The 118,833-nt window shown below is 42.2% G+C and overlaps 1 protein-coding gene across 36 annotated transcripts; it reads right to left on the bottom strand.

Moving 5' to 3' along the window:
- Window positions 1-369: 369 nt before the first annotated feature.
- Window positions 370-99,603, bottom strand: ABI2 (abl interactor 2). Of its 36 annotated transcripts, none has more exons than XM_036493015.2 (12): window positions 99,286-99,603; window positions 63,282-63,449; window positions 48,634-48,810; window positions 47,096-47,113; window positions 39,338-39,435; window positions 36,390-36,536; window positions 35,574-35,698; window positions 34,425-34,598; window positions 28,418-28,576; window positions 18,337-18,423; window positions 8,747-8,920; window positions 370-777 (listed from the first exon to the last, which is right to left on the bottom strand). In XM_036493015.2, the coding sequence occupies exons 1-12, from the start codon at window positions 99,400-99,402 to the stop codon at window positions 602-604; spliced, it is 1,620 nt and encodes a 539-aa protein (XP_036348908.2). In that variant the 5' UTR covers window positions 99,403-99,603; the 3' UTR covers window positions 370-601. The 36 variants fall into 36 exon arrangements, with proteins under 36 accessions (XP_036348908.2, XP_036348911.2, XP_058520868.1 ...); XM_036493018.2 differs by having other exon boundaries at window positions 35,574-35,695; XM_058664885.1 differs by lacking the exon at window positions 99,286-99,603 and adding an exon at window positions 58,597-58,672 and having other exon boundaries at window positions 63,282-63,355.
- Between the last annotated feature and the right edge of the window lie 19,230 nt (window positions 99,604-118,833).

The raw sequence follows: 118,833 nt of genomic DNA, 5'->3' as shown, positions 1-118,833 counted from the left end.
GGAGACCCATTGCATCACCCCTAAAATCGACAAACTGAGAAACATGAAGGGATGTTGAATCCAACAGGAACTTGCAGGTGCACACCATGGGCTGCAAATGAACAATTTACAGTGCCAAAGAGGAAATGAGTCATCCAAAACAAGGTCACAGCGGGAACGCATGGTATTCGAACGCTAGTCTCCTCCTCTTCACACAGGTGGAACAAAGCAAGCACCGGGCATGACCACTGGGAGTGCGGCTGAGCCCGCAGCCCGGGCAGTGAGGAGCAGCCAACACCACAGACCAAGGGGGCTCAGTGTTCCTGAGGAAGCATCCCAGTTTCTGAATCCATCTTAGGCGGACATGTAGCTACATGGGCAGGTGGCTACACCTTTGACGTGTTCAGAAATGGTCACTTTGTTTCACTCCAGATACCTCAACACAGTACAAACCACCGTGACAAGACCCATTTTCAGATTTGGCTTTCTTTTTTGCTTTCGATACTGGGGGATAAACAAACAAAAAAAAAAGTTTGTATTGTCTGTAGCCTTCATTCCATCCCACTGGAAGGGAGTCCCAGGGCCTGTGACTGCGCTGGGAGGGAAGCATAGCCTGCGAGCCTCACTCCGAGTAGTGCATGATGGACTCCACGTAATTCCCAGGGAAGAGCCCAGTCACTCCATTCATGACACCCTCATACCAACCATCGTCATTCTTCTTGATGACATAAATAATGGCTCCTTCCTGGAAGGACAGCTCATCCTCCTTGTCCTTTGTGTAATCATAAATTGCCACAACTAGGAGAGGAAACAAACAGGGTATTAAAAGAACTATTTGGAGACAAAACAAAATATGCATATAACCTTTCTTTCCCAACATCTGCAGTTAACATGGTAACTTTCAAAACACAGACCAAAGTTTATAAACATGGTTTTTTTCCAACATAGCCAGTCTGATATCATGGAATCCTATTTACTACAGAAAATTCTAAAGAGAGTAAAGATTCTAAAGCAGGCAGAGTTGGCAGTTAGTCAAACTTGCCTTTCAACAGCCAGTGGGAAAGCATCTCATTGAAAACAAATTTCAGAGTCATGAAAAATGGCTACTTCTTCATTTTAGCTTGTCCTGTGGCATCATGTTGTGTAAAACAAAAATACATACACCTTGCAATGCTAACATGGTGCACCAAGATGAGCCATGAAGCACTGAACTTCTGGGGGCCTAGGCCACATCACTGGGCAGAGGGAGATGCATCCCCCAGCACTCGGGTGACAGGAGTCACTCACATACACGCTCCTTCAGAACACACGTTACAGCACCACTTTCATAGTACAGTCTCAGTGCTAACCAAGACACCTATAAACTCTCCTGTGATTTTCACAGCTTATATCACTCAGTAACTTGGGCCTTGCAACCCTCTCTCCAAAGGTCTACAGTACCTAAATATTAATTACAGTTGACTTCAATAGTTTGAATTATGCCACCTCACAGCTTGCTCAGATCCGCTGGAAGAGTTCTAGCTGGTTCTAGCCTGTGTACCCCTGGATCTTTGTGCTCTCACTGACTACTCACAGAAACTGCCGTCTATCTAAGTCCCAAAAGCAAGGCTAGTTGGCGTGCTGGCTTCTCAGGAGCCTGAGCCTTCACCCTGGGAAACAGGAACCACACCTGAGGCTCTGGTAACATGCAGTGGGCTCCAGTTAGTCTATGCTTACAGCCTACTCCACTAAAAATTCAATGACTTCCTTAACATTATTAAGGGCACTGGCAAAACTCGATGGGCTCCAGCTAGGAAGAGTTCAGCGTGAATGTAACCACACACTCAGACACTATCAGGTACAATTAAATGAATACAAGTTTGACCATAAATGTGAAAGAATATTAACAATATTAGCATTTCTGGTCAACCCAATGTTCCTTAGCACTTGAAAAGCAAAAAAGACACTTTCACTGACGCTTACACAAATGCAAGCCCCTGAAGCCATTCAGAAGAGAATGAATGCTGGCTGTGGCCACACCGCAGGAGTGAAGAGAGTCCAGGCTGGCTGCACATCACCTTCTCCAGAATGCAGCAGGGAGGCCTGCAGAGCCCTCCCAGGTGGTGCCCAGCCAGCACCGAGTGCTACCGAGCTGAGCTCTTCCATCACTGCTAAACACTTACTGCTCAGAATTAGTGATCACTATTTTGAAACTTTTTTAAAAAGTAAGCTTGAGAACATTCATTTTTACTCCAGTGAAAGACACACAATAGTTGTTTATTTCATTTAGATATTCATCAGAAGGAAAGCAGGCTTGATTTAGGTGGAGATTTTTTTAATCAAAATTCAAGGAGGTATACAGTCAATCTGAGGATCTTCCTCTGTTTTTCAAAAATACCCAAAAAACGAATGCTAAAGCTAAAACTAACTTCTAAGATTTCAGTCTGAAAAAAGGTATGGCTGTAGTGAGAGGTGTCACAATCACTTTTCAATTATCCATGTATATCACACTGAAAACAAAAGGTGCATGAGGAATTTACATGGTAGTTGAGAAAAAAAATATTACAGAAAACATGAAGCCCCCAGTTTCGACACGGGAGGAATCAGGAGTGTTCTCAATGCTTCCACCCTCGGGAACACACCCAGCGTCAGGACGCAGCAGCCTGACAGGCATTCAGCAATGTCCTATGAAGATTTTCAAGCAGCAAAACTGAACTTGAAGGGTTCTTTTTTTTTTTTTTTAGGTCCTATAATTTTCTGTGAATTGTCAAAGAACACTGACACCATGTGATGGTGGTCTGAGTCAATAAGAGAACTCACTTTTCTGTTGTAAGTTGAAACAAGGAACAGTGATCAAAACCGTAAACTCTCTGCCCTATAGGGGCACGTGTGGCCCTAGCACCACACACGGGGCCCTCACTGCAGGTGCCTCTGAGTCAGTTTCTACTCTGCAGTATTACAAGTACCAATTAGATTAAAAGTCCAAGTGAAAGTAAAGTAACAAAAATGTGGAAAAAAACACAATATTACAGGTAAGTGGTATAAGCTCAAACATAGATCAAATACCACATGACACCTGCAACCAAAATTAGCAGTTAGGTACTTTGAACTTTAAAAGTCAAATGTTAGTAGGATCATCCATTTCAATAAACTCTTTTAATTAAGTCACATATTACAACTCGAGTAGTTTTAATTTCCTGGAAAGTGAAAGTTTATCTTATGTCAGCAAAGACTCAAATATTTTGGTACTTACATTGCGTAAGTTGCCTTGAGGCAGAACAAACTTCACCTTAAAGCTATCAATGAAGGGTTTTTAAACTACTTAACAGTACAGAATCTATTCAGGATAAAATTTCTATTAAAACAATGCTACCTGACTGATGGAATCAAGACTCTTTATGAAGAACTGTACTACTGTGACAACATAGGGAAAGTCAGTGGGGGGTGAGGTTTCGGGGGAGGGGGAAATCCCGGGCTCTATGAAATTGTACCATAAACTTCAAAATAAAAAAAACTTTTAAATGCTGCTTAATGCTATTAGTTGGAGGTGAGCACCAAAGAAACGGCCTTCCAGTTTGGGAATGTAGGATCCTCCCTCACCCAGCTTTGCTCCCCTCTGCCCTCCCCCAGGCCCGTCCCTGGGACTGTACTCTCCAGGCTCCAAGACAGCAGCTCCCAGTTCTGCTGGCTGCGCTCTGCCCACGTGAGGCAGCCTGGCACCACCTTTGCTTTCCCCTCCCTTACCGCCTCTGCCATCTCTCAGTCATGTTCGTTCTACCTCTTGAACCTCACAAAGCCTAACACTTCCCCTCCGACCGGAGAGTCCACTACACCTTACAGACAGTGGATCGACTGTCTTGTATGTTTGCATGTCATTTCACTTCCTCTCATTATTTGTGTATAGAAATCATTTTTATGATCTAAATGATCAACTGCTACTTTATTAGCTATCCCTGAAAGAGACTGCATGGGGGAAGTGTCCTTGCATGTGCCTGTGGGTTCCCATTCACTCTTTACGCCTTTTTGTAGACCCAAGAGTGCATCAAGCAGATGAGCTAACTCCAGCCTGATGCTTTCCTTCATGGCTGCGAAGACCCTGCACCCTTCCCGATGAGAACCACGCAGCTGTTCCTACCTTTGCTCCCTGTAGCTGAGCTGCCATTTTCACTGATTATCTTTCAGATTTCTATTCCTTCTGCTTTTCTGCAATTTGACCAGGATTTGCTCTTGCATGTTGTTTTCTTGTTCGGTTTACTGAACTTCAGATATACAAGTTTACACTTTTTGTGACAGACAACTTTTAAAAGAGCTTCCTGGTAAGACATAGCTTGTAACACCCAGCCTCGGGCAACCTCGACACCTCAGGTGTGGGCTGGGCACCCACCTGCTGTAAAGAACAACAAAGGACCTAAGACAAACTTAATCCTGCCAGGAACCCAGTGAGGAAGCCTGGAAGCTAACTCTCCCAGAGGTGAGACTGGGCGGGGCGCCGTCACAGCACGCAGGGGCACAGCCAGGGCAGCACTGCTGGGCCAGCAGGCCTGGACACAGCCACCATCACAGCGGCCAGGACCATGTTTTAAAGGGTTTTTATTACTTTTTTATTGTATTTATTTTTATTGGTAAGTCAGATATACAGAGAGGAGGAGACAGAAAAGATCGTCTGTCCATTGCTTCACTCCCCAAGTGGCCACAACCAGCCAAAGCTGAACCAATCAGAATCCAGGAGCCAGGAGCTTACTCCGGGTCTCCCACAGGAAGGGCAAGGTCCCAGTGCTTTGGGCCATCCTCGACTGCTTTCCCAGGCTACAAGCAGGGAACTGGATGGGAAGCAGGGCTGCCGGGATTAGAAACAGCACCTATATGGGATCTCAGCGTGTGCCAGGTGAGGACTTTACTGCTAGGCTACTGCACCTTCATGCTATCGCGCCGGGCCTGGAGAGCCTTTATCTTGGTCTATAGAAATATGTGGTGGGGGGCTGAGTTCTGGTCGGGTCACAGTTGTAATCCCTTGGCACAAACATGGATTCGGACTTGACGCACCATGCCGAGTTAGACCACAACACAGTTTGGTGCTCTGGAGGACCAGGGTAGATGTGGGACGGACTCGGCTAGGTTTCAACCCCAACTGAGCCATATATGAACTATATGTGGGTATGGACGAGCCGTGGCTGGGCTGAAACTTTCAACAGCAGGAACCAGAATGGATTGAAGAGCGGAGCTGGCCGAAGGACCTGCTAGTATGCGTGAAGCCGGACACCAGGAAGGAGTCGGAGGGAGGAACCTGAACAGATCCTCTGACAGGACACTGACTCTACAAATAAACGCAAGAAGCATGGAGGTAAATAACCCAGAAGAGGCTTTGGAATGTGACCCACTGGCATACACTTGGCTGGGGTTGGGGCAGACCAGGCTGAGTCGGTTCACGTCATCCACTGGCAAGCCCAAGTGCTGAAACTGTGTGGGGGCCTGGCCGGGTTTGGTTGCGATAAAAAAAAAAAAAAAAAAAAAAAACAGTACAAAACACAAAATGCCAAGGTGAAATGGCCTGTGCCAGTAGGGAGTGCAACACCCGACCAGCACTCCTCCCACTGGTTTAGGTGAGGGACGAGAGTGTGATGGGCAGAGCCGGGGAGAGCTGCAACACTCATTGGTTCCAATGGAGGTCGGGGCTCAGAAGAGAACCAATCCAGGGGTTAAAACCATCAGCTGATCAGAGTGATGGACGGTGGTGGGCACTGTGCTTACTAGTAGTACATGTAGGAGCCTGGACTGGGAACGCCTCCAAGTTTCTTTGGGGATTCCCCTGAACAAAATGGAGGAATCAAAGCATTAATCAAAAAAAGATGGAAAATGGAGTAGATGAATCAACCACCTCAGCTATATGCTTGCAGCGGAAAACTGGACAAGGGGACACCCTAAGACGGACTATGTCAATCAATGGACTCTGCACCAGCCTCATCATACCTGGACTGTTGCTGATGATATGTTGGAGCTTCTAATTGATCGAGGTGACGCTCTGCTGGCTCTGCCTACAAACCTGAGAGGGCCTCCCTAAGAGGCCGTTGAACTTGAACTGGACAAGTGGGATGCTGGACTCTGTGTGGTGTAAACTTTTAATTAGGGAATCTCAACGGAACCTGAGCTGTGGTTATGCATCATGGTGAAGGAATTCATGATGGGGGAAGGGTTTGGGGTGAAGGGGGGGGGAATCCCAGTACCTATGAAATTGTGTCATGTAATGCAATGTAATTAATGAATAAATGAATATTAAAGAAAAAAAAAAAAGAAATATGTGGTGGGGGGCTGAGTTCTGGTCGGGTCACAGTTGTAATCCCTTGGCACAAACATGGATTCGGACTTGACGCACCATGCCGAGTTAGACCACAACACAGTTTGGTGCTCTGGAGGACCAGGGTAGATGTGGGACAGACTCGGCTAGGTTTCAACCCCAACTGAGCCATATATGAACTATATGTGGGTATGGACGAGCCGTGGCTGGGCTGAAACTCTCAACAGCAGGAACCAGAATGGATTGAAGAGCGGTGCTGGCCAAAGGACCTGCTAGTATGCGTGAAGCCCGACACCAGGAAGGGGTCAGATGGAGGAACCTGAACAGATCCTCTGACAGGACACTGACTCTACAAATAAACGCAGGAAGCACGGAGGTAAACAACCCAGAAGAGGCTTTGGAAAGTGACCCACTGGCATACACTTGGCTCGGGTTGGGGGCAGACCAGGCTGAGTCGGTTCACGTCATCCACTGGCAAATCCGAGTGCTGGAACTGTGTGGGGGCCTGGCCAGGTTTGGTTGCGATAAAAAAACAGTACAAAACACAAAATGCCAAGGTGAAATGGCCTGTGCCAATAGGGAATGCAGCACCCAACCAGCACTCCTCCCACTGGTTTAGGTGAGGGACAAGTGTGTGATGGGCAGAGCCGGGGAGAGCTGCAATACTCATTGGTTCCAATGGAGGTCGGGGCTCAGAATAGACCCAACCCAGGGGTTACAACCACCAGCTGATAGGAGTGATGGACTGTGGCGGGCACTGTGCTTACTAGTAGTACATGTAGGAGCCTGGACTGGGAATGTCTCCAAGTTTCTTTGGGGATTCCCCTGAACAAAATGGAGGAATCAAAACATTAACCAAGAAGACAGAAGATGGAGTAGATGAATCAACCACCTCAGCTATATGCTTCCAGCGAAAAACTGGACAAGGGGAAACTCTAAGATGGACTATGTCAATCAGTGGACTCTGCACCAGCCTCATCATACCTGGACTGTTGCTGATGATATGTTGGAGCTTCTAACTGATTGAGGTGACGCTCTGCTGGCTCTGCCTTCAAACCTGAGAGGGCCTCCCTAAGAGGCCATTGAACTTGAACTGGACAAGTGGGATGCTGGACTCTGTATGGTGTGAGCTTTTAATTAGGGAATCTCAACGGAACTTGAGCTGTGGTTATGCATCATGGTGAAGGAACTCACCATGAAGGAGGGGTTTGGGGTGAAGGGGGGAGAATCCCAGTACCTATGAAATTGTGTCATGTAATACAATGTAATTAATGAATAAATGAATAATAATAAAAAAAAGAAATATGTGGCGGGCCCTGCGCGATAGTGCAGTGGTTAAAGTCCTCACCTTGAACGCCCCGGGATCCCATATGGGTGCCAGTTCTAATCCTGGCAGCCCCACTTCCCATCCAGCTCCCTGCTTGTGGCCTGGGAAAGCAGTTGAGGATGGCCCAAAACCTTGGAACCCTACACCCGCGTGGGAGACCCAGAAGAAGCTTCTGGATCCTGGCTTCGGACTGGCTCAGCTCCAACCACTGCAACCACTTGGGGAGTGAATCAACAGATGGGAGATCTTCCTCTCTGTCTCTCTTCCTCTCTATATATCTGCCTTCCAATAAGAAAAAATAAATCTTAAAAAAAAAAAAAAAGAAAGAAAGAAATGTGGCACACACACTTTGTCTTGTCAAATCCATTGCAGTCCTCTCCCGGCCACATGGCCCTTCGCTTTCAGGAGCGCCCGCAGCACTCAAACACCTCAGAGCAGAGGCATTTTCTGATCGTCTCTCAAAGGCGGTCAAAGGCACAGAACAATTATTTTGTGTAGCTTTTCCATAAATTCCTGTTTTCTGAGAAGTGACTTTGATACGTTCCTGTCTGTCTTGGCCAAAAGAGGAAGTTAGATCATGCAGGCCTCCTGGAGGACGGGAGAGCACAGCTGAGCAGCTCCCTCATCCACAACAACAACAACAGCACAAAGCCCCCCTGAGGCAGCACACTTCTCCAGGGCTTCTTAAGTCTGGATTAGATTTTAAATCCCCAAGTTGTTATACTATTTTACACTAAGACACTCAGACACACCTTCCAATCTTAAGAAACTACCATTCTTTGAGAAAAGAAAAAGTTTAAAAAGTTTTAAAAAAAAAAAGAGATAGTTCAACTGAAATATGTGATACAAGGCTACTCAAGCTCGGAGCAGAGTATCTGACACCTGGGAACAGCCGTCCTCCTGCGGGCAGCCCTGGCGCGCGACCTAATAAGCCACTCACCACCAGCACGCTCAACAGGAGCTTAAAAAGTAATACTTTTAAAATTAATAAAGTGTAGAAATTTACTAATGAGGCTTTCAAAATCAAGAACTGAATTCGTAAAAATCAATACATAATACAAATAAATAAAACTTTACTTCTCAGTGAAACTGCACGGGACCCTCTGCAGTCCCAGGGAGTCTCTGCACGCGCAGGTCTCCCGCCGAGCCCGAGACCCTCTGCAACTCACCCTTCTCCAGGTAAGACCTCGGGGCCCAGGGCGGGTCCTCCTCGGCGTAGGGGTCGCTGTACTCCACCACCGCTGCCTCCTCCTCTTCATAATCTTCTGGGGGAGGGGGCGGGGGCGGGGACTCATCAAAGACAGTTTCTTCCGCAGGTGGTGGCGGAGGAGGAGCATCTGAAACTAAGAGAGCATAAAGCTGACCATAAAACCAGACTCTGGACCCACAACAGTGTTTTCCACCTAAATTCCTCAGTCCAAGGACTTAAACCTAGTCTTGGAAACAACAGTTACTCAAAATGTGAATGGGCAGTTTTTGCATCAGGCTCTAAATCCCCAAGCCTAGCCTTCAGCCTCTACTTGGATCAGGGCTGATGGCTGAGAATCAGGTTTGACAGAAAAAATTTATTAACTCAATCTCTGGAACCTGTTTATGTTAATAAATAATTCTCTTTTCAAAGAGGTCAATACAATATAGTTTAGCTTTTTATTACATTCAAGAAGCAGTTGTTGTAAACAAAAATCAATAATTTGGATATTTTCAACCAACTAAAACAAGCCCAGGAATAGTTGAATTCTAGTTAAGTCAGCATTTTACCAAAGTGGAAAGACAACTATTCAGTAACTTCATTCATAAAGATATCTTGTTTATAGAATTTTAACTAATTCAAGACTAATCTGTGATTCAGAATTCTTTCAGGCTAAATGCCCAAGTGTATCATGACAGTAATTTAAGTATTTAAAATGTTTTCTAATATGGTGCCCACATTGTGGCACAGGCATCCCAAATGAATGCCAGTTCACGTCCCTGGCCACCCAGTCCTGACCCAGCATGATGTCCTTTGCCCCTAACAGCCTGGCGGTGGCTCTGCTGTGCACTGGGGAGAGCTGCATTCAGCCTAGCCCATTTCTGGTCACTGTGCTCATCTGAACATCCTCCCTGTTTATAACTCTTCTTTTCAAATAAATAAATCAATCTTTTTAAAAATAAAAGACAAAAGGCCTTCCACAGTGATCTGTTTCTAAGCTCCAGCAGGTAGAAATAAATTAAAAAATGGGCCCAGCGCAGTGACTCAATGGTTAAATCCTCACCTTGCAAGCACCAGGATTCCATATGGGCAGCTGTTGGGATCCAGGCTGCTTTACTTCCCTTCCAGCTCCCTGCTGTGGCCTAGGAAAGCAGTGAAGAACTGCACAAAGCCTTCTGGACCTCCCATGGGATGCTGCACCCCCATGGGAGCCCCCAAAAAGAGCTCCTTGGTTCCTGACTGCTTGCTTCAGATTGGCCCAGCTCTGGCTTTGTGGTCATTTGGGGAATGAACCAGTGAGTGGAAGACCTCTGTCCTTTCTTCTCTCCGTAAATCTAATCTGCCTCTCCTATAAAAATAAATATTTAGAAAAAATACTGCCAAACACAGAACTGACAGCTTTTAAAATGTTTAAGACACACCTGAGCACATCTCCAGCAAGTCGAATGATTAAGGCTACACTGCTCAGTGTGCAACCTTAAAAAAAGCACCACTTCAGAGAATCAAGATGGCGGAATAGGGTAAGGACACGTTTAAACGGACGGAGAAATATTAGCCAGCGTGAACTTTAGAGGACACATTCCAGGAAACAGGAGAGGACAGAACAACAGCAGAGGAATACCTGGAAACTGACAGACAGGAAAGCAGCGGACACCAACGGAGTGGTGTTGCAGTGTCTGATACTCCAGCAGCATTCAACAAGTGGTCATTAGAATTGCACCGGCAGCCAGAACTCCACCAGCAACCAGGTGGGAAGGGACTTTCACTGGGAGCTCGGGAAGTGAACCTAGACAAAGAACTGCCCATCCTGCTTGTCTCTCTGATTTGACCAGGACCAGAGACAGAGCAGAAGATCCCAGATGAGCAGTGCAGGAATAGGGTGGATTTCACAGCCCAGTCCGCCCTCTAGAGCCCAATCTGGCACCATTTTGTTTAAGGAGGCAAGGGCTATGGACAGTACTCCACATGCACTGAGCTGAGAGTGAACTCATTTCTGGCTCAATGAACTGCATCAACATGGCATCCTATAGGTTCCACCCAAGAGAGGTCCAGGTAGCCCTCAGACCTGACAGCCAGCAGATCAAGAACTCCAGTAGTGGCACATCAGGCGTCATTTCTTACAGTGCTGCAAAGAATTTAAGACTGCAAGGGACAACAGTGAGCTGCACATGCACGGAGCTCGGAGCAAATTCACTTAACTGGGAGCAAATTCATTGAGCTCAGTGCACTGCACTGGTCCCAGAGAAAAACAATACCGACCACAGCATCATATTGGTCAAAATAAGGCCCTCACACCTAATGGCCAACAGCCTCCGGCAAGATCAACACCACCAACAACCTAGCTATATAGGACACGTGGTGTCTCCCTAATCCTGGGACCTATTCCAATCGGAAGTGAGAGAAAGGTTGTACAGACAATGGTGCAGCCTCAGCACAGTATCACAGGAGGTAGAAACTGGTGAGCCAGGAGCTGGGGCTGTGGAGATCATGGTGGAAATCTATGATAAGAACACAGTCCTGGAACTTGCTGGAGGGAGTGGCACAAGTGACTGCAAACAAAGAGCCATGTACCAACTGCAATAAGCAAAATCAAACTGTAGACCTGTGTGTGATAGAGCTTAGAAACATGCCATAAGGAGAAGACTCTGCTAACCAGAAGTACAATAACCAAGAGCAAAAGAAGAGACAAAGGCACAATGAGTATCACTGAAGACTCCCCTGCAAAAGAGTAAAAGCCTTTGCCAACCTCAGAGTTCACTGAGGAAGTTAGAGACAATGGGGATACAGAATTCAAAACACTTGTTATAAAACTTCTTATCAATAACAAGAAACACATAAAGCAGGCATTCAAGGAATTGTCACACTGGAAATGAATCAAATGAAAGTTGATATATCAGAAATGAAGAATACAGTGAAGCAAATTAAAAATACAGCAGAGACTCTTCAAAATAGAATGAAGGAGGCAGAAGATAGAATCTCAGATTTAGAAGATATTTCCTGTCACGAGGGGGAAACAAACAAAAAGCTGGAAGCAGAGTTGGATCAAGCCAAAAAAAAGTATTCAAAAATTGAAAGACACTATTACGAGGCCAAATCTAAGAGTTATGGGAGTCCCAGAAGGTGCAGAAAGAGAATTGGATTTAACGAATGTATTTAACGAAATAAGGGATATTTTTCCTAATCTGGAGAAAGAATTGAGAAACAACATCCAGGAGAGGCATAGAACTCCCAACAGTCTTGACCAAAAACAATCTTCACCACGACACATGATAATCAAGCTCTCTTCAATCGAACATAAGGAAAAGATCCTTAAATGCGAACGTGAAAAAATTCAACTGACATATAAAGGAATGCCAATCAGATTCACAGGAGACCTCTCACAGGAAACTCTACAGGCAAGAAGAGAATGGAGTGACATATTCCAGATTCTAAAAGAAAAACAACTGTTAGCCCAATATAACATATCCAGCAAAGCTTTCTTTTCTTTCAAAATGAAATAAAATTCTTCCACAGCAAAGAAAAGTTAAAAGACATTTCCTCTTTCAAACCTGCCCTACAAATGATATTTAAAGATGTTCTCTTAACAGAGAAAAGGCATAGCACCCACCAAAACCAAAGGCATATGTGAAGAACATCCCAGTAAAATAACAACAGCAGACTAAATCAATTAACAACCCATTGCTAAAACAACAGGACCAAATTACCACCCATACATATTAGCCCTAAATGTAAATGGCTTAAACTCATCACTCAAACATCACAGTTAGTAGACTGGATTTAAAAAACAAGCCGGGGCCGGAGTGGTGGCCTAGCTGCTAAAGTCCCTGCCTTGAACACACCCCGGGATCCCATATGGGCGCCGGTTCTAATCCCAGCAGCTCCACTTCCCATCCAGCTCCCTGCTTGTGGCCTGGGAAAACAGTCGAGGACGGCCCAAAGCTTTGGGACCCTGCATCCGTGTGGGAGACCTAGAAGAGGTTCCTGGCTCTCCTGGTTTCGGATCGGCTCAGCACCGGCCATTGAGGCTCACTTGGGGAGTGAATCATCGGATGGACGATCTTCCTCTCTGTCTCTCCTCCTCTCTGTATATCCGGCTTTCCAATAATAATAAATATATCTTTAAAAAAAAAAAACAAACAAAACCCATCTATTTATTGCCTACAGGAGACACATTTCACCATCAAAGATCAGCAGAAACTATATCTCATGGATTTTGATTTTGTTAGTTTCACCTTTTCTAAACACTTTCTTCATTAATTTCAGTGACTCACAGATCATACAGTAGCATCATTTTCTTCAAGGTTATTGATTTTCTTTTTCATTTCTTCAGTGACACATTAGTCATTCAGTAGCATGTTATTTAATTTCATAGTGTTGTTAATTTCTTTTTCTTTCTTCCTGTTATGTTTTGTGGCTTTTCATTTAAGGGGATGTATAGTAACTATGTAATGGAGACTATCATATCTAGCAGCATGTAATTTAACTTCATGGCATTGTAAATCTCTATTTTTCTTCCTTTTGTTGGTTTTGTATTGTTATTTTTCATTTAAGGGGACGTATAGTAACTGGGTCATGGAGACTCTCATATCCAGATGTGAGGATACAATGCAGCATGCATCTCTACTTCCAGACAAAGATGGACTCCTAATTAAACTGTTTACTATATCTTGACAATAGGATGCTGGACTCTCTGCCATTGCAGTGATGGACATATGACTATGTATGAAGAACTATAGCGATATAGTGGAACTCAGTGATAGGGAGGGGGGAATTGGGGAAGGGATAAGGGAAATCCCAGGGCCTATGAAACTGTATCATAAAATAACAAAATGAAGTAAAACAAAACAACAAACAAACAAAAACCAGCACCACTTCTTATTTCCAAGGTACCAGTTTTGTTTTGTTCCCATGATATTCAAGCAACCCTGTTTGTCTTCTGTTTTTAAAAGACTACTGATGCCTGGGAAACTCAGCCCCATCCACACCACGTGTCCTCTTTCAGGCCGTTTCCCATCTGCTTCTAAACTGTCCAAATATGCTCATTCAACAGGAATCCTTCAGTCCTACAGTGTTCTAGTAAACAAAAGATAGAGATACATGATTTTCGCATATGGTTTACAGAAATTACACAGGAATGGAATGAGACATAAAGTATACTTTATTCACAGTGGTAAGGTAAAGAAACTGTGAACAGATACAAAGGAAATATCCAAACAATCTCCTTGAGAAATCACACCATAGAAATTACTGAAATAGACATTGATCGCTCATTCGCTTCCCACAACTGCTTCACAGCCAGCTTCATCAGGCCCACATAACCTACTCCTGTGACTTCCTATGTCCCACCTATTCAGCTAGCACTATATAACACGTTCTTCATTTCATCTGCACCTCAGAAACGGTCATTTTGATCCTCGTGTTAGATGCAGCAAGAGGCTTTCCAAGAGCAAGCTGTCCCACAGCAAGTAAATGGAAGCGCGCTGAACCCCAGACAACACTGTTACCTTCAAAATCCCACCCACCACTGTGGGCTGAGATGACGTTAGTAATGCTGTATTCATCCACTAAACATCACCTGAGGCTCCCACACTCAGCACAGAGAAGAATGGAAGGCCAAAGTTATGGGGACACGGGCAGTTCCACTTCGGTTCACAATGAAGTGTGTGACAGGTGTTTTAGAATGCTAGGCAGACACATACCATAGACCAACCTCTTAAACTTGGTTCAGGGAAGGGCTTCAGCAGAGCCAAAGAATAAGTACAGCCAGTGGTCAGGTGGTAGGATGGCTTGGGGGCCCAGGAAGATCAAGAGAGAAATACAGCAAAACCAAGGTACAAGGACAGGAAAGCAAGAATCCTTCAAAACCAGTTCCAAGGTTGGCAGGAAGAGGCTCAGGGAGGCTAAGCAGCAGCCAGGAAGGTCCAGAGAGCAGTCTGGCAGATTATAAAGAAATGAACAGGATCTTAAGTGCACTTCTCACCCCAGGGTGATAGGCTCACTACAACTGGCTCCAAACGATTCCAGCCTTTTGCAGACATTAAGCTTAATGCGGAGTAAATATCTGCTACAACAGAACATCTTCAAAATGTCAGTGCTGAAAAGCTTTGAAGATAATTTAAAGAAAGGTTTATTTCTTTTCAAGGTGAATGTTTTGAAGAGGATGACACTCATTTGAATGTGGAAGTCCTGCAATGTCTATAAAATTGGTAACAGGACACGTCACATGCAGTGTTTGCTATTTCACACTTTTATACATAAGGAATGTATGATTATGAGAGATGAGAAGAGGCAATCATGATAGACGGGTTGACTTGTTCAAATCCTGCCTGAGGCTAGGCCGTCCACATCCCACACTGCTGCACCTCAGCTCCATGCTGAGCTCTGGGCCCTGACTCCAGCTCCCTGCCAATACAGACCTGGAGAGGCAGTGGGGATTGCTCAAGAGATTGGGAAACCTGGTTTGAATTGCCAGTTCCCTTCTCATGACCTGGGCCAGTCCCAGCCCTGGCAGGCATTCAGAGTGAAGCCATGGATGGGCACTCACTCCCTACTTCTCAAATAAATTTCTAAAAAATACATTCATTGCTACAGTAACAGTGATGCTGTAGAATGCTATAAAATATTCTACAATCCTCAACTTTAGCCTTTTCTTAAGTCTTGAGTTGGTAATCATGCGCTATAATACTAAATTAAAACTACTGTTGGGGATCTGTTCATTTAATATTTTTATGTTTCTAGAAATTTTGCAACTTTCACTAATGACTTAGGAAAACTAACACATCTTATCTCAAAGGTCTATTCAACTCTCCAAGTTTGTTCTTTTGGAAAGATAACAATCTCTTAGTTCCCAAACATTCATGCTCATGGCTGGTTAGTCTTCAACATGAATGTCAAAATCTAGCATTTGAGCCTGGCACAATGGCTCAGTGACTAAATTTTCATCTTGCCTGTGCTGGGATCCCATAGGGGTGCCAGTTTGTATCCCAGCTACCCAACTGCCCTTCCAGCTCTCTGTTTGTGGCCTGGGAAAGCAGTAGAAGACAGCCCAAAGCCTTGGGATCCCACACCCACATGGGAGACCTAGCAGGAGCTTCTAGCTTTGGATTGGCTTGGCTAAGTTCCAGCCATTGTGGCCATTTGGGGAGTGAACCAGTGGATGAAAGATCTTTCTCTCTCTCTCTCTCTGTAAATCCACTCTGCCTTTCTAATAAAAATAAATAAATCTTAAAAAAAGAAAGACCTGGTCTTTGCCACAGAAGTTGCTGAAAAAGAATTACATCATCTCATTGACATGCAGTAACAAGTGATTGGTAGAATTTACTACTTCATCAAAGTAGTAAAAACAGACGAGACTCCAGGTATTAACGAAGTGACCATTCTAAGTGACATGATCCAACCAGATTTATGACAGGAGGCACTTTCTCTTTTACTTTAACAACACTTATACTTCCACCTCACTTAGCTGTACACTCAGAACCAGCATTGGGAAGTCCTGTTCTCGTACTTATTCTTTCCTCCTTGGTCCAACTCACCTTGTTGAAATGCAGTACAAAGCTTAAAACCAGTAGACAGCAACCCTCACTTAACCAAAAACCAGGCCAAGGGTCGTGCCGAGGCTGTGCCAGCACACACTGTACCAGCAGACCATACTGCGGCCCTTTTCTGCTTGAGCTGGTGTAAGTCACACACCAGCCAAAATAGGGGGTCTCAACAGCACGACTGAGAAACATGAAATAGCTACCTGATTCTATATGATTACAGCTGTTGAAGTCAACAAAATATCTGAAAGAAAAATCACCATGTGGTAAACATTACAGGTGTTCACAAGGTAATCTCACAATAAATTTGAGTAACATAAACTGCTTTTCAGAAACCAGCAAATAAAGATGCCCAGGTACCTGACAAAGATGATACCTCAAGCCAGCTAGATTAAATCAGAACCAGTTTTTAAAAACCAGAAAGTGTCCCCCCACAAAAAAGTATGCTATAAAAGCACAAATATGGAAAAAAGCAGAAATATCTTCCACTTTTCTAAGAGTTGGCAGAACCAACAAACAGGCAAAAATCTCCACTCTCACAGAGCTCGCACTCTTCCTGTAGGACGATACCCATTTCCTAAGAAGTTCGAGTCCTAAGCAACGGCCTACAAGAAGCTGCTGCATCAGTGAAGCCATCTTGTTAGGAGATGTTAACACTGGCCTACTGTGGCCAGACAGAATTACAACTTGAATGTAATTCCCCTACTTAAGATTCCTGGCGCTAACATTGTGGCAAGTTAAAGCTCAGCTTGCAGTGCCAGCATCCTATAAGGATACTGGTTCAAATCCCAGCTTCTCCACTCCCAATTTAGCTCATTGCTAATGCACCTGGAAAAGCAATGGGAGATAGCATAAGTGGCTGGGCTCCCTGCCCCTTCATGTGGGAGATCCAAAAGAAGCTCCTGGGTCCTGGCTTCTGCCTGGCCCAGCACCAGTTGTTGTGGCCGTGTGGGAAATGAACCAGCAGACGCGAAAACCTAACTTTGCTTTTCAAATAAATAAATCATTTTTAAGAAATTCCATGCAGCCTTATGATTGCACTATTTTCTCATGTAGACTTCTCAAGACACATTCATCTATCATACAGATTTCATTCATTCATGAATTTGATACGAATCATCTCATTTCTGGCTATTCTAAACTTTCTTAATGCTCCCTGCCTTAACCAGAAGACTTGATAACTAATTCTACCTGGTTCAAAACCAGACCACAGGGCCTGACGTGGTAACCTAAAAGCTAAAAGTCCTCTCCTTGAACGCACCGGGATCCCATATGGGTGCCGGTTCTAATCCCTGTGGCCCCACTTCCCATCCAGCTCCCTGCTTGTGGCCTGGGAAAGCAGTGGAGGACGGCCCAAAGCCTTGGCATCCTGCGCCTGCGTGAAAGACCTGGAAGAGGGCTCCAGTCTCCTGGCTTTGGATCGGCTCAGCTCTGGCCACTGCAGCCACTTGGGGAGTGAATCATCGGATGGGAGATCTTCCTCTCTGTCTCTCCTGCTCTCTGAATACCTGACTTTCCAATAAAAAATTTAAAATAAATCTTTAAAAAAAAAGCTACACTAGACCACAGACTAAAGATAAATTCCTTGTCAAACTATGAAGTATCATGTGAAAAAAAACAAGCAGCCTGGTGTTCTAGGCCTTCCCAGGGTATGGCCCTTTATCAACCTGGAACCCCAGGACTAGGAATCGCAGATCTGTAACACCCCTGAAACTCCAGTCTCAAGAAACCAGAATTCTATGTGTTTGAGCAACTGAAAAAAAGACCTCAAGACACTTGGTGGTTGAAGCATCTTCCCATTTACACAGGATCTTTTCTCACATGTACCTTATTGTGCCTTTACTACTAGATTTTAAGCTATTTTAAAGTAAAAATTTCCATCAATTATTTTATCATTCCCTTCAGCCAGTGGCTTGTCATAAAAGTGAAATATCTGAAGCATCAGTGAATGAATGAGCATCCAGTCAATGCTATAGAAATGACATTTGAAGCCTACGGTCTGATCTACAGCATAAAGAAGATACAAACTTACTATTTTCTTGGACTCTGGCCACAAATCCCATTAAAGGTAACTGAGGAGTTACCTGTAGGATGGAGGGAGGAGGAGGAGCAAGAGGTACTGCAAAAACAAAAAAGGTGCGGAGGAAAAGGGGTGAGGGCGGGTTCCATTCCAAGGAAGGGTAATACAATAACACAAACATTCACAGGAAGAAACCAGTCGTCTTCACAAACATTTAATAAGCTGGCATGAGGAACGTCTTCTGAGGATTAATTCATTCATACACATAAATCCAACTATAAGGGAGTTTTTGATGTTTCTAAAAAATAACCTAGAAAAATCTGTCATTCAATTCTGCGCTGACATATAATAGCAACCCACATTTTCCATATCTTTAACATGTCTTCTCAAAAAGACTGCAAGTAATCATGAATAATTGGTTTTTCAGAAAAATTTATAAAGTAACAAGTATAAATGTTTATCAACACAGGAGAAAAAAATTACATCATAAACTTATACCTTACAGTTTTTCAACAAATGGAAGCTAATTGGTTCTGGATTCATTAGTTAAACATAATATCTGTTGATTTTCTACCAAGTTGCAAGCACTTATCATGATCATTATCACCAAAACTTTTCACTGCAGCTTGCACTGTGGCACAAACAGATAAGCTGCCCCTTGTAATGCTGACATCCTATGCAGATACTGGTTCAAATCCAGGCTGCTTCACTTTCAATCCAGCTCCAGGCTAATGTACCTGGGAAAGCAGAAGATGGCCTAAGTTCTTGGGCCTCTGCACCCACTTGGAAGACATGGATGGAGTTCCAGACTCCTGGTTTCAGCTTAGCCCAGGTGTGGCCTTTGGCAGCCATTTGGAGAGTGAACCAGCAAATGGAAGATCTCTCTTTTTCTCTCACCCACTCTGTCTTCCAACCAAACAAGTAAATCTTAAAAACACAAAACCTTTCAGAGAGTCAGGTGTTGCGTCATGACAATGTTTCGCGCTCCCCCATAACTGGGACAATGCCTAGCATAAGTAAACCTTCCACGAATGTTAAAATAAGTAAATGTACAAATAAGGCAGGGGTATGCTTGTCAAACAATCGCACAAGATTAGCAACACAATTTGGTTGTAAAATACTAACTGCATCTTCTTATAAGAATGCTTATTAACTCAAAATTACAGTTTAGACTAACGGGATTAAAAAGACAAGTGTGTGTCCGCCCTCAAGGAGATGGCATTGCAAATCAAAAAAATAATCTTCTTAACCCAACAGTATGTGTACAGCAGTTCCCTGCTGTGTGTGTGTAGGGGAGGGGGCGAGAGTAAGGGAAAACTCTAAGAAATGACCTTTGGGCTGACACTGGAAGGAAAGGGCTTTGCCAAGCAGACAGGGGTTTAGAAAAACAACCCAGTGAGAGCAAAGGCTTAGAAGGATGACCAGTTCACAGGACTGGAGGAATTGTCAGATCTGGCTAGCACAAGCTGGACCCAAATGAAATCAAACCTCAGAACAAAGGATGGGTAAACAGGAAATAGAGAAGGACCCTGTCTACCAGGATAGACAACTTGGAAACAAAGTGGACTTAGGACATGCAGCCTCAAATTCCTGCCCCTGCCTCCCCTTGCTCTTTGAAGTCAACTAACTTCTTCATGTCTAACTCATCCAAGAGATAATGATTATCAACAAGATAATGATTCTTATTCCGCATACTATTTGCAAAGATTAAAGGACAACCACGGTTGCAGAAAGACAAGGTCTGGCCCATAATCAAGATGGTGTCTAGAAAGGGAAAGAAAAGGGGAAACTTAGTTTTGAAAAGATAATTTGTAACAAGCTGAGAGCAATTGAGAGGTGGAAGGCAGAGGCCTTGCTAACTACACTCAGCAGGCATAACTGGAAAGCACAGGATGGGGAGCAGGCAAGAGTGAGAGACTCTGATGTGATAAACCAGGTGTAGGAAAGTAACTGCAACATGAACACGGAAGACAACTAGTTAATCTGGATGGTGTGTATAAAAACAAATCAGGAGGTACAATTAGTACTCATCAGTAGAGAAGTAACATCTGACAGACACAAGGACAACCTAATAAATCACTCCCTGTCTTGCACTGTGGCAGAACAGGTAAAGCCGCTTGCCTGCAGCGCCAGCATCTCATCAGTGCGCTGGTTCAAGTCCTGGATGCTCTGCTTCTGATCCAGCTCTCCGTTAATGGCCTGGGAAGCAGAACATGGCCCAAGCAATCGGGCCCTTGCACCCACACAGCAAACTCAGATCTGAAGTGCCTGGCTTCAATCTAGTCACTGAAGTCATCTGGGAAGCGAGCCAGCAGACGGAAGATTCTTCCCCAAATGTATATATGTGTTGTGCACCTGTGTCTGTGTGTACTTCTCTCTTTCAAATAAACTATAAACACACAGACAAAACCTCATAATACCTTTAGTTTTTCCCTAGTCACACGTCTTGACAAGAAACCTTTGGCTTGTGGGTTTTGTGGCTGGCTCATGAGCTTAGAACAGCTGTTGCTATGTTCATAATACCCAGCTTGCAACATCTGGGGTAAGCAGAGGCAGTGAATGGGGGAAGCAGAGAGAGGTTACACGGAGGAGCAGCAGTAGCCAACAGCCGGCACCAGAAAAGCAGAGATCCATGGTCACATTAACAAAGACAAGAGGCTCCCCTCCTGTCGGCAGGTACCACAACCTTCCTCAAAAGAGAACAGTAGGAAATTTCCACTTTCATTACCAAATAAAAAATATACATATGGTCTTTTTGGACACCACTAAAAAAGAAAATGATTACGTGGATATCTTACAAGTCTTTCCACGCATAGGCGAACTTCAATATTTAAGACTAACAGACTCAGGTCAGCATTGGGTGTGCTACGCTGCCTCCTGAGGTGCTGGCATCCCAAACAGGAACCAGTTCAAGACCCACCTGCTCCAATTCCAACCCAGCTCCTTGCTAACACACACGGAAGGGCAATGGAAGCTGGCCCAAGTGGTTGGGCCCTGCACCCACAGGGAGACCTGGAAGAAGCACTGGCCTCCTGGCTTAGGCTCTGCGCATATGTGGCCATTTGGGGAGTGAACCAGCAAATAGAAGTTTTCTATTTTTTTCTCCTTTCTGTCTGTTAAAAAAATAAAATAAGAAACCAACAGGCTTTACTGCTTTTTGAGAGCATCCAAGACCGTTGAAATCTTGGCCAGGAACCCGCACTTGCAAGCAGCAGGCACAGGAACGGCCCAGCCATTTCCTAACTGGTTCAGACACCACCAATGCGGAGTGTCTTCTCTGCAAGTTCCCCAGCCAGACAAGGAGGAGTAGCGACCACTTAACCCAGGACACTTCCTAGAACCTCCACATCTCAGCGTCTCTCCATTCAGGAAGCACCGCATCTCCTGGCTCTCCCCTGGGAGATGCTTCACCTTGTTCACCTCCTCACTTCGCAAATAAAATTTCTCCATCTGCACTTGATTCCTGGCCTTTTACTTCTACAGGAAGCTGAGGAAAGAACCCATAGAGCTTTGCAGTAACATTTTGTTTTCTTTATCTGAAACCAGCAGTAGCCAGATAAAAAACAAAACCCAGATTTTCTTTTGTCAAAACTACTTTAAACCACATTCAAAAACTCAATTAACAGTTGTTTACAAAAATCATTACAAATTCTACTTTTTTGTTCACTGCAAACTACCATGATGATCCAAATTAATTCCGATATCATAGCATTTGCTCCTGGGACGCAGCAAGATTTCATCTGGCCAGAACTCCTGTGCAGCAGAATGTAACAGAGTGGCACACTGCAGACTAGATGGAACATACCAGAATTCTGATGCACAGAACTGGCTGTGACATTCAGTTTAAATCCTGGACATCTCATGAACAGACCAGAATGGAAAGTAATCCTCATGTGGCAAGACCCTGTCCTTCAAAAGGTGTCCAAAGCTGCACTTAGTTGAAGTGCTTTCACAATACACAGGACTGAAGGTACAGACTTGAGTTTACGGAGGCACTGGATTCACTGTGAGAAGAATGGCCATGCGCACAGAGGTCTTAGATACGAACACAGCCAGCAGACCACGCTGCAGGGACCAGTCGGCTGATGAAACAGGCTCCTCACATCTCACCTCCTGCTTATTCACAAAGCCATCAGAAGCATAATCTCTCGAGGCTTGTTGTTTTTAGAAGCCAAACGAACTGTATAAACTTAGTCTTTACACCTTATTTTTACAGTTTTATATTCTGAACAATTAGACTAAGTAAAAACTCTAACACTGCTTTTTAATATTTTAAAAATCATTTTAAGAGGTCGTATTTACTTATAATACTACATTTGAATTTAGCTGATTCATCTTTCACACTCCATGAGAGGAATTATCTTCAGCAATTTCTTTATTTTCCCAGCAATTTATTTTAAAAACAAAATATTTTCTAAACATGAACAGTAACTTAAAACAATGGACATTTAGAGTTGGGTGCGGTAGCTGAACAGTTAAAGTCCTCACCTTGCACATGCCAGGATCTCATATCAGCACCAATTCTAATCCATATGGCCTTGCTTCCCATCCAGCTCCCTGCTTGTGACCTGGGAAAGCAGTCAAGGACGGCCCCAAAGTCTTGGGACCCTGGACCCACATGGGAGACTCGGAAGAAGCTCCGGGCTCCTGGCTTCAGGTCAGCTCAGCTCTGGTCATTGTGGCCACTTGGGGAGTGAATCAACCAACAGAAGATCTTCCTCTCTGTCTCTCCTCCTCTCTGTATATTTAACTTTCCAATAAAAAACAAAAAGATCTTAAAAAAAAAAAAAAGAAACAAAGTTAACCTTTAACAGTCACTGTGAAGGGTCTATACTTGCCTGTAAGATACTCTGTTGTTCTGTTGGTCTTCCTTAGGATTCCCTGATCAGGCCTAAGGGTTGCCTGACAGGACAGGATATGAGAACCGCTTCTTGCTGCTGCTCCCTACTAACACTCGGCCAAAGCCCACACACTGTATTCTTCTGGAGATCCACAGTAACACCGTAACAAATTCACAATAACAGAGAACATTTGATAACGCTGTTCTTTCACAGCCGTGATTTTCACTGTTCTTTTTAATTATTTTTCTTTTAATTTATTTTTATTGGAAAGTCAGATACACTGAGGAGGGACAGAACGGAAGATCTTCCATCCAATGATTCACTCCCCAAGTGAGCGCAATGGCCAGTGCTCTGCCGATCTGAAGCCAGGAAACTGGAGCCTCTTCCTGGTCTCCCACTCGGGTGCAGGGTCCCAAGGCTCTGGACCAACCTCGACTGCTTTCCCAGGCCACAAGCAGGGAGCTGGATGGGAAGTGGAGCTGCTGGGATTAGAACCGGCACCCATATGGGATCCTGGTGCCTTCAAGGAGAGGACTTTAGCCGCTAGGCCACCACACCAAGCCGATAACTTTTTTTAAATTTATTTAATTTGTTGGAAAGGCAGATATACAGAGATGAGAGACAGAGAGGAAGATCTTCTGTCCACTGAGTCACTCCCCAACTGGCCACAATGGCCGGAGCTGTGCTGATCCGAAGCCAGGAGCCTCCTCCAGGTCTCCCACACGGGTGCAGGGTCCCAGTGCTTTGAACCATCCTCAACTGCTTTTCCAGGCCACAAGCAGGGATGGGAAGCAAGGCCACAAGGCACCCATATGGGATCCTGGCGCTTGCAAGCCAAGGACTTTAGTCACTAGGCTTCTGCGCCAGGCCCTAATTTTTTTTAACAGCTTTCAGAAGTTAAGCCTGAGGCCTAGTGTGACAGCTCAATTGGTTAATTACTTCTCCACCTGCGAGCTCTGGGATCCCCTATTGGCATTGGTTCATGTTCCAGCTCCATTTTTTATCCAGCTCCCTGCTTGTGGCCTGGAAAACAGTAGAGAATGACCCAAGTCCTTGGAACCCTGAACCCACATGGGAGATTCAGAAGAATCTCCTGGCTTTGGATCAACTCCACTCCAGTCATTGTGGCCATTCACGAAGTGAACCAGAGACTGGAAGATCTTTCTCTCTCCTTCTCTGTAGACCTGCCTTTTCAATAAACAAAACAAATAAATCTTCAAAATTACTACTTTCTAGTTCCAAAACCATTAGAAAGAAAAAAGCTAAGCCTGGCATTTTTCCTTTGTAAAAGCGCATATCAATTCATACGTTCTTCTATCTCATCATATGACTATACACAATTACTCTTTTAGAAGCAATATCCCACTTTATAAATCGTACTTTCTTTAAAAGCCCTTAGGAAAATATGATCAGTAAAGCAGAGGCTAGTTTCTACTGAAAGTCTTGGTGCTCAAACTCCACATTCCTGACTCCTTATACAGCTAAGCTTATCAATGCTATGTAAGTAGCATACATACACAAAGATTCACGTACTCGTTAACTCCTCCTTGGCACCAAGGCGCTTCCTGTTTACCTTCACAGTTAACAGTGACCTCACAGCTAGCTCTAGGTGTTTCTATGATTCTCCTGACTACCGGCAAGATGAAAAACAAACTAGTATTCCTGTTCTCTGCCTAGATTACACAATGAGAACCAAAGGGGTTTCAGTTACGCCCTGAGTAAAGAATGACTCTTTCCCTAAAATAATCTCACTAGACAATAATCCCACAGGAAACAATTACTATGCTTCTAGGGTTTGGCACTGCACAAGAGTCTCCATAATTTCTATACTGTAATGCCATCTTTCGAGTTAATCCCAACTGTACATTAACAAATGTAGTTAACTGTGCTGTAAAATTTGCACCTTACAAATTCCCACTGACTTGTCAGTTCATTCCAGAAGCATGCATCCATGGCAAGGCTCCAACTTCATAAACAGGCTCATAAAACACACCTGCCTTCACTCTGTTAAATCAGGGCATTAGCCATTTGAAGTACAAAAGTTCTCAGTTTAACTCTGAAAAACCAGGAACCATTACAAGACTGGTGGGAGTAATGTTAAGAGGCTTATATAATATTCTAAAGCAAACAAATGGGGCCCGGCGGCGTGGCCTAGCAGCTAGGGTCCTCGCCTTGAAAGCCCCAGGATCCCGTATGGGCGCCGGTTCTAGTCCCGAAAGCTCCACTTCCCATCCAGCTCCCTGCTTGTGGCCTGGGGAGGCAGTCGAGGAAGGCCCAATTGGGACACTGCACCCGCGTCAGAGACCCGGAGGAGGTTCCGGGTTCCCGGCTTCGGATCGGCACGCACCGGCCCGTTGCGGCTCACTTGGGGAGTGAATCATCGGACGGAGGATCTTCCTCTCTGTCTCTCCTCCTCTGTGTATATCTGGCTGTAATAAAATGAATAAATCTTTAAAAAAAAAAAAAGCAAACAAATGAAGATACATTGAATAGCCTTAAATATTTGACTCACACAGTATTAAGTCTTACAAAAAGAGCTTTCCAAAAAAGAAGCGGTTTAAAAAAGGAAGGAAGGAAGGAAGGAAGGAAGGGAGGGAGGGAGGGAGGAAGGAAGGGAGGGAGGGAGGGAGGGAGGCAGGCAAGAATAGTGTACAAAAAATACCCTGATTATCCAGCTAACAAAGCTATAGTCGCTGAAATTCAAGTTGCCAAATCCCTGGCAAGTAAAGGAAGATGTTAACAGAGAAGAGCACAAGAAAACCAATCACAACTCAACTACCTCACATTTTACAGCAAATGCCCAATAACGTCAACTCACGCTTCTTTCACGAGTGCGAAAGATACTTTCAATACAACCATTCCATAAGGCAGTCTGTTTCCACTCGTTACAAGTATTTTCATATTTACAAACAAAATTTGAACAGATTTCCAAGCAAACTTTAGTGAAATATTTATTTTGGAAGTATTAAATATGTACTTCAAGAGCTTTCAAATAGATTCTACCTACACAGTTCTCACAGATCTATACTGGTGTGTATATACACAATATACAATATCTCCACTTGGGGCGAGTTTGTGACATAGCGAATTAAATGCTGCCTACGGCAACAGCACCACATGAGAGCTGGTTCAAGTCCAGAGTGTCCCACTTACAACTCAGCTCCTTGCTAACATGCCTGGGAAAAGAACAAGATGGCCCAAGTCCTTGGGTGCTTGCCACCCATGTGAGACCTAGAAGAAGCTCCTGGCTTCGTTTGTCCCAGTTGTTACAACCATGAGGAGAGTGAACCAGTGGATAGAAGATGTTTCTCTGTCTCTCTCCTTCTCTTTCTTAACTCAGCCTTCTGAAAGAAAAAAAATCTTAAAGAGAAATATCTCCACATATACTCACTATCTATCACATGTACTTGGTGTTGAGCTGTAATAGTGAAACACCTGCGCTCCCTCAGGACTGACACTATTCTTTCAAAATGCAACGTGAGAATAAAGCGAAATACCCAAGGGCCTTAAGCAATAATTATTCAGACATCTATCTGGGCCAAGCAGAAGCTCATCTTCAACAGGACTGTAAAACAGGCTACATCAGAAACAACTAAGATTTAAGACTACAGTAAGTGTGAAACAGTGCCTGAACAAATGTGAGCTTGTACAGCATGATTTAAAAGCAGTGTGTGTGAAAGACACAGGTATTTTTGTCTAAATTTAGTCTCAAAATGAATAAAAGAATGGCAGCCAAGCACAGTGATCAGGTAGCAGTAAGAGAAGTGTGTTCATTAAGGCAGTACAGACATGGACAGAGCCTCAGCGCTCAGGCACCGCACATCACAATGAGGGCACCCTTCCTGCCCCACTTGCCCCCTCCCTCAAAAAAGGGAGGATGCAGGAGAGTAAGAGAATGATTACTTCAAAATCTGGAGGAAGGCGGGACAACAAAGACCATGGAGTGCCAAGTCCAAAGCCACTTCACTTCCTAACCTGCCCATCACTTCAGTCTTAGCTTCCTCACCTGCAAAACACAGACCAAACAGGATCCCGAAACCCACTCTGTGCACAATTCTAAACATGAGAACACAGAACAGTCTTTATAAGTTCTCAGTAGGAAAAAAGACCAAATTTCTTTCTGAATATGCCATAGGAAGGAAATAACTAAGGTTCCCACAAAGGACAAATTTCAGCTCTATTAAATTCAGAGTTTATCAAAGATAGAAGAAGTCCTAGTATCAGAAATGCTAACACACAGACTTAAGTGATCTCTTGGCAAAAATCCAGAAAAACACAGTCAAAGCTGACAAGCCATATCCACCCGAGGAGGGAGTCTAACACTTGCCCTGTCCTCTAGGGAATCAGCTCAGCGTTACACACGTGCCAGGTCATTTCTGTCTGTGTACATGATGCATTTGGCCGTTGATTTTAATTGACTGTTCTATCTGGGTCAACTGCCCTAAGCCCTGTTTTGCCCATTACATGTCTGGTGTGAGAAGTTAACTAATTGCCTAGCACAATGTTCAAAATGCCATTTTCATTTTCCTTTGTCACAGATTTTGTTTACGTAATCCAATTTTTCATTTTTGGCTATTCACAGAGTAAAGAATATGAGCCAATAAAACAGGAATTACTGTTTACCACAATACTATTTTAAAAAGTAAATTAAAGACTAAGACATTTAGGGCCCGGCGGCGTGGCCTAGCAGCTGAAGTCCTCGCCTTCAATGCGCTGGGATCCCATATGGGTGCCGGTTCTAATCCCGGAAGCTCCACTTCCCATCCAGCTCCCTGCTTGTGGCCTGGGAAAGCAGCTGAGGACGGCCCAATGCTTTGGGACCCTGCACCCACGTGAAGACCTGGAAAGTAGTTCCTGGCTCCGGATCGGCAGAGCACTGGCCATTGCGCTCACTTGGGGAGTGAAACATCGGATGGAAGGTCTTCCTCTCTGTCTCTCCTCCTCTCTGTATATCCGACTTTGTAATAAAATAAATAAATCTTTAAAAAAAAAGACTAGGACATTTAAAAGGAATCTGTCAAAAAAAAAAAAAAGTAGATTCTACCTTACATGGAAATCACACACTTATTTAAAAGGAAAAAAAAATCAGAAGACAATATTAAGCAACCCAGGATTGATTCACTGATTATTCTACTCATTCAACAACTACTACTTACCACCTAGTATGTACTAGTTACCTGTAACTAAAGGGTTTTATAAAATGGAAGGTTCCTCATTCGATACATTCTACAGCATGCAAGAGAAAGTCTAACCTGGATTCTGGTTATAAAAAGGTCCTCCGTTCATCTGATTCTGAAGGCTCGTCTGTGAAGTCATGGAAGGAGGACGCCTGTAGGGCAACGAGCCCCCTATGGTTGGCGGAGTGTGGCGAGAGGCAGGCCTATTCATGCTGTAGAACTGAACAGGATGGCCTGGAAAACGGGACAGAACAGGACTCTGTCATTAGGAGAACATTACCTTAGATGACGAAGCGCTTCATGTGTACTACCTGGATTTACTAAGACCATGTAAAATAACAGCATCTACCCACTTTAACTGCTACTGCTATCTAAAACACAGAAGCCAACAGTTATTGTCAGCTGTCGTATCAAAGTGCAAAAGCCAAAAGTAAATAAAATATGATTAAATCCAGGAAATTTACATCTAAATAAATAATTGATAACAGTAGGCTTTTATTAAATTAATAATAAGGTAAGGTTTTTAAATAATTACCATTAAAAGTAGAGGCCTTGATATAACTTGAATCTATCCCCCACAAAAGCTAATGTGTTGAAAATAATCCCCAATACAATAATTTTAGAAGGTGGAATTTTAAAGGGTGATTACGTCCTGAGGGCTCTGTCATACATGAGTGCATTAATGCCACTATTTACAGGAGTGAGCAAGTCACCCCTGGAATGGATTTCAGTTTCCAGATTTCAGAACCATGAACCAAAGAAACTCTTATTGTTTCTAAATGAATCAGTTTATGTTATTGTCACAACAGCACAAAACACACAGAAAGCCTTCTCCCTACCAAAAACAAAGAAAATAAAAAGCTACCAACCATGGAAAACTCAAAAAGAATGGCATTTAGAAACCAAAGAAAAAAATGTATGACACAAGGCATAGAGGGTAAAGCCACTGCCCGCAGCATCAGGATCCCACATAGTACATGTCCCAGCGCCAGGCGGCGCTCCACTTCCAACCCAGTACCCTACAAAGGCGTCCGGAAAGCAGCAGAGGACGGTCCAAGTGCTTGGGTGTCAGCACCACATAAGATGTGGGGAGCTCTTGGCTGTTGCAGCCATTTCAAGAGTGAACCATTGGATGAAGGGTCACCTCTGTCCTACTCGCTTCCTCTCTAACTCTTTCAAACAAACAAATTATTTTAACAAATTTGTGTTTTCGAGCTTTAAACCTGTCAACTGAGAAGTCTATACAGCCATGATAAAAAGGTAAACATGTAAACTACTTAAAAGACATTTGAATCATTTTACAAATACTTAACTGCTATTTTAGTAAGAATAAACTATAATACAGTAATATAAACCTAAAACAACTTAAAAACAGGATTACCAAATTGTGCATTATATATAGTCTTGGACCTAGCTCAAAATCTCACTTTGTGAGACCACAGTGATTCAAAAACAGTACATAACAGATGCTTTCCATACTGAAGCAATTTAACTTGCTTTAGGTTTAAAAATAAAACTACAGCTGTCAAACTTAACTTTAAGTCCAAAAACTAAAAACTTCTAGAAGAAAAAGGAAACACAAATCAAAAATGTGAATGCCTTTAGGTGAAAACTTCTTACCAAAGGCACAGTCAACAAAAGAAAAGGACATTTATTCAAATAGATGTATTTGAACTTCTTGTATTTAAAAGACGCAATTAAGAAAATGAAAAGGGAAGTCACAAAAATGGAAGAACATATTGGCAACTCACATAATTGCTAAAGGACTTACATTCTGAATACAGGAGGAACAAATATTTCAATAGCTACTTCACCAAAGAGGTGCACATGGCAGGAAAGTAGGCACGGGTACCAGTAGCCGATGAGTGCAGGGGCTTAGCCTAACGGTTAAGAAGCTCATTTCTCATGTAAGGCTGCTCAGGTCCAATGTCCAGTGCTGGTCCCTGACTCCAGCTTCCTGCCAGCTGCAGCCCCTGGAAGGCAGCAGTGATGGCTCAGGTGACGGGTTCCTGCCATCACCCAAGAGACCTGGTCTGCACTCCCTGCTCCTAACTCTGACTTCCGCCCGTACCACCTAAGGCAGGCTCCAGGGCAGCGAGCCAGCAGATGAGAACCCTCTGCCTCTGAAACAAAAGATGCTCAACATCATTAGGCATTAGGGAACTGAAGATCAAAACCACATGAGAACTCAACATATGTCTATTAAAGCTGCTATAGCTAGCTAAAAAAAAAAAAGGAGGGGAGGAGGGCACATTTGCCCAAGGGGTTAGGACGCTGCCTAGGATGTCCACATCCACAGCAGACTGTCCAAGCTTGAGTCTTTTGGCTCTGCTCACTACTGAGCTTCCAGTTGACGCATGACTTGAGAGGCAGCAGGTGATGGCTCAAGTGATGAGGCCCACGTCACCCATGTGGGAGACACAGGATTCTTGGCTCCCAGATTTGACCTAGCTTCGCCCCAGCTGTTGTGGGTATTTGGTGTCTGAACCACGGGCGATCTGTTTCTCTGCCTCTCAGGAAAAAAAAAAAAAAGAAAGAAAGAAAACAAAGAAAAGAAAAAAACCACACACAACAGAAATGACAGTTACAAATACTGAACAATGTAACTGGAAATCAAATACATCACTGGCAGTAACGATTAGTGTTTGGATTAGCGTTTGTTAACCTGGTGATCATTCTTGCCAGGTATTAACTCAACGGGGGAAAAAATAAAACCTCTGTTCAGGGATAAGCATTCTGTCGAGTGGTTAAAATGTTCAGCTCAGACCTGGGACAATGGCTCAACCGACCAATTCTCCACTTTCAAGCACCAGAATCCCAAACTGGCGCCAGTTCATGTCCCAGCTGCTCCATTTCCCATTCAGCTCCCTGCTTGGGGCCTGGGAAAGCAGCAGCAAACGGACCAAAGCCTTGGGACTCTGCATCGACATGGGAGATTTGGAAGAAGCTCCAAATCCTAGCTTTTAATCTCTCAGTTATGGTCACTGCAGCCATAAGGAGAGTGAACCAGTGTATGGAAGATCTTTCTCTCTGTCTTTCCTTTTCTCTATAAATGTGCCTAATAAAAACAAGTAAATCTTCAAAAAAAAAAATTCATCCCATGCATGTGTGTCTGGGTGTGAACCCTGACCACAATCCCAACTTCAATTTTCATTTCTGTTCATGCATATTCTAGGGCTCAAGTGACTGGGTTCATGACACCCACATGGGGACCCACAAGGCTCCCAGGTGTGGCATGGCCCAGCCCCAGCCACTGACAGCCCTTGAGGAGCAAGGCAGCAGATGCAAGGACTGTTAAAAATACTAAAAACATCTTTGTTCAAAGATCTATATGTAAATGTTTACAGCAGTTCTATTCATAATCATTCAGAACTGCTCACAGTCCAGATGTCCTGCAGCTGGGAAAGTGGCTAAATGTGATGCCTCCATACCAGAAGACCCCACTCGTGACTGAAAAGGGACAGAACACTTACACATACAACAGTTGTAAGTCTTAAACACATCTGACCAAAGGCCAGACACAAGAGGCCATATGTTGCATATTTCCAATTATACAATATTTTTACAAAAACATAATTTCAGGGAATGCAATCAAAAGGTTACAGGGCTACAAGGAATGGAAGGAGAGGAGGCCAGGACACCTCTGGATGTGGTGTGACTGCAGGACCATGTATCTATGCCCAGACTCACAGATACATATAGTTTCTTCAGAAAGTTCATGGCAAAATGGAAGTCAAGTTTATTTTGGTTCCCCCCACCACCACACCCTAAAAATGTTATAATCTGTGTAAAATGTTTTCACAATACACATTTTCCAAATTGTATGAAAAAAAACATTAACACCAGCTAATTTTTTTGCACCAAAATGCTCATTCTTCCAACTGTTTTTTCACAAATATTGATTCATTTGTATATATAGACAAGATGGGTCTTACTGCACATAAATTTTACCTTAATTTTAAAACAAATGAAAAATTATTTGATGAGTCAAACATGGGTAACAGCTTACACTGATGTAAGTTATTAGTGAGGCATTTAGCTTGCTTTTTAAAGATATGACCTTTAACTCACATAATAATTGTTTAGTTAAAAATAGTTTATTTAGGCATCTGCTACTAAATCACCATTTAATTACAAAATCGTTGACTCAGTTGGAGGGACAATTTCCCTTTCTGGGATGATAGTCATTTTTAAGATGTATTTTCATTCTCTTGAAACAGGGGCAAACCATGATTCCTCTACTTCACTAGTGTGTATTGCCTAACAGACCTTTCTGCAGATCAAGTAACAGCTCAGGTTTACACTTAGCCACTACCAAATTTTTTTTTTTAATCTTGCACAGAAGCTAATCCATAAAACACCACCCCAAATCAATTTTAGCTCAAAGTGTTCTGAAACATGTAAACAGCATGTTAGAGGAACAGAGCTAAATAGTCTGTAAAATATTTGTAGGCTAAATGCTAACATGTTATGTTTACTGAGGCTGGCATCATGGCAGTGGCTTATGCTGTTGTCTGCAGCGCTAGCATCCCCTATGGATGCCAGTTTGAGTCTTTCCTACTCCACTTGCAGTTCCCTGCTCATGTTCCTGGGAAAGCTACAGAGGATGGCCAAAGTGCTGGGATCCCTATACCACATGGCAGATCCACAAGAAACTCCTGGCTGTGGCCAGGCCACTGCGATCAATTAGGGAGTGAACCAGCAGATGGAAGACTTCCGTCTCTCCTCTTTAACTTTGCCTTTAAAACAAATAAACATTTACAATAAAAAAGAACATATTTAGTAACCAGCATCACTGTTAAAAATTCTATTATCAGAAATTGTATTTGAATACTTATCTCCTCCTCCATCAAAACAGACTTCAGGTTGCAATTTTAAAATAAACCTCAAAATAAACCTTCAAAGTTCACTGTGTAAAAATTTTCAATGCTGCTAAAATAACTGATTCTACATTAACATACTTAACAGCTTTAAAAATGTATTGTACCAAATATTTCCTATGAAATGTGCCTTAGAATTCTTATTAATTACTTAACCTTTACCAAACAGTATTTGCTTTTTTCTTTTTAAAGAAAAAACATTTATTTATTTTTATCTGAGAGGCAGATTTAGAGAGAGAGAAAGGTCTTCTGTCCTCTGGTTCACTTCTATCCACTAGCCATTCATCCAAATGGCTGGAACGGCTGGAGCTGACTCGACCTGAAGTTAGTATACAAGAGCTACTTCCAAGTCAGCCACATGGAGGCAGGGGCCCAAAGGCTTGAGCCATCTTTCGCTGCTTTCCTAGGCTATACAGAAGGAGCTGAATCAGAAGTGGAGCAGCCAGGACTTGAACTGGTGCGTATATAGGACACAAGTGTTACACTGGAGAATTAGCCCTCTACGCACAAAGTCATCCCCTCAAACAGTATGAGGAGAATTTCTTGAAAAAGTGTAGAAGGTAGCTCCACCCCGAATCTGTAAATCTTTAAGAGGATTAAAGCAGGGCCCGGCAGCATGGCCTAGTGGCTGCAGTCCTCGCCTTGAAAGCCCCAGGATCCCATATGGGCACCGGTTCTAATCCCGGCAGCTCCACTTCCCATCCAGCTCCCTGCTTGTGGCCTGGGAAAGCAGTCGAGGACGGCCCAAAGCTTTGGGACTCTGCACCCGCGTGGGAGACCCGGCAGAGGTTCCAGGTTCCTGGCTCCGGATCGGCGCAGCACCGGCCCGTTGCGGCTCACTTGGGGAGTGAACCATCGGACGGAAAATCTTCCTGTCTCTCCTCCTCTCTGTATATCTGACTGTAATGAAATAAATAAATATTTAAAAAAAAAAAAGATGATTAAAGCAGTAAAAACAAACAAAAATAGTTGTATTTGTGCCACCTTACTGGAAGAACAGAGGTATAAGAAACTTTACCTCAATTTTTTTCCTCCAGGAAATTCTTTAGTTACATGCTACTTTCTAGTTACTACTATTATTATTCATACTTTTTTTTTTTCAATCAAAGTAGAAACCAAGCCAAACAAGGCACCGTGAAGCTGGTTTCCAGATACCCAGATAGGAAACCACCTAGATGACTGCCCCTGCTTGCAATACTCACCTGCAGGGGGAGCAGAAGAAACAACAGGGAGAGTTGGAGAAGTGAAGCCATCAGCAAGAGTGTGGGCACCCCCAGCAGCCGCGCCAGGGGCAGTGGAGGAGGGGACAGTGGCAGGGGCGGGAGCAGATGCAGAAGTAGCAGGAAGGGGAGGAGTGCCAGCGGAGCCGGCGGGGGCTGAGGGAAAGAGGGGAAGAGCCAGCATTAATCAAGCAGTCACATCAGGCGGGACCAGAAAAGGCAACCGAGCGGTTAATGTCAGATCTTCAGTGCTGAACACCAATTAAAAGAATAGAGAATTGAAAGCAAAGAATGAAGCTTATGTTAAAGAACTACCAGGTATGCAGCAAATAATTCAAGATGTTCAGGGCAATATGCAATTTTTTAAAATTCATTAAAAACAAAACAATAAAAATTTTATATGAAAGCCACTACACTTTGGAGGGAGGAGAGAGTGCTCCTGTTATAATTGTTATTTTTAGCCTAACATTCTTTAAAAACTAAAAGACAGAACACAATTCATTAAAAAAAAGCACTAGTGCTTTTTTAATTACACAAATAATATATACATTCCAAACAATATTTCATCATTTAAAAATAGAACTTAAGTAACAAATTTTTTCATGTTTTTAAAAAGGAATTATCTGCTTGTCATATTCTAAAAATAATATGAAATATTACAACCCATCTTTGTGTTTTGTTTTTAAAATTAAAATTTAATATTAGGTATGCCAAGACCAAATAAACAACCTTTCTGTTTTAGAAACTGTTGAACTCCAATAGCTCACTAAATGCGTCCAGTCCTTCGTTTAACAGGATTCCTCACAGGAGTCCCCCTTGTATCCAAAGATACACTTACGGTAACCCAGGCTGGGATTCAACTTCAACTTATTCCAAAGAGGAGCTGCAAACTCAACCCACCAACTGAGCCCCAGCCCCAGGGCAGATAAACAAAAAAAAGTCAAGTGCCCAGTGAGAACAAACAAATCACTTGGTTAAAAAATAAAAATCAATAATGACTCTTCAACATTTTTAAAGTCCTAAACAGGAAAAAATCCGGATCAGGAGGAAAATTCTCTGTCAATACATCACAAATCTAGTTCAAATTCGGCAAGAAAAACTGCAGAGGAAGCAGCATCATGAATGTGTTACCTGGAAAGACACTGGGAGGCGACGGGGTAGGAACAGCGATGGGCACCCCCACACTCCCACTGCCACTGTTCTCTCGACTGCTGCTCCGGCTACTCGGGTGGCTGCCCCCGCTACTGCCACTGCTGCTGGAGAGACGAGAGCCGCCACAATGTGAGCATTTAGCTACAGCATCATCAATCCCCCAAATGTTCTGAAATGAATATAGTCACAATAAAGAGAACTCCAAAGCCTTCCACTTCGCATGTGATTTCTATTTGGCTGAGGGGAAATCTGGGTTCAATACACGTGTTTCGATCACCTTTAATAAGATGTACTACAGAAACTGGGAAAGAAAACTCCATGAACGTAAAACTTGTGGGGCTCCACATATTAAAATAAGTATTACACCTTCATACATTGCAATTTTACATTTTATCTGAAGAAACTTTATAATAAAACATTTTCCTATATAGGTGTGATCAATCTTAATTTTTACAATGGTATCTTGATATACTATCCCATAATGATGTATAGTTTTTCATCTGTAAAGTTCCACCAAAAAACTAGAAATTTCCCACATCTGGTCCATAATTTTTTGCGGGTCAATTAAACTATTAACCCTGTAGAGAAATGTGCACTTTGTATTCAACTTTCTGCCTGAACTGTTCAAAGTTGCATCAGGACATGAGGAGAGAGAGGCGGAATCAGATGACGTTTGGGAGAGTAGAGTGAGGGAAAGAACTTAGCGCGTAGGAAATGAGAGAGGTTGAATTGAGGTTATCTGACCAGATTATGGTGCCATGACCATCACATTTTGCGCTGAGGTAGAGAAAATACCTGTAGGTTCGATTTCTTTGATTCACAGAAGCTGTCCTCACAGGGCTCTGCTGCGAGGGAGCCATATTACGGGTTGGGCTAGGTACGTAATCATTTGGAACCACTGGAGGACGCACTGGCTCCAGTGTGCGATAGGGGGAGTGCCGCCTACAAAAAGAAGAGCGTATGTAGCGTGTGATTAAGCAAGCTTCGGCACAATAAATTCAAAGAGTTGCCAGTACTGAAATACAATTTGAAATCAGAGAGGAAAGGTGTTTTAACATAACCCACTACCAATTGTAGTCTTTTCTAGAGATTGACTTCTCCACCGTTAGGGTTCTGGTGAGCATATATTGTTGATTTTCCATCTCCAACCTCATTTCCCTGTGCTAATGCAATTTTGCTCATGTAATCTCTGAAAGCACAAAGGTTCGCCACCACTTGTACCAGTGTGTCCCAGACCCGACTCGCAGAGATTACGTCCACCTCTGCCCACTGCGCTGTGCAAATGCCCCAGTCATCCTCTGCTCTGCTCCCTAACCGAGGGTAATCTCAAAGATGACACATCTGGACTTTTGGATCAATAACCACCATACTGATTTTCCTTACCATCCCCAACAACTCACTGCCCTTTCTGTACCTAAAACGCACACAGCTGAAACAGGAGCACACAAAACTTAACCTGGTCTTCCACTCTCACATCACTTTTTGCTAAAATTTTCACTTTCCCGTCCCTTTCTTCTTTTTGTCCTCACATTTTAGCACTTACAAGGGACACAGAAAAATGTACTTTTTAAAGATCACCTGAGTGCTTCGATCTCACTTGTGCAAAATATAAACCAGCTTATAAATATGTATTTTCCACTTCTGCACAAAATTTACTTGTAAAAGAAGTGGAAAAGAAATTCAAGAAAGGATATTTCACAGGAAAAAAGGATGCACGCTGAAACAAATAATTCGTGAGTTAGCTTTCCTAAGTGTCCAAATCATTGTAACAATGATAGTCAGAACTGACGTAAAAACGGACATCCTGCAGTTCAAATTCTAGTCTTTACATCTGAGATGTACAAATTTAAAAATTTATTTTCCTCAAATCATGCTACTCAAATGACTTACATATTTCTCAGTAATTCATTTCTCAAAAGGCTCCCAAGAAGGCCTTTAAACACTGTTTTCCTGAGCCCTTACTTACGATAACTGATTTTAAGTAGATCATTCTGCAAGGACCCTGCTGACTCTGACTTGCCAAGCCTCTTTGCATAAACATATACACAAATAATTTAAAGCAAATAAGGTGTACTCCGTAGGATATTTGCCCAAATGAAGAAAAAAATAATGCTAGGAGTTTGGGATTAAAATGCCAAAAACTCGGGCATCCCTGAAATTTTAATGCAAATATAAAAAATTAGAAAACTGATCAATTCCTGGAGATGTGATTTTTAGCTATTTTTTCCCAGAAAATAGTTTTCTTCTAAGAAAAAGAAAACCCTAAACTGACAGAGCAATAGAGTGAAAACAGTGATATGATTTAAGTACAAGAACAAACTAACAACAACACAAAAACAGAGGAACAAACATGTGTCTAGGCTAAGACTGCCCAGAACCCAGGCTGTGACCATCTAATGGTCTCCTGGTGTCAGTAAGTCCACAGTGCAGGGAAGCTGCAGACCCAAATGCTAACACACAGGGAGAACAAATCCTGCCAAGGCAGGAGCAAATCTTCAAAATACAAAAGAAACACAAAGCCATTTTCTTTTTAATTAGAAACAGAACTGGTGATCTTTCCCACATTACTGATTTTAATAACTAAGAAAATACATTAAGCCAAATATGTAACAGAAACCAAAATGTTCTGCATGAAAAAACCATCCCTCCTGATCTTGGTACATCTTACACAGTTACTATTACATGTACTCACATTTGCAAGCTACCCTCAAGTTTAACCCAGCAGATTCTTTCCTCTATATTCAAAAAGCAATTTTTTGTCTACTTCAGATACAGCTATTCTATTACTGATTGGAAATCACTTTTTTCATTTTGCTTCCAACTGTCCTCATAATGCTGCTTCTCACAATATCACCCTGCCTTATTTCTCCTCTCCTGTGCTTCACTGCATTCTGATGGGGTGTTCTTGTCTGTTCGGTGTTTTGTTTTGCTTTGTTTTGTTTTTTTGGTGAGGGGGCCAAAAACAAGACTGCCAATTAAAATTTGTTTGCCATATATCATGAAGCCAATGGTAACCAAAACATCTTGTCTTTTATATAGATTTTTTTACAAATCCAAATTGTGGTGCACTGACCCTAGAAAGTTGATGCAGGACAGTATTACCCCCTTTTACAGATGAAAAAACTCAACTGTTTAAGTCCTGCTGCCTCTGCAGGACCCCATGGCAGGCTGCAGAGCCAGACCACAGCTGTACTCATGCAGTGTCTGGTCTGTTTTCTGCCCACCCAACGGATCCCAATCATGTTAAACCACATTTACAGTTAAGGCCACAGAAAAACAATGTCAACCTTTTCCATCAATTGACCATTTTTGCCTGCAAATGTCAAAATCCAGAACCTAATTCTGGAGGACCAAACTCAACACTCTTATAACAAGTTACACAGAATTTTATCATCTACATATTCTTGTAAAAGATAGTCTAAGTCCAACTGTAGCAAGACTGCAAGTTTCTCTAGAAAAAAAAAAACTAAAATTAGATGCACTTTACAATAAATCATTAACTTGGACTATGATGTTAACTCCAAATTAAAATATTAGAAAAATAATTTCTAAATATAATCTTTCTGATAAAAGTGCTTTCCAGGAAAAGAAAAGTTATACATATGACATAATTGGTCCGAGGAAGAAAACATTCTCTTTAAATACTAAAAAAAAAAAAAATAAATAAAATATAGGATCTGTTTAGTTTTTAACACAATACTAGACAAGATTAGTTTGCATTTATTATTCAGCTATATACTCACCCAAGTGTCCCTTTCCCTGACATAGGGGGACTTGGAGGTTTCTGAGTTGGAGGAGTTGTTCGCGGCAGCCCACCCATCTTCATGTTTTGGGTACTCACCTAAAAAATGTTGAGGAAAACAACTTAACTTTTAGGCATGAAATGAAATGGCAATTTCGGGAAATGATATTACAGTTTTTAATAAAGAAGGGCAAGGTTTAAACATAGGGAAAAAATTAGAGGCCATGCATTTCATATGCAATTTCTACTCTACTGTTATACTACAGTTGTACTCAAAGGACTCTTCCTAACATGAAATTTTCAAATGCAAAGACTTTATTTGCCATTACGCCATCACACCAACAGATCACTGGTTAGACTATTGGATGTTACATTCAACAGAAATTGAATAGGACAGCTATAAAAATCTTAATCCTAATTAACAGCAACTCAGTTAAAAAAAAAAATAACCTTCACCCAATTCCTCACTTTTTATTTAGCAAGTATAATAAAAAACAAAATGTCCCTCCAAGTAAATGCATGCAACTATGCATATGACCAAGTGTAACTAAACAATATGATAATAAAATAGAATTTGTGATCTACCTTCATAAATTTTATATTGTTACTGTGTCTTAATTTGTACAAGTGAAATAGTTACTGATTCACCCAACATTTTTGGTGAGCTTTCCGTTCTAGTATCATTTTGTTCTCAGAAACTTGTTGGATACATATCAATGCCATAGCAATTTCTATGTTTCACTATTTTGTATTCAGGAAATTCTAAAAATAAAACTTGATTTTATTTCAAAAAAATAAACAATATGAAAATAAACTGCACAGTAAAAAAAAATTCAGTTTTTAAAGCTGTACATCAGCCTCTTATTTTAATCTCTTCAATGCTTTCTTTTAAGGGCACCACCTACCTGTATATTGCAAGAAATGCAACATATGTCCTAAACATATGAACCAGAAGGTTAGGGCTGATGTATCCCACTAAACTGTTGGGCAGTAAGAGTCACTGGCAGCAAGTTCCACTCATGCCCAAACTGAAAGTTAGTCCAGGCCTGTGAAAGTTGCACTGCAACCCTAAGTCAGAACTAGACCATGCCTCTATTCACTATTCTATCCCAAACTGAAAATGCAGGCGTAGCAAACAAATCTAGAAATGACAGGCATCACCAAAACAGTATGCCAGCAATTATACAGAACACCCCAGAACTCTGGGTATCTTAAGCAGATTTCATTTGCAAATACAGTTTGAATACAATCTCAAAAGTTGTGAGTCAGGATTAGTTCACCGTGTAGGTTCACAACTGATCCTGTTTGAAGCTCCAAAATTTTGAATTACTATCTTCAAACACTTCAAAAAAGGATTTCCATTTTCTAATACGTTTAACACATTTAAATTATGCTTGTAAAATGAGATTTCAAAGATTTACACCACTGAAATTAGAATACATTGATAAATTTCAAAATATAAAGAAAATAAATCATAATTATATACAGAATACAATGGACTTCAAAAAGTTTCTGAAAAATGTACATTTTCATTTAATTCACTTTTCAGTGAATCTGCTGAATTACCCTGAAAGTGATGGTGTCAAAATTAACTATGAATTAGATGGGTTTTTTTAATTCCCATAATACTTCTTGCTGTTCTGAAATGCAAAAAACAATAAATTAAAAATCCTTCAAATTAATAACCCAGTGAACAAGTTGTGTGTGATGTTAAAAGAATCTTTAATGACAAATGATACCTTTGACAAGTGAACCATTTCTTTTGCTGATGCTTTAAAAAATACAAAACAAACAGATTATCCAGTAAGAATAAAAATGAACTTGTCCTTGTACTCCCTCTCTTCAATAAGCAGAGGGCACACTAATTATATCTCAGAATGAAAAGGCCAAAAGCTCTTTTAGTAAATCAAGTAAATCAAGTCATATTTGGGGAAATTTTTAGAAGAAATGTTATAAATAATCAATAGCTTTAAAATGTAAAGCTTATTTTCTGATACCAGAAGACTCCAAAAGTGGTAACCAAGTCCTTTAAGCTCAACCTTAATTAACACAAAATCCAAAGTTACTTTACGTGATGAAGGAGAATTGGACCAACCACTAAACTACATCAATTTGCTGGAAACAGGAAGGAAAAGGAACAGGAATAGAGAAAGTAGAAGAAAATTTTATTCTATATATGGAATAGCTAAAATACTTAAAAAGCTTTCCAACTTTGATTTGCTTTAGGCTTTTCGTATGTAAGTTGCTTTTATTCAAGTTGCAGTATCATTTATGACTGTGCACCTATCCAAAATGTACTGTAAATTATTTATGAATCAAAATCAGGTGAACATTTTCATGATACTTTATTCTTAAAATCTGTATAATCAAATACACAAGAATCAAATTATTTTAAAGATCTGTATAACTGTCTTTAATTAATGGGGTTGAATGTGTAATTTAAATCACTTAAGAAACCAAGGGCCCCTGTACAATGTCCAAACCAAATTTTATACTTCATTGATATTAAACAATCTCTATATAATGCTAATAAAAAACTTTTTCAAGTCAGTTTTCATTTGTGAGAAATGTTTTTATGCCAACTGAAACAACGAATATGTTGTCATGGCATAAATACTGATATCTAATTTATGTAAAAACAGGTATAAATGACAAACTGATTTTAAATTTCTTCATAATAGGTAGGATCTATATTATAACTACAGTTAAGAAACTCTCTCTGAAACCCAAAGTATGTTTTTAAATGTTTTTATTCAATGGCCCCACGGAGGGAAATCAAAGCTGAGACCAGAAATCAAGAGTATAAAATTATGACAGAAGTAAAATTGCTATTAAGAGGCCTGAAAAGGCAAAGGAGCAATGGGTCCTAAAACAATCCATACAGAGAAAACAGAGTAAGAGATAAGGACCAAAAGATTTGACAGAACAGGGAAGATAAACAGTGGGGAGGGGTGGATGGGATGGGGGGATGGGGAAGTGTGTGTGTGTGTGTGTGTGTGTGTGTGTGTGTGTGTGTCCGCGCGCACACATTTAAGTAGTAAATAAGAGGACTAAGGAAAGAAACTTTCGCTTGATTTTTGAAAACAGGTTCCAACAACTGCTTTTTGCCAAAACAGAACTCATGACTCAATGTTAGAACTGACAGGCAAAAACAGATGAGTCACCTAAAGGTTGCTGGCACTACACATTTTCCTCCAAGTGTTGTGGTAAATCAATGTTTATGAGTAAAACCTCCAGGTTTAACTCAAAGCAAGAAACAGGAAATTTATCCTGCTTCTGTAGGGAATGACAAACACTTGTGCAAGCATTTTCAAGTGAAAATCTTCTATCATCTTTTACATGTTGTTAAATTATGGGTTTTCAACATCTATACAAAATTTTTAAGTGTTATATAGTACTGCTAGTTGTAAAATAAACTTTTAATCTTAACTGTAATTATTCAAAATATTCCTGGACAATGTTCCACCAAACATAATGATCCTATGTGAGCAGATCAAACCAAAGGTCTTCACTTCTTTATTTCTTTTCCTTTTTTCAGACATTGGGTCCATCTGCTTATCTATTTATTAAACGTCAGATAGATTAGGAGCTGGAACCAGGAGCTACAAATTCAATCCTGGTGTCCTCCGTGGCTTACAAGGACCCTATTATTTGAGCCACCACAGCCGTCTCCCGGGGCTGCATCAGTAGGAAGCTAGCACCAACAGCTAGGGTCAGAAGTCAAAGGCAGGTACCCCAATGTGTAACTGGGCCCTAAGCAGCAGCTCAAATACCAGACCAAACACTAGCCAAAGAAATCATTACCTTCTTTTTCTTAACTTTCTAAAATTTCCATATTTTTAAAGATTTATTTATTTTTATTGGAAAGTCATACAGATATACAGAGAGGCGAGAGAGACAAAGATCTTCCATCCATTAATTCACTCCCCAAGTGACCACAACGGCCGGAACTGAGCCAATCCAAAGCCAGGAACCAGGAGCAAGGAGCTTTTTCCAGGTCTCCTACCAAAGGCTTTGGGCCATCCTGGACTGCTTTCGCAGGACACAAGCAGGGAGCTGAATGGGAAGCGGGGCAACTGACATTAGAACCAGCATCCATTTGAGATCCCAGGCACGTGCAAGGCAAGGACTTAAGCTACCAGGCTAGTGCACCAGGGCCCGAAAATTTCTCTTTCAGGATACAGTTCCCTAGGCTCAGGGATTTCATCTTCCACTCTCCCCATCCCCATGCCCCCTACTGCTTTTCCCTATATTATTACAATAGTATAGTCCTTCAGCAACAGAAGTTCATCATGCATATTTTGAAAATACTTAAGCTTAGCTTCATTAGTAATAGCTTTATTGCTTTCAATTTTAAAATCCATTACAAATACATATCATATCAAGTCAATAACAGAGTCTTGAAACATTATTAAAATACAGTGTGGAGAAAGGGAACCCCTATTAAAGGTATACTCCACTTTTCTATGGAGGGCCTCAGTTCATATTAAAACCCCTCCAGGAGCAGGTATTTAACCTAGCAGTTAAAATGCCAGTATCCCACATCAGCATGCCTAGGTTCAATTCCCAGCTTCATCACTTAACTCCGGCTTCCCATCAAAACACATCCTGGAGGCAAAGATGATGATGGCTCAAACAGCCAGGTTACCCAGAGGTGGCCTGCATTCCAGCCCCAGCCAGCCTCAGCAACTGAGGGCACCTGGGGAGTGAACCAATGACTGACTAGAGCTGTCTCTAAGTCAGTCTCTCTCTCAAGTTTGTGTATTTATAAATAATTAAACTTTTAAAAATGAAGTCACTCTTGAGTTGAACCTGATATGTCTGGTACCACAGTATGGTGGTGATTTTGTTAACAGTTTGACTAAAAAGCATCAAAAAATTGACAGCAATAGGAGCAAAATGAAAGCATATAAAGAACTGAAAAAAAATGATTAGATCCCACATATGGTTTAAATTTCAAAATTGTTTACTCAGTCACCCTAATTAAAATGAGGATAAAGAATCTGTAACACTATCAACCACTTGACAGAATCCATAGGTTGCAAACTCCGCTGAGAAACCACTGTACTGGTATGTACTGCTGCCCTGCTCACCGGAACATAAAACCACTAATTTAATACTTATCACAAGCATGCAAAGGTAGAAACAGGTAACTACTTAGTTTTTTCCCCACTTTCTTCTACTTTGCCCCAATTTACTGACTACATGCTACAAGTGTATAACGAGGATGTACATTCTCAAAAAGGGATGAGAAGAAAGGCACAGCATTTGCATATTCTAGTTCCTTACCTACCACGTGTATACAACACAGGACCAATAACAGAGAGCCACACTTCAGGGAGGCTCGTGATGCCGAACAAAGATGTTGAGGCCAGCATTGTAGCAGCTGATAAAGCTGCTGCTGGCAAAACCTACACCCCATAAGGATGCCGGTTCAAGACACAGGTTGCTGTATTTCCAATCCATCTCCCTGCTTACAGCCTGGGAAAGCAGCAGAGGGTGGCCTCCGCTGCACCTGCACTGAGATCCTGGCTTTGGAACAGCACAGCTCTGGCCTACACAGTCATTTGGGCAGTGAAGCAGCAGATGGAAGCTCTCAGTCTCTTCCTCTCTCATTTTCAAGTAAATCAGTAAATCTTAAAAAATAAACAAAGAACCAAGAAATTAAGAGATCTTATCTAGGTTTGATTCTTTATTAGATCTTTCCATGAGTCCCTCACTTGGGCCTACCTGCTAAATTCAGGAAGGTCAAGAAGAAATCATCCCAAGGTCTGCATGAAATGAACATGGTAGCAGAGCTTGGTTAACTCATCAACAGTCAAAATTTGAACACAGACTTCAGAAAAAAATAGAGAAAAGCTTGGCTTTATGTTGGTTCAATGTAATCCTATTTCAAGCAAAAGAATTTCCCCACAATTCCAATGTCTCTGTCCATGGTTAACAGGCAATGAATCAAAACTCAGTCATATTGTCATCTTCCACACTGAAGATATGGTAAACAAAGCATCAGAAATAATTTAAAACAAAACCAGCATGATAAAAGAGAGCAGATATGTGATAAGGTGGCTACAACGCTGCCTGAGAAGCTTGCATCCCAAATCAGACTGTGTGGTTTCCAGCTCTGCTTCCAATTCCAGCTTTCTGTTAACGCGCATCCTCGAAAGGAGCAGTGTTGGCTCAAGTACCTGGGTTCCTGCCATCCACATGGAAGACCCAGACTGACTTGACAGCTCCTGGTTTCATTCAGCCTGGACAGTCCCGGCTGTTAAGTATTTGCAGAATAAACCAGCAGATGGAAGATCACTCTCTCTCTCTTTCAAAGAAATTAAATGTTAATACTTTTTTCAATTATTAGTCCAATGCAGACTAGTCAATTATCTTTTTTTAAAAAGAAGAAAAAATTTGAAGACAGTCATTTCAGTAATATTCTATTTGAGGAGCAGGCACTTGGCACAGCACAATATGTGCCTGTTATTATGGGTTCAGGTCCCATCTCAACTTGGAATTCCAGATCCCTGCTTCTGTGCACCCTAGAAAGCAGCAGTGTTGGTTCAAGCATGGTTCTCCACAACACTGGAGACCCAGAGTGAATTCCAAGCTCCTGACCCAGCTCAGCTATTGCAGGCTTTTGGGGAGGGAACCAGAGGATAAAAAACATCTCTCCTCCTTTGCCTTCAAGATAAAAATTGCAAGTTTAGAAAAAAATATAATTGATGGGGCCAGCATGGTGGTTCAGCAGGCTAGTCCTCCCTTGCAGTGTCAGCACCCCATGTGGGCACCAGTTCTAGTCCTGCTGCTCCACCTCCCATCCAGCTTTTTTGCTTATGGACTGGGAAAGAAGCAGAAAATGCTCAAGTCCTTGGGACCCTGCGCCCACACGGGAGATCCAGAAGAAGCTTCTGGCTCCTGGCCTCAGAGTGGCTCAGCTCTGGCTGTTGCAGCCATTTGGGCAGTGAACCAGCAGATGAAAGATCTCTCTCCTTCTCTCTATAAATATCATTTTCTAATAAAAATAAATAAATCTTTTAATATATATATATTTCCTTACCATTAATCCTCCAAAATAGCTACAGCAACCACAGAAACTGCAATTCTTGTATTAAAAATTATCTTGAACTTCTGATGTTTTATATATATTGTTATCTTTAAAAGTTCTTACAGTGAATTTATATGAAATCTATATCTTATGGTTACTTGTTAAAGATCAATTTTTATCAAAACACATGATACTGCAACTTTCAAAAAGCAAAGTATTTTCTGCTTTTCAATTTCTTCACAATAAAAGTCAGAAGAAAATGACAGTTGTCCACAGGGTAAATAAAGCACACCATTTATAGAATAAAAAGGCTATTACACAGGGGGAGGAGTTAGTGAGACACATTATTCTGCACTCCAATCTAAAACAAAATTATTCTATTTAGAACACTCAGATAATTTTATTTTGAAGCATTTTATTATGGATAACTTATGTTACTGTTCCACAAAATATAGTAATATTGCAAAATGACCATTCACTGAAAAAATATTTACAAAGCATTTAATGCTTTCCACACAAAGAATAGAGTGTGAACAAGACAGAAACATCTGCCTTCAAAGAACATGAAGACACAGCATGAACTTGGATGACAAAAAAATTACAATAAAAAGGAGGAATTATGTGTTGGCTTTAAAAGGCCAAGGACCTAACATCTAGTTACTCCCCGTATGTAATATTCTATATAAGAACAAAGAATGGAAATCCAGCCCTGGAATCTCTTACCTTAAATCTAAGCAACCACTTAATGCATAAATGGAGCAAATAAAAGAGGTAAGGAAAAAAAGCATTGAAAGGTTAGTTGGAACTTCAGGATGTGAAGAGAAAGGAAAAAAAAAACCAAAAGAAAAAAAAAACAAGTTAAGCATTTGGCATTAACAAAATAATGTTTCAGTAGATCATAGAAAGAGTGGTTAAAGCAGAATGTGTCATGAACAGGAGTTTCCTGAATGAAATTACTTAAGACACTGTTTCATTCAAAAACGTAATGCTACTAAAGATGTCTTCATATTAGTGACCCTTACACACTGCAAGTTCAATGAAGAGACTATGGGGTCCTAAAAGAGTAACATGTGACTGTGAGGGCTGAACATGGAAAGAGAGGCACCTTTTCCCTGCAGAAACAGGCAAACACAACTGTGAGGTTTGTAACACGTAAGTATCGTTCTGGAATTAGATCCTGGCACCATCCTAATGTTCTACTAGCAGTTGTTAGCCTTGAACAAATTTTCCCACGCTAGAATAAATTCCAGTCATTAATTAACTATCCAATTATACATCCTTTTCAACAGGCTCTAGTTAGAACAGTAATCTAAATGCATGTACGTATCAATTATAAAGTTAAATACCAAATTTCAGATAACAATGGTTGTACCTAAACTCTAAGAAAAAAATTTTAATGGATTTACAGGACCTGTTTTTAAGCTAGATACACATTAACTTTCAATTTATTTGATATCAAGTCATCATGTTGTTTTTACTCACATTTGCTTTAGAAAAAAATTCTTAACTATGTAAACATCATCAAAAATGAAACAAACTATTAAAAAGTCTACTGTACGAATTCTACAATTTCATTATAGGCATATATAATATTCATTCAAAGTCCCATTTGGCAACTAACTGTCTTTCAAATGACTGATTAGATACAAGCTTCAGATAACTTAATATTTATCCAAATATATGAATAGCTTAAGTATTAATGCACATTTCTCAGTGCTAATTATAATATTTTATATAGAAACACCAGACATTCAAGCACACCATAAAACACAGCCAAAATGTACAATGGCCACTTACTCAAAAGCAATTGAGTAGCTACACTATTCTCATCCCAAATACTGATGAAATTATTTTTCAGAAATTCAAATCACATATTTATTACTATATGCTGCTTTGGAAAATTGATGCCAAAGTCTGCTGATATACCGAGATAAGGTAATCACATTCACTTTAACAACATGTTGAATAATTTTTAATCAGTCATTAAGTCATTAAAAAAATCCAAAGACTTCTCCACATTTACTTAATCTATATGAGGTAAGGTAATTAAGCAAATGCAATCTGCTCTAAGATGACTGCTTCAAACTTGAGAGAACAGCACGAAGCAAAAGCAAGAAGGCTAAGTTAGGACAGGAAGCAATCTTCACAATCACGCCCAGTCAAGACGGTCCTCTGGGAAAGGAGAGAGCAAAGCTGGACACACTAGAGTTACTTCCACCACGGGCTACTGCTTCAAGCAGCTTGACAACAACGACACCTACCTTTACGCCATGGCCAATGTCATCTAGAAGAGTATAGTCAATAGGTTTTCTAATATAACGAACTGGCCGTTCAAGGTTGGCTGGAGCAATAATCTTATGTGTCCTTGAAGTGTTTTTATTGGTAGTCAAAATTCCAATTTCTCTTCTTGCAACTTTTTCTTTATGAATATCAACTGTCTGTAAAATACAATACACAAAGACACAACACAAAATGAACAGGGCTGATAACCAGAACACAGCTGCTTACAATACCCAGAATTTAACACTGCCTGCTTATACTCAGTTATGTGTGCTCAATTTTCTCCTTCTGGAGTATGGAATTTATTCTTAGGCTAATGCAAGGGTTGGCAAAGCACAGCCCACAGACCAAATCCAGACGGTCACCTGACTTTTACATCTCACAAGCTAAAAGTAGTGTGTATTTTTTTAATGGTTGGTTAAAACAAAAACAAAAAACATTATGTATGATATGAAAACCCAATTCCGGATCGGGCATTTGGCACAGGACTCTTCTTCAGACTCCCAGATCCCTGGCCGCCAAGTTCAGCTTTCATTAACAGACAGCGGATGACAGTTCAAGGACAGTTCAGACCCTGCAACCAACATGTGATAGCAACGAGTTCGGGACTCTAGGCTGTGACCCAGAACAGCCTGGCTACTGTGTGCATTTGGAGAACAAACCAATGGATGGAAGTTTAACAGTCTCTCAAATAAAGTAAAATAAAATAAAATAATTTTTAAAGTATTGCTTTAAAAAACACAAACTTGAAACTCAGTTTTCCTAAGCTTCTACAACTGAACAGTCAGCGCTGCTCACCTGCTTCCTTTCCTACGGATACGTTCATCCTACAACAGCAGACAAAGGTAGTCACACAAAGACCCCACGACAAATTCACTGCCGGGGATTGTAGGGGAGCTGTGGCACAGCAGTTGACGCCTCAGTTTGAATCCCATATCCTATTCTGGAATACCAGGTTGGAGTTCCCACTCCTCAGCTTCTGATCCAACTGCTTGCCGGTACATTTTGAGAGGCGGCAAGTGATGGTTCCAGTGTGGCCTGATCCAGATCTTGCAAGTACTTGAGGAATGAAGCTGTTAATGGAAGATCTCTCCCTGCCTTTCAATTAAGTGAAAATGAATACACTTCTAAAAATTTAACATAATATGACTATGATGATACCAATGACTAAGTTGGTTATATTTTTAAAATAACCTATGAATATAATTCCTGCTTTTTAAACATCCTCGTTTAGGAAATGGGAGAGGGCTGTGCTGTGGCATAGCCTGGGATGCTGGTAACCCATATGACCACCGTTTGGAATTGCAGCTGCTCCACTTCTGATTCAACTCCCTGCTAACAGCCAAAATCCACAGGAAGACAGTGTGTAAGGCTCGTCACCCATGTGGGAGACCTGGATGAGCCGCCTGCTTCCCAGCTTTGGCCTGGCCCAACTTCAGTCACTGCAACCATTTGGGGAGTGACCCAGCCAACTGAAGGTCTTTCTCTGTCTCTCCCTCTCTAATTATGCCTTTCAAATAAATCCTTTAAAAACTTAAGTTTTGAACCTTTAAAATAAATAAATCTTTCCAAAATAATTTAAAGATGCTTATTCAGTGTGAAATATTGAAAATTCATGCGTGAAGGGATAAGAGTTCATGAAAAATGTATAAAAAATTATCTACAGACTTCAAAAAATATTTCTGCACCAGAATAAATTTCCTTTAGTTTCATTTGCATGAAGTTTCCAAACACCCCTGTATCTCTGTATCTATGAATTATGTACTATGTAAAATGGAAAGTGTTTTCCCCCTAAGGGTTGAAGTCAGTTTTTTAAAAAAACACTTCAGTAAAATTCTTCCCATCTTTACCAACACTGCTGTCAAGCAGAAGCAGGTAGTTTTGTTTTTCTGCTAGTTTATCAGAGAGGCAGACAACAACAATGGAAAGAAATAACCATCTTGCCACTACTGAAATATCATTTTAAGAAATATTAAAAATGATCATCTATCCTTGTCATATAACAAAAGTAAACTCAGATCCAATTCAAAACCTTTTTCCTCTCAATCAAGAGATCTTAAAAGTTAATAAAATATATTTCACAGCAAATTTCTAAACCCAATTAAAAACTGATCAAAATAGTAAGCGTGGGGCCCTGATGTGGTGGCATGGTAAGTTAATCCTCCACCTGCAGCACCAGCAACCCATTTAGATGCTGGTTCATGTTTCAGCTGCTCTACTTTCAATCCACCTCTCTGCTGACACGCCACAAAAGCAGCAGAGGACTGCCCAAGTGCTTGAGCTGCTGCACGCACACGGCAACTGGGAAGAAGCTCCTGGTAACCCAGCTTTGGATCAGCTCAGCTCTGGCCTTTACGGTCATTTGGGAAGTGAACCAACAGACGGAAGAAAACTATCTTCTCTCTGTAAAATCTGCCTGTCAGATAAAAATTAATAACTCTTTAAAAATAGTAAGTTTGTCACTTCAAATACACTGTGTGTACTTATTCTGTGCCTATTGGGTAAACTATGGGATTATCATTCATTTCAAACTGCTTAAAAGAACTAATATAAAAACCCTGCATATTAGTGATTTTAAACTTTAATTTTTAAGATCAAGAAAGTAAAAATTAATTGCATTATTTCATATTTTTGCCAACTGTAAGCAAGCCAAAAAAAGAAAAAAATAGGGTTATTACATTTTTATCTAACTGGTCCACATCCGACCAAAAGAAGCTGAGAGCACACTCCTTGTGTAAGGCAGTTTTCATGGTCGTCAGCTTTCTGAAATGCACTTCACTTATTCAGAAGGAAGCCGTAAGAATGCAGACTTGATCAACCACAACACAATTCCGAATTTAGGGCAAACTGGAATTTGAATGGACATTTTGGGCCCCCTGGTTTTTGGATGTAGGGGGCTGTACCAAGCACTGCTGGATCCCACAGAAGCATCCAGAAGTCTTACCTGAATCATTTCTCCATTCTAACTTGTGACAGTCAAAAATGTGAGACATTGCCTAACAGCTCCTTGAGAACCACCACTCTATAGAAAGGACTGTAACAAGCCTGTCCCAAGCATTATTCACTCCGAAATGGCAACTCAAGAGCCAACTCCACATTAATATCTATCTCACCAACACTGTCCACCTGGAGCGATTTGGAATCATCAACATCTTAAACACCCACAGTAATGGAGGTATATACAGTAAGGGAAACCCAAGAGTGTAATTTGTATTCTGGTCATCCTTCCACCACACGCAACAGCCACCACAAACATCATCAAACATATGCTTGAAATGGCTAAGTTTTACATCAAGTTTAACAATGACAGAACAGTAAATCTCTTTTACAGATAGAAAAGGACCATTTGGTCCAGAAGATAATGAGGTTTCACAGCAACACTTACTTCAATTTTTTAGCGCTTTTTCTAATACAAAATATAGCCATAATTAAATGTAACAGAATAATGTAAAGAAAAATCCCTTGCAACTACCACCCAGCTTTAACATTCATCACAGGTATTTAGTTTGGGAAATTTAATGAAGCTGCCCCAATGTATTTTTTTTTATTTTTCTTTTTTTACATTTTATTATTATTATCCTTTTATAATACAGTTCCATATTCCCTTATCCCCTCCCCAGATCCCTCCCCCCCAGTTCCTCTATATCATTACTAACATATAGTTCTTCATACTCAGTCATATGTTCATCATTGCGGTCATGGACAATGGCAGAGAGTCCAGAATCCTATTGTCAAGATATAGTAAACAGTTTCATTGTAAGTCCATCTTTGTCTGGAAGCAGAAATGCATACTACACTGCATCCTCACATCTGGATGTTAGTCTCCATTTCACAGCTACTGTACACCACCTTCAATGAAAAGTCATAATACAAAATCAACAATAGAAAGAAAAGAGGAAATTTACAGTGCCATGAAGTTAAATGACATGTTACTAGACATGACAGTCTCCATTGCACAACTACTGTACATCCCCTTAAATGAAGAGCCACAAAACAAAATCAACATCCGGGAGAAAAAAGAAATTAACAACACCAAGAAGTTAAATAACATGCTATTAAATGACTAATGCGTAGCTGAAGAAATGAAAATCAAGAACCTTCTTGAAGAAAATGATGCCACTGCATGATCTACGAGTCATTGAATGATTTAACCAGAAGGAAGTGTTTTGAAGAGATGAAACTAACAGAAAACAACAAAACCCATGTGATACAGTTTCCACTGATTTTTGTTGGTGAAATGTGTCTCTTCTAGACAACAAATAGATGGGTTTTGTTTTTTTAATCCAGTCTACCAATCAATGACATTTGATTGAGCTTAAGCCATTTACGTTCAGTTTAATATACATGGGTGTTACGTTGGTCCTGTCATTTGGAATGGGTTGTTCATTGGTTTAGTCTTCTGTTGTCATTTTAGTGGGATGTTCTTCCCATTTGCCTTTGGTTTTGATAGGTGCTATTCTTCTTCTCTGTCAAGAGAACATTTTGAAGTATCATTTGTAGGGCAGGTTTGGAAGAGGCAAATTCTTTTAACTTTTCTTTGCTGTGCAAGAATTTTATTTCATTTTCAAACATAAAAGAAAGCTTTGCTGGATATGTTATCCTGGGCCGACAATTTTTTTCTTTTAGAATCTGGAATATGTCACTCCATTCTCTTCTTGCCTGTAGAGTTTCCTGTGAGAGATCTCCTGTGAGCTGATTGGCATTCCTTTATATGTCAATTGATTTTTTTCACGTGCACATGTAAGGATCTTTTCCTTATGTTCGATTGAAGAGACCTTGATTATCATGTGTCTTGGTGAAGATTGTGTTTGGTCAAGCCTGTTGGGAGTCCTGTGCCCCTCCTGGATCTTGTTTCTCAATTCTCCAGATTAGGGAAATTTTCCTTTATTATTTCATTAAATACATTTGCAAACTCAGCTTCTCTTTCTGCACCTTCTGGGACTCCCATAACTCTTAGATTTGGCCTCGTAATAGTGTCTTTCAATTCTTGAATACTTTTTTTGGCCTGATCCAGCTCTGCTTCCAGCTTTTTGTTTGCTTCCCCCTGGTGACAGGAAATACCTTCCAATTCTGAGATTCTTTCTTCTGCTTGCTTCATTCTGTTTTGGAGACTCTCCACTGTACTCTTAATTTGCTCCACTGTGTTCTTGATTTCTGATATATCAGCCTTGATTTGCTTTATTGTTTCCTTAAATTCTTTGAACTCTTGCATGAGCTTCTCATTGTTGATCAGAATCTTTAAAATGAGTCTTATGGAGTCTGTGTGCCCCATTTTCTCGATGTCTTCCTCAGTTAACTCTGAGGTTGACATAGGGTTTTGCTCCCTTGCAGGGTAGGTTTCGGCAATATTCATTGTGTCTTTGTCTCTTCTTTTGCTCTTGATGATTGTACTTCTGGTTAGCAGAGTCTTCTCCTTGGGGCAGGTTTCTAAGCTGTGTTACCCACAGGTCTACAATGCGATTTTACTTGTTGCAGTTGGTACACACTTTGTGCTTGCAGCCACTTGTGCTACAACCTCCAGCAAGTTCCAGGTCTGGGTTCTTATGTCAGATTTCCACTGTGGTCTCCACAGCCCCAGCTCCTGGCTCACCTCTCTCCACCTCCTGTGATACTATGCTGAGGCTGCACTGTTGTCTCTGCAACCTTTCTCCACTTCCGGCTGGAGCAGGTCCCAGGATTAGAGACACCAGGTGTCCTATATAATTAGGTTGCTGGTGGTACTGATATTTTAGGAACCTGTTGGACGTCAGGTATGAGTGCCACACAGACCTATTTTGATCCGTACGATGCCACAGTCAGTATTATTTTCCTGCGGGACCAGTGCAATCCACAAGAACTCAGCAAGTTCCCAAGCTCAGCACTTGCGCAGTTCACTGTTGTCTCCTGCAGTCCCAAAGCTATTGCCACAGTGCCCAAAATGGCGCCTGACGTACCACCACTAAGGTTCTTGATATGCTGGCCGTCAGATCCGAGGGCTACCCAGACCTGTCCTGGGTGGAACCCGTAGAATGCCACGTTGCTGAAGTTCACCGAGTTAGAAATGAGCTCACTCCCAGCTCAGCGCATGCTCTGTCCTTTCCCTTGCCTTTGCCTCCATAAGCAAAATGGTGCCCAATTCAGTTCTAAGCAGCTGACCGGGCTGTGAAATTCGCCCTGTTCTTGCACTGCCCATCTGAGATCTGCTGCTCTGTCTCTGCTGCTGGTCAAATCAAATGGACCAGCAGGACAGACAGATCTTTGTCTGGGTTCACCTCCCGAGCTCCCAGTGAAAGTCCCTTCCCACCTGGTTGCTGGTGGAGTTATGGCTGCTGGTGGAGTTCAGATCGCTGTTAGCTGAATTCTGCTGGAGTATCAGTCACTGCAACACCACACTGCTGTGTCCGCTGCTTTCCTGTGTCTGTCAGTCTCCAGGTATCCCTCTACTGTTGTTCTGTCCTTTCCTACAACCTGAAATATGTCCTCTCTGCTTCATCCTGATTAAATGTTTTTCCGTCTGTATAAACGTGTCCTTACCCTATTCCGCCATCTTGATTCTCCGAACCTGCCCTAATGTATTTTTAAATTAAGAAGTCTGTTTCTCATCAATCAAATGCAGTTTTAAATAATCACTATTGTCTTTGCCATCATTATATTCTTTGATACTATAAAAGTAATATACATTGTTGTTTTAAAATTACAAATTCATTGATATTTCGGGAAACAATTTTAAGCTATTTCCAATTTATGCTAGCTTTCTAAAATTAACAGTTATTTTGACAATAAGCCTACTTTAAGAAGCCTCAATAGCACTCACCTGTGGCAAATAAAAAAAATGTGTGTTCACTAGCAAAGACAAAACCAATGCAAACACATTGCTATTAATACTACTTTCATTTACTACAGCTCCTATTAAAAATTGCATCGTAAAATAGCACTCCAACTGTGTAGAATTTAAAGACCCACTTTCCTACCACCCTTGTTAGTGTCCCATCCTTTCACCTCTATTTCCAAGCTGGTCTCACATGCTGCAAGCTCCCCCCATGACACTTCAGCCAAACTGCCAAACCCAGGCTTCCGACAGGACATCTCTTGCTGCTTTGTCATGACCGTAGTGATTTGAGCGGCTCTGCAGCCTAAGCCCCACTCCCACGTGGCTCTCAAGAACCCAAGCACACGCTCAGGCCACAACAGATGACAGTGTTTAAAGTGTTTTGTGACAGATGTATAAAATGTTTTGTTCCAGGATTATCCATGCATTGTTGCTTCCCATTACCGCAGGTAATTTAGAGTTGACTCTCCTGGATAGCACTGCCTCAGTTAGCTGCCCATCAGTGTGGGAAAACATCTGCAATTAAACAGTTACAGTGCATTAACTCACCTAAGAAGGTGTTTTCAAATGTCTCAAATCCCAATAGTAACATAATGTTTCAAAAAAGCATTTAATTATATAATGATGCATATGTTTTAAACTACACATCCCTCATAAAATAAGCATTTTCAGTTATGAATTTCTAACAACATGATGTAAAGTCCAAACAAGGGGAAGTACTAAGTATACACATTATACTTAATAAACATGTTTATATATTGATAACTTTCAGTGCTATTTCTTTCATTCCAAATTTGGAATTTTTCAAAACATATACACATATATACAAATATCAAGTTTTTAAATAGAAAATTAACCTATGTGTTAGATTCCTCAATGTTTTCTATTGCCTTTCAGTACCTAACTGTTGTGAACAATTACTTCCACTTCTGTAAAACCTTACAATCACCCCTTTCCATCTCCATGACTGCCTCTCCAAAGTAACTCAATGCCTGCGCAAAAGCTCCTGGCCAGCTCTGGAGTGGACGGGAAGAACCCTACCCTCCTAAGGTTCCTTCTGTTGCTTTATGACCTCTCAATCTTTCACTACAAAGCCAGACAGTACTATTTTCACTAGCTAAGAGAAACAATGGGCCTTAGAAGAATCTTGGCTTACAAGTTTGTAAGACCTTTGGTTTAAATATTATTCTATAAACTTTAAAAAACAGCAGAAACAGACACAAGCTCATGGATACGACAAATAGCATTCATCCTTAAACACAGTTATACTGACTTAAAACTTTAAGTATACACAAGTATTCAGTAAAAGTTTATTCTGAAAACTATGCATGCTCAAAAGTATAGTATTAATTTAATTTCTAATATAAAAATTTCCCCCTAATACTAGTTTTAAGAAAAAAAAGTTCAGTTATTTTAAGAGTCCAAAGAACCAGGAAAAAAAAACAACAAAGCTAAAGACTGAATTTTTTAAAAGTTTACCACCCTTGACACCTATAGTAATCCATGCCAAGAATTTATTCCAAAGGTCACCACCATCGCATAGCACCTTGGGCCTCTGCCTGCAGCGTTTCCTTCCCATATGGGCTCTGGTTTGAATTCATTTATACCATTTCCAATCCAGTTCCCTGCTAATGGCCTGGGAAAACAGCTGATAATAGCCCAAGTGCTTGGGCCCTGCTATATATGCATCCAAGTGGAAGACCCAGAGGAAGCTTCTGGCTTCCAGCTTCGGCCTTTGAGGTCATTTGTGCAGTGAACCAGCAGAAGAAAACTCTTGGGTAGAAAGGGAAGAAACCCCTGAGCCAATGGAACTCTAACACGCAAAATAAAAATTTAAAACACGGCCCAGCGCCGTAGCTTAGCAGCCAAAGTCCCTGCCTTGAACGTGCCGGGATCCCATATGGGATCCTAGGTTCTAATTCCGGCAGCTCCACTTCCCATCCAGCTCCCTGCTTGTGGCCTGGGAAAGTAGTCCAGGATGACCCAAAGCCTTGGGACCCTGCACTGGAGGAAGTTCCTGGCTCCTGGTTCAGATTGGCGCAGCACCAGTCATTGTGGCCACTTAGGGAGTGAATCATCAGATGGAACATCTTCCTCTCTGTCTCTCCTCCTCTCTGCATATCTAACTTTGCAACAAAAAAAACATATTTTTTTAAATTTTTTTTAAAGATTTATTCATTTTTTTATTACAGCCAGATATACACAGAGGAGGAGAGACAGAGAGGAAGATCTTCCGTCCAATGAGTCACTCCCCAAGTGAGCCGTGAGCCGCAATGGGCCGGTGTGCGCCGATCCAAAGCCGGGAACCTGGAACCTCTTCCGGGTCTCCCACGCAGGTGCAGTGTCCCAATGCATTGGGTCGTCCTCAACTGCTTTCCCAGGCCACAAGCAGGGAGCTTGATGGGAAGTGGCGCCACCAGGATTAGAACCGGCGCCCATGTGGGATCCCGGGGTATTGAAGGCAAGGACTTAAGCCGCTAGGCCACGCCGCTGGGCCCTTTTTTTAAATTTTAAACAAAAATAAAAGATCTGTCTCTCCCTCTCCATAACTCTTTCATATGAAAATAAATCTTAAAACTCTTTAATTCTGCTTTATGAATAAATTGAGTGTGCTATGAATCAGTAAGCTACTTACTACTATATTGCCTTTGGTACCAAAAATAGTCTCATACTATGTATTCCTAATAAAGTCTTCTTTAACAAAATATTTGATTTTAAGAAGGTATCAGTTTTTCCTGTATGCATTCTTCCTAAAACATAGTTGATAAACTCAACCCCCAGTTTCCAATTCACAATAATTTAGCATGTTTCAATTAAACCAGAACAGAGTTGAAATCGGTGGACACAGAATGAGGTGGATGGCAAGGCCAATAGAACAAACAGAAAAGCAAATATGAATCAAGGTCCTTTGCCAGAACCTCAGAAATGTAAGTAGTCCACAAAAAACAGCAGCTCAGCTACCATCTAATTAGTCCTGTTACAATCTCATGGATGAGAAAACCAAAGTTCAGAGAAGTTCAAGGTCACAGAAGTCAGCAGAAGCCAGAGAGAAACCTAGCTCCCTCCCAGCCCTCCTCTGCTCTGCCTGTTCCTCTCCACCGAGACAAAGACTGATGAAGCACTTGGATCCTGAGACAAGGTTCTGCCTCAGAACACAGACCAAAGCATACTTCGACAAAAACTTACTAACCTGTATATCTAACATCACTGGTCTTACACAGCCCTTAAAAACAATCCTGAAAGCTGTTGCCATCCCAATAAACTTAGAAACAACATCTGTAATATGACTAAACCATTTTTTTCAACTCAATCTTTTATACAAATTCTCAGAATCTAGTATTTTTGTCCAAAACTGTGACTAGAATCTTGTGTCAAGAAACCCTAGGCTCCCTTTAAAAAATATGTAATATTTTAACAATAAAAACCATTGAAATAATAATGAAACAATCAAATGTCTGGAAAAAAAAAAGTTTGGACATGGGAGTGACAAATTTCAGCTACATGCCAAATCTAACCCACAGCCTGCTTTACGGACTCCAAAAGATAAAAATGATTTTAACAGTTTCAAATAGCTGTTGGGAAAAACACACAAATAATTCAAATCTGAAAACATACATGGCCCAAATTTAAAACATTTACCACCTGAGCTTATAAGAAAGTTGCTAATCTGTCTAGTGCAGTATTTACTGAGTATTTGCAGAAAAAAAAATACTTAGAGACAAAACTTATTTTCTTCTGTTTCCAGTCTTAAGAGTACAAGTTTTATTATTCAATGATTTTTAGAGAATTACACCTGTATATTAAACAGAATTGAAAATTTTGATCTTTAAGGCAAATAGCACAAAATATATAACATTCTTTTTTCTTAAGATTTATTTTACCTTTTTATTGGAAAGTCAGATATACACAAAGAAGGAAATACAGAGAGAAAGATCTACCCGCCAGTTCACTCTCCAAGTGGCTGCAATGGCTGGAGCTGAGCCAATCATAGGGTCCCAAGGCTTTGGGCAATCCTTGACTGCTTTCCCAGGCTACAAATAAGGAGCTGGACCAGAAGTAGAGCAGTCAGGAAACAAACCAGCACCCATGTGGGATCCCAGTATTTGCAAGGCAAGGATTTAGCTACAGAGCCATTGCACCAGGCCCAAAATACATAACATTCTTAAAGTTACTCTTCTTCCTTAGATACAACTTCCATTAGGCCATTTCTCATTCAACCCCTCAACCAACACACTAAGACATCCTTTTACACACGTACCAGCTGTGTGTCAATTCTGCAGAAACTGCCCTCAAGACATCCAACTACACATAAAGGTTCAAAATTTATTGTTTTAACTAAAGACATATTTTTTAAGATAATTTACAGAAAGAGACAGAAAGAGATGTTCATCTGGTGGCTCACCCTCCAAATGGCTGCAATACCCAAAACTGAGCCAATCAAAAGCCAGAAGCTTCTTTTGGGTCTCCCATACGGGTGCAGAGCCCACTGACATCGGCCATCCTCTGCTGCTTTCCAAGGTCCTAAGCAGGGAACTGGATGGATTTAGATCACGCAGAACAATGAACCAGAGCCCATACAGGATGCCAGTACCACAGATGGATCACTAGCCGCCTTTGCCACAGCACCAGCCCCAAGAGAGCTCTAACCAAGGACTGTTATTTTGGTCTATCAACCAGTCTCTCTCCGGCTCTGCCTTCAGACCAGAGATGATCTCACCAAGAAACCATTGAACTTACCAGGACAACAAGATGCTGGACTTTATGCTTGGTAAATACCTCCAATGAAAGAATGTCAACTGAATTTGAACTATGGAAATGCAACAAGGTGGAGCAATCCGCCGTGGGGGGAGGGTGTGGGGAGGGGCGGGGGGAATCCCAGTGCATAAAAAATGTATCACATAATGCAATGTACTTAATTTAAAAAAAATGAAATGCAATAAAAATACATGTTAAAAAAACTGTTGTTATTAACTAAATCAATCCATATCCTTATCATCTAAGCTGGCATTATTCACCCTTCTCCTTGAGCTTATTTGCCTTTCCAAACTAGCAATTTCAGAATCCACAGCAGAAACCTGAGTGACTCTTTTTTCCGTCATTCTTCATCTCCCATCTCTCCTACTTTCCCTCACCGATGAGTTAAAACGCCCTTCCCCTTTCAGAACACTAATATATTAATTTCTCATCTACATTTGCTCTTTCATTTTTCAGGTCCTCTGCCAATACTTTAAACATGCAAAACTTTTAAAGCCCTCAGTTGGAATCTCTGAAATTGCTAACAGCTAAGCAATTTGTCAACCTTCCTTGTTCTGCAGAAAACAAAGTTCATTTATTCCAGCATTTTAAATGCCACTGAACAAGTCCCTCAATGGCCTCACGAAATAAAATTTTCATTAAACTTCACCATATCTTATTTTTTTAACTTAAAGAGAAAAATACATTAAGCAGTAAGATATAAACACATCTATGGATACAAGTAGCATAGCACATTAATTGCCTGCCAGTAGCATCAGCTTCCCTCACAGGAGCCAATTTTAGTGGCCTGGCTACTTCACTTCCGAACAGGTCCCTGCTGAAAAATCAGCAAAGAATGGCTGAAGCCCAAGGGCCCATGCACTGAAATGGGAAACCCAGAAGATGCTCCAGGCTCCTGATCAGCTCAGCCTTGGCCATTGCAGCATTTGGGGTGTGAACCATTAGAGGGAAGGTTTCTGTCTCTCTGTCTCTGCTTCTCTCTGTAAGTCTGCCTTTCAAATAAAAATAAACAAATCCTTTAAAAGTTTCTAGGTATGTGAAGAAATCTTTATAAAAGCAAATTCTTACATTAAATAATGCTAAAGAAGAAGAACTCCCTTTAACCAGAGTGTTAAACTTTCAAAGAGCCAAAATACAAGGTCTACCACATATGATTTAATTATTTGGAATATTTTCTTACCTGATTACATAAATCTGCTAAACTTTAGGCTGTCTAAAATGGTTCGAATACTTGATTTCAAAAAAATCCTAACTCTCAATATAGGCCAAACACAGCTACATACGAATTTAACAATCCTATTTATTCCAGAAGAACTCCAATCACTAAGGAAGGAAGGAAGCAAAGCAAGCAAGCAAGCAAGCAAGCTACTAAGTTTACTCAAATGACAAGAATGCTAAACTAGAAAACCTCAAAGATCTTTTCAAAAAGACACGGGCAGTGTCAGGGATGGCATTAAGGTGCAGATGGTTGAGCCTTAGTATGCAATGCTAGCATTCTGTCTCAAAAGCCGGTTCCAATCCCATATGCTCTGCTTCCAACGCAGCTTCCAGTGAACAAGCCTGGGAGGGCAGCAGACGACAGTTCCATGCCCCTCATCAGAGAAGCTAGAATGGAGTCCCTGGCGCCTGGCTGACCTGGCCCTGTTCTGGCTGCTGCAGCCATGTAGCAAAAGAATCAGCAGATGAAGAGGGGTTGAGTCACCTACCCCTCCCCACTAGCCTCTTTCTATTCACTGACTTTAAAATAAATGCTGTAAATATCACTCCAAGGCTTTTTAAATTGCCTTTTGCAGTTGAATTAGTTTTTCACTGAAGTATCACTTAAGATGGTTCCAAAATATAAGGATGATCATGCCACTATTAAGAATATTTATGGGGGCCCGGTGCCGTGGCCTAGCGGCTAAAGTCCGCACCTTGAACGCCCCAGGATCCCATATGGGCGCCGGTTCATGTCCCAGCAGCTCTGTTTCCCATCCAGCTCCCTGCTTGTGGCCTGGGAAAGCAGTCGAGGATGGCCCAAAGCCTTGCAACCCTGCACCCGCTTAGGAGACCTGGAAGAAGTTCCAGGTTCTTGGCTTCGAACTGACTTAGCTCCAGCTGTTGTGGCTACTTGGAGAGTGAATCATCAAACAGAACATCTTCCTCTCTGTCTCTCCTCCTCTCTGTGTATCTGACGTTGCAATTTTAAAAAAGTGAATCTTTAAAAAAAATGAATATTTATGAAGAATTTAAAGTATAATGAAAACATGACTGCATTAACACCAAGCTGAAAGAGCAGGACCCAAAATTCATCAACTACAATCACAGGTATACTTTTAAAACTGTTTACAGAAAAAACACATGGCAAGAAAACACGCCAGGGTATTAAGAGGGGAAAGCTTTGAGCAGCAGAGAAAAGGTTTGTCTGTCTGTCTTTATTTCCATGAGCATGACTTTAAGCTTTCATCTTCTGCCTCTCTTCCCAACAGGCCACAATGACCAGAGTAAGGCCATCCTCCATTAGCAAGGAGACAGAATACAGAGCAAAGCAGCTGGGACTCAAACCAGTGCCCACGAGATGCCAGCACTGCAGACGGAGGATCAGCCTCCCACACCACTGCACTGGACCCATGAGCATGACTTTCCTAGGGGAACAAACTTCACAATTACTTTAAAAGTTCTGTGTAAGGAAATTTTATTAACATCTGCTGACAACTTAGCCTTTTAAATATTGCCAAGATATTCTTTTCCGGTAAATGTAAACCTCATCAGTAGAAACAAAAACTAAAACTATAGAACTCCTACTTTTAAAACAATAAAGGTGTGTGAAATGTGGCAAAACTGGAATAGGGAAAATATTCATTGCAGAGCTGATGGTGTTACCTTGACAACTGAATTTTTCATAAAATCTACTTTCCTGCCAAAATCACAAAGAAAACCATCCCACAAGCTCACAGACTCAAGAAGCAAGCAAACACTGGTGTTATCTTCCAAAGCACATATGCCTGATAAAGACAGCATTATCAACGAGCTGTCTGCAGCGTTAAGTTCTCCTCAGAAGCAAACAGGAAGCCAGGGTGGTCTCACCTGGGAAATATGATTGATTGAGGATTCCATCCTTCGCAGCTGGGAGGCCTGGATGTCCAGCATCTGCAGCACATTGTTGGCCAAAGTGTTGATCAGATAGGCAACGCTTGCTAAGGACTGGGTGGTGTAGGCTTTGGTTTCTTCTAGAGCACGCTGCTTATCTGCAGACTACAGGAAAAAAGAAACCAATCATCATTAAGTCAAAGATAATACTACAAAACTAGACCACAAAAGTATTCATACAAAATTTCACTGCTGAACCTACACATACAAAAATAGTTCAAAAATGAATGATCAGCATCACATTAACCCAAAACCCACCTATTAACTGAATCCAATAAGCTTTTTTTTTTTTAAAGATTTATTTACTTTTTTACTGGAAAGGCAGATATGCAAAGAGGAGGAAAGACAGAAAAGAGCTTCCATATGTTGATGCACTCCCCGAGTAGCTGCAATGGCTGGGACTGAACCAATCTGAAACCAGGAGACAGGAGCCAGGAGCCTCTTCCAGGTCTCCCACGTGGATACAGGGTCCCAAGGTTTTGGGCCATCCTCTATTGCTTTCCCACGCCAAAAGCAAGGAACAGGATGGGACAAGAAGCAGTGACCGAGAAAACTCGCAAGATGGCCGATATAGGAAGAAGGCTGTGAAAGATCTCACAGACAGAGAGGGCTAGAAAGCGACAAAAGCATAAGTGGAACAGCATAGAGCTACAGGGAGAAGAACGGGAAGTTCCCTGGACAGTGTGGAGCCAAAAAAATCCACACAACTTGGAAGAGCAACCAGGGAAAAACAAAACAAAACAAACGGCAGGGAAGACGGCTTTCTGCTCCTGACCTGCTGAGTCACCTTTGAGTGCAGCCTCTGAGAGCCGCAGTGGACCCGCAGTCCTCAGGACCCGAAGACGCTGTGGCCATCAGGACCCGCAGTCATCAGGACCTGCTGGCACCTGCCCACCCTAGTCGCCAGGACCCGCCAGGACCTGCACCCGCTGCGGTCATCAGGACCCGCAGTCATCAGGACTCGCTGGCACCCGCCCAACCTAGTCGCCACGTCCCGCCAGGACCTGCACCCGCCACAGTCACCAGGTCCCACTGGGACCCGCCAGGACCTGCACCGGACGCAGTCGCCAGGAGACGCACTCGCAGCTAAGGTCCCCACCAGAGGAAGAGGCAGACTGCAAGAACCTGAGGTTTGAGTGAGTTGGGTGGGGACAGTGGTGGGTCGGAGGCTCCGGGAGTTGGCCCCCCAGGGGCATGCACAGAGCCTGAACACCCTTGGTGCTCATCTCCCCGCCCCTCCCCCCCCCCCGAGATTCCAGTGTGTGGGGACACAGGGCGAATGCCTTGAAACTGCCAAAACTGTGTCTGGGAGAAAGGCAAAAGGCACACTGAATACTCCCCCGTGCCTTTGCGGTCTGGCACTCAGCTGGGCAGTGCTGTCCCACAGGAACCTGAGCACGCCTCTGGGCTGGGCGGTCCCCTGCAAGCGCTGGGGTGGGCGGGCCTACACAGGAAGCACTTCCAGAGAGCACCTAGAACACCCCATGCCCTATAGTCCCGTGCTTGGGAGACGCACCAGGAGGGCACTGCGGACCCACGTGCAGGAGGCGTTCCCAGAGAGCACCTGGAACCTCCACGTCCTGCAGTCCCTGGCACTGGGGACACACTGGGAAAGCACATAGAATCCTCCGAGCCCTGTGATCCCACGCACAGGGGGAGCGCACACAGAGTGCCTTCACTCCCCCACGCCCTGTGGTAGCATACCTGTAGGGGACGACCTGAGAGTGCGCTTTGAATCCGCTGGGCCCTGGAAGTGGCGCCCTGAGGTCCAGTGTTCTGGAGATGCACCAAAAGTGCCTTGAAAATTCCCACACTCTGCTACTCCACGCCTGCAGACTCCAATCTCTACAGGATAGTGCTTGGAGACCCCTCAGCACACTGGTGCCTAGGTCTCTCAAAAAAGAAACACTAACACAATGGGAAGAAATACCAGAAAAGGTAATGATCCAGATGAGAGAGCCAACATCCCACCAATAAAGGATCAAAAGCCAATGTCTATTTCAGAGATGCGAGATGAAGACATGGAAGATCTACCAGACAAGGAATTCAAAAAAATAATGTTAAAATATGTCAGAGACAATGAGAAGAACTGGGAGGACTTCAAGGAATTCAAAAACCACATAGTCACAGAAATACAACAAATGAAAAGTAAAATCCTTGACTTAGAGCACAAAATTGAGAGCCTAACCAACAGATTAAATACAGCAGAAGAGAGGATCTCTGAAACAGAAGACACACAAAACAAACATACCCAGCTCATTAAACAGCTGGAGACAAGTCTGAACAAAGCCAATAAGACCATACAAGAAATGAAAGACAACCTCAGAAAATCAAACATTAGGATTATTGGCCTTCCTGAAGGAGCGGAAAAAGAGTCAGGAATGCAAATGGTGCTCGACGAAATTATACAGGAAAACTTCCAAAACACTTGGAACATGAACCCAGCCCAAATCCAGGACGGTCAGAGGACTCCCAGCAGATATGACCCGAAGCGATCTTCACCCAGACATATGGTGCTCAAGTTCCACTCCAACGAAGACAAAGAAAGAATCCTGAGACAAGTACGAAGCAGAGAAAAGATCACATTCAGGGGAAAACCAATCAGAATCACTGCTGACTTCTCTGAAGAGACCTTACAAGCAAGAAGAGAATGGACAAAGATCTTCCAAATCCTGAATCAGAACAACTGTCAACCAAGAATATTGTACCCAGCAAAGATCTCATTCGAATTTGAGAACGAAATCAGATACTTTCATAGCAAAGAGAAATTAGAAGAATATGCCAGCACAAAATCAGCTCTACAAAATCTCCTTAGAAATGCACTAAATTCAGAAAAAAAGGAGGTGAATCATAAGCAAAGATGGCAAACAGGAAGGTCTCCCCACTAAAGTCCACACAAGAAGGGCAATTACACAGATATCAACACCCACAAAAACAAGTATGGCAGGGCAAAATCACAACCTCTCAATTTTAACTCTTAACACAAATGGCCTGAACTCACCAATCAAAAGGCATAGATTAACAGAATGGATTATCAAACAACACCCAACTATCTGTTGCCTACAAGAGACACATCTAACCAGAAGAGATTCTAAGAAACTGAAAGTGAAGGGGTGGAAAAAGATATTTCATGCCAATGGATGAGAAAAAAAAGCTGGGGTAGCTGTCTTAATTTCAGATGATGTGGACTTCAATCTGACACACATCAAAAAGGACAGGGAAGGACATTATATATTGGTGAAGGGACTGATCCATCAGGAAGTAATTACCATTGTGAACATATATGCACCAAATTCAAACGCACCTAACTACGTGAAGCAATTACTTACGGACTTAAGGGGAGACAAAGATATACACAATAATAGTGGGTGATCTTAACACCCCACTAACAACTATAGACAGATCAACAAAACAAAAACTCAACAAAGAAACAACAGAGCTCATACAAACAATAGAACAACTGGACATGATAGATATTTATAGAATTTTTTACCCTAAGGCCACAGATTATACATTTTTTTCAGCAGTGCATGGCACCTTCTCCAGGATCGACCACATGATAGGACACAAAGCAAACCTAAATAACTTCAAAAAGATAGGAATCATACCATGTACCCTCTCAGACCACCATGGAAGGAAATTGGAAATCAGCAATTCAAAATGCCCCAGGAAATACAGAAGCTCTTGGAGGCTGAACAATATGCTATTAAACGAACAATGGATCAGAGAAGAAATTAAAGATGAGATCAAAAAATTTATGGAAACCAATGAAAACTCTGACACAACATTCCAAAATTTGTGGGACACTGCCAAAGCAGTGCTACGGGGTAAACTCATCGCAATTGGAGCTCATGTCAAGGCCCAAGAGAGGCGCCAAATACAGGAACTAAACACATACCTCCAGGAATTGGAAAAACAACAGCAGAAGAGCCCCACACACAATAGGAAACAAGAAATCATCAGAACAAGGGAGGAAATCAACCAGATAGAAATAAAAAAAAAAGATACACAAAATCAATGAATCAAAAAGCTGGTTTTTTGAGAAGATAAACAAAATAGACACCCCACTGGCCCAACTGACAAAGAAAAAACAAGAGAAGGCAAGAATTAACAGCATCAAAGATGAAAAAGGCAACATAACAACAGACACCGCAACCATTAAGGCCATAATTAGAAATTACTACAAAGCACTGTACTCCAACAAATCAGAAGACCACCAAGAAATGGAAAAGTTCTTAGACTTCTACCACCTGCCAAAACTTAGCCCAGAGGCAACAAATGACCTGAACAAACCCATAACTGAAGCAGAGATTGAATCAGTGATTAAAGACCTCCCAACAAAGAAAAGCCCAGGCCCAGAAGGCTTCACTACAGAATTTTACAAAACATTCCGAACAGAACTAACCCCAATCCTCTACAAACTCTTCAAAACAATAGAAAAAGAAGCAACCCTTCCAAACTCATTCTATGAAGCCAACATTACCTTAATCCCAAAACGAGACAGAGAACTAACAGAGAAGGAAAACTACAGACCTATCTCTTTGATGAACATTGATGCTAAGATTCTCAACAAAATCCTAGCCAACAGAATTCAAAAAATCATCCAACAGATCATTCATCCAGATCAAGTAGGATTCATCCCTGGAATGCAGGGACGGTTCAACATTCGGAAATCCATAAATGTGATACACCACATCCAAAAACTGAAAAACAAGAATCGCATGATAGTATCAATAGATGCAGAAAAAGCTTTCGACAAAATCCAACACCACTTCCTACTAAAAACCCTAACCAAGGTAGGCATAGATGGAAAAATCCACAACATAATTAAAGCCATATATGAAAAACCCAACGCCAGCATCATACTGAATGGAGAAAAACTGGAACCCTTCCCACTGAGATCTGGAACAAGACAGGGATGTCCACTTTCTCCACTACTATTCAACATAGTCCTAGAGGTACTTGCTGAGGCCATAAGACAAGAAAAAGAAATCAGAGGAATCCAAATGGGAAACGAAGAAGTCAAGCTCTCACTATACGCAGATGATATGATTCTTTATGTAGAAGAGCCAAGAGACTCAATACAGAGACTGCTAGAACTTATACGAGAGTTTGGTAGAGTGGCAGGGTACAAAATTAATGAACAAAAATCAACAGCCATAGTGTATGCGAACAGCCCCAAGATGGAAAAAGATTTAACCAGCAAGATACCATTCAAAATAACAGAGAAAAGTATGAAATATCTGGGAATAAATCTAACCAAAAATGTAAGAGACCTATTTGAAGAAAACTACAAACTACTTTAAAAAAAAAAAACTGAACAAGACCTCAAAAGATGGAGTAACATCCCATGCTCCTGGATAGGTAAAATCAATATCATTAAAATGTCTATACTGCCAAAAGCAATATATACATTCAATGCAATCCCAATCAAATTGCCCAAAACATTCTTCATGGAATTGGAAACAATGATCCAAAGGTTCATCTGGAAACACAAAAAACCACGGATAGCTAGAACCATCCTGAAGAACAGGAAGTTAGCAAGGGGAATCACAGTTCCGGACCTCTGGACATACTATAGGGCAGTGGTTATCAAAACAGCCTGGTACTGGCACAAAGATAGAGAGGAAGATCAATGGAGCAGAATAGAAACACCAGAAGGGAACCCAAACAGGTACAGCCAAATAATCTTTGACAAAAAGACAAAAAAGACAAACGACAATCCAGGCAAATGGGAAGGTCTGGTCAATAAATGCTGTTGGGACAACTGGTTAATAGCCTGCAGAAACAAAAAGATAAATCCACATCTCTCACCATACACTAAGATCAGATCTAAATGTATAACAGATCTAAACCTACATCCAGAAACCTTCAAACTTTTGGAAGAAAATGTTGGAAACACACTGCAACACTTAGGGGTAGGCCCTCACTTCCTAAGACTCCAAAAGCAATAGAAATCGAGACCAAAATAAACAATTGGGACCTCATCAAACTAAGAAGCTTCTGTACAGCTAGAGAAACAACAAAGTAAAAAGGCAACCCACAGAATGGGAGCAGATCTTCGCGCACTATGTAGGTGATAGAGGGCTAATCTCCAGAATATACAAAGAGCCACAAAACAACCAAAATGTCAAAACAAACAAGCCACTCAAGAAATGGGCACGGGAAATGGGCAAACACTTCACAAAGGAACAAACCCAAATGGCAAATAAACATATGAAAAAATGCTCAAGCTCCCTGGCAATAAGGGAAATCCAAATTAAAACATCAATGAGGTACCACCTAACACCAGTAAGACTGGCCCACATGAATAAAAGCACCAACAACACTTGTTGGCGTTGTTGCAGGGAAAAGGGAACCCTACTCCACTGCTGGTGGGGCTGCAGGCTGGTACAGCCTCTATGGACATCAGTATGGAGAATATTCAAACAACTCAAAATCAACATACCGTATGATCCAGCAATAGCACTCCTAGGAATATATCCAGAACAATTGTTTTATGAGAAACCAACATGCACCCCTATGTTCATAGCAGCACAATCAGTAATTGCAAAAACATGGAAGCAGCCAAAATGCCCATCAGCAGACGATTGGATAAGAAAGCTATGGTTCATCTACTCCATGGAATACTACTCAGCTATTAAAAAAAAAACAAAATGCAGTTCTTTGTTGGCCAAATGGGCCAAACCGGAAACCATAATGCTAAGGGAAATGAGCCAATCCCAAAAGGTTAAATACCACATGTTTGCCTTAATTTAAGATGATATGATGTTATGTATAACATGTTATGAATGTTATATGTTGTGTATAAACTAAAATTGAAATGTAAGTGAGGTGGTCACAGAAGGTGGCTGGGAACCCGCATTTACTTTTAACATATTGGTTACTCATTACTATGTCAATTAATTCCATAATGATGTAAATTTTTGCTGATGGTATGTTGGAGCTTTTAATTGACTGGGATAATACTCTGCTGGCTCTGTCTTCAGACCAGAAAGGGTATACCTAAGAAGCCGTTGAACTTGACTGGACAATAAGATGCTGGACTATATGTTTGGTGTATGCTTGCAATGGGGGAATCTCAAATGAACTTGAGCTGTGGTTATGCAACAAGGTGGAGGAATCCACCATGGTGGGAGGGTTTGGGGAGGGGTGGGGAGAACCCAAGTACCTATGAAACTGTGTCACATAATACAATGTAATTAATGAATTAAAAAGAATAAATAATTAAAAAAAAAAGCAGCAGCAGTGACCATATGGGATCCCAGTGCGTGCAAGGCTAGGACTTTAGCCACTACGCTATCACGCCAAGCCCTACAGAATAAGCTTTTTGCTGAACAGTCACATCTTTGTACATATACACATAACTCTGAAGTCGTTATTTCAAAAATGAGACATAGGATTTTTTTTAAACAAAGAACTCCTATATACCCCTCATCCTACATCCCCTATTACAAAATCTCTTATTTGAATATTTGTCACAACTGTTGAACCACAATCAGTTTCCCCTAATTTCTTTAATCCAAACTGTTTTCATCCCTCCCAACATTTAGTAATCAACACTCTGTATTCAGATTGTACATATAGGGGCCCAGAGCGGTGGCTTAGCAACTAAAGTCCTTGACTTAGATGCACCACATCCTATATGGGCACCAGTTCCAATCCCAGCCACCCCACTTCCCATCCAGCTTGTGGCCTGGGGAAGCAGTCGAGGACGACCTAAAATATTGGGATCCTGCACCCATGTGGGAGACCTGGAGGAGGTTCTTGGCTCCTGGCTTCAAATCAGTGCAGCACCAGCCATTACGTTCACTTGGAGAGCGAATCATCGGATGGAAGATCTTCCTGTCTCTCTCAGTATATCTGATTTTGCAATAAAAATAAATCTTACAAAAAAAAGATCATACATATAATAGAAGAAAATAAGTGCTCTGTCTGCCTGTAATTCATGTATTTTCATTAACATAATATCCTCCAGTCCTGTTTTTTCTTCAATATTTATTTTAGTTGAAAGCATTACAGAGGGATCTTCCATCCACTGGTTCATTCCCCAAAAGGTCACAAACGTCCAGACCTGGGAGCCAGGAGTTACCTCTGGGTCTCTCACATGGGTACAAGGACCCAAGGGCATGGGCCATCTTCCACTACCTTTGTAACCATCAGTAAGGAGCTGCATCAGAAGCAGGGCAGCCAGGACTCAAACCAGAGTACATGTGGGATGCAGGCACTGAAATTATAGGATCAGCAGGCAGTGCCACTGCATCAGTGCCAAGTCTCATATATTTTGCTGCAAATAGTAGCATTTCATTTTTTTAATGGTTAAATATTCTCTCTTCTGTAGATTATATATTGGAAAGAGAGAGATTCCATCTTCTGGTTCACTCCTCAAGATATCTGCAACAGCCAGGGTGGGGCCAGGCATGGCAGTCCAGAACTCCAACTGGGTCTCCCATGTGAGCAGCAGAGACCGGAGTCCAGAGGTCATCACCTACTCCCTCCCAGGACCACCAGAAGGAAGCTGAATCAGAAATAAAGGAGCTGATCTTCAAAATGGGCTCTCTGATGTAGAAGCAGTCATCCCAGGCAGTGGGCTAAATGTGCTGCACCACAAAAACATCCACCTTGCAGTGAGTATTTTGATCAATATTAGCCACGTGTCCCAAGGTCACTGGAAAGGCAGCACACTAAAGTCCGGTATACTTGTTTCTACTTCCCTTAATTCTTCCTTTAACATGTAAAATGTGGCTAAAATTTCTGATTAATGTATTAATACAGTAATGGTAAAAAATGGTACTCAATAAAAGTAATAAAAGAATCCTTTCTCACCAAAAATTTAAGTGTAATAACTCTACAGTACATAAACTGCCAAGAACCACAAGTCCCACTTGAAACTACAAAAATTGCACAGCAGAAAGTGGCTAATTTGTTTCAAACTCTTAGCAGCAAAGCAATGGTAATTATACATTCTATGCTGCTGTCAAACATCATCTCGCCCAAGTTCCAGCTCAACAGAAAGCATAAAAGCTTCTGAACCAGAAACCATTTATGTTAATATTAGCATAGCCCTTTACTGTAATGTCAATTTAGACAAGAGTCTGTTTCTGTGTTTCCTCTATTAGGAAGTAAATAAGAATTCAAAATGACCACTCTGAGAAATTGTGACCAACAAAATAATAGTTGTGAATATAAGCCATTTTCTAAAAGCATAAACCTAAGCAGCTGGGAGGAGTCACAAAGAGCAAGACACAGACACAGACTGCCTGGTTGACTGACTGCCTGACTACATCTCTTGGTTCACTCCCCAGACACCTGCCCCAGGCCAGGGCCGGGCAGACTGAAGCTTCAAGAGCTGAGAATCCAACCCAAGCCTCCCGTGTTGGTGGAGAACCAACTGGAGAACCAACCCAGTTCTGGAGCTATCATTTGCTGCCATCCTGGGTCTGCAATACAAGATGGAGTCAGCAACAGAAGCTGGGAACCAAACCCAGGTATTCCAACATGGGACACAGGGCTGGATACCCAGTAGCCTAAAATTCCCAATCTAATCTCATTTCATCAACAGAATACAGAAACCCAAATAAACCTCTATGTCTTTCTCCCTGGTGAGGAAAGTGAAGGTATCAAACTTTTTGAAAGAAATAACTAACAATCAAGTAAAACCATTTTAATTTGAGAGGTGTTAAAAATCACTCTCAGCATTTTTCTTTTCAATTTTAATTTTTAATTAATTTGTTTTTATCATATGTTGAAACAAGAGTTGACACCAAACTTCAAAATACTTTTATGAACCTTGTGGGATTACATATATCTACTTTCCTAAGTTGTAACTGCTTTAAATTTTTAAGATATTTGCTGGGGTACGCGTGATGGGTGTGGAAGATAGGAAGGTGTGAAGAGTATTGTTCCATTGCAGGCAGGGCCGCAAGGAATTTCCCACTGTTTGGCAGGGTCCCATGGATGTCTCTACCACCACCTGAATGCAGCTCCACCTCCCTTTGCATGGACACCTGACAATCCCACTGATAATTCTGTAATCTATTCCGGCATTGTCTGCCTCTGCAGAGTTAATGTCTACTACCAATGTGAGCTTGGAAGTTGATGTTGCTGATACCGTTTTAGCCAAAGGGCCTTTTATTACAGTTGCCTCCATTGACCATATACTAACCCAGGGTGTTCCATCCCCAGGTGTAGTGGGAATCTATTCTGTCCCTCTTTCTTTGATCTTTAGGTCCTTCCTTCTGTGATGCATTTCCTCCCTTAACAGATTCAAGATTAAGTTGTAGAATGAGGATTGTAGTAGGAATGTGTTACTGATTGATATGCACCATCTATTGAGAACTTCCTGACCACAGGGTCAAGATGGATAACATCCTACTTTAAGGTGAAACAAACGGCAGAATTATCCTTACAAACACCCACTTGACCATGACGTAAAAAGCCTGAGCTGGAGTTTGACTGGTTCTGTATAAATAAAGCAGACAGCTTTCTTGCATTGTCCACGATGATCATAGAATTGTAGTCCATTTCATTCCTCTTTATGCCTCATCCACGCACCCTTGTTGAGTTCTGAACTCAGCTGCAGCTGGACTCTGGCAGATATTTACGACTAAATATGCTATAAATTATAATTTACCATTAAATTTACATAAAGAATTGTACTTATCAATCTTACTTATAAAAATTAAATATTTAACATTTTAAATAAATATTCTCTAGTTAAAAGAAAATTTCCACTCTTCCATTTTAGCTTTCATTTGTTCAAATTTTTCACATTAGGGAACCCTGGGCAGATGATTCAAAAAGTTACATGGATTTCCCAACTTTAATATATAGGGTGGAATCAATTTAAGAACAGTAATGGGGTGGGCCTGGCACAGTAGCCTAGTGGCTAAAGTTCTTGCCTTACATGCAAGAGGACCATATATGGTTGCCAGTTCACTCCTGGCCGCTCTACTTCCCTTCTAGCTCCTTGCTTGTGGCCTGGAAAAGCAGTGGAGGATGGTCCAAAGCCTTAGGACCCTGCACTGGCATGGAGATTCCGAGGAAGCTCCTAGCTCTCGATCAGCTTAGCTCCAGCTGTTGTGGCCACTAAGGGGAGTGAACCAGCAGACAGAAAATCTCTGTCTCTCCTCTCTGTAAACCTGCCTTTCCAATAAAAAAAAATAAACAAATCTTAAAACACAACAAACAAACAAAAACTATGGGGGGGATCAGCGCTTTGGTCCATTTGGTTCGGTTGCTACCTACAATGCTGGCATCCTATACAGGCACCAGCTTGAGTCCGTCTGGTCCACTTCCAATCAAGCTCCTTGCTAACACACCTGAGAAAGCAGAAGCTGGCCCAGACTTGGACCCCACCAACCACATGGTACATGCAGCTGAAACTTCCGGCTCCTGTTTTCAGCCCAACAAAGACCCAGCCTCTGCTGCTGTGGCCATTTAAGGAGTAAGCCAGTGGATGGAAGACCTTCTCTCTCTCTCCTTCTTTATTAATTCTATCTTTTCAAGAAAATAAATCTTAAAAGGAAAAAAATCCTAAGAACAGCTATGAATGATACCAAAATAATTATTTCCCAAAGATTCATAATCTTTAAGAACCAGTAATTTACTTTCTCATATAAAGGTTTATTTATTTATTTATTGAAAAGTCAGATTTACATAGAGGAGGAGAGACAAAGATCTTCCATCTGCTGGTTTACTCCCCAAGTAGCCACAATGGCCAGAGCAGATCTGAAGCGAGAAGCAGGAACCTCGTTTGAGTCTCCTATTCAGTGCAGGGTCCCAAGGCTTTGGGCTGCCCTCTACTGCTTTCCCAGGCCACAGCAGGGAGCTGGATGGGAAGTGCATCAGCCAGGACACAGACTGGCACCCATATGTGATCCTGGTGCATACAAGATCAGGACTTTAGCCACAGGCTATTGTGTGGAGCCAAGTAATTTTCTTTATATATTTTCTATTTCTACAGTAATTATTTTTAGAGCTGAGATTACATTAAAGGGCTGTGAAAAAATTTAATCAAGACAAATTAATTTGAGTGCAAAAAAATTGTTAAAACCTAGTTTCCTCATAATATACATCTTGCACGAAAGTATCTGAAGCTCTGTACTTAAAAATATTAACAGATTCCCCAAATTAGCATAAAAAATGTAAAAATGGGCTTGGCACGATGGCCTAGCAGCTATAGTCCTTGCCTTGCATGTGCCGGGATCCCATATGGGCACTGATTCATGTCACAACCACAAACCTAGTTCTGGTCTGGGAAAGCAGTCGAGGGCAGCCCAAAGCCTTGGGACCCTGCACCCGCATGGGAGACCCAGAGGAGGCTCCTGGCTCCAGGCTCCTGGTTCTAGATAAGCACAGCTCCAGCTGTTGCAGCCACTTGGGTGTGAATCAGCGGATGGGATATCTTTCTGTCTCCTCTCTGTATGTATGATTTTCCGATAAAAATAAATTATCTTTAAATTTTTTTTAATTTTTTTATTTGAATGACAGAGAAGGAGAGGGAGAGAAGCAGAGTGACAGCGAAGAGAAGATCTTCAATCCACTGGTTTACTCCCCAACTGCCCACAACAGCTAGGACTTGGCCAGGCCAAAGCAAGAGCCAGGAACTCCATTTACTCATAAAACTGCCTTTCAAATAAAAGTGAATTAATCTTTAAAAACACTGTAAGATATACTTAAGCTTTGGTAACACAGCATCTGTCACATTACTACTTCTGAGTTAAATGGTATTGATTTCAGTTACACTGTTTAAATTTACAATTGTTGTATGACATTTAATCATAAGTGGTTTGTATCTAATTTCATGCTTGAATGAGAATTTTTTAAATAAGTCAATATAGATTATCCTTTGCAATTAAAACTAGGAATTCCAAATAATAAAATTAAGTCTAAGACAGTGGAATCAAGAAGGCGGAATAGGGTAAGGACACGTTTATACAGACGGAAAAACATTTAACCAGGATGAAGCAGAGAGGACATATTTCAGGTTGTAGGAAAGGACAGAACAACAGTAGAGGGATACCTGGAGACTGACAGACACAGGAAAGCAGCGGACACAACAGTGTGGTGTTGCAGTGACTGATACTCCAGCATGGCGATCTGAACTCCACAGCAGCCATAACTCCACCAGCAACCAGGTGGGAAGGGACTTTCACTGGGAGCTCGGGAGGTGAACCCAGACAAAGAACTGTCCGTTCTGCTGGTCCATTTGATTTGACCAGCAGCAGAGACAGAGCAGCAGATCTCAGATGGGCAGTGCAAGAACAGGGCGGATTTCACAGCCCAGTCAGCCCCCTAGAGCTGAATTGGGCACCATTTTGTGTAAACAGGAAAGGGCAAGGGAAGGGACAGAGCATGCGCTGAGCTGGGAGTGAGCTCATTTCTAACTCGGTGAACTTCAGCAGCGTGGCATTCTACGGGTTCCACCCAGGGCAGGTCTGGAAAAGCACTCAGATCTGACGGCCAGCATATCAAGAACCTTAGTGGTGGTACGTCAGGCGCCATTTTGGGCACTGTGGCAATAGCTTTGGGACTGCAGGGGACAATAGTGAACTGCACAAGTGCTGATCTTGCGAGAACTTGCTGAGTTCTTGTGGATTGCACTGGTCCCGCAGGAAAATAATACTGACTGTGGCAGCGTACCAGCCAAAATAGGTCTGTGTGGCACCCAGACCTGACGTCCAACAGGTTCCGACAAGATCAGTGCCACCAGCAACCTAATTATATAGGACACCTGGTGTCTCTCTAATCCTGGCACCTGCTCCAGCCGGAAGTGGAGAAAGGTTGCAGAGACAACAGTGCAGCCTCAGCATAGTATCACAGGAGGTGGAGAGAGGTGAGCCAAGAGCTGGGGCTGTGGAGACCACAGTGGAAATCTGACATAAGAACCCAGACCTGGAACTTGCTGGAGGTTGTAGCACAAGTGGCTGCAAGCACAAAGTGTGTACCAACTGCAACAAGTAAAATCGCATTGTAGACCTGTGGGTGACACAGCTTAGAAACCTACCCCAAGGAGAAGACTCTGCTAACCAGAAGTACAATCATCAAGAGCAAAAGAAGAGACAAAGACACAATGAATATTGCCGAAACCTACCCTGAAAGGGAACAAAACCCTATGTCAACCTCAGAGTTAACTGAGGAAGACATCGAGAAAATGGGGCACACAGACTCCATAAGACTCATTTTAAAGATTCTGATCAACAATGAGAAGCTCATGCAAGAGTTCAAAGAATTTAAGGAAACAATAAAGCAAATCAAGGCTGATATATCAGAAATCAAGAACACAGTGGAGCAAATTAAAAGTACAGTGGAGAGTCTCCAAAACAGAATGAAGCAAGCAGAAGAAAGAATCTCAGAATTGGAAGGTATTTCCTATCACCAGGGGGAAGCAAACAAAAAGCTGGAAGCAGAGCTGGATCAGGCCAAAAAAAGTATTCAAGAATTGAAAGACACTATTACGAGGCCAAGTCTAAGAGTTATGGGAGTCCCAGAAGGTGCAGAAAGAGAAGCTGAGTTTGCAAATGTATTTAATGAAATAATAAAGGAAAATTTCCCTAATCTAGAGGAAGAACTGGGCAACAAGATCCAGGAGGGGCACAGGACTCCCAACAGGCTTGACCAAACACAATCTTCACCAAGACACATGATAATCAAGGTCTCTTCAATCGAACATAAGGAAAAGATCCTTACATGTGCACGTGAAAAAAATCAATTGACATATAAAGGAAAGCCAATCAGCTCACAGGAGATCTCTCACAGGAAACTCTACAGGCAAGAAAAGAATGGAGTGACATATTCCAGATTCTAAAAGAAAAAAATTGTCGGCCCAGGATAACATACCCAGCAAAGCTTTCTTTCGTCTTTGAAAATGAAATAAAATTCTTCCACAGTAAAGAAAAGCTAAAGGAATTTGCCTCTTCCAAACCTGCCCTACAAATGATACTTCAAAATGTTCTCTTGGCAGAGAAGAAGAATAGCACCTATCAAAACCAAAGGCAAATGGGAAGAACATCCCACTAAAATGACAACAGAAGACTAAACCAATGAACAACCCATTCCTAGAAGGACAGGACCAAAGTACCATCCATACATATTAAACCCTGAATGTAAATGGCTTAAGCTCAATCAAACGTCATTGATTAGTAGACTGGATTAAAAATCAACACCCATCTGTTTATTGTCTGGAGGAGACTCACTTCAACAAAGATCAGCAGAAACAATATCACATGGATTTTGTTGTTTTCTGTCAGTTTCATCTCTTCAAAACACTTCCTTCTGATTAAACCATTCAATGACTCGTAGATCATGCAGTGGCATCATTTTCTTCAAGAAGGTTCTTGATTTTCATTTCTTCAGCTACGCATTAGTCATTTAATAGCATGTTATTTAACTTCTTGGTGTTGTTAATTTCTTTTTTCTCCCGGATGTTGATTTTGTTTTGTGGCTCTTCATTTAAGGGGATGTACAGTAGTTGTGCAATGGAGACTGTCATGTCTAGTAACATGTCATTTAACTTCATGGCACTGTAAATTTCTATTTTTCTTTTCATTGTTGATTTTGTATCACAACTTTTCATTTAAGGGAATGTACAGTTGTTGCATAATGGAGACTGTCATGTCTAGTAACATGTCATTTAACTTCATGGCATTGTAAATTTCTTCTTTTCTTTCTATTGTTGATTTTGAATCACAACTTTTCATTTAAGGGGATGTATGGTAGCTGTGAAATGGAGACTAACATTGAGATGTGAGGATGTAGTATGGTATGCATTTCTGCTTCCAGACAAAGATGGACTTACGATGAAACTATTAACTATATCTTGACAATAGTATTCTGGACTCTCTGCCATTGTCTAGGCCCGCAATGATGGACATATGACTGAGTATGAAGAACTATATGTTAGTAATGATATAGAGGAACTGGGGGGGAGGGATCTGTGGAGGGGATAAGGGAATATGAAACTGTATTATAAAATAATAACAATAATAGTAAAACATTAAAAAAGAAAAAACAAAAAAAGTCTAAGAAATACTATGGCAGCTTATATCTGAATAAGAAAGCAATATGAGAAAAAAACCCAAATACAGCCCTGTAAACATTAAAACAAAAATGTCAGAAATCTTGTAGCCTGAAGTATTTCTACCTGATCTCTGTCTTACAGAATATGACTTAATCCAATATAGCAGAAAGAATTCCTTTATGATATTCATTTCTTCCACAAAAATCAGACAGCTTGGGACTGGTATTGCCGCATAGTGGGTTAATACATCACGGGAAACAAGATGGAGGAACAGGATGAGGACACGTTAAAATGGACAGAGAACAGTGGAGAGGCAGACAGGGCGTGATTCTGGGTAGAGGAGTGGACAACTGATGGCGGAGGGGACACCTGGGGACCCGTGGAGGCAGGAAAGCAGCAGAGACAGCGCAGCAGCATTCGGAACTCCACAAGCGGAAAGCCGGGAATGGGAGGTCACTGGGAATACAGTTGAGTCAAGCCATGGAACTGCCAGTCCTGGTGATATTTTTAATCCAATTATGAGCCAAAACAAAGCAGTGGAGCCTTTGCGGATGGGTGTGGGAGCAGGGTGAAGTTCACAACCCAGCCTCCCAAACAGGGCCACATTGGGGGCCATTTTAAGTGAAAAAGCCCCTCGGTAAAGTGGGGGCAGATCAATGGCAATCAGCACACGCTCTAAGCCCAGGGAAAACACACTTCTGTTTCACTTGTCCCAACAGGAAAGTAATACCAATGCAGCATCCCACAGGATCCATCCAAAAAGAAAAAAGAAAAAAAAAAGGTACAGGTTGCCCCCAGACCAAGCTACTAGCAGGTTCTGGCATGAAGAGGAAAAATTCCACGTTCTGCCATCAGGGACAAGTACCACTGACAACACTGTGATCCAGTTTAAGGACTCACCTGGTATCTCTAATCCTAGATACCGAGCAGGGGAAAGGCTGAGCAGACAACGGTGGGTCACAGAATCAACAGAATCAACAGGGGTGGAATGATACCACCAGGTGTTCTGGCTGCAGAAGCCACAGGAGGAGTGCAGCATGTAGTCTGGATCTGAAACTCGCTGGAGGAAGTGACACAACCTGAAACCAGCACTTAAAAGGATCAGTACAAACTAGACCTGTGGACCACACAGCTTAAAAATTGGCCCTGAGGAGAATCTGTTAATCTGCATTGCAATGGTCAAGGGCAAAAGAGGCAGCACAAGAAACATTAAACAGATTATCAATGCCTCCTAAACAATCTCAGAATTAACTGATGAAGACATTGAGGAGCTGCTGGATTAAGAATTTTTTAAAAATGTACATGAAGCTCCTTAAAAACACCCAGAAGCAGATGCAGGAGTTCAAGGACTGCATTACACAGGAAACAGCAGCAGTAAAACAGAATCAAACCAAAATGAAGAGTTACATGGAGCAAATTAAAAATTCAATGGAAAGTCTCAATAATAAAATGAATGAGGCAGAGGAAAACATTTCAGAACTGAAAAACATCACATATGAAAATGCTGAAACAGAGCGAGAAGAGGCACTGAGTGGCGCTAAGCAAACCATACAAAAATTAAATGATAATCAAAAGATAAAACTTAGGGGTTATGGGAGATCCTGAAGACACAGAAAGAGAAGCTGCACTGAAAGAGGTATTCAATGACATAATAAATAACTCCCTCAACATGGAGAAAGGAAGGAGAAACAAATACAGGAAAAGCAGAGAATCCAGAATACTCAACCAGAAGTGATCCTTGCCACAGCACATCATGAACAATCTCTCTGCAGTTGAACACAAAGAAACTATACTTAAATATACAAAAGAGAAACATCAATTAACTTATAGAGGAATTCCACTCAGACTCACAGCTGACCTCTCTGAAGAAAACCAACAGGCCAGAAGAAAATGGAGTAATATGTTCCAGATTCTAAAAGGAAAAACTGTCAACCCAGAATAACACCCATCAGAGCTTTCCTTTGTATTTGAAAATGAAAGTAAGTACTTCCAAATCAAACAAAAACTGAAAGACTTTGCATCTATCATGTCTGCCCTACCGATGTTGTTCAATGATACGCTACTGATATAAAGAACACCTAACCAAATTCAAAAGCAAACGGGCAGAACAACCCAATAAAACCACAAAAGAAACCTAAATCAAACAATGAGAAACCCAATGACCAAATCACTACCTGTCAATATTAACCGTCATGCAGATGACTTAAACTCATCAATCCAAAAATATAGATTAGTGGACTGGATCAAAAAACAGGACTCATCCATCTGTTGCATACAAGAAACACATCTCACAAATAAAGGTATGTAGAAACTGAAAGTGAAAGGATGGAAAAAGATATTCCAGACTAATGGAAAGTAAAAACAAGGTAGTAATGCCATTCTAACATCAGATACTACAGACTTCAACATGAAAAGCATTAAAAGAGATGAAGGATACCACATATGATTAAGGGATCCATTCAGCAAGAAGAAATCACAACGATAAATGCATATGCACCAAATGCCAAGGCACCTAGCTACAAGAAATAAGAAATGATGGATTTAAAGGGAGACATAGACTCCAATACAATAATAGTGGGGGGACTTACGGACAGATCAACAAGACAGAAACTCATCAAGCAAACAACAGAGCTAACCTGGACAACAGAATAAATGGACTGAACCTATCTACACAACCTTTCATTCTATGGATACAGAATACACCTTTTTTTTCCTCAGTACATGGAACTTTCTCAAGGATTGATCACACTATAGGCCACAAAATAAGCGTTAGCAAATTTTTAAAAATCAAATCATTCTGTGCATCTTCTCAGACCATAATGGAGTGAAACTGGAGACAAGCAAATCGAAATACCCTAAAAGATACACAAATGCTTGGAAACTGAACAACATGCCACTGATAAACAATGAGTTATAGAAGAAATCAAAGAGGAAACAAAAGTTCATTTAAAAACAAGAGAAGGCATTAACACATCAAATCTTGAGGAATGCAGTGAAAGCAGTGTTAAGAGGAAGGTTCATTGCAATCAGTGTCTATACCAAGAAACTAGAAAGGCACCAGATAAATGAGCTAAATGTACAGCTAAAGGAACTAGAAAAACAACAGTAAAACAATCCCAAGATTAACAGAAAAAGAGAAATAATCAAAATAAGGGAGAAGAAAAAACAAATAGAAACCAAAGGAAAAATACAAATGATCAATGAATCAAAGAACTGGTTCTTTGAGAAAAACTAACAAAAAATAGCTACACCACTAGCCAAAGCAATTAAGAGAGAGAGAGAGAGAGAAAGATTTGAATATAAAGTATCAGAGATGAAAAAGCAAACATAATAATGGATATCTTCAACATGCACAGAATTTTCAGGAAATATTATAAACAACTACAAGCCAACAAATCAGACCTACAAAAAAAATGGATAGATTTCTGGACATATATAGTTTACCAAAATAAATCACGAGGTAATTAAAAATTTCAATGGACCTATAACTAGAACAGAGATTGAATCAGTAATTAGTTGTTTCCAACAAAGAAAAGTCCTGGACCAGATGGCTTCATGTTGAATTTTGCCAAATGTTTCAAGAACTTATTCCACCCTCCCACAAGCTATTCAAAACAATAGAAAGGGAGGCAAAGCTTCCGAATTCTTTCTATGAAACCAACATCACCTTTCTGCCAAAGCCAACTAGACACAAATGACAAAACTACAGACCGATATCCCTGATGAACACAAAAGCAAAAATACTCAACAAAATACTAGCCAACAGAATCCAACAATACATCAGGTAGAGCATACAACCAGGCCACGTGGTATTTCTCCCTGGCATGCAGGAATGATTTAACACATGCAAGTCAATAAATGTGATATACCACAGAGCAGAACGAAGTATAAAAACCATACGGTCATCTCAAGATAAAAGAGACATCTGATAACATCCAGCAACACATCATGCTAAAAACCCTAAACAAGATAAGCAATACACAACAAAACCCAATGCCAGTACCATACTGAACGGGAAAGACAGGAAGCTTTCCCACTAAGATCTGAACTAAGTAAGTCTATCCATTTTTGCTACTGCTATTCAACACAGTATTAGAAGCCCTTGCTGGAGCTATTATGCAAGAAGAAAAAATTAAAGGAATTCAAATTAAAGGTGAAAATTCAAATTATCCTTGTTCACAGATGACATGATTCTACATATAGAAGAATCAAAAGACTTCATAAAGAGACTACTGGAGTTTGGCAAGGTGGTAAGGTACAAAATCAATGAACAAATCAATGGCCCTAGTATATATAAACAATTCCATGGCTGAAAAAAAATCTTGTGAGAACAGTCCCTTTCAAAATAGCAGAGAACCACTTTAAATACCATGCATTAAGCATTAACCAAAGACGTGGAAGATCTCTATGATGAAAATTACAAAACATTAATGAACTGAGGAAGACATTAAAAGATGAAATTTTTAAAGTGCAATGCTAAATATTTGATCTTTATTTTTGCATTTCTGATGTGAGAGCAGGACCTCATTTGTTTGTTTTATGACACAGTTTAAGACACTGGGATTTCCCTTCCCCCTCCTTTAATTCCCTCCCCTCCCACTGATTTCCCTTCTCATTTTGTGATGGGTATCTTTCATGAACAGTCCACCATGCTGCCACTAGAGTGTATTCCGACAATGCAACCACGGACAGTGTCAGAGAGTCCAGTATCCTACTGTCAGGACATCTACAACCATTTAATTGGGAGTCCAACCAACCTTGTTCTATAGGCACAGAGACATACTATTCTGTCTCCACATCTCAATGTATCTGTTTCTACTACATTTCCATTATACTTACCCTTAAATACAGAGCCAGTGTACACAATCACAATAGGGAGAAAAACAAACTTTCAAAAGATGGAAAAATTTACCACATTCCTGCATCAGTAGAATCAACACCATCAAAAAGTCTATATTGGGCCCAGCACAGTACCCTAGTGGCTAAAGGTTGGCACATGCTGGGATTCCATATGGGAGCGGGTTTATGTCCTGCCTACTCCATTTCCCATCCAGCTCCCTTGTTGTGGCCTGGGAAAGCAGTCAAGGACAGCCTAAAGCCTTGAGACACTGCACCCGTGTCAGAGTCTCAGAAGAGGCTAGAGGCTAGAGGCTCCTGGCTTTGGATCGGCTCAGCTCCAGTCATTGCAACCACTTGGGGAGTAAACCAGCAGATGGGAAATCTTGCTCTCTGTCTCTCCTTCTCTCTATAATTCTGAATTTCCAATAAAAAATAAATAAGTCTTTTTTTAAAAAAAAAAGTCTATATTACCAAAGTAATATGCAGATTCAGTGCAATCCCAATCAAAATCCCAACAACATACTTCTCAGAAATAGTAGATGCAAATGAGACCACAAATAACCAAAGCTATCCAGAAGAATAAAAATCAAGCTGGAGGAATCACAATTAAAGACCTCAAGGCACACTACAGAGCAGTGGTCATCAAAACAACTGCACTGGTACAAGAACAGAGAAGATCAATGAAACAAAAGTGAGCCCACACATGTATAGCCAACTACTGATCTTTGAGAACAGAACTGAAAATAATCCAGGGAAAAAGGTCTCTTTAACAGGTGCTATTGGGACAACTGGGTATCAGCTTGCAGAAAAAACAAGACCGCTACCTTTTGCCTTATACAAATAGCAGCTCTAAACGGATCAAGGACCTCAATGTGTACCCAGAAACCATCAAATATTAGAGAAAAACATAGGAAACACACTACAAGATACAGGCATTGTTAAAGACTTCTTAGAAAAGTCACCAAAAGCACAGGCAGTCAAAGCCAAAATAAACAAATGGGACTACATCAAACTGTTTGTACAGCAAAGAAAATGATCAACAAAGTGAAGAAGCAACCAAAAGAATGAGAGAAAATTTTTGCACACTACACAACAGATGGGGACTAATATCCAGCATACAAAGAGCTTCAGAACCTCAACAACAAAACAAACAACTCTGTGAAGCAATGGGCGAAAGAAAAAGGGCAGGCATTTTCCAAAAGAACAAATTCAAGTAGAAAACAGAAAAAGTTTCATTTAACACCCTATTACACAAACAAAACCTTCTGAACATCTGACAATAAAGGAAAGACTGGCACAACTACACTATAAAATATTTAGTATTAAAAACTGGATATACCCAGAGCGATGGCGCAGCGGCTAAATCCTCACCTTGCATCCACCAGGATCCCATATAAGTGCTGGTTCAAGTCCCAGCTGTTCCACTTCCCTTTTAGCTCCCTGGAAAACCAGTCGAGGATGGCCCAAAGCCTTGAGACCCTGCACCCAAGTGGGAACCCAGAAGAGGCTTCTGGCTCCTGGCTTTGGATCAGCTCAACTCCAGCTATTGTGGTCACTTGGGGAGTGAGTGAACCAGTGGATGGAAGATCTTTCTCTCCTCTCTGTAAATAGGACTATCCAATAAAAATAAATAAAACACACACAGACACAAGGGCAGGCATTGTGGCACAGCTACTTGAACAACAGCTTGCAAAGCCCACTTGTATCAGAGTACCAGTCTGAATCCCAAGTCCTCTGCTTCCAATCCAGCGCTCTGTTAGCACACCCTGGACAGCAGCAAATGATGGCTCCAATGCTTGGGTCCCTGCCACTCACATGGGATGCATGGATGCAGTTTCAGGTTCCTGGGTTTGACCTTGCTCAGTCCTGCATGTTACTGGCTTTTGAGTAATGAACCAATAAAATAGGCAATTTCTCTCTTTCATGTAGATGAAAACAAGCATTTTGTAAAAACCCACATAAGTAGTTCTCATTCTGCTATGAAAGAATACAAACCTATTTAAAATGCAAAATAAAAACTCAGCAGAAAAATATTTAAAATACAGTACACCACAATGTTTAAAATATGGTTAAAACCCAGTTGCTACCAAAAAGCAAAAAAAAAAAAAAAAAAAGAAGTCAAGTGGTAGTAATTTTATAAGGAACCTTAATCCATATATGGTGGGAATCCATACAGTATAGCCACTGTAAAGAAAACTATGGAAGTTCCTTAGGAAAGTGAAAAATAAATCTGCCTTTTGACCCAGCTATCACACTTTAAGATTTCTATCTAAGGAACTGAGATCAGCACATCAGAGATACTTACACTCCCATAATTATTCCAGAAATATCATAACAGCTAAGATATGAAATCAACTTAGGTGTCCATTAACAGATAAGAAAATACTAGCTGCAATGGAATACTACTCAGCCATATTAATGAAATCCTGACCTTGAAGCTAAATGGATGAAATTGAAAAGCACTGTGATAAGTCAGATAAGTTAGACACAAAGACAAACACATGTTCATCCACATATGAAGAAGTTAAACAGTCGTTCTAAGCAGTATAGTGGCAATACAGGTAGGAAGGGTGGAGGGAAGAAACTGCTGGATGACTGGTACCAAATCCAGTAAGGCAGAAGAATTAAGTTTTATTGTCCCATTGTACATGGGGTTACCTAAAGTCACAAAAATGTATTATAAACAAAGTGAAAAAAACAAGAGCAGGTAGGCACCAAACACAGGGAAAAGATCAGAAGATGGAAATGTCTGACTTGATGGGCTTATGTTGTATCCAAGTTGTAAGGTATTACACTGTACCCCTTGAAAATATATAAAAATATTACACATTAAACAAAAATGTTAAGTAACAGAGCTGGGCACTGGGCATGCAGTTGAAATGCTGTGTGGGCCATCCACATCCCTTTTCACAATGGTCTGCTCCTGATTCTAGTTTCCTATTATTCCACACTAGGAGACTCAAATACTTAAGAGCTCAAGTACTTAGGTCCCTGCCCAACGTGCAAGATGCCTATTGAGTTTCAAGTTCCTGCCTTCAGCCTGGCCCTGTCCCAGCTGTGGTTTATAATAAATCAATCAATGTGAGATTTCACGTTTTTAAGATTTATTTGTGATTAGAGTGTGAGAGAAGAGAGCATGGAGAAAGATTCTTCTACTCTATTCACCTACTGCCTCCAACAGCCAGGACTGGACTAGGTTGAAGCAAGAGCTAGGAACCAAGTCCAGGTCTCTGATATGAGGGGCAGCAACCCAATAACAACGTGAGTCATTATCTCTTGCCTCCTACGTGCTATAGCAGAAAACTAGATCAGACACACGGAGCACCCAGGGCCAAACCAGCACTCCTACGGGGTGCAGACATGCCAAACAGCTGCTGCAACACAAGACCCCAGATAATTTTATCATTTGTGCTTCTCCATATATTCCTCTAAAAATTAAGAATATTTTTAATATTCACTTTGCATGCTGAGATGAAAAATGACCAACAATATGCCATTCTGGATGTCACATTATCTGTTACTCCACTCTACTCGTACTAATTGAAAAGTCTATCTTCTGCTGAAACTGTGGAAATGAGCTACCACCACCATAATCAGGGTCACAGAAACCATGTCATTCAGGGTTCAGCATACAAATGAACTAGCAATGTTTATCATGCTGCTCAACTACAGAACTTCTTTCTTTCTAAACTGAAAAGAGCAGAATCCATCAGAACTGCTTCCTCTAAAACAAAAGCAAAAATTATTTTTAGCTGTATCATCTGAGGATGCATGAAGGGTCAAAGGGAAGCAATAATTCTTTGCCAGTTTGTCTCATTAATATGGAATCACTCAAAATGGCTACTCCAACTAATTTAGTACAAACACAGCTTTGTGAAGGGTACTGCTTCCTCAATAAATGTAACCAGCTTTGAGACCGAGGATACAATCCAATCCACACAAACGGATGTGCAATGTTTACGCTGAGGATTCTTTAAAATTCCTTTATCTCCATATATCAGTCATTTATAAAGTAGTCATGAGGAACTATCCAGCTGAAAGTGGGTTCATTCCTTGTCTGTTTTTATCACCATGCATCATGACAGACTCTGGGTTTGTCTGCTCTGGGGGTTTTTATTCCGTTTTTACGTTTTAGCACTCTGCCTTCTACATTACCTCCTACCAAAAATATTCAGTGTAGCAAACCTATACTATAGAAAACTCCCAGCTCTCGCCTTCAACCTCACCTGGCTATTGCAGCCATCTGGGGAATAAAACTGCAGATGGTAGATCTTTTCTTTTTTTAAAAGATTCACTTTATTTTTTATTGCAAGTCAGATATACAGAGTGGAGGAGAGACAGAGAGGAAGATCTTCATCCAATGATTCACTCCTCAAACAGCTGCAATGGCCAGAGCTGAGCCAATCCGAAGCCAGGAGCCTCTTCTGGGCCTCCCTACGTGGGTGCAGGGTCCCAAAGCCTTGGGCCGTCCTCAACTGCTTTCCCAGGCCACAAGCAGGGAGCTGGATGGGAAGTGGCGCCACCAGGATTAGAACAGGCACCCATATGGGATCCTAGCATGTGCAAGGAGAGGACTCTAGCTGCTAGGCTACCACGCTGGGCCCCAGATAGATCTTTATCAACAAAATATGTGCTTTCTAAACAAACACACAAAAAAAATTAGAATTCCATCATAGGAAAATCTATGGAAAATGATCAAGTATTTGGGGCCCAGCAGCGTGGTGGCCTAGCAGCTAAAGTCCTCGCCTTGAACACGCCCCGGGATCCCATATGGGCACCGGTTCTGATCCCAGTGGCTCCACTTCCCATCCAGCTCCCTGCTTGTGACCTGGGAAAGCAGTCGAGGACGGCCCAAAGCCCTGGGACCCTGCACCCGTGTCGGAGACCTGAAGGAAGTTCCTGGCTCCTGGCTTCAGATCGGCTTGGCGCTGGCTGTTGTGGCTCACTTGGAGAGTGAATTATCAGATGGAAGATCTTTCTCTCTGTCTCTCCTCCTCTCTGTATATCTGACTTTGTAATAAAAACAAATAAATCTTAAAAAAAATGATCAAGTATTTGGAAACAACACTTCACAATAAGCCACTTTTCAAAAGTTAATTATTTGAGGAAATGCACAAATAAACTGTATCAAAAATAAATACTGGGGAAGCAGTGTTCTGCCTAGTGGCTAGGCGCCCATATCGCATCTCAGAGTGCCCGAGTTCACACCCTCCCTTTGCTCTGGATTCCAGATTTCACTGTTGGGTACCCTGGGGCACAACAGGACAGCTTAGTGGTTTGGGGTTCCTCTACACAAGTGGGACCTGGCTCCTGGCTTCAGTCTGGCCCAGCCTTAGTCTCCACGTGAGCCAAGGAATACGAGCGCTCTTTCTCCATGCCTTTTCTCTGTGCTTTTCTGATTAATCAAATAAATAGAACTAAGGGCCAGTGTGGTGACATGGTAAGCTAATCCTCACCTGTAAGCATCAGCATCCCATATGGGATCAGTTTGTGTCCCAGTTGCTCTACTTCCGATGCAATGCCCTGCCTGTGGCTTGAAAAAGCAGATGGTCCGAAGTCTTGAACCCCTGTACCCATGTAGGAGGCCTGGCAAAAGCTCCTGGCTCCCAGCTTCAGACCAGCTCAACTATGGCCTTTGTGGCCATTTAGGAAAGCGAATCAGCAGATGGAAGACTTCTCTCTCTCTTTCTTGCTTTCTCTCTCTACAAAAATGCATCTTTCAAATAAAGATATTCTTTTAAAAATATATAATTAGTTAAATAATAAACTAAAGATTAAAACGATAAAATATAGGAACTAAGGGAAAACTTATGCAAGTGCATGAAATAATTTAAGACAAATTCCTTGAAATACCCAAACTAACAAAGCTGTCTCATAAAGAAAAAGATAGGGGTCTGAGATGCGATACAGAGGTCTAGCTGCTTCCCATTAGCTCCCTGCTAACGTGCCTGCGAAGGCACAAATGACGCCCAAGTACCTGAGTCCCTGCCACACATACGAAGACCGGGAAAAGGTTCCTGGCTCCCGGCTGTGGCCTAGTCTGGAGCTGGCTATTGTGGCCATCAGATCCAAAGCAGGAAAAGTTTTTTCCTCTCCCTCAGATTTCCCTCCTGTCATTCCTCCTTTCCAATAAAAAAAAAAAAAAGCAAATTTGTTGGGGGAGCCAGTGATGTGGCATCACAGGCTGCACTAGTGCGAGCAACACTAGCAATTCTCATGGGTGCCAAAACAGGGCAGTTCCACTTCCGATCCAGCCCCCTGCTAATGAGCCTGGAAGAGCAGCAGGTGACTCAGTGCTTGAGAACCCTGCACCCACTCAGGAAATAGAGTAAGCTCCAGGTTCCTGGCCTGGCACAGCCCCAGCGATTGCAGCCATCTCGGAAGCAAATCAGTGAACGGGAGATCTCGTTGTTTCTCCCTCTCTCTGTGAAGCTGTGCCATTCAAATGAACAAATAAATCCTTTTCTAAAAATTATTCAAAAAAATAAGCAGATCATTTGAACAAGCCTGTGTCTGTTAAAGAGATTTAATTTGAAAATAAAAATCAGTTCACAAAACAATATTCTGGACTCAGCAGTCACAGTGAATTCTGCAAGGCAGAAATACCAATTCTACATACACACTTCAACAATGCTGAAAAAAAACGAAAAGCTTCTTGACTCATTCTGTGCCAACACTAACATACAACAGCAAAGCTAGAGATAAATATTACTATTCCCTGTAAATAATAGTGGAAAAATCTTCAGTGAAATTACAGCGAATCAAATGCAGCAGTGCGTGAAAGGGACTGACGCCACAGTGAGGTCTGTATCCCAGGACTGACGCCACAGTGAGGTCTGTATCCCGGGCCTGACGCCACAGTGAGGTCTGTATCCCGGGACTGACGCCACAGTGAGGTCTGTATCCCGGGCCTGACGCCACAGTGAGGTCTGTATCCCGGGACTGACGCCACAGTGAGGTCTGTATCCGGGCCTGACGCCACAGTGAGGTCTGTATCCCGGGCCTGACGCCACAGTGAGGTCTGTATCCCGGGCCTGACGCCACAGTGAGGTCTGTATCCCGGGCCTGACGCCACAGTGAGGTCTGTATCCGGGACTGACGCCACAGTGAGGTCTGTATCCCGGGACTGACGCCACAGTGAGGTCTGTATCCGGGCCTGACGCCACAGTGAGGTCTGTATCCGGGCCTGACGCCACAGTGAGGTCTGTATCCGGGCCTGACGCCACAGTGAGGTCTGTATCCGGGGACTGACGCCACAGTGAGGTCTGTATCCGGGGACTGACGCCACAGTGAGGTCTGTATCCCGGGCCTGACGCCACAGTGAGGTCTGTATCCCGGGACTGACGCCACAGTGAGGTCTGTATCCGGGGACTGACGCCACAGTGAGGTCTGTATCCCGGGCCTGACGCCACAGTGAGGTCTGTATCCCGGGACTGACGCCACAGTGAGGTCTGTATCCGGGCCTGACGCCACAGTGAGGTCTGTATCCGGGCCTGACGCCACAGTGAGGTCTGTATCCCGGGACTGACGCCACAGTGAGGTCTGTATCCGGGACTGACGCCACAGTGAGGTCTGTATCCGGGACTGACGCCACAGTGAGGTCTGTATCCCAGGACTGACGCCACAGTGAGGTCTGTATCCCGGGCCTGACGCCACAGTGAAGTCTGTATCCGGGGCCTGCAGGGACTGTTCAGGAAAACAAACCACTACAGTAAGCTGTATTTTAAAAAATAAAGGGAGAAAGAAAACAGAACACCTCTATAGGTGCAGAGAACACATCTGAAAAACTCAGTTTCTCTTGACAAGCATATCAACAAACTAAGAGCAGAAGGAAATGAGTACAATGTGATGAAGGGACCTTATGAACACACAAACAACATCGTAAGTAACAACAAGCAAACCCAAGATCAGGAACTAGACAAGGAAGTTCATTCAATGATTCTATTGACCATATGCACGCCTACTCAGGAAAATCAAGAAAATCAAGACACACAAATTGCAAACAAAGAAGTAAAACTATCATTACTTACATATACCAAGATCCTACATGTAAAACCCCCCAGGCCCGGCGTGATAGCCTAGTAGCTAAAGTCCTCTCCACACGCATGCCGGATCCCATATGGGCACTGGTTCCTGTCCTGGCAGCCCTACTTTCCGCCCAGCTCCCTGCTCCTGGCCTGGGAAAAGCAGTCAAGGACGGCCCAAAGCCTTGGGCCCTGCACCTGCATGGGAGACCCAGAAGAAGCCCCTGGTTCCTGGCTTTGGATTGGCTCAGTTCCAGCCATTACAGCCACTTGGGGAGTGTACCAGCAGATGGAAGATCGTTCTGCCTCTACTCTCTGTATATCTGACTTTCCAACAAAAATAAATAAATCTAAAAACAAAATCCCCCAAGCACCTACAAAAAAAAATCAGAGCTAATAGTTTAGCAAGGCTTCAGGGTACAAAACTAGAGTTTTTAATACTCTACTTTTTAAAAATATAACATCATGGATTATACATAGCAATCCAAGGAAAAGATGTTCAACTTCACCTATAAGGTAAATTTTTAAAATCTCAAAATCAATAGAACTACAGTAGTATATAATTCTTATCAATTTGTTTGACAAATTTTGGAAACAAACTAACTTGTGGGCTGAGGCATGGGTTAGCAGTTAAGCCTATCCCAAAATTATGTGCCTTGGTTCAATCCCTGCCAGCCCCAACCATGATTCCCACTGATGTAGATTCCAAGAGGCAGCAGGAGAGGCCCCAATAATCAGGTTCCTGTCACCCCTGTAGGAGAGCTGGACTCAATGTCTGGCTCCCAGGGGCAGCCTTACCCACCCCCCAAGCACCACAGGAATCTGGACCTTGAGAGCAGCTACCAGTATTGAGTACTTTTCTCCTCTCTCTGCTTCTCGCTTGATCTTAGCTGAAAGCCAAGAAGCAATTCTCTCTGCTTCTCAAACGAATAGTTTTGGCATGCATGGATTTCAAATTATATTTTCACCAAAAAATTTATCTCAGGCTGGTGTCACAGCATACAGGGTATATACCTGTGACATCAGCATCTTATACGTGCACTGGTTTGTGACTCAGTTGCTCCGTATTAGCGGCCTGAGAAAAGTAGTGGAATTGGTCCAAATACTTGGCTCCCTGCACCCACCCACATGAGAGATCAGCATGAAGCTCCTGGCTTCAACTTGGCTCAGCCCTAAAGTGTAAAAAAATAAAAAAACACCTCTTACCTCCATTTGTTAAAAGTCTCAAAAGAATGAGTTTGAGCCCTACCTTATACCATACACAAAAGATTAAATGCTCCACTTTTGATCAAGCTCCCGCTAACGTGTCTGAGAAACAGCAGAGGATGCCTCGAGTATTGAGTCCCTACACCCACACAGAAGACCCAGATGACGCTCCTGGCTTCAGAGCAGCCTGTTGTTGCAGTTATCTGGGGAGTGAACCCCAGTGGAAGCAAGCTCTCTCCCTCTCTTCCTCTGTAACACTGCCTTTCAATTAAATACATAAATTGTTTTTTAAAAATTACTGAACATTACAATAACACACATATCTTCATTTTCATTACAATTCCTGGCTCATTACTCACATGTATTACCTCTATTATTTCGCGGAGAAACAGAAAAATGTTAGGACACTTAAGGTTCTGAAAGCCAAGTGTTTCTTTTTAACCTTATTCTCTCCTTTCATCTGCTCCTTTTTCTCCCAAGGGAGCCCAAGAAAACTGGAATTTCTCTCCTCTGCAATATGTCACAGAAATTCTAATCTTAAGTTCCTTGATTCAACTTTGTTTAGACAGCTAACAAAAAACCAGCATTTCACAGACGGCCACTGTGGCGAAGTAAGCGAAGTTGCTACCTGTGACACCAGTATCCCATATGAGCATGGGTTCGAGTCCCAGCTGCTCCACTTCTGTTCCAGCTTCCTGCTAATGTGCATGGGAAAGCAGCAGAACATGGCCCGGCTACTTGGGCCCCTGTCACCAACATGAGACCTGGATGCAGTTTCAGGCTCCTGGCTTCAGCCTGACCCAGTCCCAGCTGTTGCAGCCAACTTGGGGAGTGAAGCAGTAGATGGAAGATCTTTATCTCTACTCACCCCACCCCCGTAACTGTAAGTTTCATATATTTAAAGACTCCCATTTCAGGAGGACATCTGATGCCTACAAGGCAAGCAGGTTTCAGCATTTTCCCCAGTTTCTAAACACTGAATCAGATTCTCTCACCCAACCCCATCTCAACATACTGCCTATGTTTCAATCATGCCTATGCAATGAAATCTCCATAGATCTGATAAAAATGCAACTCAGAGGGTTTTTGGGCAGCTGAAAACACAGAGTCTTCTAGAAACACATTCACATGCTGAGCAGATGGCATACCGTGGAAGGATCCTTCCAGACCTACTGGTTGCTTATTTCCATCTTTTGTTTTTCCTTTATTCAGTAGAGAAGCAGGCAGACAGAGGCAGATCCCATTGAAGGCTGGTTCACTCACTAATGCCCATGCAGACCAGGGCTGGACCAAAACCAAGACTCAGGAATCAATCCCGATCTTCTGATGGGGACAGCAGGAACCATCATATGAATCATTACTATTTCTTTCCAACGTCTGCACTGTCAGGAAGCTGGAGTCAGAAGTCAAACCCAGGTAATCTGACATAGCATACAGATGCCTTAACTGCTAGACCAACCCAATGTATCTAAGTATGTGTTTCTCAGAGTTCTATAAACTACTCTAGCAAATTAATCAAGCCAGAGGGACTGGGGAGGGGAAGGCACCCAGCATATGATTCTCAATGTGTAAGGGGGTCGATACTGAGCTAAAAGAATCAGACTTGCAACTAGGTTGAAATGGGCTGTCTCATGGAACCTGTGATAGCCTAGTGGCTAAATCCTTGCCTTTCATGTGCCAGGCATATCCTGGCTATTTCACTTCCCATCCACTTCCCTTCCTGTGGCCAGCAAAGCAGTGGAGGACAGCCCAAAGTCTTGGGACCCTGCACCCACATAGGAGACCCAGAAGAAGCTCCTGGCTTCAAATCAGCTCAGCTCTGGCCGTTGCAGCCACTTGAGGAGTGAACCAGCAGATGGAAGATCTTCCTCTCTGTCTCTCCTTCCCTCTGTAAATCTGACTTTGCAATAAAAATAGATCTTTTAAAAATCCTTCTATTTGTAAATTCTAAGTTAACCAAAAGACTAAATGAACCTACGCTCCTTCAGAAATGTGTGGATTCCAAGTTAACCAAAAAGAATTTATTTAATTCCTAAGAGACTAGCACACAGGTGTTACATGCTCAAAAAAAGTCTTCACCATTCACTAAGCTGTTATTACAGGCAATAAATAAAATCTATTTGAGGAATGGCAGCAAAACAGGCTTTTTTTATTATTATTATTATTACATTTTGAGGATGGGGGAGTTGGACTTACTGCTTTATTTTCAAATAATAAAATTGTCTAGGGACCAAAGTTGTGGCCTTACAGGTAAAGCCACCCCACACAATGTCAGCACCCCATATGGATTCAAGCCCAACTGTTCCACTTCTGATCCAGCTTGCTGCTTATGGTTGGGGAAGGCAGTAGAGGATGGCCCAAATTCTTCAGACCCTGCATCCAGGTAGAAGAACTGGAAGAAGCTCCTGGCTTCAGATCAGCTCAGTTCTAGCCATTGTGGCCATTTGGAAACTGAACCAGAGGATGGAAAATCTCTTTCCTTCTCTATAAATGTGCTTTTCTGATTAAGAAAAAAAAATAGATAGTAAATCTATCTTTTAAATAAAAAAATAAAACTGTCCAGGGAGCAGCACCGTGGCAGCCTGTTACAGACTAATTCTCCACCTTCAAGTGCCAGCATCCCACAATGGTGCCGGTTTGAGTCCCAGCTGCTGCACTTCCAGTTCAGCTCCCTGCAACGGGCCTGGGAAAACAGCAGAAGACAGTCCAAGTTCTGGGCCCAGAGGACAATCCAGGATCCTGGCTTTGGACTGTCCCTCCTCTGGCCACTGCTGCAATGTGGGGAGTGAACCAGCAGACAGAAGACAGAAGATCTCTGCCTCTCCTCTCTTTCAATTAAAAATAAATCCTTAAAATAAATCAGTGCTACTGTCAGTGGCATTTCTAAAACGTAGCTAAGAAAAATGATTTCAACAGAATACAACCATTCTCAGAACAATGCAATCATTTCCCTTTCTTTGATCAATTTTCACACTAAATATAGTCCACATTTATTCTTCCTTGCGTTAATTTTTTATATTCCTAGGCATAAAATTAGTTTCCAAGAACACTGAACAAAAACACGTATTACCTATTACACATGATCAGCACATCTTTTCCCTGCTTTATAAGCAAAAACTACATTTCCAACCAAATGAAATAAGTACTGAGTTAGATAGCTCATGCTAGTGACTGATGGCTTTAGTGAAGCTAAATTGACTATCTGATAGCTGATCCTGCCAATTAACTTTCCTCTATTACAGGGTCACAGGCAGCATAAAAGAAAAAAACCTCTGCTGGTCAGTTCTCTGCAGACAAAGACAGGCAGCCAAACATTTAGCTGGATCAGCACAAATCCACTATCACTTCGATCAATTTACCAACTTCACCACAAACCAGTCATGTGAGCACTGTCATCCCGAGAGGGTGCACCAATGATAGGCCCACCACATCCTAAAATAGATGATAATCTAAGAAGTCAAGCGGAAAAATTCTACTTCAGACACAAAACTGAAAAAATAGGACACCCTGCAATTCAATTCCATTTCTGTTAAATCAATATGTGTACTTTACATTTTAAAATTCAGCCACAGTAAACACTGCACCATTCCTAAACCCCACTGGTAGCAACAGCCATGCCTCTTTTCACCTGGAGGAAACAGGCACACACAAGACAGGCCACCATCAGCCTTCCAATCCGCACACTTCTACCTAACTGCTCAGGGGAGCCATACCTTCAAACGACACTACAAATGATCTCCCAAAGGCAGGTAAGTGCATTGCTTACTGACAGCAGCTGCCATCCAATCACTTTCCATCCTCAGTTTCTCTGACCTACTAATCTTGCCCAGTGTACATTGCACTGTGCTGCGGCTTCAAGCATCTAGGTTTTGCCTAACCTACATGCAAGCGTCTACAAATTAACCACAGGTGTGGCTCGTTACCCTCCAGAGACCGGTTCCAGAACCTTCATAGACACCAGAATCCAGAATCCTTACATCAAGTGGCCTAGTAGGTGCACGTGCATATCACCAACCTACGGCACCTCCTCCAGGGTAGCCTGGATCATCTCGGCACTGCTCACATAGCTGAGCCAACGTGACCTGTAAGAGCTGTTCTACTGCTTAACAAATCACCATGAGAAACAGCCACATATGTGCAACAGAGACCCACCTTTTTCTCAGAATAGTCTCAATCAGTTGAATCATGGATGCAGAACCCTTTGGATAGGCCGGTTCACCTGTCCATGCTTTGCATTTGCTTGCGGATCAGCCTCTCCTACTTACTAGACTATGAAACTGGAGACTAGAGGCATCTACCATAAACCCGACACAGCTCCAGGCCACGCGACACATTCAAACACATCCAGCAGACACTAAAAAAGTCCTTGCCAACTGAACCTTGCAATCTCTCCTACCCAACACTGACATCTGTACTTCTTTGCTTTAATCTTCAACCCAAGATATTCTATTCCTTCTAGCCAGACTTCCACCTGCCTCTCTAAAGGGAGACTTGGATCCCATCTAGTTCTTTGTCCAACACAAATGTTCCCTACAGGATAATCAAGAAAAACCTCACAACAGCATACCTGGTTAGTCATGGGGTCCTAACAAAATTTATGAGCCAACCAGATAATATCTAATTTTTTTTTTTTTTTACAATTTTCACTGACACTTTAAGAATGCCTTCCAGTACAAGCCATGTGAAGATGCCCGCAGAGGTGGGGTGGAAGCGTGGAAGCGAGGAGAGGAAAAAAAAAAACAATTAAAAAAAAAAAAACACCATAAGGAAACAGCTTAACAGACTGCTTCCTTTTCCACCTTTTCCCCAAGAGAATTAAAATGGGCAAAGAAAGGGGAAAAACGGAGGCGGAGCCTGTAATTCGGCTAAGGAAAAGATGCTGGATTTGTCAAGTGTGGTTTTAACCTGCTAACCTTGCAAGCAATTTTTTAAAGGGGTCTGTTTCAACCCACACAACGTCTCGCTCCATCCAAGAGCAGCTGAATCTCATCTCCCCAGTATCCCTCACCCCCCGCGCGAGGCCCACCGCACACGCACACGCACACCGCTGCCACTATGTGTGCCTCTGCCAAAGCAACCATCGCGGGGGGGGGGGGGGGGAATTCAACCATGAGGCTCATTTTCCTAATTCTCTCTAAAAAACCCACAGCTGTTTCCCCAAAGGAAAATTACCTATTCTAACGGGACTGGAGAAGACGAGTTAAGTCATGTTAATGGAAGGAAGCCCATTCTCCACGGGGAGAAAATGGCATTAACTTCCAACTAGAGACAACTGCTGTTAAATCCCAGCCGTTCAGAATAATAAAATACATATCTAAAAATCTATACGTATGTATGTATTTAAGGAGGTTTTGAAGCTCTTCCCTTGGCAGTTACATAGCTGCATCTCCCGGAATTTGGGGGTCGGAGAAGGAGGGGGGAGGGTGACGGAAAGCCATCCATCCCGCCATAGGAAGAGGCAGGATTCCGTTTGCTCAGAAATGCCACCCTTCGCCGCCTCCGCCATCCCGGACCCTGAATGGCAAGGCTAGCGGGGGCGGCCGCCGGCAGGAGGCGAGGAGGTGGGAAGCGACCGCCACTCGCACCACACCGGGGACTGCCTCACGGCTTTTAGGAAGGTTCTACGAATGTCGTTTCCTGCAGCCTCCCCAAGGAGCAGCCCCAGCCCAAGCCCCAGCCCGGGCCCCGTTCCCCAGCCGGGCAGGGTCCCCACCGCGCCCGCGGCCTCGGCCCGGTGAGCCCCTGAGGCGCGCGGTCCCCAGCTCCGGGAGTCGCCCAGCTCCGGGAGTCGCCCCAGCGCCGCTCGCCAGCCCCGGGACCCGACGCGCCCCAGCCGGGGAATGCGTCGCACCTGGATGTAGTTGTTCTCGCAGTAATCAGCCACTCGCTCCAGATTCGTGTAACTGTCGAAAAGGGCCCGGCGGCCCCCCGGGATTTCCTCTTCCAGCAGCATCTGCAGCTCCGCCATCTTCACATCCTCCTCCTCCTCCTCTTCATACAGCCCGCAGAGGTAGCGGCGGCAGCAACGCCAGGGAAACCCAAGCCTGGGGGGGGGGGGTAGGGGGTGGAGAGGAGGAGCGGCGGCGACCGCGGCGGGAACTCGGGAGGAGCCAGCAACACCCCCAGCGCGCGCGCGCCGGGCCGGGGGCGGCGGGGCCGGGGGCGGGGCGCGGGCCGCGGGGCTGCGAGGCCGGTCACCGCGGCGACGGCCGGCCGGGCACGCGCACGCGCGCTCCCCGCCCCCACTTCCGGCGTCTCCTAGCGACGGCGCGGGTAGGGGCCGGGATGCGCGCGGGCGTCGGGCGCGGTTAACCCTTGGGCCCCGGACACGCTGGGCGCCCGGAGAGTCCCGCTCGGCGGCCTTTGTTAGCCGGGCGGGAGCGCGCCTCCCGAGCTCCGCCGCCGCCTTCCCGCCGGCGCCCTAGGCTCCTCCCCGGACCCGAACCCTCCGTGGAGACCCTGGAGGCTCGTGGAGGCTGCCGGAGATGCCACACTCGGCCAAAGATCACACCCTTTCAGCTTGCACAGAACTAGCACAGGCACCTCCCAGAGCCACCTGAGTTCCTCCTTTCTCTGGAGCTCGCCCCCTTGTAGTTGGGGTGTACACTGGGTTTCCTGCCCCGCCGCCTTTGCTCTGGTGTACCCCCTGAAGCCGGGGTCCCCAGGTCGGCCGGGCAGCCCCCGAGGCGCTCCTCTCTGCCCTCTCACTGCTCGGTTCCGTCAGTGGCCCCCCTCTTTTTTTTCTCATCGGATCAGTATTTAAGTTTAAAAATAGTTTTGCTGAAACTAATTTGCTTCTTCATCACAGTGCTGTTCCAAGGAGAAAATAAAGGTTGTGAAAACACCTTGAAAAATGTTGAATATACTACATACACACAAATTATACACACACACACAATTAAAGGCAGATCATTATGATCGTGCAGGTTTATAATTCAGTTCTTATTCTCGAGATCCTGTATCATTTTTCCTACATCTGACTACCCTGCACAGTGTAGACTTGAAACACTGGAACGGACAATTCTGAACTACTGATGCTGGTCTTTACCGGAACTGTAACAGTTCAGCGTTTGATTCAGTGGGTCTGGCCTAACAAGTCCACAGGAAAAGCTCCCAAGACTCCCTTTGTTTGCAAAAGTCTGGGATGCCAGTGTTTGGTAGCTGGGAATCTCAACCTAGGGGCTTTATTAAAAACAATAAATATTTTATTTTTACTGAAAAGTCAGATATACAGAGAGGGGGAAAGACAGAGAGGAAGATCTTCCATCCGATGATTCACTCCCAAAGTGACCACAACGACCAGAGCTGCACCTGTCCGAAGCCAGGAGCCCAGAGCCTCCTCCAGGTCTCCCACGCAGGTGCAGGGTCCCAAGGCTTTGGGCCGTCCTCCACTGCTTTCCCAGGCCACACACAGGAAGCTGGAAGGGAAGCAGGGCAGCCCAGCTTACAACTGGCACCCATATGGGATCCACACGTGCAAGGCAAGGATTTTAGCCGCTAGGCTTCCGAACTGGGTCCAGCCAAGGGGCTTTTAACACTCAACAGATCCAAAGACACTTTTGTGGCCAAATTAGTCAAAAAAGAAAACAACTACAAAACAAAATGGTGCTACTTGTTAGGGCCAAGGATGTTATCTAGTACCTCATGAAAATCCTTCACCAGTTACCCATACTTGTTTACCTGGATGAGGGTACTTGAAATGACTCATTTGTAATGATGTTTTAGCTTAACTGTTACACTAACATACACTGTTTAGATCTCAGAACATGACCATTATAATAGTAATACACTCTTGCCATGAATTTCTCCACATAGACAAACATAAACAGGCAAACTGCGGCCCCATGCTGTAACACCAGACTGAACCTACATAACTCACTTTCCGTGCAGCTCCCTGCTAATGGCCTGGGAGGATGAGCCTTAGGCTTGGATTTCTGCCCCCAATAGAGGAGGCAAGAATGGAGTTCCTGGTATCAACCTGACCCAGACTTGTCATACTGGGTGGAAGACTTTTATCTCTCCCAGTCACTTTGCTTCTCAAATCAATCAATCTTTTAAAATAAAGAAGTTCATTACCTCTGAGACAAGCCACATTTCAAGTACAAGATTCTTTACAGATCTTTAATTTATAGGGTAAGCACTTGGCACAGCATAACAGAGTGCTTGAGTTCCAGGCCCAGGTCTGCATCCAATCCAGTCTCCTGCTAGTGCGCACCCTGAAGGTGGTAGCTGATGGCTCCAGCACCTGGGGGTCTGGCACTCAGTGGGTGCCCCAAGTAGACTTCTGAGCTCCTGGCTTCAGCCTGGCTGGCCCAGCCCTGACTGTTGTGAGCTTTTAGGGAATGAACCAGTGAGTGGAAGATCTCTGTGTCTCTGACAAACTAATAAATGAAGAATGGATAAATTAAAAACGTATAGTATCTACCTGAAGTGGAGAGAAACGAGAGAAAAAGTTTACATTCTCTACTTGTTTTTCAAAATGATGATCAGTGCAGAGGCCAGGTCTCCCACATCAATGACAGAAACCAAGGTCCTTGAGCTGTCACTAGCATCTCCAGGGTCTCATGCAAACCAGGTAGGCTGACGTGGGACTAACTGCCAGCACCAGCACCAGCACAAGATGCTTAATTGTACATTTCTATCGCAGTTATCAATGAGTTTGTGAAGAGACTATCCATCTTTAAACACGTGCTTCCTTAAACTGAGTCCAGTGTTTTTAAAATTATCAGCTTCTTTTCCTTATAATATTAGAATTTTAACCTTTTAAAAATAATTACTTCTGTGGTTTAATAGTTCCTTCTTTTCTCATATAACTTGTTAAGTAACTATTTTTTTTCAAAAGTGACAAAGCCATCTTGAATCTAATAAATTGCTGCTCACTTCATTTTTTTAAGATTTATTTATTTTTATTGGAAAATCATATTTACAGAGACATGAAAAGACAAAGAGAAAGATTTTCTGACCTCTGGTTGACTCCCCAAATGGCCGCAATGGCCAGAGCTGAGCTGATCCAAAGAGCCAGGAGTTTCTTCTTGGTCTCCCACACGGGTGCGGGATCTCAAGGCTTTGAGCCGTCCTTCACTGCCTTCCCAGGGCACAAGCAGGGAGCTGGAAGGGAAGTGGAACAGCCAAGACACTAAATGGTGCCCATATGGGATCCTGGCGCATGCAAGGCAAACACTTCAGCCATGAGGCTACTGCACCAGAACTTCTCTTCAGTTGTGAAACAAGTTCGAGTTTATATTCTGGTTGAAGCCACAGCTTGTGACTTTGGCATCTCATGTCACAGTGCTTGCTGGCATACAGGATGCACCAGTACAGATCTGGTTGCCTGCTCGTGGTCTTGGTATGTCAGTGGAAAAGGCCCCAACCTCCGAGGAGACTTGAATGGAGGTTCTGGCTTCTGCTTTAGCCTGGCGCAGCCCTAGCTCTGGCAGGCTTTTGGAATAAACCAGTGTATGGGTAGATTTCCTCTATGCCTCTCAAGAAAAATAACTTTAAAAATGATTTAAAAGACAGAAACAGAAGAGTAGCCAGGACATATCTGCTCTTCATCTTAGCGCAAAAGCCAAAAGCAATTCAAAACATTTCTGAAAAAAGAATAGCCAGGGAAAAAAACTTGTTGTCCTAAATAATTAAAATGCTGACTACAGAATAAATTATTATCAAGGGATGAAATAAAAAGTTAAAACAAATTCTAGTAAATGTAAGAAAGGATTGAGGTAAAATTTCAAAGAAAAACAGTGCTAGAATGACTGAGTAACAATTGGAAAAATAACATTGTGATACAAAAATGCATAAATTGAAGATTTAAAGTTTAAAATGTAAAATGATTATTATTATATAAATAGGTAGCACTGAAATGCAGACGAGTTTTGTTAGAGTCTCTGGGAAAATGGAAAATGAAAATTTTAAATTACCATATGAGAAGCACTAATAAGAACACAAACAGCAAAAAGTTTGCTGTTTAAAATAAAGGGTTAATTTCTTTTTTAAAAAGATGCATTTATGTATTTGAAATACAGAGCTAGAAAGACTTCCCACATGACCACAATGGCTAGGGCTGGGCCAGACCAAAGACAGGAACCCAAAATTTAATCCTGGTCTCCACATGGGGCTAGGGAGGCATGTTCTGCTACTTTTCCAAGGCACATTAGCAGGGAGCTGGATCAGAAGTAGAGCAGCTGGAATCTGAACAGATACAAGCAATGTCAGCACTGCAGCCAGGTTAACTTGCTGCACCACAATCCAAAAAGTCAACAGGCATAAACAGGCAAATACATAAAATCATAAATACAAATGGCTTATTAATGCGATCAAAATGTTCAACTTCATTCACCTAGTGGCGATCTGAACTACACCAGCAGCCATAACTCCACCAGCAACAAGGTGGGAAAGGACATTCACCTGGAGCTCAGGAGGTGAACCCAGACAAAGAAACTGCCCGTCCTGCTGGTCTGTTTGATTTGATCAGGAGCAGAGACTGAGTAGAAGATCCCAGGCAATGCAGGAACGGGGTGGATTTCACAGCCCAGTCTGCCCCCTAGAGCTGATTTGAGTGCCATTTTGTTTAAGAATGCAAAGGCTAGGGAAGGGACTGTGCATGTGCTGAGCTGGGAGTTAACTCATTCTCATTTTGGGAAAAGAAACCTGCCATCCCACAGGTTCCACCCAAGACAGGTCCAGGTAGCCTTCAGACCTGATGGCCAGCAGAACTCTACTAGTGTTTTAGTGAACTCCTCAGTGCAACTTTGTATGGTGTGGCAAAGGCTTTAAGACCTCAGGGACAACAGTGAGCTGCACAAGCAATGAGCTGGGAGCAACTTAGCTCAGTGCACTGGTCTCAAACAAAAATAATACTGACTACGGCATCATATTGGTCAAAATAGGTTTGTGTGGCCCTCACACCTAACAGCCAACAGAATCCTGCAAGATTAGAATCGACAACAACTATATAGGACACCTGGTATCTCCCTAATCCTGGGACCTACTCCAACCGGAAATGGGAGAAAGGTTGTACAGACAACAGTGCAGCATCAGCACAGTATTACAGGGGGTAGAAACTGGTGAGCCAGGAGCTGGAGATCATGGTGGAAATCTAACATAAGAACCCAGACCTGGAACTCGCTGGAAAGAGTGGCACAAGTGAGTGCAAACCAAGAGTCTTGTACCAACTGCAATAAATAAAATTGAACTGGAGACCTGTGGGTGACACAGCTTAGAAACCTGCCGCAAGGAGAGGAATCCGATAACCAAAAGTACAATGGCCAAGAGCAAAAGAAGAGACAAAGGCACAATGAATATCACTGAAGACTCCCCTGCAAAAGAGTAAAAGCCTTTGCCAACCTCAGAGTTCACTGAGGAAGACATTGAGAAAATGTGGATACAGGATTCAAAACACTTGTTTTACTTTTTATAAGATTTATTCATTTTACTACAGCCAGATATACACAGAGGAGGAGAGACAGAGAGGAAGATCTTCCATCCAATGATTCACTCCCCAAGTGAGCCGCAACGGGCCGGTGCTGCGCCGATCCGAAGCCAGGAACCTGGAACCTCTGCCGGGTCTCCCATGTGGGTGCAGTGTCCCAATGCATTGGGCCGTCCTCAACTGCTTTCCCAGGCCACAAGCAGGGAGCTGGATGGGAAGTGGAGCTGCCAGGATTACAACCGGTGCCCATATGGGATCCCGGGGTATTCAAGGCAAGGACTTTAGCCGCTAGGCCACGCCGCCGGGCCCTCAAAACACTTGTTATAAAACTTGTTATCAACAATGAGAAGCAGGAATGTGTCACACTGCAAATGAATCAAATGAAAGCTAATATATCAGAAATGAAGAATACAGTGGAGCAAATTAAAAGTACAGCAGAGAGTCTCCAAAATAGAATAAAGGAGGCAGAAGAAAGAATCTCAGATTTAGAAGATATTTCCTGTCACGAGGGGGAAACAAACAAAAAGCTGGAAGCAGAGCTGAATTAGGCCCAAAAAACTATTCAAAAATTGAAAGCACTATTAAGAGGCCAAATGTAAGAGTTATGGGACTTCCAGGAGGTGCAGAAAGAGAAACTTGGATTAAAGATGTAGTCAATGAAATAATAAGAAAAAATTTTTCCTAATCCTAGAGAGAATTGGGAAACAACATCCAGGAGGGGCACAGAACTCCCAACAGGCTTGACCAAAAACAACCTTCACCAAGACACATGATCATCAAGCTCTCTTCAATTGAACATAAGGAAAAGATCCTTAAATGTGCACATGAAAAAAATCAGTTGACATATTAAGGAATGCCAATCAAACTCACAGGAGATCTCTCACAGGAAACTCTACAGGCAAGAAGAGAATGGAGTGACATATTCCAGATTCTAAAAGAAAAAAAGTGCTGGCCCAACATAACATATCCAGCAAAGCTTTCCTTCGTATTTGAAAATCAAGTAAAATTCTTCCACAGCAAAGAAAAGTTAAAAGAATTTGCCTCTTCCAAACTTGCCCTACAAATGGTACTTAAAGATATTCTCTTGACAGAGAAAAGGCATAGCACCCACCAAAACCAAAGGCATATGTGAAGAACATCCCAGTAAAATAACAACAGCAGACTAAATCAGTGAACAAACTGCTGCTAAAATGACAGGACCAAATTACCACCCATACGTATTAGCCCTGAATGTAAATGGCTTAAACTCATCACTCAAACATCACAGATTAGTAGACTGGATTAAAAAATCTATTTGTTGGGCCCGGCGGCGTGGCCTAGCGGCTAAAGTCCTCGCCTTGAAAGCCCCGGGATCCCATATGGGCTCCGGTTGTAATCCCGGCAGCTCCACTTCCCATCCAGCTCCCTGCTTGTGGCCTGGGAAAGCAGTTGAGGACGGCCCAATGCATTGGGACACTGCACCCACGTGGGAGACCCGGCAGAGGTTCCAGGTTCCTGGCTTCGGATCGGCGCAGCACCGGCCCGTTGCGGCTCACTTGGGGAGTGAATCATCGGATGGAAGATCTTCCTCTCTGTCTCTCCTCCTCTGTGTATATCTGGCTGTAGTAAAATGAATAAATCTTATAAAAAAATAATAAAAAAATCTATGTGTTGCCTACAGGAGACATATCTCACCAACAAAGATAAGCAGAAACTATATCTCATGGATTTTGATTTTTTTTAGTTTCACTTTCTTCATTAAATTCTTTAATGACTCACAGATCATACAATAGCATCATTTTCTTCAAGAAGGTTGATTTTCGTTTCTTCAGCGACACATTAGTCATTCAGTAGCATATTATTTAACTTCATGGTATTGTTAATTTCTTTTTTATTCCTGTTGGTGATTTTGTTTTGTGGCTTTTCATTGAAGGGGATGTATAGTAGCTGTGTAATGGAGATTATCATATCCAGATGTGAAGATACAATGCAGTATGCGTCTCTACTTCCAGACTAAAGATGGACTCCCAATGAAACTGTTAAATATATCTTGACAATAGAATGCTGGACTCTCTGCCATTGTCCATGCCAGCTAAAGTGGAAGATGGCTGTTTATGAAGAACTATACAATAGTAATAATATAAGGGGACCTAGTTAGGGAGGAGGGAATTGGGGAGGGGATAAGGAAAATCCCAGTAAGTATGGAACTGTATCATAAAACAATAAATTTTGAAAGGTGAAAAAATAAAACAAATATATTACATAAAATATGTTCAATTTCACAAATAATCAATGACACAATACTAAATAACATTACTCACTCATCAGAGTCACAAAGCATACAAAGAATGACAATACCAATCACACATACTACTTATGATTATAATTTGGTGCGGTCTATTTTTTCAAAGGCAATTGATAAATTTCTCCTGTTCCTGAAGTAATTGCATAGAGCCCTTTGGAAAGGAGAACAGAAAAAATCTTGATGTTTTGAAATGTAGCAGGGAACACTGAATTTAACTGCACTTAAAATATACCAGTAGGGTTTCTTTCTTCCTCCTCCACAGGAATTAACAATATATTTCTCACTGTTCTGTCAACTACTGCTATTATCTAAATGTCTACCACTATGAATAAGTGAGTGACTCATACCACTGAACTATTTTGTAGGGTCTTATGATGTTTCAGGGGGGAAAAACCCATTTTAATTTCCAGAAAAAATAAACTTATTCAACTAATAAGAATTTCACCAGTGAAATGGGACTCAACAGATTTTTAATGCATTTGAGTACTTTTTAACAACTTTGATAAATATTCATGAGATCATTTTTCCTTTTTAAAAAAAACTGGGTGTCTTTTCACTGTGCATTGTATAAAAAATTTTAAGCATTCTGAAAAGGTTTAAATCACTTGAAGATAAATCATAAGTGAGACATGTATAGATATTCCCAAAGAAAACTAGCATAAAACCAGCAAGGAAAGCCCTCAATACCCACTGAGTCAAAGCACCAGGCTCTGCGTCGCCAGAAGTTTCCAGAGCTCAGCCCATAGGCTGCAGGGTTGTCGTGCAGAGCCTCACTGCTCAGAGCGGCTCCGTACTTAGGGTTGAATGCTTTACAGACAGCATCACAAAGTTCTTTTATTATTATTATGATTACTGTTACTATTATTAAAGACTTATTTTGTTATTGATTTACAGAGAACAGGAGAGACAGAAAGATCTTCCATCTACTGATCCAATTCCCAACTGTCCACAATGGCTGGAGCTGAGCTGATCTGAAGCCTGCAGCCAGGAGCTTCTTCCGGGTCTCCTATGCGGGTGCCGTGTACCAAGGCTCTGGGCCATCCTCTACTGCTTTTCTCATGCCGCAAACAGGGAGCTGGAAGGTAAATGGAGCAGTCAAGACATGAACTGGCACCCATATGGGATCCTGGCAAATGCAAAACGAGCACTTTAGCCACTAGGCTTCAAGCCAGGCCCCATCACAAAATTCCTAACAATTTTGGCTTTAAATGTGTGTTTTTTAATTATAAATTGTATTTTTTATAATGGATCAGGGTGGGACAGACCAAGATTTAAGGAGAATTGGGTGTACTCATTGCTTTCAAATTTGCTATTTTTTCTTGTTGTTCCTGGGGAAAGGGAAGAGACAAAGGGGTAACCACTCATGACTTTCCACGTGTCCCAGTACCCACGGATGAGGAACTTCACCTCATATCAACCCATAGTCTCAATGTGTACATATTCTGAGGGTTCTCTCCAAGCGGTTTGGATAGTTCTGAAATGTTGCCGATTTCACTGTTCCGAGGATGATGTCACCCTCCCAATGTCCACTGGCTCCGTTTACCAAGATGTTTTGCTGTCATTGTTTGCTTGGTGTAGTTGGCCAGTTATTTCTGTTCTTCTGCTATAGCACCAAATGTGCTGCCATATTCTCCCTTTACAACAGGGTCTATGCCCACTGCTTTACCTTTTATATTAAGTCGGACATGTTCTAGCAGGTGGGACCCAGGACCCAGGACAGGAGAGTCAAGTCCTGTCGGATCCCCCACCCCTAGGACTCATAAACCCGGCAGCTAATTTGCAGGTAGGCCCCAGGACCTGGGCCAGACACCTGAGTCCTGCCAGATCCCCCACCCCTGGGGCTCACAAACCCGACATCCACCTAAAAGGCAGGCCTTAGGATCTGAGCCAGGCAACCCAAGCCCTACCAGTTCCCATCCTTGAGGCTCAGGAACCTGGCCCCCACCACGCAGGTGGACCCCAGGACCTGAGCCAAGCTACCTGAGCCCTGTTAGATCCCCCATCCCTGGGACTCACAAACCCGGCCCCCACTGGGCCCAGGCTGGCATGACTCGCCTCACCTCAATGTCCAAAATCTTATTGCACAGCCTGGCCTAGTCTAGCCTGCCCCATGTTCCAACTCCTACTGGTGGATGGTACAGCCTATTCCAGCACAGTCTGATTGTTGTCCAGTCCTAATGTGAACTGGCTGGTGTTGTGGCCTGATCTGTCTCCTCCTGCCCCCTGCCCTGGTTCTCAGATTTGCCAGTGAGTGCTATATGCTGGCCCAGACTGGTCTGTCCCCAGACCTGACCCACATGTATTCCAATGGGTACTGTAATCTGGCATGGTCTGCTTGTTTTTTTGTGCTTACCTGCAGGGACTGCTTCCCAATGAAGGAGTTTCTCAAGTTCCTCCATCAGGTCTCCTCCCAGTGGCAGTTCTTGTGCACACCAGTGGGTCGTTGGCTCAGATTGCCTTTGTACACCTCCTGCCCTGACAAGAATAGTGGCCTTGCTCAACCAGTCCCACCCATTCTGGTTCTTGTTATCGGTTGTTGCAGTCCAGTGCTACCTGGTCCATGCTCAGACATAGCTTTCACGTCATTCAGCGGGAGACAAGACCTAGCCTGGCCTGTTCTACACCCAACCTGGTTCTCATGAGTACCAGTGGGGGCTGGAGTCTGTGATGCTCCACAGACTCAGTGAAAATTCTTAACAATTTGTCTTTAAATGTGTGTTTTGTAAGTGAAGTCCAATGGAATCCTGGAATATCCATTAGAGACTTGAAGCCTTCAGACTCCACCTCACCCAACAGGTTCTCAGGGACCAGCTACCTAGGCCTTGAAGCCTTTCCTGGCTGCCCTCCTCTTACCCCTCCTCATGGCACAACTACCTTCTCTCTAGAATAACAATTGGTATAGCACTGGCAGGAGAGTTGGGAGGGAGGAGCATTCTCCCTCAAATCCTCAGCCCCCATCAGCAGTCTCAGTGTCAGCACAAGAGGGCCAGTGGGGTCCTGTATGCAGTGTGTGCACAAGTGTCACACGGTAGAGAAGACAGCAGTCATCGCTGCCTGTGACTGGGAGCACCACAGCCAGTCCACTGGGTGCCTGCTCAGCCTTTCTAGCTCTGTTCCGATCCAGGTAAGTAAGAGTCCAAGCACAAGATTTCAGTACAAGGCCTGGGGTTTGGCCAAGCCAAAACCAGGAACCAAGAATTCAATTCTATCCCGGCAGGAATCCAATGACATGAGCCATCATGGGCTATAGATGTTCCATGTGCTACGCTAAAGGCCCACCCTGGAAATCAGATTCTAAACAAGTAAAATTAAATTGAAGAAAACACTGAAATCATGCTATGGCGGGGGGAATCTTTGGATGAAGGAGTTAGTCAATATAAACCAGTGATAAATGCTTGGCCAATTACCATTTAAAAATCTCCTCCCTCAGTTTCTATTTGACCCTTTTTTAGAGAAATTAATTAGAAAATATCTATGGATTCTCTTAGATGTAATATAACATTCTAAAGTCTATTAAGACTGAAGTAAATCAGAGCTAACAAATTAATAGATCATACTTCTGATCTCAATTTAATTAACTATCCTCAGGGATTCCTAAATTAACATAGATCATTAATTCGTTAAAACTGTGCTACAGAGTAAATAAAATTCATTAACAAGCATAGCTCATCAACAAACTTCTCTTAAGTTTCTGGTACTCATGCTAAAGAGTTCATACATAAGGTCCTGGCATGATGGCTTAGCAAACTAAACCTTAGCCTGCGGTGCCAGCATCTCATACGGGACTCTGTTCATGTCCTGACAGCTACACTTCTGATTCAGATGCCTGCCTATGGCCTTGAAAAGCAGTAGAAGATGACCCAGAGCCTTGGACCTTGCACCCACATGAGAGATCTGGAGGAAGCTCTGCACTCCCAGCTTCAGACTAGCCAGCTCTTACTGCTTCAGTCACTTGGGGAGTGAACCAGTGGCTGGAGGATTTCTGCCTAGGTTTGAGTTGCAAGTAAAATAAGTAAATCTTTATTTGAAAAAAAAAAAGTTCATAAATAAGAGCCAGAGTTACTTTTACTAAAAGGCACTACCCCTTATACTCCTTATTCCATTGCTTAAATGTTTCTATTTGCGGGCCTGGTGCAATGACCCAGCAGCTAAATCCTCACCTTGCATGCACTGGAATCCCACATGGGTGCTGGTGGATCATGTCCCGGCTGCTCCACTTCCCATTCATCTCTCTGCTTGAACCAGCAGACCGAAGAGCTTTCTCTCTGTCTCTCCTTCTCTCTGTAAATCTGTCTTTCCAATAAAAACAGATAAATATTTTTTAAAAAGTTCCTATTTCTAGTAACAAGGATGAAAATGCCTTTCTAATGAAACTGTAGGTCTCCAGAATCCTGCTCCTCTCCTCCTGACCCCTAACACACAAAATCAGAGACAAAGATCTCAGAAATGGGGTAAAAAGAGGTGAGGGGGTACTTATGATAAAAGCACCTCATTAGTGTTGCTGGATTAGAGTTCAGGCCAGAAGCAGCCACTGAGTTTTCTCCATGCACACGCACACCACGGCAGAAAAGTGTCTTGAGGCTCTGAGTCATCTTACGATATCAACCAAGGATAATTTAGAAGATCCCAGGGCAGTGGAGCAGTGTTAGAGTTAACCAGGAGATTTGGTCCCACATTTATCCACTTCTTAGAACCATCCTATAAATCCTTCAGTTAAAACAGAAGAGATTCCTGATTTTCTGTGAATTTCCTCTTGGCTTTGAAATAATTTCAATCTCTATCATAGAACAAGGTGACATCTACCTTTGGTGGGAGGTCACCATGCTACAGATTCGTATTTTCCCAAATTACGTAATCTCCACAGGGCACATCAGAAGCATGTCACGGTGCTCATCCTTGTGATTAGACCGTATATTGGAAAACATGAAAACCTTAAGGAGATGAACATAAAATTTATATGCACATTAAGAAAGGTTGTCATGGCAACTTTGCTTGAAGCTATGTATTTTTAAATCTAAGTAAATTTAGCATTCAAAACACATTGCATCTCCCTCAAACGTTCTGTATCAAGAACATTTTTAAAAAATTACTTTCAGTTTCCCCCTGAATCTACAGTTTCTTGAAAGCTTAGTAAAATCCTCTAAACAGAATAGCAGCAGACTCAACCACAGGTTTTTCAGGAGGCCTTATATGAGGCAGGCTCAAAGCTAGGTCTAATTATACCACTCCTCTCTCAAAAGTCCTACCAAGGTTTCTCCTCTACAGCTGTAAACTCTATGCAGCCTCATTTCTTAAACCCCCAAAATCTCCGTAGAGTCCTTTTATAGCTTATGACCTTGCAACTTAACAATTAATGAATATTAAACATACCTAGTCCTGCAGCATAAAGCGACAGTTCGTACAAATGGCTATTACAAATATCACTTTTGGAGCAGGTGTTTAGCCTAGCAGTTACAAAATCTGCATCCCATACTGGGGTACCTGAGTTTAGTACCAGCTTGGGTTCCTGACTTGAGCTTCCTACTAACACAGGGGTCCTTTCTACCAGACAGGGGTTGTGGCTCAAGGAATTGATTTCCTGGCTCTTGGTTTTGCTCCAAGTAAAGCCTGGAGCCACTGCAGTTATTTAGGGGGTGAGCCAATGAGTGGGAGCTCTCTGTTTCTCTTACTGTGAGCTAAATAAAATGGAAATAATAAATCACTTTTCAAGCTAACCAACTGATCTTTAGTTCTGTTTCTTTTTGCTTTCAAAGTTCTCCAGAGGACAGGCCTTAGGTACGGTGGTTAAGCCACTTGCTGGGACACCTATATTCTGTACCTTCGTGCCTGGCAACTTCCTAATATTGCATACCTGGGGAGGCAGCAGGTGATGGTTGAAGTGCAGGGCTCCCTGCCACCCACATGGGAGACTCTGTTTAAGTTCCTGGCTCTTGGCTTCAGTCTGGTCTCATCCCAGCTGCTCCAGGTATTTTGGGGGAAAGGTGAACCAAGGGATGGAAGATCTATCTCTGCCTTATCCAACTAAAAACTGCTTTTTTCAAGTTTTCTAGTATTACTAATCAACATCAGTGTTGTTGGTTTCTCTTGAAAAGACACCTCATATAATTCTCTTGCTTATACACTGAAAATAATGGTTTGATTCTCAACCTTCCTTATGGCTTTTCCCCCTTTGATAAGCTGTACTTGAAGCCTCTGTGTACTTTGCCATATAGTCAGCTACAAGTTTATTTCCTATGTTCCTTTCAGCCACCAACCTCGTGATTCTCTGAGTTACTTCCAAACCTACGAACCAAAATGTTCTGGATACTAGAAGGTCCAAGGATTTTAATGTTTTGGACATGAACTATGGAAGGTCAGGTAAAGTCCAGAAGACAGAGAACACAGTAATGATGCCATATCTCTTGTGCTCATTTCTTTAACCCTAGTGCTTAGCATAATATCTCACACAACTTCTCTGACAAATGGATCCCATTTGGATAGAAATGGAAAAGTAAGGATGAGGTTGGGTGACAGTAGAGGTATAAGGAGCTGTGTTGACAGATGGAACGAAGGGTGAGAATTATGAACACAGATGGTCTGCTTCTAAGACTGGTAATTCTTAAATTAGCCCGTCTCTGGACCAGGCATAGATTAAACAACTAGCTAAGACAGATGTTTCTTAAAACTCCTATTTGTCTCTGTATCATGTTGACAAAATGGGTTCTGTTCTAGAGAACACTATTCAGGTAAAACACTGGTTTTCTGGGAACTGTATGTGTGTGTGTTTGTGTGTGTGACAGACAGAGAGAGAGAAACTGAAGTAAGGGTACATTTATCAGAAGCATTCAGTTAAACAAGTTAACTTTCCAGCATTTCCAATGTCAGTATGTGTTCTAAATATCTGAGAAATAATACAATGTGGACAATCTAAGAATGAATATGAATAAGGAAGCTTTTCCCAGAATATCTCATAGTGAGGTACACAATGGAAAATAATACTCTCACTAACCTTGTAAAAAAAGCCCCATTAGACAGTTCCTGGTTCAATGATGAGCTAGGCATAAAATATAGAAGGAACCAGGGACTGCCTGCTTGCCAACTGTTTTGGTGGAAATCTTACATAACCAGTCTATTACTCATCTATGTTCACACTTAATACCGGGTTTCAGGCATCACTAAAAAGACAGCCCTGCATCATTTCAAACACTCCCAGTAACAGGATACACAGCATATCACCAAGTACATTAGAAGTAGTGGCCATCTGGGCCTATTTTTTTCAATTATTAAGTAATTTTAATTCTAAGTGTTTTATTATTCGTACAAAGACCCCAATAAAGATTTCACTCATTCACTCAGAAATATTTGCTGCAGCCTATTGTGGAGACAGTTTATGATTTTATCTATGACACAGTTACAGTGGTGAAGTAACAAGGTTTCAATTCATATAATCAAGTAAATAAATTTAAGTGATTGGTAAGCAAATGATGTGAAATTACCAAATAGTGTGATATGGCGTATTTGTTCGGGATATTCTATCACATGAAATAGCAAGATTTACTTGCTGTCTCAAGAAAAAACAGCCTCCTGGAGACCTTTAAAGGGTCAAAGGAACTGAAGAAACATCACATCTCGCCTGGCTACTGCCTGCACATTTTACAAAGTGGCTCCTAATTCAAACCTATAACTGTTAACCAGTTCATGACATTCTACCAAATACTGAGATTAAAATTGACATATTTTAGAATTTTAATCCTTACTAAAGTCCTTCTAAAACTGAAATTTCAAAAAAATGAGATTACAAAGGCAAAGTTTTTAAGTTTATTAACTATAAATCAGATTCTACTGTTAAGAATATAATAAATAGGGCCCAGCAGCGTGGCCTAGTGGCTAAAGTCCTCACCTTGAAAGCCCCGGGATCCCATATGGGCGCCGGTTGTAATCCCGGCAGCTCCACTTCCCATCCAGCTCCCTGCTTGTGGCCTGGGAAAGCAGTTGAGGACGGCCCAATGCATTGGGACACTGCACCCGCGTGGGAGACCCGGAAGAGGTTCCTGGTTCCTGGCTTCGGATCGGCGCGCACCGGCCCGTACCGGCCCGTTGCGGCTCACTTGGGGAGTGAAACATCGGACGGAAGATCTTCCTCTCTGTCTCTCCTCCTCTGTGTATATCTGGCTGTAATAAAATGAATAAATCTTTTAAAAAAAACAATATAATAAATATACTGGAAATAGAAAAAGTTAAACAGTTTGTACAAACATGGCTCGGTTGGCAGTATTCTCTTTTTGTTTCCCTATTATATAAGAGGCAGAGAGACAGGGACACAGGGAAATGGCAGAGAAGCAGGAGAAAAGAGCAAGAGAGGGACTACATTCTTGTTTGCTGATTCATTCCCCCAGATGCTTCCAACAGCCAAGGCTAAAGATGAATAGTGTGAAGTCAATCAACTGAACCACCATCCCACGGGTTCTACATTAGCAAGAAGCTAGAGTCCAAGCACCCAGATAACCACCAGGACAAAGGTGCCTGCTCCTCCTATCCTTGTAAAAACATCCCTCCTGGCCAGCACCAAGGCATAGGTCAGACCTCAGCCTGAAGGCTGGAATCCCATATGGGCATTGCTCTCCAGCCAATCCAGCTTCCTGTTAATGTGCCTGGGAAAGCAAGAGAAGATGGTTCAAGTCTCCGGGACCCTGTACCCACATGTGAGATCTGGAAGAAGCTCCTGGCTTCCAATGCTTCAGATCAGATCAGCTCATTCTGTTGTGGACGTTTGGGGAAGGGAGATGTGAACCAGCAGATGAAAGATTTCTCCTGAATAATTCTGCCTTTCAAACAAATAAAAAAATCTTAATAATACCAATAAATCCCACTGAAGATATTAAGATAATTTGAAGTGCAAGATTTTGCCTTTTTTCCTCTATATTTGCCTATCTTCATTTACAGAAATGGTTGCCAGAATGAGAAACTCACAGTTGGTATTGAGCTGACTGTTATGCTCTAAGAACTAAACAAGATATGCATGCAAAGGAGTTGGCTCATAGCAAATTCAGCATGGTCCCTTGTTCTCCTTTCAGTTTACTGCTGCCTGTCTCCGGCTCCTCCCTGTTCTGTCAGAGCAGGTCATTCCCCATGGCTCACAGTAAGTCTGAACTAACTCCCTCTGTGCTCATTTCCTCTGACTTGAGAGGCAACAATAACAGCTTGGTTCCTATATCCTGTCCCCAGATCTTCTGCTTCTGCTTTAATCATCAGTCTTGGTAACTTAGCAAACTGGAGCAGTACTAGCTCAGGAGAATGAAGGTCACCACTACTAATGCATTGCTATTACAAAAGCTGCCCTTGAAAACAGTGTCTGTTCCTCTCCCAGGTTATCCTCCTGCCATCACTAAATGACTACCTAACTACTCCTTACGGGTTTTGGTGTCACCCTTGGTTTTATACGTGAGAACAAAGGACATTTTATAGGTTATCAATGCTTTTTATGGACTTAGAGGAAGAGAATCAAGATAGTTTCAAGAAACAATTTTAAAATGGCTGCCCCATAGTCTACAAAAAGACTAAAAATCTATAAAACCAATTATTTGAATGACAAAGTGACTGTTGCAAGAGGGAGAGACAGATCTTCTATCCACTGGTTCACTCCCCAGATGCACACAATAGGTAGGGCTAGGCCAGACCTAGGCACTGCATCAGGGTCTCCCACGTCAGTTGCAGGAACTCAGGCGACGCGTTAGGTGCCATAGGCTGGATCAGAAGCCTGGGTGGGATTCAACCCCAGGTATTCTGACCCTATACCACAATTCCTATCCTCAGAGAGATTTTGTTAACAGGTTCTGTAGAAAAAGACTCTTTTTTTAAAAATTATTTTTTAATAATCTTACTTCGTTGATTAGGGTACAAAGAGTCAAGGGCTACAGGGTGAAAGTGGGTAATACCATTGCTTCCACACTAATATTATCATTTTTCCCTGTATCTGGGGTTAGGGGAGTAACAAAGGGAAAAGCCCCACCCAACCTCCCATCCATTCCAGATCCCCAACGTGAGGCTTTAGGTTAGTCATGTAAGGATAGATAAATGTACTTATCTCTGCTCTTTGCCTGGATTCCAACCATCACCAGGCATTCCACAACTCGTTTATTGGCTAGCAGTAACGCCAATTTCCTGACTGGCTGAGCTGCCCTACCTTTGCCCCAATGGATTCTGACATCTAATTGCTTTAACATTCCACCTCTCAGTTCTCCAATCCAATTTCAGCTATATTTGGATTATGTATCACCTACTCAAACCTTCCACTGCCAGTTCCCATCCCACTAATGAAGCTTGTATACAAAGGAAGTTGCTCTCCACACCACAACCACCAACAAAAACACATACAAAATGACAGGGGCTAGTAAGGGCTTGGTGCCACGTGCATCAGCCCACACTGGGTGTTGGCTCAAGAGCTTGGGTACTTGCGAACCACATGGCAGATCTGCATGCAGTGTTTTTGCTGTTGTTGTTCTGGTTTTTTTGTTTGTTTTTTCTCTATTTCTGCCGCTCACCCTCACACCTTCACTCTGCCTTTCAAAGGGGAAATAAACACTAAAAATAAAGTAGGGGGTAGCCTAGTGACACAGTTGGTTAAGCCATCACCTGCAACACCAGCATCCCATATGGGTGCAGGTTTGAGTCCTAGTTGTCCACTTCTAAACCAGCTCCCTATTAACGACCTGGGAAAGCAGAGGAAGATGACCCATCTTGCCGCTCTCTGAACTCTGCCTTTCAAGTAAACAAAATTATGTCTTTACAAAAAAATAAGTGAAAAGAAACAGATTTAACATCTAGCTTTTTCCGAAACAACATAACTAAGAAAAGATTTCACTTAAAAGTTCTGGAGTTTAGTTATTCCATAAATTATTTCTTCAGAACAAAAGCCATTTCTCATTAGTCAAGTTTTATGTTAACTCATTATAACGGGCCTAAAATGTTAGCTATTTAACCATAAACAGAGCATAAAATATCTCAGTAACTAGGGTACAATCTTTAAACTAAAAACTAAAATTACAAATAAAATTCAGCAGTGTTAAAAATAGACCCGCTTGCAAACAATTCTAATTTTTTCCTTCCTTTCCTCTCTACCAACACTTGGCATGTAAGAGGACTTCAATAATTTGTAAACAAGTGGAATCTAAAAAGCAAGTTTTCATTTTGCTGCAAAAGAACTTTTCCATGTATGAATAATTTTTTCATAATGTACATTTTCCATCAACTTTCAGAGTACCCTTCATACTTCCTTTAGTTTAAACATTTTCTAAATTCATAAATAGTAGGGAGTAGGAGTTGTGCATAGCGAGCAGGGAAAGTCCCTGCCTACAACTCCTGCATCCCACGTGGGTCCTGGTTTGTGTCCCAGCTGCTGTACTTTTGATCCAGCTCCCTGCGAATGCCCTGGGAAACATAGTAGAAGATGACACAAGTGTTTGGGCCCCTGCCACCATGTCAGAGACTCAGATGAAGTTCCTGGCTCCCGGCTTTGTTCTGGCCCAGCCCTTGGTGTTCTGACCATCTGGGGCATGGAGCAGCGGATCAAATACTTCCCTTTCTCTGACTCTGCCTCTGTTTACCCCTCTATGTAACTCAATTTTCAAATAAATAACATAAGTTGTAAAGAAAATTCATTGTTTAGCAAAAACAATTGAGTTAAAATACAATTCTATCATAAAATA

Source organism: Ochotona princeps, chromosome 5 (genome assembly GCF_030435755.1).
Source record: "Ochotona princeps isolate mOchPri1 chromosome 5, mOchPri1.hap1, whole genome shotgun sequence".
In the NCBI taxonomy this organism is placed as follows: Eukaryota; Metazoa; Chordata; class Mammalia; order Lagomorpha; family Ochotonidae; genus Ochotona; species Ochotona princeps.
This window is presented reverse-complemented; position numbering and strand designations above follow the sequence as displayed.

What these genes read in the sequence shown, in the direction of transcription:
- ABI2 (XM_036493015.2), bottom strand. Translation starts at nt 99,402, where the DNA reads ATGGCGGAGCTGCAGATGCTGCTGGAAGAGGAAATCCCGGGGGGCCGC. An exon ending in CAATCAATCATATTTCCCAG is followed by an intron (nt 48,811 to 63,281) that starts GTGAGACCACCC and finishes TGTATTTTACAG; the next exon opens with ACAGTTGATATTCATAAAGA. An exon ending in CAAAGAAATCGAACCTACAG is followed by an intron (nt 35,699 to 36,389) that starts GTATTTTCTCTA and finishes TCGTCTCTCCAG; the next exon opens with CAGCAGTGGCAGTAGCGGGG.